Genomic DNA, 114,063 nt, shown 5'->3' on the forward strand with positions numbered 1-114,063 from the left:
CTTTTTTAGTTTTAAGTTGTTTCCTGAGATTATTCTGTTCCTGTAAGTGATTCTCAAGTTTATCCAAGATGAGAACTCCAAGTATCACTAGTCACATTCTGATACTTGCAACACAAATGTGGAAAGAGTTCTCCAAGTTATGAAAACAAATCCGATGCTTGTCAGTTGACATATATTCATTTATATTTGTATAGGTTGAGAATCACTTATTTAAAATGGTTGGGGCCAAAAGCGTTTCAGATTTTGATTTTTTTCTCTTTCAGATTTTGGAGTATTTGCATTGTATTGGTTGAGCATTCCAAATCTGAAAATCCAAAATCTGAAATGCTCCAATGAGCATTTTCTTTAGGCATCATGTCAGTGTCCAAAAAGTTTGAAATTTTGGAGCATTTCAGATTTGGGATGTTCAACCTGTGTCTATATGTACCTCTATCTGTATAAATATATACTCTTTTTATGTATAGTTCTATGTAAATTACACCTGTATCTATATCTATGTTATATCTACATCTCCCCTGCCTACCTCCTCTCTATCCCTAACCTTCTCTACAAATCTACTTATATCCTCTGAAGGGAGGTATCCAGGTTTGCATTTTCTGGACAAAAAAGGTGAATTTTGGCTTTTGAAACAAGAGGTAGGGACTAAGTTACTGGCGATTACAGGTGAGGATTAATGTCCAGCCAGGGGAGAGAACAATTCAGATATATCTGGCATCTCATGTAAATTAGATGTCCCTTTTACAAATTGAGTCACCCAGATGTCCTGTTCTTGAGGTAGTTTTAGGAAATTGTTCCATGTACAGCATTGGGTACGTTTATTTATTTATTTATTTATTTATTTATTTATTTATTTATTTATGACAGAGTCTTGCTCTGTCTACCAGGCTGCAGTGCACTGGCGTGATCTCAGCTCACTGCAACCTCTGCCTCCTGAGTCCAAGCAATTCTCCTGCCTCATCCTCCCGAGTAGCTGGGACTACAGGTGCATGCCACTACGCCTGGCTAATTTTTTGTATTTTTAGTAGAGACGGGGTTTCACCGTGTTAGCTAGGATGGTCTTGATCTCCTGATCTCATGATCCACCTACCTCAGCCTCCCAAAGTGTTGGGATTACAGGTGTGAGCCACCGCAACCGGCCTTTTTTTTTTTTTTTTTTTTTTTTGAGATGGAGTTTTGCTCTTGTTGCCCAGGCTGGAGTGTAGTGGTGCTATCTAGGCTCACTGCAACCTCTGCCTCCCAGGTTCAAGCGATTCTCCTGCCTCAGCCTCCCAAGTAGCTGGGATTACAGGCGTGTACCACCATGCCTGGCTAATTTTTGTATTTTTAGTAGAGACGGGGTTTCACTACATTGGCCAGGTTGGTCATGAACTCCCAACCTCAGGTGATCTGCCTACCTTGGCCTCTCAAAGTGCTGGGATTACAGGCGTGAGCCACCATGCTTGGCCAGCATTGAACACCTTTAAGTCTTGTTATGTGGAGGTAGAATGTGAGTGAGAAGGTGGGTGAGGTCCTGAGTCCTTTTGGGTTTTTGTTCAAGGCTGAAGAGACTTGAAGAGGCTCTGTACCCCGACCTGGAAGTTCAAGGCATTTGTACTCTCCTGGGAGGCCCTGGCAGATCAGTAAGCCATTCTGCTGCTCCAGGATTCATCCTGCACTGAGTGGTTTTGGAGCAGGAGTGGAAGGGTGTCCCACAGTGAGCACATGGTGGAGGTCAAAGTTCCTTCTGAGGCTTGGGATCTCCAGCATTCTGCATCCCTTCCAGAAAGACCTCTGTACCCTCTCGGAAGACCCCCAGGCCCCATCAAGCCTGCCCCATCTTTCTCTGAACTCGGGCCTGAGAAACATGAAAGGAAGAGTCAAGGAGAAGTTTGCCCTTCTTGCAGACCAGTCCTGGTACAGTTTTTGTCAGTTTTGAAGAAGCACATGGTGACCATGTGGGGACTTTGCCTCTGGAACTGAAATCACTGTTTAGCCTCTGGAGGGGAAATTGTGGATTCAGTAAGTAGTCAATTTTTTAAAAATTGAGATATAATTTGTATACTATAAAATTTGCCATTTTAAATGCTATATATTTAAATTACTATACAATTCAACATCTTTAAGTATATTCTAAAGGTTGTACAATCATTACCACTATCTAAACTCAGAACATATTCTTTACTCCAAAAATAAATCCTGTACGTATTAGCAGCCACTCCACATCCACATTCCTCTCCTTCCCTGGCAACAGCACTCAAGCCATCCTCCCTGGCTTTCTTTCATGTTCTGTAGAGACGAGGTCTCGCTATGTTGCCCAGACTGGTCTCAAACTCCTGGACTCAAGATATCCCTCTGCCTTGACCTCCCAAAGTGTGGGGATTTCAGGCATGGGCTACTGTACCCAGCCTTAGACATTTCATATAAATGGAATGACACAATATGTGGCCTTTTGTTTTTGACTTCATTCACTTAGCTTGCTATTTTCAAAGGTCATCTATATTGTATTGTACTTTATTCCTTTTTAAAAATTTTTAATTATACTTTAAGTTCTGGGACACATGTGCAGAACCTGCAGGTTTGTTACATAGGTATACATGTGCCATGATTATTTGCGGCACCCATCAACCCGTCATCTACATTAGGTATTTCTCCTGATGCTATCCCTCCCCATGTCAACCTCCCCCAATGTACTTTATTCCTTTTAATGTTCTTTTTGTTCATCCATTCATCAGTTGATGAATATTTGGGTTATTTTCACCTTTTAGCTATTATGAATAATGCTACTATGAAGATTAGTGTACAAGCTTTTGTGTCATCATCATAGGTTTACAGTTTGCTTTTATTTCTTTTTTTTTGAGACAGAGTCTTGCTCTATCTTGCCCAGGCTGGAGTGCAGTGGTGTGATCTCGGCTCATTGCAGCCTCTGCCTCCCGGGTTCAAGCGATTCTCCTGCCTCAGCCTCCTGAGTAGCTGGGATTACAGGCACCCGGCACAACACCTGGCTAATTTTGTATTTTTAGTAGAGATGGGATTTCACCATTTTGGTCAGGATGGCCTCGAACTCCTGACTTCAGGTGATCTGCCCGCCTCAGCCTCCCAAAGTGCTGGGATTACAGGCGTGAGCCACCATGCCCAGCTTGTTTAGTTTTCTTAGGTATATATCTACTAGGGGAAGTGCTGGGTTATATGGTAACTTTATACTTAACCTTTTTGAGGAACTGCCAAATTGTTTTCCACCTTCAGCTTCACCATTCTACATTCTCACCAGAGATGTATAAGCATTTCAGTTTCTTTATATCCTTGCCAACACATTGTTTTAAAAAAAACTTATAGTCACTCTAGTGAGTGGTGCCATGGTATCATTTGTGGGTTTTTTTTTTTTTTTTTGAGATGGGGTCTTCCTATGTTGGCCAGGTTAGTCTTGAACTCCTGACCTCAAGCAATCCTCCTGCCTCGGCTAGGAATACAAGTGTGAGCCACCGTGCCAGGCCTCATTTTGTGGTTTTGATGTGCATTTTCTTAGTGTTTAATGATGTTGACTATCTTTTAATGTGCTTATTGGTCTTTGTGTTTCTTATTTCCAGAAAAAATTTTCATTTTGACCATTTTAATTAAATTAATTAATTAATTAATTTAGAGACAGAGTCTCACTCTGTTGCCCAGGCTGGAGTGCAGTGACACAAACTCAGCTCACTGCAACCTCCACCTCCTGGTTCAAATGATTCTCATGTCTCGGCCTCCCAAATAGCTGGGATTACAGGCATGTGCCACCATGCCCAGCTAATTTTTGTATTTTTTTTAGTAGAGACAGGGTTTCACCATGTTGGCCAGGCTGGTCTCAAACTCCTGACCTCAAGTGATCCACCCACCTCAGCCTCCCAAAATGCTGGGATTACACGCATGAGCCACTGTGTCTGGCCTGTCATTTTGCCCATTTTTAAATTGGACTGTTTGTGTTTTCATTGTTGAGTTTTAACCATTCTTTGTATATTCTGCATATTAAATCCATAACAGATAAATGATTTATCAATATTTTCTCCCATACCATGTGATGACTTTTAACTTTCTTGACAGTATTCTTTGATGCACAATAGTTTTTAATTCTGATGAAGCCAATTTATCTAGTTTTTGTTTGGTTACTTGTGCTTTAGGTATCATGTCTAAGAAACCGTTGCCTAATCTAAGGTCAGGTAAGCTTACTTCTGATGGTTTCATAGGTTTGACTTGTATGCTTAGGCCTTTCTTCCCTTTTGAATTAATTTTTGTATGTAACTTGAGATAGATATTCAACTTCATTCTTTTCCTTGTGGATAGCCAGTTGTTCTAATACCTTTTCTTGTAAAGACTATACTTTTCCCATTGAATTTGTCTTGTAATTGGTGTTGAACTCAATGGATCATAGATGTATGGATTTATTTGTGGACTCTAAATTCTATTCAGCTGATTTATAAGTTTTGTCTTATGTCAGTACCACACTTTCTTTCTTTCTTGTTTTTTTTTTTGAGACAGAGTCTCGCTGTGTCACCCAAGCTGGAGTGCAGTGGCACAATCTTGGCTCACTGCAACCTCCACCTCCCAGGTTCATGCCATTCTCCTGCCTCAGCCTCCCGCATACCTGGGACTACAGACCCCTGCCACCATATCTGGCTAATTTTTTGTATTTTTTTTTTAGTAGAGACGGGGTTTCACTGTGTTAGCGAGGATGGTCTCGATCTCCTGACCTCGTGATCTGCCTGCCTCGGCCTCCAAAAGTGCTGGGATTACAAGCGTGAGCCATGCGCCCAGCCCACACTTTCTTGATTGTTATATCTTTGTAGTAAGTTTTGAATTTGGGAAGTGTAAGTCCTCCAATATTGTACTTCTTTTTCGAGATTAATTTGGCTATTCTGGGTCCATTGCATTTCTAAATGAATCTTGGGGTCATCTTGTAAATTTCTGCAAAAAGGCTGTTGAAATTTTGATAGGAAGTGAATTGAATCTGTTGATCTCTTTTGGGAGTATTGCCCTCTTAGCAATATTAAGTCTTCCAATCCATAAACATGGGATATTTCTCCATTTATTTAGATCTTTTATATTTTCTTTTAATAATATTTTGAAGTTTTCAGTGTGCATATGTTGAATCTTTTTGTTAAATATATTTCTAAGTATTTTATTCTTTTTGATGATATTGTGTATAGGTTTATTTTATTTTCATTTTTGAATTGTTCATTGCCAGTATACAGAAATACAACCGGTTGTTTATTTCTTTTTTTAAAATAGAGACAGGGTTTCACCATGTTGCCCAGGCTGGTCTCAAACTCCTGGACTCAAGCAATCTGCCCACCTGGGCCTCCCAAAATGCTGGGATTACAGGCGTGAGCTGCCACGCCTGGCCTGATTTTTAAAATTTTTGATCTTGCATTCTACAACCTCATTTGCTTGCTATAATAGTCTTTAGATTCCTTTGGATTTTCTCTATGTGAGGTCATGTCATCTGAAAATTTTCACGTTTTCCTTTCCAATATAACACCTTTACTTTCATATTCTTGCCCAATTGCAGTTAGCAATTTTGCTTCTCTTAAATCAGTTAGGTTCTGGTAAAATCCGTGTTGGGAAGGCTCAGGTGAAATAGGTTCTTTCGAGGGCATCACTTAAGAAGAAGAGAATGCTCTGAGCACATTTCATAATGTCTACTTTTCCTCTCATCCTACATAAAGCACAAGCAGAATTTTCTCTGATCTTTACTTTGAGAACCTGGTAGGACTCTTGGGAGTAAAGCCAACAAAGGCTGGACTATCCTGGCATTTTTAACTCTCAAGCCTGGCCATACAGTGCTTCCAGCAACTCTTGATTGCAGTGTAGGTTTTCCTATTCTACCAATGGTTTCTGCTAGTCAGTTTCTTCTCCTTGTTTTGATTCTCTGCATCTTCCTGTCTGTCTTCAATTTAAAGGGCAGCAGTTTGCCTGTGACCTCACTTCTCTCATAGATCTAGGAAGAGTTATTGATTTTCAGTTTGTTTACTGGTTTTCTTTTTATGTTTTGTGGATGGGAGTGACGACCTCCAAGCATCTTACATGCCAGACCAGAAACTGGAAATCCAATAAATATATTATGGCAACATTTAAAAAACTAAAAATTTGTGCAAAAATTCACGATGAACAAGATATCTAAGTTTTAAATAATATCAGGATCTAACTCTGACTTGCACAAGTGAAGCCACTTCACTAGTAAATCATATCCTGGCACTGTTTTTCATAAAACTTTATTTATAAACAACAAATATCCATTGTGTTGGCTATAGTTTGTCAATTTCATTCTTTATAAACTGTTACATTAAAATACTTTCTGCATCCCAGGTGAGTATTCACTTGCCTTACCTAGTTCTGGACCTTCCCTCTGATTCCATTTCATACAAAAGTCAGCCCTACAATGGCTCCATGTCCCTTTATTTTTATTTATTTATTTTATTTTCATTATTATTTTTGAGATGAAGTCTTGCTCTGTTGCCCAGGCTGGAGTGCAGTGACGCTATCTCAGCTCACTGCAACTCTGCTCCCGGGTTCAAGCGATTCTCCTGCCTCAGCCTCCCCAGTAGCTGGGATTACAGGCACGCGCCAGTACGCCGGGCTAATTTTTGTATTTTTAGTAGAGATGGGTTTTTGCCATGTCGGTCAGGCTGGTGTTGAACTCCTGACCTCAGGTGATCCACCCACCTCGGCCTCCCAAGGTGCTGGGATTTCAGGCATGAGCCACCATGCCTGGCCCCATGGCCCTTCATGATTTGACCTCCATCTACTCTGTAACCTCGCTTCCTCCTTCCCTGCACGCACTCCCTCTACTCCACTCATAGTCTCTGCCTTGCTATTTCTATTTCTGGGGCATGCCCATCTTGCTCAGGGCTTTTACATCAGTGCTTGACACTTTGGGCCTGATCCATACCTATTCATTCTAATTAATTCAGTCAACAAATATTTATTGTGTGCTTACTTTTGTAAGGCATTATTTTAGGCTCTGAGACAATATCAGTAAACAAGATAGACAAAATCCAACAATCTCTGGAGCTTTCAATTTAGTGTGTTTGGGAAGGGGTGAGAGGGTGAGAAAGTAATCATAAGTGAAATAGAAATTATTGCTGAGAAAATATAGCATTGTGAAAAAAGGAAATAAGATAAGGGGGATTAGGAATTTTTGGAGAATTGCAGCTTTAAATAGGTAGATGAAAGTAAGCCTATCTGAAAAGGCCACCTGGCAAAGGCTGAGAGGGAGATGAAGGAGTCATTCAAGGGATATGGGGATCATGAGAGGTCGGGAAGCTTTGCAGGCAGAGGTTGGAATGCCTTGAGGTGGGAGAGAGCCTGAGATGTTTAAGAAAAAGCAAGGAGGCCAATATCACTAGATGGTGCCTATGTGAGGCCGGGGGGTGGACAGTAGAAAATGATGTCAGAGAGGAAAGGCAGGAGGAGTACAGGTTAGATAAGACATGTAGGCTATTGAAAATAAACTTTATTGAAATATAGTGCACATACCCAAAAGACCATGTATCATACATAGTCAGTTTAATAAATTTTCACAAAACAACCAAACTCATGGAACAAGCATTCAGATAAAGAAAGAGAATATTACCAGACTTCAGGAGCCTACTTTTGGTTTCCTTTAAGGCACTGATATCCTTCCCTCAGTAGCTCATATCCTTACTTTTAACCACAGCATAGCTGGGCGTGGTGGCTCACGCCTGTAATCCCAGCACTTTGGGAGGCCAAGGCGGGTGGATCACTTGAGGTCAGGAGTTCGAGACCAGCCTGGCCAGCATGGTAAAACCCAGTCTCTACTAAAAATACAAAAAAAAATTAGCTGTGCGTGGCAGCACATGCCTGTAATCCCAGCTACTGGGGAAGCTGAGGCAGGAGAATCGCTTAAACCCGGGAGGCGGAGGTTGCAGTGAGCCGAGATTGTGCCACAGCACTCCAGCCTGGGTGACAGAGTAAGACTCCATCTCAAAATAAAATAAAATAAATTAACCACAGCAAAGATTAGTTTTGTCTGTTTTATATAAAATATTAATGGAATTATACAGTATTCTCATTTATTTACTCCTAATTTTAAAGATAAATTCTGTAATCCAGGGCTTGGCAAACTTTCCCTACAAACAACAAAAAGTAAACATGTTGGGCATTGGGCAAAGTGAAGTCTCAAGTACTCAGCTCCGTCATTTCGGCTTAAAAGCAGCCATAGACAACAGGTAAATAAATGTGTGGCTAGTGTCCCAAGAAAATTATTTATAAAAACTGAAACTGGCTGGATAGGGCCCATTGGTAATAGTTTGCCAACCCCTGCTTCCATTTGTAACATTATCATTGTGAATGGCTGTGAGGCCGTAATTTTACACTATAAATGGGTAGTCAGTTGTACCAACATTGTTGTGATTAATCATTTTCTCTCTGAATACTACCAGTACTCTTTTTTTCTTTTCTTTTTTTTAAAATAGAAATGAAGTCTCACTATATTACCCAGACTGGTCTCGAAATCCTGGCCTCAGGTGATTTTCCTGCCTCAGCTGAGATTACAGGTACTAGGATTACAGGTGTGAGCCACAATCTTCAATGCTTATCTATCTCCATCTTTCTGTTAGGTTCCCTTGCTGAAGAGGATGGTCGTATAAAGTAAAGGGAACAGAAAATAAGAGGAAAAACAAAACACAAAGATAAATTTCCTGAGGAAGAATTGTGCAGACTTTATGAGAAATATGCACAGCACCCTTACCCTAATTTTACGACCAGAGAACTGGTCAAACAACTGCATTGTCAAGTGTGTGTAAGTCATGTAAGTTTAGAGATTTTTTTTTTTTTTTTTTTGAGATGGAGTCTCCCTCTGTTGCACAGGCTGGAATGCAGTGGGGCGATCTCGGCTTACTGCAACTTCTGCCTCCCGGATTCAAGCAATTCTCCTGCCTCAGCCTCCCAAGTAGCTGGGACTACAGATGCATGCCACCACGCCCGGCTAATTTTTTGTGTTTTAGTAGAGATAGGGTTCACCGTGTTGCCTAGGCTGGTCTCGAACTCCTCAGCTCAGGCAATCTACCTGCCTCAGCCTCCCAAAGTGCTAGGATTACAGGTGTGAGCCACCATACCTGGCAAGTTTAGAGCTTTGTAAATTTCCTAGAAAATATAGATGAGGCTGGGCGCAGTGGCTCACACCTGTAATCCCAGCACTTTGGGAGGCCAAGATGGGTGGATAACCTGAGGTCAGGAGTTCGAAACCATCCTTGCCAGCACGATGAAACCTTGTCTGTACTAAAAATATAAAATTTAACTGGGCATGGTGGCATATGCCTGTAATCCCAGGTACTCAGGAGGCTGAGGCAGGATAATCGCTGGAACCTGGGAGGCAGATGTTGCAGTGAGCTGAGATCATACCACTGAACTCCAGCCTGGGTGACAGAGCGAGACTCCATCTCAAAAAAAAAAAAAAAAAGAAAAGAAAAAAGAAAAAATATAGATGGATGTATGTACCAGTTTTTTTTTTAATAGAGAGGCAAATAATTGAATAATATCAAAGAGAAAAGAGTGGTAGTCAACCAAAATAAAAAGTATGAAATTTCTCACATAATAAAAGTATCATAATATCTGCATTTTTACAGATAATATAAAAAATGAAAAGAATTATGAAGCAGTGTAATAGCATTAATCACCTGGTAAAATGGTATTGATATTTTGCCACATTTCTTGTTTATCTATATGTGATACCAATGTGTGTTGGGAAAACATGAGTAGAGTGAGGCTAATTTGTAGGGTGATGGTATCTTGGGATAGAGAGGGTGCTGGCTGTGCAGATGGAGAGAACTAGTAAGACTCTGAGTACATTTTGGAGACAGAGTGGATGGTGTTTATTGCTGTATTGGTTATGCAGTGAAAGAAAAGGTAAAGTCAAAGATGACTCCAGAGGAGACTCAAAGCTTCAAAGTTTTGAGTAAATGGAAAACGGGAATTGCCTTTTAGTAGAGGAGAAATCTAGGAGAGGAGTAGATTTGTGTCAGAGGGATTGAAGTCGTACTGTAGACACACAGAGTTTTATTTGCCGGGTAAAATCCAAGTGGAGGTATTAAGTGGATATTTGAGTATGCAAGTTTGAAAATCAAGGGTGAGGAGTGACAGGTCCAAATGTGGTAGTTGTCAGTTTGTTGGTGGTGTCCCCATTACATGGCACAGTCCCTGGTGGCATGGTAGTTCCTTTCTAATGATTTGCTGCACAAACCAACATTTTGGGAACTTTTTCTGATATCACATAATCAGTTAAAAAACAAAAACTCATTGTGTTAGATTTATGCTATTTGTAAACAGTATTGCAAATATTTCCCCTGCTCTTTCTGCTCTGTAATTCCTCGAAGATCATTGTAGTTGTTGGTTGGTTGAAAACTGGAAGAATTTAATCATTAATGTAATCTAGAAAGGGGATTTAAGATCAAGTTTGGGAGGAAAAATATGTAGACAAATATAAGTAACTCTGTTACTAAGTTATAAAATGAATAGAACTATTTCTGGGAAAATCCAAATGGTCAACGATTTCTTAAAAAGTAGAAGGAAAGGAGGGGTCAAGATGGCAGACCAGAAGAAGCTCATATGTGCCTCTCTCACGGAGAGGAAACAAAAGTGCTAGTAAATACTGACCCTACAAGCTGATCATTGAACAAACCACATTGGGATCCACCAAGGCAGCAAGGGGACGAAGAAGGCAGAGAGGACTGAAGCTGGGCAGCTGCCATCTGGGATCAATGTAGAACCAGGAGAAGCTCCCCAGCACTGGAAAGAGTGAGTGAGAGCACCCCAGGGAATTCACACCCTCCAGAGGGCCCCGTGCAAGCCTGGGAATGGGAGAATCCCTTTGGTACTTCCCCCCTCCATATGCTCCCTAACCTTGATTCTAAACTGTGGTAGACAGCTAGCCACCTGGAGTTTTTGTAAAGGCAACTCTCAAGTTCATGAGAACCTCTATAAACTTTGGACCCCAGAACAAACCAGCACCAATGTCACAGCCCCAATAGAGGCTGCAGATGTGGAGCCTGGGAGCAGTAAGATGACTCCACCCTGCCTTGCCAGACAAGGCTTGGCACCAGCTTCAGCAGTCCTGCTTCTGCCTGAACTCAGCCAGCAGCTGCAGCCTCCCATTGCCCCAGGAGAAACCCTGATGGCAGGGTGCACAACTCCACCCACCCCTGTTGCTGATAACCAGGCAGGCAATGCCTGTTAGAGTTTCCAGCCCAGTGGTCCCACTTCTGAGCTCAGCTGACAGGTACAGTCTCCTGTTGTCCTGGGAAATACCTGGACAGCAAGGTGGACAACTCTACCCACTCCCACTGCTTGTAGTCAGATGGCTATACCTGCTTCTGCCTGAATTTTGCCAGTGAGTGCAGCCTCCTGTTGTCTCAGGAAATATACTGATGGCAGGACTCTACCCACCCCTGCCCTCTTATCTCCAGGCAGATCACACCTGCTAGAGCTTCCAGCCCAGCAGTTCTGCTTCTGGAAGTCTCTCAGTGATCCAAAAGCCTTCACTTTTGGATCACTGAGAGAGGTGAGATGCCTGGGTTCTCAGGCTGATGGAGTGGGCTGTGCCTCCTTCTGCAGGGCTGACTTTGGCAGAGATATGGCCTGTCTGCCAATTGTGGCTCCTGCTTGAGGGAGCCTCATGGACCAGACACCCAACAAAAGAAACACTGGCATGAGGTCAGTATCAGAGGGGCACCTCCAAGGCCCAGTAGCAGACTAGGTGAGGGAGTCATCTCTATCCCCCATCACCATAGAGCACTACTGTTAAATGTGCCAAGACACAAAAGAGCCATGCAACAGAGCAACAGCCTATCTGCTGGCTAACGCTCTTAAGTGTTACCTGTTGGATTGTGGCCCAAAATGCAACACCAAAATATTTTGCCAGTTACAGCATCCGTGAAAAATAAGGCAAAGGCTAGGGCCAGCACCCTGCTGCAGCCGATGCATGTGTGCCCTGCTGTGCTGCTGCAGCTGCTGGTGCACACAAGTGAGCATGGACCCTGCTGACACTGCCCCAGTGGAGCGCTTTGGCCAGCAACCCCCAATGGAGTGTTGTGGCCAGCAGACTGGAAACACCTTGGCCCATCCAGTGCCAGAGGTTACTAATCTCAATGGGTCAGAGACAAAGTCAGGGACCTGGTACCAGTCCCCCAGAGCTAGAGTGCACAGCCCAGGAGTGCTGAGCTGAGTCTTGGTCCTCTGAAATCTTCTAGAATTCAATCCAGTTGACTGAACCATCTTATACCACAATCAAACCCCTAAAGGCCTCAAAGAAGATAAAGGAAAGGACAGCAACATCAAAGATTAAGGGGACTTGAGCCCACATAGATTAAAAAGAACCAGCACAGCTGGGCATGGTGGCTCATGCCTGTAATCCCAGCACTTTGGGAGGCCAAAGCAGGTGGATCACCTGAGGTTGGGAGTTCGAGACCAGTCTGCCCAACATGGAGAAACCCCATCTCTACTAAAAAGATAAAATTAGCCAGGCGTGGTGGCTCATGCCTGTAACCCCAGCTACTCAGGAGGCTGAGGCAGGAGAATCGCTTGAACCCAGGAGGTGGAGGTTGTGGTGAGCTGAGATGGCACCATTGCACTCTGGCAACTCAAAAAGCCAGAGTGTCTTTTAACTTCCAAATGATCACACTAGTGCCCTAACAATGGTCCTTAACCAGTCTGAAATGACTGAAATGTCAAACATAGATTCCAGAATATAGATAGGAATGAAGATACTTGAGATTCAGGAGAAAGTTAAAACCTAATCCAAGGAATCCAAGGAACACAACAAAATGATAGAGGAGCCAAAAGACAAAATAGTCATTTTAAAGAAAGAATCAAACTGATATGATAGAACTGGAAAGCTTACTACAAGAATTTCATAAATACAATTGCAGGTATTAACAGCAGAAAAGACCAAATGGGGAAAGAATCTCAGAGCTTAAAGATTGGTACTCCAAATTATCTCAATCAGACGAAACAAGAAAAAAAAGAATAAAGAAGGATGAACAGCCGGGCGCGGTGGCTTATGCCTGTAATCCAGCACTCTGGGAAGCTGAGACTGGCAAATCACGAGGTTGGGAGTTCGAGACCAGCCTGACCAACATGGAGAAAGCCCATCTCTACCTAAAAATATAAAATTAGCCAGGCGTGGTGGCACACGCTTGTAATCCTAGCTACTCAGGAGGCTGAGGCAGGACAATTGCTTGAACCTGGGAGACAGAGGTTGCAGTGAGCCGAGATCGCACCACTGCACTCCAGCCTAGGCGACAGAACGAGACTCCATCTCAGAAAAAAAAAAAAAAAAAAGAACAAAACCTTAGAGAAATTTAGGATTATTTATTTATTACTTTATATATATTTTAAAGACAAGGTCTCACTGTCACCCAGACTGGAGTGCAGTGGTGTGATCTCAGCTCACTGCAACCTCCGCCTCCCAAGCTCAAGCGATTCTCCTGCCTTAGCCTCCCGAGCAGCTGGGATTACAGGTGTGCACCACCACGCCTGGCTAATTTTTGCATTTTTAGTAGAGACTGGGTTTCACCATGTTGGTCACGCTGGTCTCAAACTCCTGACCTCGTGATTTGCCCGTCTTGGCCTCCCAAAGTGCTGGATTACTGGCGTGAGCCACCGTGCCTAGTTGTTCATTCTTTTTTATTCTTTTTTTCTTGTTTTGTCTGATTGAGATAATTTGGAGTACCAGTCTTTAAGCTCTGAGATTCTTTCCCTACTTGGTCTCTTCTGCTGTTAATACTTGCCTCCCAAAGTTCTGGGATTACAGGCATGAGCCACTGCACCCAGCTGAAATATAGGATTATTTAAAGAGACCAAATTTATGACTCATTGGCATTTCTGAAATAGAGGGAGAGAAAGCAGGCAACTTGGAAAACATATTTGAGGATATTGTCCATGAAAATTTCCCCAAGTTTGCTAGAGAGGCCAAACATTCAAATTCAGGAAATGCAGAGAACCCCTGCAAGTTACTATCCAAGACAATGATCCCCAAGACATGTAGTCATCAGATTCTGCAAGGTTGATATGAAAGAAAAAAATATTAAAGGCAGCTAGAGAGAAGGGGCAGGTCACCTACAAAGGGAACCTCATCAGGACAACAGCAGACTTTTCAGCAGAAATCCTACAAGCCAAAGAGATTGGAGGTCTATATTCAGCATTCTTAAAGAAAAGAAACTAAAACCAAGAATTTCAAATCTGCCCAAACTATGCTTTATAAGCGAAGGAGAAATAAGATCATTTTCAGAAAAGCAAATACTAAAGAAATTTGTGATCAATAAACCTGCCCTACAAGAGGTTCTTAAGGGAGTGCTAAATATGGAAATAAAGACCATTATGGGCTGCCACAAAAACACACTGAAGTACATAGACCATTGACATTGTAAAGCAACTACAGAATCAAGTCTGCATAATAACCAGCTAACAACACAATGACAGGATCAAATCTACATATATCAATATTAACATTGAATATAAATTGGTTAAATGCTCCAATTAAAAGGTACACAGTTGCAAGTTGGATAAGAAAGCAAGACCCAACTGTATTCTGTCTTCAAGAGGCCCATCTCACATGCAGTGACCCCCGTAGGCTCAAAGTAAAGGAATGGAGAAAAATTGACCAGGCAAATGAAAAACAAAAAAACAGCATGGGTTGCCATTCTAATTTCAGACAACAGACTTTAAACCAACAGTACTCAAAAAAGACAAAGAAGGGCATTACATAAAGTGTTCAACTCAACAAGAAGACTTAACTATCCTAACTATATGTGCACCCAACACAGGGGCACCCAGATTCATAATACAAATTCTTAGAGACCTATGAAGAGACTTAGATAACCACGTGATAATAGTGGGAGACTTTAACACCCCACAGACAATATTAGACAGATAATTGAGATGGAAAATTAACAAAGATATTTGAGACCTGAACTCAACACTTGCCCAAATGGACCTAACAGACATCCACAGAACTCTCCAACCCAAAACAACAGAATGCACATTCTTCTCATCTGCACATGGTCCATACTCCACACAATACAGCATGAAACCATTCTCAGAAAATTAAATTTAAAAAATGGAAATCATTCCAACCATACTCTCAGACCACAGTGAAATAAAAATAGAAAGCAATACTAAGAAGATTGCTTGAAACCATACAATTACATGGAAATTAAACAACTTGCTCCTGAATGACTTCTGGGTAAACAATGAAAGTAGGGCAGAAATCAAGAAATTATTTGAAAGTAATGAGAACAAAGATACAACATACTAGAATCTCTGGGACACAGTTAAAGCAGTATTTTTATTTTTTAAGGCAGGGTCTCCCTCTGTTACTCAGGAGTACAGTGGTGTGATCATAGCTCACTGCAGCCTCAACCTCCTCAGCTCAAGTAATCCTCCTGAGTAGCTGGGACTACAGGCATGTGCCACCATGCCTGGCTAATATATTTTTTTTCTTTTGTAGAGACAAGTTCTCACTGTGTTGTCCAGGCTAGTTTTGAACTCCTGAACTCAAGTGATCCTCCCACTTCAGCCTCCGAAAGTGCTGGGATTACAAACATCAACCACCATACTCAGCCTTAAAGCAGTAATAAGAGGAAAGTTTATAGTGCTAAATGCCCACATCAAAAAATTAAAAAGATCTCAAATTAACTGCCTAATATTACACCTAGAGAAACTAGAAAAATAAGAACAAACAAACCCCATAGCTAGCAGAAAACAAGAAATAACCAAAATCAGAGCTGAACTGAACTGTTCTTTCCTCAATGTATGTTCATGGCACTTTTGTTGAAAATGAGTTCACTATGGATGCATGGATTTATTTTTGCACTCTCTATTTTGTTCCATTGGTTTATATGTGTATTTTTATGCCAGTCTCTTTCTGTTTTGGTTACTATAGCTCAGTAGTATAATTTGAAGTCAGGCAATGTGGTTCTTCCAGTTTTATTCTTTTTGTACAGGGTTGCTTTTGCTATTCTGGGTCTTCTGTGGTTACATGTAATTTCAGAATTATTTTTTCTATTTCTATGAAGAATGTCATTGGTATCTTGATGGGGATTGCATTGAATTTGTAGATTGCTTTGGGTAGTATAGACATTTTAACAATATTGTTTATCCTAATCTATGAACACAGAATGTCATTCTATTTTTTTGTGTGTTTCCTCTTCAATTTCTTGCATTAATATTTTATAGTTTTCATTTTAGAGATCTTTCACTTCTTTGGTTAAGTTTATTCCTAGGTATTTTATTATATTTGAAACTATTGTAAATGGGATTACTTTCTTGATTTCTTTTTCAGATTGTTCACTACTGGCACATAGAAATGCTACTGATTTTTGTATGTTAGTTTTGTGTCCTGCAACTTTACTGAATTTATCAGTTCTAATTGCTTTTTTGTGGAGTCTTTAGATTTTTCCAAATATGAGATCATATCTGCAAATAAGGATAATTTGACTTCTTCTTCTCCAATTTGGATGCCTTTTATTTCCTTCTCTTATCTTCCAAAACTGGAAGTTCCAACTAGAGACTTCCAGTACTATGTTGATTAACAGTGGTGAAAGTGGGCATCCTTGTCATTTTCCAGATCTTAGAGGAAGGGCTTTTAGTTTTTCACTGTACAGTATGATACTAGCTGTGGGTCTGTCATATACACCTTTTATTATGTTAAGGTATGTTCCTTCTATCATATCCTTTTTATCATAAAGGGATATTACATTTTATCAAATAATTTTCAGCATCACCTGACATCCTATGGTTTTTGTCTTTCATTCTGTTAATATAATGTATCACATTAATTGATTTCCACATGTTGAACCATCCTTGCATTCCTGGGGTGAATCCCACTTGGTCATAATGAATTTTTTTTAGTGTGTTTTTGAATTTGGGTTGCTAGGATTGTGTTGAGGATTTTTGCATCAATGTTCATCAGGGATATTGTCCTGTAGTTTTCTTTTCTTTTTTTTTTTTAAGTATAGAGTCTTTGTCTGCTTTTGGTATCAAGGCAATACTGGCCTTGTAGCATACATTTGAAAAAATTCCCTCCTTTATTTTTTTTAGAATAGTCTGAGTAGGATTGCTATTACTTCTTTAAATGTTTGGTAGAATTCAGCAGTGAAGGCACTGGGTCCTAGGTTTTTCTTTGCTGTGAGACTTTTTATCATGGCCTCTATCTTTTTATTTTGTGTTTGTCTATTCAGATTTTGAATTTCTTCATGGTTGAATTTGGTAGCTTGTATGTGTCTATGAATTTATCCATTCTTCTAGGTTTTCCAATTTATTGGCATATGGTTGCCCATAGTCTCTAATGAGCCTTTGAATTTCTGTTGTATCTATGTTTCTGAATATTGGTTGTAATGTCTCCTTTTTCATCTCTGATTTTATTTATTTGGGCCTCCTCCCTTTTTTCTTCATTAGTCTGGCTAAAAGTTTGCTGCTTTTTTTTTTTTTTTTTTTTTTTTTTTTATAAAACCAACACTTCATTTTATTTATCTTTCATTTTTTTATTTCAATTTTATTTATTTCTGCTCTGTTCCTTATTATTTCTTTTTCTACTAATTTTAGATTTGGTTGCTCTTGCTTTTCTAGTTCTTTAAGATCCATCATTAGGTTGTCTATTTGAAGTTTTTCTACTTTTGTGATGTAGGTGCTTACTGCTATAAACTTTTCTCTTATTACTGTTTTTGCCATATCCCATCCATATGTTTCAGTGTGTTGTGTTTCCATTTTCATTTTTCAATAATTTTTTTTTTTTGAGACAGACTTTTGCTCTTTTTACCCAGGCTGGAGTGCAAGGGTGCAATCTCGGCTCACCGCAACCTCCGTCTCCTGGGTTCAAGTGATTCTCCTGCCTCAGCCTCCTGGATAGCTGGGATTACAGGCATGCCATCCTCTAACAAGCTAGACACATTGCCTCTTTACAGTGTATGATAAGTGCTTGCCAAATGCATGTTAGAACTGACTATCCAGCTAAGTTTCTCCAAACTAGATAACTGCCTTTAAGCAGGGACCTTGCTGCCTGTGCCCCTCCCAGCTCTCTCTCCAGTCACCACTACCGAGCACAATGCATGGTGCCTTCTTCACAAGCAAATACCTTCTCCCTTCTTCAAATCCTGACTACAGATCCAGGGTAGCACCATATACCACACCTCCCTAGAAAAGAGTGGTTATAGGCAGGGCACGGCGGCTCACGCCTGTAATCCCAGCACTTTGGGAGGCAGAGGCAGGTGGATCACCTGAGATCAGGAGTTTGAGACCAGCCTGGGCAACATGGCGAAACCCTATCTCTACTAAAAATACAAAAAATTATACCGGCATGGTGGCATATGCCTGTAATCCCAGCTACTCAGGAGGCTGAGGCAGGAGAATCCCTTGAATCTGGGAGGCGAAGGTTGCAGTGAGCCGAGATCGCGCCACTGCACTCCAGCCTGGGTGTCAGAGTGAAACCCCATCTCATTTATAAAAAAAAAAAAAAGTGGTTACAGCATATGCCTTAGAAATATAAGCCAAGAGAGCACTGTGATTAATACTGTGAGTTCTAGAGTAAAATTCTCTGGGCTTAGAACCTAACTCTACTGCTTATTAGCTGTGTGGTTTTGGATGAGGCCCTGAGACTTAGATTCTTCATCTCAGAAATGGAGATGTAGCATCTGGAACATAGCATGTACTCAGTAAATGTCAGCTGTCACCATTGTCATTGCCAATCCACTCAGCCCACAAGCAGGTATGTGTGGGCCTGGCAAAAGTTGTTAAGAGGGGGCCGCAGGCGCTGGGGAGCATGTGGAGAGGCTGCGTGGAGCTGCGTGCTCCCTGGGCTGCATGCCCAGTGAAGCACGTGAAGGGCGAGCGGTGATGGGTTCTGCGCCAGTGGGGCTGGGAGCGCGTGGGGGGCTGTACGTGGAGCTGCCCGCAAGGTGGGAACTGCACGTGCGGGCTTGGGGACTGCGCACACTGGGGGTGCAGGCGCTGGGGAGGGTTTGGGGGGCTGTGCGTGGGGCTGCCCTCACGGAAGGCTGCAAGCTTGGTGAAGCGCGGAGGCGGGGGTGCTGCGCGCCGCTGGGGAGCACGTTGGGAGACATGCAGGGACTGCCCGGGCCAATGGTTTGACTTCGCGCCGTCCACCCGACATTTCACAGTCGCCATGACGACTGGGAGGTCCACAGCCGCTGCGGTGGCCGGTACAAGTAGTTGAGGCTGCGAGGCCAGTCAGATCTTTCCAGACCTCGCCCTACTGGGCTGGGCTGTGCCGGAAATTGACCCAGCTCCACCAGAACAGGAACTATGAGAAAATAGTTGGGCAAACGAGGAGTAAGCTCAAAAGCAGCGGCTCCACAGCCCTTTCAATCTTCCCGCCCCAGCCAGTTGAAGCTGAGGGGCCTCCCAAGCCAGGGAGCCAGAGATGGAGGAGGAGGTGGAAGAGTCCGGGCTGCCTCTGCAGCTTTGGACCCTAGGCAGAGGGAACCTGCCAGGGGGCGGGAGGAGGTGCGCAATCTGAGACGCCAAATGGCTTGCAGCTGGACGTGACTGCCAAGACCCTTCTGGGCTGCTTCCAGTTGATCCATAATTTCCTGGCGCAGCTCCAGGAAAAGGTGCACAAACTGCAGGAGCCTCAGTTCTCCAGCAAGACCACTCTGGGCATTGGTGAGGAGAGGGCAGGAGAGTCCTAGGAGGGAGCCGCATGGCGCTTTTCTTGAGTCTTGAAGGAAATCAGTTTAATAAGCAAGGGTTTGTGGGTGCCTAGTAGCAAATAATAGCAAGGTCCGAGCTCTGGAAAAGCGTGGCAAGAATCACCAAGCCCCATTAGTTGTTGTTTTAAAACATTTTCAGGGTTTTCTGACAGTAGTCACCCCTATGTCACAATAAGGAAATGGTATCTGAATCAGGGCAGCTAATTATCATACTTGGTAAAAATGATTAGCTGGCTTTTGAAGAACAGACATGTTTCTCAGCACCTCCAAACATGTGCGGCAAGAGGTGAGCTGGTAAGGTGCTGATCACCAGGCATTGCCTGCAGGGGCTCCCGCCCACCGGCCTGGATCCCCCCCACCTTCCTCAGGGCTGCTGTGCACCCAGTCCCGTAAGCCCTATGGGCCGCTGTTGCTGTTCGGGATGCTGAAGGAGGACTGCGCTGCGCGGGCCCCGACGCCACGCTCCCCACGGCCCCGCCGCGGGAGCGGCTGCGCGGGGCTACCAGGGCCTTCGAAGCGGCGACACCCGAGGCGCTGGGCTGGTGCCCACTGGGCACCTGAGCCGGGAACCGCCCGGCGTGGCCCGAACACCCCCGCCGCCGCCCGCGGTCCCATTGGCTCCTCCGTTGCTACTGGGAGGTAGATCCGAGCCCCAGTACATGCGCCTGCGGCTCCTCTGCTTGGTGCCTATGTCCGCCCTGCCCCGCCCGGCGCGCCCTGAGAGCCAGGAGGGCGGGAGTGAGCGCGGGAGCTAGAGGGCAGGGCCAAGGCGCTGCAGCCGGCCCAGAGAGGCACCCCGCACGTCCAGGGCCGCCGCCCCAGGGGCAGTCGGCGCCCTGCGCGCTCTTCTTGGGGAGGTGGGTGAGGCTGGCGGCCTGACGCGGGCGCGGGAGACAAGGAGACGAGGAGAGGAAGGGGTCTCGGCTGCGGGCACCCCTCGCTGGCTCTAGCAGGAAGAGGCGGCTCAGGTGTCTGTGTGGCTGCCTCTGGTTTAGGTTCTGGTGCGCCATGAAGGCCACTGCCGGTCTGGGCGCGCTGGGTCCCCGGGCGTCGGGCACCGCCTCCTCTGGGGCTGCGGCTGCTTCCGCCGCCATTCTCTGGCTCCCAGGGCTGCTGGCAGCTGAGTGGTAGGCGCCTGCCCAGACTCCGCCGGCGCCACCTTCCCTCTTCCCACAGCCACCCAGTTGTTATTAACGGAGAAAGAGGAAAAACAGGCGGCGCGCCAGGGGAGGACGAAGAATGGGAGGGAGGGGTGCTGCGCGCTTTCCGGCAACCGTCGCCTAGCTCTCCCTGCGAAGGAGGGGCTGGGCTGGAGGGAGGATCTGGGCCGCGAAGGTGGGGGTGCCCAGGAGGGGAGGAGGTTCACCAGCCCTCACGCCGCGCGGCCTTATATAGGTTTCTTATACTTGAATATTGATATCTTTCTCTAGGGTTGGGAAGTTATCTGTTATTACCTCCTTGAATAAACTTTCTACTCTGATTTCCCTCTCTACCTCCACTTTAAGACCAATAACTTATATTTGCCTTTTTGAAGCTATTTTATAAATTTCATTATTTTTATTCTTTTTTCTTTTGACTCCCCTGTGTATTTTCAAATAGCCTGTTTTCAAGCTAATTCTTTCTTCTGCTTGGTTAATTCTGCTGTTGAGAGACTCTAATGCATTCTTCAGTGTGTCAATTGAATTTTTCAGCTGCAGAATCTCTGCTCGATTCTTTTAAATTACTTCAATCTTTTTGTTAAATATATTTAACAGGATTCTGAATTCCCTCTCTGTATTATCTTGGATTTCATTGAGATTTCTTAAAACAGCTATTTTGAATTCTCTGTGTAAAAGGTCACATACCTCTCTAACTCTGGAGTTGGTCACTGATGCCTTATTTAGTTGGGTGAGGTCATGTTCTCCTTGGTGGTCTTGATGCTTGTGGATATTTGCCAGTGTCTGGGCATTAAAGAGTTAGGTATTTAATCTTTTCAGTGTGGGCTGGTTTGTACTTGTCCTTCTTGAGAAGACTTTTCAAGTATTCAAAGGGAATTGAGCATTGTAATCGAATTATTTGGTCACTGCTGCCAAATACACAATAGGGGGAACCCCAAGCTCAGTAATGCTGTGACTCTTGCAGACCCATAAAGGTATCACCTTAGTGGTCTTGGGTGAAAGCTGAGAGAATTCCCTGGATTACCAGACAGTCCCTTGTTCTCTTCCCATACTTTCTCCCAAACAGACAGTCTTTCTCTCCATGCTGAGGTGCCTGGAGTTGAGGAAGGGGTGACACAAGCACTCCCATAGCCATCACTGCTGGGATTGTGCTGGGTCACACCTGAAGCCAGCACAGTACTGGGTCCCACCTAAGGCCTCTGGTGACAATTTCCTGGCTACCACTGATGTTTATTCAATGTTCAAGGGCTCTGTAGTCAGTAGGTGATGAATCCTGGCCAGGACTGAATTTTTCTCTTCAGTGCAGCAATTTCCCTTCTGTCTCAGGGTGAGTCTATAAATGCCATCTCAGAGCTAGGGCCTGGGATTGGGGATTTTAGGAATCTGCTTGATGCTTTATTTTACTGAGACTGAGCTGGTACCCAAGTTACAAGACAAAGTCCGTTTTACTTTTCCCTTTCCTTTCCTCAAGCAGGAGTCCCTCCCTGTGGCCACCACAGCTGGGAATGTGCTGGGTTGCACATGAAGCCAGCAATGTACTGAGTCTCATCCAAAACCCATGGTACTTACTGTTTGGTTACCATTGATGTTTATTCAGGGCCCAAGGGCTCTTTAATTAGCAGGGGGTGAATTCTGCAAGGACTGGCTTCTTTCCTTGAGGGCAGTGGGTTTTCTTCTGGCCCAAGATGAATCTAGAAATTTCATCTGGGAGCTATGGCTTAGAATTGGGGCTTCAGGACTCTGCTTGGTGCTTTATTTTACTGTGGCTGAGCTGGTATTCAAGTTGCAAGACAAAGTCCTCTTTACTCTTTTTTCTCCCAGAGCTGTGAGCTGCACTGCCTGGAGTTGGGGGAGGAGTGAGGCAAGCACTTTCTTGGCTACTGCAGCTGATGTCTCACTGGGTCACCTACACCTCAAGCAAGTCCACTGGCTCTAAGCCCAGCTAGCATAGGGACTTGCCCAGGAATTTCAGTCCTTGTGTCTAGACTGCCTTTCAAGTTTATTTAGGATCCCAGAGTACTTTATCCCATGGTGGTGGGTCTATCCAGGTTCTAACCCCTGGAATGGACAATTCCTCTTTGGCTAGGGCTGGTCTAAATGCTCCCTCTGTGAGTGCTGGCTGAACTGTGTCCTGTGTTGCTTTCTGCTGTGACAGCATTCCAATGCAAAGTTCCATAATCACTTTGCTCTCTCTTTCCCAAGTACACAGATCTCTCTCATACCACTTGATGCTGCCAGTGAATGGGGGTAGTGTAGGCAATTCAAGACTCTTTCCTTCCCTCTTCACTGCCTCTGTCCTTGATATGATGTTAAAACCATGTACTGTGATTGCTCACCTGATTTTTGGTTCTTATGAAGGTGTTTTTTTGTGCGGATAGTTGTCCAGGTTGGTGTTCATGCAGGGCATGGGGAATGATCATTGGAGGGCTCTGTTTGGCTATCTTGCTCTGCTTCCTGATTCAATTTTTTATCAATGTTTTATTGTTTTTCAGTGTACAGATCATTCACCTACTTGGTTAAATTTATTCCTAGATATTTTATTTATTTTTTATTTTCTGGTTTATGTTTTCTCATGATATTTTTAGATAGTTTAATATTTTGATGCTATTTAAATAAGATTGTTTTCTTAATTTTTGTTTCTGATAGTTTGTTGATAGTATTTAAATTGCAACCTATTTTTGCATGTTGGTTTTGTATCCTGAAACTTTACCGAATTTACTTATTCTAACAGTTTTTTGGTGCAGTCTTTAGGGTTTAAATATAAGATAATGTAATCTGCAGACAGACAATTTTACTTCTTTCTTTCTTTGATTTGGGTGCCTTTTATTTCTTTTTATTGCCTAATTGAGCTGGCTAGGATTTCCAGTATTTTGACGAATAGAAGTAACAAGAATGTACATCCTTGTCTTGTTTCTAATCTTCAAGGAAAACATTTTAGAATTTCACCATTGAGAATGATGTTACCTGTAGATTTGTCATATAAGGCCTTTATTTTGTTGAAGTACATTCATTCTATATCTTTTTTTTTTTTTTTTTTTTTTGAGACAGGGTGTCACTCTGCTGCCCAGGCTAGAGTGCAGTGGCACAATCTTGACTCACTGCAGCCTCAACCTCCCAGGCACAAGTGATCCTCCCACCTCAGCCTCCCAAGTAGCTGAGACTACAGGCATGTGCCACCACACCTGGCTAATTTTTGTAATTTTTGTAGAGATGGGGTTTCATCATGTTGCCCATGCTGGTCTTGAACTCCTGAACGCAAGTGATCCACCCACGTTGGCCTCCCAAAGTGCTAGGATTACAGGCATGAGCCACTGCACCCAGCATATACCTAATTTGTTGTGATGAATATAATAAATTCATCTCTTATGATGAAAGAATGTTTAATTTTATCAAATACCTTTTCTGCATCTATTGAGATGATCATATGGATTTTTCCTTCACTCCATTGTTGTGATGAATTACATTTATTGATTTGCATGTGTTGAACCATCCTCGCACCCCTATGTTAGGTCCCGTAGATTATACCAAACAGCATTGCATCTTGGACAGATGGTAACTAATCTACTGTAACTACAAATTATGGCAAAGCTATATCATCTGATAAAAACCAAAAGGCAAAAAGTGGGACATCCTCCTTTTCACTTTAAAGAAAAGGTAAACAGACTGCAAGTAGTTAGGCTCACCTGTTCTTGAGTGCTACTGTCAGGGTAAGTCAAGAAATTCTTGAACTCAGACAAAGATTGCACTGCTTAATAAGCTGGGAGAAGGGTGGTGCTGGAGAACAGGTTAAATGAAAGATGTGAGGTATCATGCAAGATCTCTTCACTGAAAAATAAAACTTTCCTCAAAATTGAAGATAATGAAAGAGAGGAAGAAAGAAAGGTGGAAAAGAAAGGAAAAAAAAAAAGAAGTAAATCTGAAGACCTACTTCATGTATAAATGGAAAAAAACCTATAACAACTCCTTAGTAGGCTGTGGATATCACATCTGTGTTGTAAAGCAATGACTGGATGAAAACTGCTACATTTAATTCCAGCTGGCGAGAGGGCTCTTTCACCACAGATACCTGAAAAACACAAGTTCCTTATATTACCATGAGGACAAGAAAAACTAGCCAGATTAATTTGTAAATGAGACTGATTACCTGTGAAACTAGATACATCAAATAGATTACAATGTTGCTTTGTGCATGTGTGAGCACTGTGTGTGTATGTGTGTGTTGTTGTTGTTTGTTTATGATTGAGTACCAGAAAAGCTGCTTGCTTGAACTAAATGAAACATTATGAGTATTAATAGAAGTAATGGCCTGTGGAACTCTAGGATTCTTCACAACTAGTAGATTGCTCTCTCACCTCACGTTTCAGCTGGGGCTTGTTTGTGAGCAGAGCACCAATACAGTGAGTCCTGTGGTTGGGAGGGATTCCACAGGGTAAAAAGATCTTGATTGAGGGTCACTAATTGCAGAGACTTTTGCTAAAGAATAAATCCTTGGCACCCAGCCAGGAACTAAGCTAAGTTTGGCTCCAGAGGTGAAATGGCCGTGTCTCACTCCTATAGTTTCTTCCCCACTGTATTAGTCTGTTTTCATGTGGCTGATAAAGACATATGCAAGACTGGGAAGAAAAAGAGGTTTAGTTGGATTTACAGTTCCACGTGTCTGGGGAGGCCTCAGAATTATGGTGGGAGGAGAAAGGCACTTCTTACATGGCTGCCATCAAGAGAAAATGAGGAAAAAGCAAAAGCAGAAACCCCTGATAAATCCACCAGATCTCGTGAGACTTATACACTATCATGAGAATACCATGGGAAAGACCAGCCCTCATGATTCAATTACCTCTCCCTGGGTCCCTCCCACAACATGTGGGAATTCTGGGAGATACAATTCAACTTGAGATTTGGGTGGGGACACAGCCAAACCATATCACCCACTCTGAGAGGATGGTTGCCAGGCAGCACCCAATGACCCATGCCACTTGAACTAGAAGTGGCCTGCTAGTCCCATAACTTGGTTTTGAAGACTTCTTGTCCCAAGTTCTCAGAAGGGGGAGGTGGGAAATCTTCATTATGCTCTTGTTGAATCCTCAGGGTTTTTCCCTTTAGGTGCAGATGGCTTTACTGAGAAAAGCCCTTTTTTTCCAGCCTGGACTTGGACTCTGGCAGCAGTGGCAGTGGTGGTGCCATCACTCTTCTGGCACCAGACTTCCTTCAGCAGCAATTTTATCACTCACCCTCCCAAACTCTGTGGTTTCCCAGAGCAGTAGATATGATTGACTCAGTAGCCAGGGCCTTCTGGGAGCATGCAGATGTGTTTTTGCACAGGCTGTCAGGTGATGGGATAGGATCCACTGTGCAAGCCTGGATCTCAGGCTTCTTTGGGCTGGCTGGCCAGGACCACAAAACCAGCTGAACTCCAGCTTTCAGCACCATTTATTGCCTTTGGCAATCCAGGTTTCCCCAAATCTTAAAGTCCTCATGCTACTGGAGTCACTCTTTCCTTTCAGAACCAAAGGCCATCACTTTGATTCTTTTGCCAAAAGAGAAACTCTTACTTTTCTTAAGGCCACTGTATCCAGAACTCTTGTTTCACAAGGTATAGCCCACCACTTCTGTGTTGGGAACAGGCCCCCCAAAATCTGGCCATAAACTGGCCCCAAAACTGGCCATAAACAAAATCTCTGCAACATTGTAACATGTTCATGATGACCATAACACCCATGCTGGAAGGTTGTGGGTTTACTGGAATGACGGCAAGGAACACCTGGCCCACCCAGGATGGAAAATCACTTAAAGGCGTTCTTAAACCACAAACAATAGCATGAGCGATCTGTGCCTTAAGGGCATGTTCCTGCTGCAGATAACTAGCCAGACCCACCCCTTTATTTGGGCCCATGGCTTCCTTTCCCATAAGGGATACTTTTAGTTAATCAAATATCTATTCAAACAAGGCTAATGACTGGCTTGCTGTTAATAAATACGTGGTTAAATCTCTGTTCAGGGCTCTCAGCTCTGAAGGCTGTGAGACCCCTGATTTCCCACGTTACAATTCTGTTTCTGTGTGTGTGTGTTTAATTCCTCTAGTGCCGCTGGGTTAGGGTCTCCCTGGCTGAGCTGGTCTTGGCAAGTGGCGTCCATCATGGGGACTCGAATCCAGGTCAAAGGGTCACCAGAGCAACAGTTGGAGAATGTGGAACTAAGCTGGAGGACACCTGAGTACTCTTAAAGCAATCCCCGTGGTGAGTAAGAAGGAGCTTGGAAGCATCAGGGTAACAGTGGGACAAGTGTGGGGTCTGGAACTTTTTCACACTGATGAGGAGGAGGAAGGAGAGTATAACGAAGTAACAGAAGAGGTTACAGAGCAGGTTTATTTACCAGCTAAAGCTAAAGTGGCAAAGGAGGGAGAGCTTCATCCCTACCCTTCTGCACCCCCTCCTTATTATTATTCTGAAGAAAATGACCCTCTAGATCTTTTCCAGAGGACACTGGGCAAAAAGTAGTTGCCCCAGTGACTGTTTGAGCATCACCTAGAGTGACTGCTCTTAGTTCTATTCAGGCAGGAATTCAGCAAGCTAGACGAGAGAGTGATTTAGAGGCTTGGTGGTTCCCTGTTGGAATACACCCCCCAGATCAACAGGGAAATATTATAGCTACATTTGAGCCTTTTCCTTTTAAATTACTGAAAGAATTTAAACAAGCTATAAATCAGTATGGACCAGGTTTTCCTTTTGTAATGGGACTGTTAAAGAATGTTACTGTTTCCAGTTGGATGATTCCTACTGATTGGGACACTCTTACTTGAGCTTGTCTAACTCCTGCTCAGTTCTTACAATTTAAAACTTGGTGGACAGATGAAGCTTCCATTCAGGCTGCTCACAATGCCCAGGCCCAATCTCAAATTAATATAACTGCAGACCAAATTTTGGGGGTTGGTGGCTGGGTTGGTTTAGATACACAAGTGGCTATGCAGGATGATGCCATAGAACAGCTTAGAGGAGTGTGCATTAGAGCTTGGGGAAAAATCACTTCATGTGGAGAGCAATACCCTTCCTTTAGTGCTATAAAACAGGGACCAAAAGAACCATATGTGGATTTTATAGCTCGGTTACAGGAGTCTCTTGAAAAGGTGATTGCAGATTTGGCTGCTCAGGATACAGTGTTGCAGTTATTAGCTTTCGACAATGCTAATCCCAATTGCCAGGCTGCTGTGTGACCTATCAGAGGGAAAGCACATTTAGTTGATTATATCAAGGCCTGTGATGGTATTGGAGGTAATCTGCATAAAGCTACTTTGTTGGCACAGGCAATGGCAGGACTGAGAGTGGATAAAGGAAATACTCCATTTCCTGGAGCTTGTTTTAACTGTGGGAAGCATGGTTATACTAAAAAAGAATGTAGAAAAAATGAGCGAGTCAGGCCGCCAGATAGGGGAAAAAAGAAAACTGCTGAGCCTAAAATATGTCCAAAATATAAAAAAGGAAAACAGTGGGCTAATCAGTTGTCACTCTAAGTTTGATAAAGAAGGGAACCTGATTTGGGGAAATGCCATGAGTGGCCCGTCCAAGGCCCTGTTCTAAACCGGGGCATTTCCAGCTCAGGCCATTCCCTCACCCCTGTACAATGTCTGGCCCCCACCACAGCTGGTAGTGCCGCAGTAGATTTATGCTGCACAAAAGCTGTGAGCCTTCTGCCTGGGGAACCCCTGCAAAAGGTCCCAACAGGAGTCTGTGGATCCTTGCCAGTGGGGACAATAGGATCGCTTTTAGGAAGGTCTAGTTTAAGTTTAAAAGGGATCCAGATACATACAGGAGTCATTGATTCAGATTACAATGGGGAAATTCAAATTGTTATAGCTACTTCTCTTCCCTAGAAAGCAGAGCCAGGAGAGCATATAGCACAGCTCCTGATTGTGCCCTATGTGGGAATGGGGAAAAGTGAAACTAAACAAACAGGAGGATTTGGAAGTACAAATAAACAAGGCAAAGCAGCTTATTGGGTAAATCAAATTACTGATAAATATCCTACCTGTGAAATAACTATTAAGGGAAAGAAATTTAAAGGTTTGGTAGATACAGGAGTGAACATTTCAATCATTTCTCTACAGCACTGGCTGTCCACGTGGCCAATTTAACCCACTTAATTTAACATAGTTGGAGTTGGTAAAGCCCATGAAGTATATCAAAGTAGTTATATTTTGCATTATGAAGGGCCCGATGGACAACCTGGGACTATTCAACCAATTATAACTTCTGTACCTATAAATTTATGGGGAAGGGATTTATTACAACAATGGGGAGCACAAGTTCTAATTCCAGAACAATTATATAGCCCTCAAAGTCAACATACAATGCATGAAATGGGGTATGTCCCTGTTACGGGACTAGAAAAAAATTTGCAAGATTTGAAAGAACCACTTCAAGTGGAAAGACAAAATTCTCGCCAAAGATTAGGATATCATTTTTGATGGTGGCCATTGTTAAGCCTCCAGAACCTATACCTTTAAAATGGTTAACAGATAAGCCAATTGGGATAGAACAATGGCCACTAAGTAAAGAGAAACTGGAGGCTTTAGAGAAATTAGTTACTGAACAATTAGAAAATGGTCACATACCTCCAACATTTTCCCCTTGGAATTCTCTAGTTTTCATAATTAAGAAAAAATCAGGTAAATGGAGAATGTTAACTGACTTAAGAGCCATCAATTCAGCTATACAACCTATGGGAGCATTACAGCCAGGATTGTCTTCTCCTGCTATAAGTCCAAAAAATTGGCCTTTAAAAGTCATAGATTTAAAAGACTGTTTCTTTACTATCCCTTTAGCTGAGCAAGACTGAATGGTTTGCATTTACAATTTTTGCGGTAAACAACCTGCAGCCTGCTAAGTGTTTTCATTGTTTCACAGATGGGTCTAGTAATGGTAAAGCTTCTTATTCTGGCTCAAAAAGTAAAGTTTTCCAGACACCCTATACTTCAGCTCAAAAAGCAGAGCTTGTAGCTGTAATTGAGGTATTGACTGCTTTTGATATGTCTATTAATGTGATTTCTGATTTTTCATATGTGGTTCATTCCACACAGTTAATTGAAAATGCTCAGGTATGATTTCATACCAATGAACAACTGATGACTTTATTTAGCCAGTTGTAAACAGCAGTTAGAAGTAGAATGCACCCTTTTTAATCACTCACATTAGGGCTCATACACCTCTTCCAGGACCCTTGACTGAAGGGAATCAAATGGCTGATCACCTAGTTGCTAATGCAATATCTAATGCTAGAGACTTTCACAATTTAACCCATGTTAATGCCTCTGGTCTCAAACGCAGATACAGCATTACCTGGAAAGAAGCTAAAGCTATCATCCAATGATGCCCAACTTGCCAAATGGTATATTCCTCATCTTTCACAGGAGGAGTTAATTCTCGAGGATTGGAACCTAACTCTCTTTGGCAAATGGATGTCACACATATTCCCTCATTTGGGAGACTAGCTTATGTACATATATGTGTGGACACCTTTTCTCTTTGTCTGGGCTACATGCCAATCAGGAGAGTCTTCATCCTGTGTTAAATGTCACCTTTTGCAGTGTTTTGTGGTGATGGGTATTCCAGCCTCTATTAAAACAGATAATGCCACAGGCTATACTAGCCAAGTTCTAGCTACATTTTTCTCTATGTGGAATATTAAACACATTACTGGTATCCCATACAATTCTCAAGGACAAGCCATAGTGGAAAGAATGAATCTTTCCCTAAAAGAGCAGTTGCAAAAGCAGAAAGAGGGAAATAGAGAATATGGAACACTGCAGACACAACTGAATCTAGCATTATTAACTTTAAATTTTTTGAGCCTGCCCAAAGGCCAGATGTTAGCAGCAGCTGAACAGCATCTACAGAAACCAGCTGCAAAGACAGAAACAGAACGACTGATTTGGTGGAGAGATCCGATAACAAAAAGTTGGGAAATAGGTAAAATAATAACTTGGGGTAGAGGTTATGCTTGTGTTTCTCCAGGCCAAAGTCAACAGCCGATTTGGATACCATCAAGATACCTGAAACCTTATCATGAGCCAGATGCTGAGGAAGAGATTCCGGGAGGATCCCGAGGACCCCCCGGTTGCAGCCATATCAAGACTGATGCTGAGGAGGAGCCCAGCTGTCATGAGCAACACCCATCAAACACAGCCACCCACCTGGGGATAGATCAAGAAGCTGTCACAGATGACAGAAGAAAACCTGAGGAAAGCAGGACAACCAGTCACAATGAGTAATTTAATGATAGCTATGATAGTGGTTATCACCACTGCCATGAGTATTCCTTCAATAAGGGCTGACACAGGGAACAATTATACTTATTGGGCATACTTATCAATCTTGGCTGACAATAATGCCTGGATGTAATCACTCTATGACACAGTTACACATGTTTTCTGATCTCAGTATTTACCGTAATAAATCTTCTCCTATAATTGAGGTATACTGCCCTCACAAACCTATTTGTAAACAAAATTGAACCTGGCCAGAAAAAATGAACATACTTGTTTAGGAAGATTGCATTGCAGAACAGGCAGAGGTGCTGCACAAGGATTCCTACGGAATCATTATTAATTGGTCCCCTAAGGGGATGTTTAGCTTAAATTGCACCTCTCAGTCTGCGTGCCATGGCCACACTATGTTCAGCTGATCTAAACAAAATGGTCAGATGGTAGATATAAGAAGAAGTATGGCAAGAGTTCCTATTATCTGGAACCATGGTGGTATAGTGGCACCTCAACCTCAAATGATATGGCTCGTTTTAGGAGCTAAACATAAAGATTTGTGGAAACTACTATTAGCTCTTAATAAGATCAAAATTTGGGAAAGAATAAAAAAGCATCTAGAAAGACACTCTACAAACTTGTTTTTGGATCTATCAAAATTAAAAGAACAAATATTTAAAGAATCCCAGGCACACCTGACCTTAATGCCAAGAACTGGAGTGCTTAAAGGAGCTGCAGACAGATTAGCAGCTAGTAACCCATTAAAATGGATAAAAACACTTGGAAGGTCTGTAATTTCAATGATGATTGTGCCTTTAATCTGTGTTATTTGTCTTTGTATAGTCTGCAGATGCAGATCCTGACTCCTGCAAGAAGTAGCTCACTGTGACAAAGCTGCCTGTGCTTTTATTGATTTGCAAATCAAAGAAGGGGGACATGTGGGAACAGGCCCCACCCCCCAAAATCTGGCCATAAACTGGTCCCAAGACTGGCCATAAACAAAATCTGTGCAGCACTGTGACATGTTCATGATGGCCATAACGCCCATGCTGGAAGGTTGTGGGCTTACCAGAATGAGGGCAAGGAACACCTGGTCCACCCAGGGCAGAAAACCGCTTAAAGGCATTCTTAAGCCACAAACAACAGCATGAGCGATCCGTGCCTTAAGGGCATGTTCCTGCTGCAGATAACTAGGCAGATCCACCCCTTTATTTTGGCCCATCCCTTCGTTTCCCATAAGGGATACTTTTAGTTAAACGAATATCTATAGAAACAATGCTAATTAATGCTCTGAAGGCTGTGAGACCCCTGATTTCCCACTTTACACCTCTATATTTCTGTGGGTGTATGTTTAATTCCTCTAGCACTGCTGGGTTAGGGTCTCCCTGACCAAGCTGGTCTCGGCACTTCTGCCGAAGAAAAGACTCCTCCTCTTTCAACATTAGCTGTAGGCGCATCTGTATATAAACAAACAAGAATAGAAGGGTGCGATGAGGAGAGGTGAAGGGATTGTTGAAGTAGATATAGACACAGAGAGATACACTTTATATGCATTTACAGATAGATGGAGATATATATATATATATAGAGAGAGAGATATATATTTTGTATGTATCTTAAAATTGGCCAATATCAGATTTTTTTTAATGAACCAGAGAACTATGATCACATCACTCTTGAAAATATAGGCATGACTAGAAATACTAGACTGTCTTATCTCTGATGGCATATAAAAAATATCTGGGGGTGGCTGGGCGTGGTGGCTCATGCCTGTAATCCCAAAAACTTTGAGAGGCTGAGGCGGGCAGATCATGAGGTCAGGAGATTGAGAAACCCTGTCTCTACTAAAAATACAAAAAAAATTAGCTGGGCATGGTGGCAGATGCCTGTAGTCCCAGCTACTTGGGAGGCTGAGGCAGGAGAATGGTGTCAACCCAGGAGGCAGAGCTTGCAGTGGGCCGAGATCATGCCACTGCACTGCAGTCTGGGTGACAGCGCAAGTCTCTGTCTCAGAAAAAAAAATAAAAAAAAAAATAAAAAATATCTGGGGACATGATTGAGAATAAAACAACTAATGGCATAGTTGTAATGCTGTCAAATAAATTTTTCAGTTTATTTAAGGGGAATCTGTGATGCTACTATTTGTGTGTGTGGGTGTGTGTGTGTCTGTCTGTGAAACACACAGAGATCCTAATTTCACAGTTAACATAATCAGTATTATGTGGAAAAGTATCCTCTACTTGGAGTAATCCACCAGTAAAGAATGAGTTTGGAATTTTCTGGCACTTGTGCTCCGCATACACAAACCAAAGAAACCCTTTGGCATAATGCATCCAGAGTCATCCCAAGAAGTTCACTGCATGACATTGTGGTGTTATTCCAGACCGGCACCTTTGTAGATGCAAGCTGTGAACTAGAGCTGGGTACCCTGTCCTTGCTCTCACATGTATATATGAAAGGAGACAATGCAAAGGACTAATGGAATTGTAAAAAAGATGGGACAGAAGGTATATTGATAAAATAACACAAGGAAATTAACATTTCATTTTCTAAGACTTTTTTTTTTTTTTTTGAGACAGTCTTGCTCTGTCGCCCAGGCTGGAGTGCAGTGGTGGGATCCTGGCTCACTGCAAATTCTCCCTCCCAGGTTCAAGCAGTTCTCCTGCCTAAGCCTCCTGAGTAGCTGGGATTACAGGCACCCATCACTGCACCTGGCTAATTTTTGTATTTTTAGTAGAGATGGGGTTTCACCATGTTGGCCAGGCTGGTCTTGAACTCCTGACATTGTGATTCACCTGCCTTGGCCTCCCAAAGTGCTGGGATTACAGATGTAAGCCACTGCACCTGGCCTTCAAAGATATTTTTAATGTACCAGTGGAAACTCCCCTATAGCTTGAAGATGCATGATGTATCCTTGGAAGGTACAAAAGTAGAAAAGAGAAAACACAAATGAAGGAAGACAACCAAGAGGCTTGAACTTGATGTACAATTTATTTATAATAAAAAGGGAAGCTTCATGATATCCATGTTAATACTAACAAAAATGCTAACAAAGTGGGAAGATTAATGTTCATAGACTTTGTTTAATGATTTCATGGAGGAGCTATTATAACTTTTACTGTCATTTTCTTTCTGTTTCAATATTTAAAGGGAAAATCACACATGAAAACAGCTCAGTATTATGGATGGATATAAGCTCATTGAGTCAATCCTTGAGAGATGGAGAGTGAAGTAACTTCCAGTTCCCATTTGGAACTCTCAGAGCTAGGATAAAAACTCCTTGTCATGAACTCACAGGATGAGAGAATCTAGCATCCTCCCATTTTCTACCCATTTACCTGCCTTCAGGTTTGACTTTTGAACTTGCCAAAATGGAGAAAAGTCTGGATAAGTCCCCTTTTCACCTGTTCTCATTACCTTGGTTTGGTTCCAGTTTGTACATGGTACAGACTTCCAAGGAAGTGATGGTCATAGAGAGGAGATCATATTTTCCATGAAAATGTTTCGGTTATTCAGGATTCAGGGAAATCATTCACAGCCTGGTTCTCATGCTTTTTCTAGGGGCAATATGGAGCTTGGAAACAATTATCTAGGTCATGAAGTGAGGATGGAAGTTAGGTGCTATCCACAGGACTGAATCAAAATGCTGTGTGTGTGTGTGTGTGTGTGTGTGTGTGTTTTGAGACAGTCTCACACTGTCACCCAGGCTGGAGTGCAGTGGTGTGATCTCTGCTCACTGCAACCTCCGCCTCCTGGGTTCAAGCAATTCTCCTGCCTCAGCCTCTTGAGTAGCTGGTATTACAGGTGCCCACCACCATGCCTGGCTAATTTTTTGTATTTTTAATAGAGACGGAGTTTCACTATGTTGGTCAGGCTGGTCTTGAACTCCTGACCTTGTGACCCGCCTGCCTTGGCCTCCCAAAGGTCTGGGATTACAGGTGTGAGCCACAGTGCCCAGCCCTCTTTGTGTTTTAAAGTGCCTGAGGCTTCTTCTTGCCTTAGTTTTGCTCTCCAATTTATTGTGTTTCTTGTTCCCCCATCCTTTGCATTATACTAACTTTGCATCCAAGAGAGGAGGCCTGAATTGGTGTAATAAGACTGATACCTTTCTCCTAAAGATGATGCCCTGGTGAGCTTTGCAGCATGTCAAACAGAGTCTGAAATTAATCCTCATGGAGGGGGGTTTGGGTGGTGGAGGGTCATCTTCCTATGGATTCCAGAAGGAAAAAAGATGAACAAAGGCATAGAAAACCTATTAAACAAAATAATAGCTAAAAACTTCTTAAGTCTTGCAAGAGATATAGACATCCAGGTACATGAAGGTCAAAGATTTCCAAATAGATTCACCCCAAAATGGTCAATTCCAAGGCACATTATATTCAAACTATCAAATTCAAAGACAAAGAGGGAATCTAAAAACAAGAGAAAAGCATAAAGTCACATATAAAAGCATTCCCGCAAATGAACAGGGACATTACAATTGATACCATAGAAATAGAAGAGGTCATTAAAGACTATTATGAGCAACTATATGCCAATAAATTGGAAAGCCTAATGGAAATGGAAAAAATTCCTGGACACATACAACCACCAAGATTGAACCAAGAAGTAATAGAAAATCTGGACAGACCAATTACGAGCTACAAGATTGAATCAGTAATAAAAAGTATCCCATCAAAGAAAAGCCAAGGACCTGATGGCTTTATTGCTGAATTATGCCAGATATTTAAGAAAGAACTAATACCAATTCTTCTCAAACTTTTTCAGAAAATTGAAGTGGAGGAAATTCTTTTATACTCATTCTATGATGACATTACCCTGATACCAAAACATGAAAAGGGCACAACAAAAAAAGAAAACCATAGGCCAATATTTCTGGTGAATAGAGATGCAAAATTCCTCAAAATAAATACTAGCAAACAGAATTCAACAATACATTAAAAATATCATTCGCCATCATCAATTGGGATTTATTGCAGGGATAGTTTGACATGCAAACCAATCAACATGATACATAACACTTACAAAATGATGGACAAAAACAAAATGACAGTCTCAATAGACACAGAAAAAGCATTTGATAAAATTTAATATCCTTTCATGATAAAAATCTTCAACAGACTAGATATGAAAGAAGCATACATGAACGCAATAAAGACCACATATAACAAACCCACAGGTAGCATTATGCTGAATACGGAAAAGCTGAAGTATTTTCCTCTAGAAACTGGAACAAGACAAGGATGCCCACTCTCACCACTTTAATTCAACCCAGTATTGGATGATGTTCAGCCAGAAGAATTAGGTAACAGAAATAATTAAAAGACATCCAAATTGGAAAGAAGGAAGTCAAATTTTATGTGTTTGCAGATGACATGATCTTATAAATAGAAAAACCTAAAGAATTTACAAAAAAAACTCTTAGAACTGATAAATTCAGTAAAGTTGTAGGATGCAAAATTAGCAGACAAAATTCAGCAGCATTTCCATATGCCAACAATGAACTACTTGAAAAAGAACTTAAAAAGCAATCCTATTTCAATAGCTACAAAATAAATAAAATACATAGTAATAAATTTAAACAAGGAGATAAAAGATCTCTACAAGGCAAACTGTAAAACGTTAATGAAAGAAATTGAAGAGATGACAAAAATGAAAAGATATCCCATGTTCACAGTTTGAAAAAATTAATAGTGAAAAAATTAATAGTGTTAAAATGACCATACTACCAAAAATGATCCACAGATTCAAAATATGAGCTATAAAAATATGAGCTATTCTTCACAGAAGTAGAAAAAATAATCCTAAAATAATCCTAAAATTCATATGGAACCACAGGAGACTTCAAATAACCAATGAAATCTGGAGCTAAAAGAATGCAGCTGGAAGCATGATACTACCTGACTTCAAAACATACTACAAAGCTGTAGAAACCAAAACAGCATGGTACTAGCATAAAACCAGAGACATAAACAAACAGAACAGAGAACCCAAAAATAAATTCATGCATTCTCAGCCAACTGATTTTTGACAAAGATGCCAAGAACACTCAATGGGCAGACAACAGTCTCTTCAACAAATGATGTTGGGAAAACTGGATGTCCACATGCAGAAGATTGAAATTAGAAACTTATATCATACCATACACTAAAATCAACTGAAAATGAGTTAAAGAGTAAATATAGGACCTGAAAAAACTACTAGAAGAAAACATGGGGAACACTCCATGACATTGGTCTGGGCAATTATTTGTTGGATGTGACCCCAAAAGCAAGGGCAATCAAAGCAAAAATAGACAAATATGATTAATTCAAATTAAAAGTCTTCTGTATAGCAAAGAAAAACAAACATCAGAGTTAAAAGAACCTACAGAATGGGAGAAAATATTTGCAAGCTCTACATCTGATAAAGGGTTACTATATAAGGAACTCAAACACTCCATAACCAGAAAACAAATAGCCTGACTTAAAATGTGCAAATGATCTGAACAGACATTTCTCAAAAGAAGACATACAGAGGCCAAGAGGTATATAAAAAAAATTCCATATCAGTAATCATTGAGAAAATGCAAATTAAAACTACTATGAGATACAACTTCACTCCTTTTAAAATGGCTACTATAAAAAAAGAAAAAGGATAATGTGTTGTTGAGGATGTGGAGAAAATGAAAATATTCACAAACTATGCATCTGATAAAGGTCTAATATCCAGAATTTTTTTTTTGAGATGGAATTTTGCTCTTTCACCTAGGCTGGGGTGCAGTGATGTGATCTCAGCTCACTGCAACCTCCCTCTTTCAGTTTCAAGTGGTTCCCCTGCCTCAGCCTCTCAAGTAGCTGGGATTACAGGCACCTGCCACCATGCCAGGCTAATTTTTGTATATTTAGTAGAGACAGGGTTTCACCATGTTGGTCAGGCTGGTCTCTAACTCCTGACCTCGTGATCCACATGCCTCAGCCTCCCAAAGTGCTGGGATTACAGGCTTGAGTCACCATGCCTGGCCCTTATTTTTTATTTTTTATTTTTTATTAGAGACTGCATTCCACTATGTTGGTCAGGCTGGTCTTGAACTCCTGACCTCAGGTGATCTGCCCACCCCAGCCTCCCAAAGTGCTGGAATTATAGGCATGAGCCACCATGCCCAGCCTAATATCCAGGATTTATAAGGAACTTAAATTAACAGGCAAAAAACAACCCCATTAAAAAGTGGGCAAAGGACATGAACAAACACTTTTCAAAATAAGTGTGGCCAAAAACAATATGAAAAAATGCTCAATATCACTAATCATCAGAGAAATGCAAATAAGAACCATTAGACACCATCCTACACCAGTCAGAACGACTATCATGAAAAAGTAAAAAAAAAAAAAAAAAAAAAAAAAAAAAAAAATATATATATATATATATATATATATATGATGTTGGCAAGGCTGCAGAGAAAAGGGAATGCTTATACACTGTTGGTGGGAATGTAAATTAGTTCAGCCATTGTGAAAAGCAGTCTGGATGTTTTCCAAAGAACTTAGAACTACTTTTTGACCCAGTAATCTCATTACTGGGTATATATCAAAAAGAAAATAAATAATTCCACTGAAAAGACACATGCATTCATATATTCATTGCAACACTATTCACAATAGCAAAGACATGACATCAGCCTAGGTGCCCATCAACAGTGTATTGGATAATGAAAATGTGGTATATATACATCATGGAATACCACGCAGGTATAAAAAAGAATAAAATCATGTCCTTTACAGCAGCATGGATAGAACTGGAGGCCATTATCCTAAGAGAATTAATGTAGCAAAAGAAAACCAAATACTGCATGTTCTCACTGGTAAATAGGAGTAAACATTGGATACTCATGGACATAAAGATGGCAGCAATAGACACTGGGGAGGGGGAAAATGTTGAAAAACTATTGGGTACCATGCTCACTACCTGGGCAGTGGGTATAATAGTACCATAAACCTCAGCATTGTACAATATACCCATGTAACTAACCTGCACAGGTACCCCCTAAATCTAAAATAAAAGTTGAAATTATTTTTAAAAATTCCCAACAAAAGGAAATAATAACTATTTGAGGTTATGGATATCCCAATTATCCTGACTTGACCATTATATATTGTATGCATGAGTCAAGATATCACATATACTCCATAAATATGTACAACTATTATGTATCAATAACTTTTTTTTTTTTTTTTGAGCAACAAGGCTGTTTATTTCAGCTGGGTGCAGGCGGGCTGAGTCCGAAAAGAGAGTCAGCGAAGGGAGATAGGGGTGGGGCTGTTTTATAGGATTTGGGTAGGTAGTGGAAAATTACAGTCAAAGGGGGTTGTTCTCTGGCAGGCAAGGGCGGGGGTCACAAGGTGCTCAATGGGGGAGCTTCTGAGCCAGGAGAAGGAATTTCACAATGTAATGTCATCAGTTAAGGCAGGAACAGGCCATTTTCACTTCTTTTGTGATTCTTCAATTACTTCAGGCCATCTGGATGTATATGTGCAGGCTTGGGCTCAGAGGCCTGACATTCCTGTCTTCTTATATTAATAAGAAAAATAAAATGAAATAGTGGTAGTAAAGTGTTGGGGTGGTGAAAATTTTGGAGGGTGGTATGGAGAGATAATGGCAATGTTTCTCAGGGCTGCTTCAAGCAGGATTAGGGGCGATGTGGGAACCTAGAGTGGGAGAGATTAAGCTGAAGGAAGATTTTGTGGTAAGGGGTGATATTGTGGGGTTGTTAGAAGAAACATTTGTCGTATAGATTGATTGGTGATGGCCTGGATACGGTTTTGGATGAATTAAGAAACTAAATGGAAGACACAAGGTCCAAATAAGAGAAGGAGAAAAACAGGTATTAAAGGACTAAGAATTGGGAGGACTCAGGACATCCAATTAGAGAGTGCCCAAGGGGGTTCAGCTTGGTTGGTGAGTTTTTGGGCTCTATACTTGACAGAGTCCTCCTTTTTAAGTTGGAGGCCGAGCTTGGTGAGGTGTGTTTTTAAAAGACCATTAGTCCATTCTACCTTTCCTGAAGACTGAGGACAGTAAGACGTATGAAGGTTCCACTGAATACCAAGAGCCTGAGAAACTGCTTGGGTGATTTGACTAATAAAGGCTGGTCCATTTTTGGACTGTATAGAGGTGGGAAGGCCAAACTGAGGAATTATGTCTGACAGAAGGAGAGAAATGACTGTGGTGGCCTTCTCAGACCCTGTGGGAAAGGCCTCTACCCATCCAGTGAAAGTGTCTACCTAGACCAAGAGGTACTTTAGTTTCCTGACTCAAGGCATGTGAGTGAAGTCAATTTGCCAGTCCTGGGCAGGGGCAAATTCTTGAGCTTAATGTGTAGGGAAGGGAGGGTGCCTGACAAATTCCTGAGGAGTAGTATAATGGCAGATGGAACATTGAGAAGTGATATTTTGAGGATAGATTTCCATGATGGAAAGGAAATAAGAGGTTCTAAGAGGCAGGCTAGCGGCTTGTAACCTACAAGGAAGAGGTTATGAAATGACAACAGAATAGAATGGGCCTGTGAGGCTGGAAGGAGATATTTTACTTGGTCCAAGAACCATTTTCCTTGTGTGGGAAGACTGATAGGTGGAAGTTTCAGTGGGGGAGTAGGTGGGAGTGTCTGAAGAGAAGGAGAAAAACTGCCATGAGGGATAGAAGTTGGAATGCTAGCTGCTTTTTTAGCTACCTTATCAGTATAAGTGCTGCCCTGAGCAATGGGATCTGATGCCTTTTGATGGCCCTTGCAGTGAATGACTCCAGTTTCCTTTGGAAGTAAAGTGACCTTTAGAAGAGTTTTTATTAAAGAGGCATTAATGATAGAGGACCCTTGTGTAGTGAGGAAACCTCTTTCTGCCCATATAACAGCATGGTGGTGCAGGATATGGAAGGCATATTTAGAATCAGTATAAATATTGATGAGTAGTCCTTTTGCAAGAGCGAGGGCTTGAGTTAAGGCAATGAGTGCGACTTGCTGAGAGGTAGTGGAGGGGGGCAGAGTGGTAGCCTCAATGATAGGTGTGGAAGATACTATAGCATAGCCTGCCTTTGCTGGTGAATGGTGATTAGGCCTGGTGGAACTGCCATCAATAAACCAAGTACAATCAGGGTGAGGAACAGGAAAGGAGGAAATATGGGGAAAACGAGTGAATGCCAGGTGGATTAGAGAGACACAGATAAAGAAAATGGGATACATATGTACTATGGAATGCTACACAGCAATAAAAAAGAATGAAATCATGTCCTTTGCAGCAACATGGGTGCAACTGGAGGCCATTATCCTAGAGTGAATTAACATGGGAACAGAAAAATAAATACCACATGTTCTCATTTGTAAGTGGGAGATAAACACAAGCTCAGTCTGTATAATAAGCTCCTAAAATGCACAAATAATCAAATAGAAACAGGGACAAAGGAGATTATGTAAATGTTGTTTTAGAGAAGTGAAAATCCAAATGGTCATAAATACATGACAGCATGACAGGATATTCAACCTCACTAATAATCATAGAAATGCAAACTAAAATAGCAATAAGATTTTAATCTTTATTCATCATATTCACAAAAATGAGAAAGCAATACTTCTAGGATAAGTATTCTGACATTCTTGATTGAAATAGATAACATACTAGGTTTTTGAAAGCCTCTGGCAATATTTATTAAAATGAAAGTGCACATACCTTCCAATCCAGGAGTCTCACTCCTAGCTTTTTTTTTTTTTTTTTTTTTTTTAAGAGACACGGTCTCACTCTCACTCAGACTAGAGTGCAGTGGTGGTCATAGCTCACTGCAGCCTTGAATTTCTGGGTTCAACTGATCCTCCAGCCTCCCAGATTCAGCCTGCCAAGTAGCTAGGACTGCAGGAATGTACCACCATGCCCAGCTAATTTTTTAATTTTTTGCAGAGACAAAGTCTGTCTATGTTGCCAAGGCTTGTGTCAAACTCCTGGCCTCAAACAATCCTCTCACTTCAGCCTCCCAAAATGCTAGGATTAAAGATGTGAACCATTGTGCCCAGCTGGAAATCTTTTTAATAGAAACAAAGACACCAGGAATAAGGAAAGGTAGGTAGATAGATGGTAGACTGATAGATAAATAATAGATAGATATATACACAGATAGAATAGAGACAAAGAAGTTTATTGTAATACTTTTAATGGTTATAAAACCTGAAAAAGTCAACTTTAATAGAAATATCATTTAAAAGGTTATGATAAATTTATACCAGGCAAAATTATACTGCTCTAAAAAAGAGTGGGTTAAATTTATATGCATGGAGTTGAATAAATTTTTACAATGTATTGTTAAAAAGAAAAATTTAACAAATAGAAGCAAGTTTAATATGATCCTTAAAAAATGGAAACTCTCCCAACACACTTACAAGCACAAATATATGCATATATGCTGATAAATGACTGTAGAAGCATAGACAAGTGAATGTAAAGATGTCCACATGGAAAATGTTACTTGGTTGTAGGGGACAGTGGAGTTAAAAAACATAAGACAGGTGAATGGAGGAGAGGAAGACAGGAGAAGAACTAAAAAATAATTTTAGAAAATTATAAAGCTATTAATAAGGAAAAAGGATGCATTACATGATTTTCATCATATAATGTATGTTTTTGTATGTAAATATATATAAAAATATTCACTTGTGTGTATATTTACATACACAGAGCACAGATTCACATATACATAGAGAAAATAATAAAGATATGATCACCAAAATGTTAAAATTGATTGTCTAAGAAAGGTGGAGTTTTGGTGATTTTTTTTTTTTATTATTATACTTTAAGTTTTAGGGTACATGTGCACAATGTGCAGGTTTGTTACATATGTATACATGTGCCATGCTGGTGTGATGCACCCATTAACTCGTGATTTAGCATTAGGTATATCTTCTAATGCTATCCCTCCCCCCTCCCCCCACCCCACAACAGTCCCCGGAGTGTCATGTTCCCCTTCCTGTGTCCATGTATTCTCATTGTTCAATTCCCATCTATGAGTGAGAACATGCGGTGTTTGGTTTTTTGTCCTTGTGACGGTTTGCTGAGAATGATGGTTTCCAGTTTCATCCATGTCCCTACAAAGTACATGAACTTATCATTTTTTATGGCTGCATAGTATTCCATGGTGTATATGTGCCACATTTTCTTAATCCAGTCTATCGTTGTTGGACATTTGGGTTGGTTCCAAGTCTTTGCTATAGTGAATAGTGCTGCTATAAATATACGTGTGCATGTGTCTTTATAGCAGCATGATTTATAATCCTTTGGGTATATACCCAGTAATGGGATGGCTGGGTCAAATGGTATTTCTAGTTCTAGATCCCTGAGGAATCACCACACTGACTTCCACAATGGTTGAACTAGTTTACAGTCCCACCAACAGTGTAAAAGTGTTCCTATTTCTCCACATCCTCTCCAGGACCTGTTGTTTCCTAACTTTTTAATGATTGCCATTCTAACTGGTGTGAGATGGTAACTCATTGTGGTTTTGATTTGCATTTCTCTGATGGCCAGTGATGATGAGCATTTTTTCATGTGTTTTTTGGCTGCATAAATGTCTTCTTTTGAGAAGTGTCTGTTCATATCCTTTGCCCACTTTTTGATGCGTTTGTTTGTTTTTTTTCTTGTAAATTTGTTTGAGTTCATTGTAGATTCTGGATATTAGCCCTTTGTCAGATGAGTAGGTTGTGAAAATTTTCTCCCATTTTGTAGGTTGCCTGTTCACTCTGATGGTAGTTTCTTTTGCTGTGCAGAAGCTCTTTAATTAGATCCCATTTGTCAATTTTGACTTTTGTTGCCATTGCTTTTGGTGTTTTAGACATGAAGTCCTTGCCCATGCCTATGTCCTGAATGGTATTGCTTAGGTTTTCTTCTAGGGTTTTTATGGTTTTAGGCATAACATGCAAGTCTTTAATCCATCTTGAATTAATTTTTGTATAAGGTATAAGGAAGGGATCCAGTTTCAGCTTTCTACATATGGCTAGCCAGTTTTCCCAGCACCACTTATTAAATAGGGAATCCTTTCCCCATTGCTTGTTTCTGTGAGGTTTGTCAAAGATCAGATGGTTGTAGATATGTGGCATTATTTCTGAGGGCTCTGTTCTGTTCCATTGATCTATATCTCTGTTTTGGTACCAGTACCATGCTGTTTTGGTTACTGTAGCCTTGTAGTATAGTTTGAAGTCAGGTAGCCTGATGCCTCCAGCTTTGTTCTTTTGGCTTAGGGTTGACTTGGCAATGTGGGCTCTTTTTTGGTTCCATATGAACCTTAAAGTAGTTTTTTCCAATTCTGTGAAGAAAGTCATTGGTAGCTTGATGGGGATGGCATTGAATCTATAAATTACCTTGGGCAGTATGGCCATTTTCACGATATTGATTCTTCCTACCCATGAGCATGGAATGTTCTCCATTTGTTTGTATCCTCTTTTGTTTCATTGAGCAGTGGTTTGTAGTTCTTCTTGAAGAGGTCCTTCACATCCCTTGTAAGTTGGATTCCTAGGTATTTTATTCTCTTTGAAGCAGTTGTGAATGGGAGTTCACCCATGATTTGGCTCTCTGTTTGTCTGTTATTGGTGTATAAGAATGCTTGTGATTTTTGCACATTGATTTTGTATCCTGAGACTTTGCTGAAGTTGCTTATCAGCTTAAGGAGATTTTGGGCTGAGATGGCAGGGTTTTCTGGATATACAATCATGTCATCTGCAAACAGGGACAATTTGACTTCCTCTTTTCCTAATTGAATACCCTTTATTTCCTTCTCCTGCCTAATTGCCCTGGCCAGAACTTCTAACACTATGTTGAATAGGAGTGGTGAGAGAGGGCATCCCTGTCTTGTGCCAGTTTTCAAAGAGAATGCTTCCAGTTTTTGCCCATTTGGTATGATATTGGCTGTGGGTTTGTCATAGATAGCTCTTATTATTTTGAGCTATGTCTCATCAATACCTAATTTATTGAGAGTTTTTAGCATGAAGGTTGTTGAATTTTGTCAAAGGCCTTTTCTGCCTCTATTGAGATAATCATGTGGTTTTTGTCTTTGGTTCTGTTTATGTGATGGATTACATTTATTGAGTTGTGTATGTTGAACCAGACTTGCATCCCAGGGATGAAGCCCACTTGATCATGGTGGATAAGCTTTTTGGTGTGCTGCTGGATTCGGTTTGCCAGTATTTTATTGAGGATTTTTGCATCAATGTTCATCAAGGATATTGGTCTAAAATTTTCTTTTTTGGTTGTGTCTGTACCAGGCTTTGGTATCAGGATGATGCTGGCCTCATAAAATGAGTTAGGGAGGATTCCCTCTTTTTCTATTGATTGGAATAGTTTCAGAAGGAATGGTACAAGTTCTTCCTTGTACCTCTGGTAGAATTTGGCTGTGAATCCATCTGGTCCTGGACTCTTTTTGGTTGGTGAGCTATTGATTATTGCTGCAATTTCAGAGCCTGTTATTGGTCTATTCAGAGATTCAACTTCTTCCTGGTTTAGTCTTGGGAGGGTGTATGTGTCCAGGAATTTATCCATTTCTTCTAGATTTTCTAGTTTATTTGCGTAGAGGTGTTTATAGCATTCTCTGATGGTAGTTTGTATTTCTGTGAGATCGGTGGTGATATCCCCTTTATCATTTTTTATTGCATCTATTTGATCCTTCTCTCTTTTCTTCTTTATTAGTCTTGTTAGTGGTCTATTGATTTTGTTGATCTTTTCAAAAAACCAGCTCCTGGATTCATTAATTTTTTGAAGGGTTTTTTGTGTCTCTATTTCCTTCAGTTCTGCTCTGATTTTAGTTATTTCTTGCCTTCTGCTAGCTTTTGAATGTGTTTGCTCTTGCTTTTCTAGTTCTTTTAATTGTGATGTTAGGGTGTCAATTTTGGATCTTTCCTGCTTTCTCTTGTGGGCATTTAGTGCTATAAATTTCCCTCTACATACTGCTTTGAATGTGTCCCAGAGATTCTGGTGTGTTGTGTCTTTGTTCTCATTGGTTTCAAAGAACATCTTTATTTCTGCCTTCATTTCATTATGTACCCAGTAGTCATTCAGGAGCAGGTTGTTTAGTTTCCATGTAGTTGAGCAGTTTTGAGTGAGTTTCTTAGTCCTGAGTTCTAGTTTGATTGCACTGTGGTCTGAGAGACAGTTTGTTATAATTTCTGTTCTTTTACATTTGCTGAGGAGTGCTTTACTTCCAACTATGTGGTCAATTTTGGCATGGGTGTGTTGTAGTGCTGAAAAAAATGTATATTCTGTTGATTTGGGGTGGAGAGTTCTGTAGATGTCTATTAGGTCCAGTTGGTGCAGAGCTGAGTTCAATTCCTGGGTATCCTTAATTTTCTGTCTTGTTGATCTGTCTAATGTTGACAGTGGGGTGTTAAAGTCTCCCATTATTATTGTGTGAGAGTCTAAGTCTCTTTGTAGGTCACTAAGAATTTGCTTTATGAATCTGGGTGCTCCTGTATTGGGTGCATATATATTTAGGATAGTTAGCTCTTCTTGTTGAATTGATCCCTTTACCATTATGTAATGGCCTTCTTTGTCTCTTTGATCTTTGTTTGTTTAAAGTCTGTTTTATCAGAGACTAGGATTGCAACCCCTGCCTTTTTTTGTTTTCCATTTGCTTGGTAGATCTTCCTCTACCAAGGAGCCTATGTGTGTCTCTGCATGTGAGATGGGTTTCCTGAATACAGCACACTGATGGGTCTTGACTCTTTATCCAATTTGCCAGTCTGTGCCTTTTAATTGAAGCAGTTAGCCCATTTATGTTTAAAGTTAATATTGTTATGTGTGTATTTGGTCCTATCATTATGATGTTAGCTGGTTATTTTGCTCGTTAGTTGATGCAGTTTCTTCCTAGCCTTGATGGTCTTTACATTTTGGCATGTTTTTGCAGTGGCTGGTACTGATTGTTCCTTTCCATGTTTAGTGCTTCCTTCAGGAGCTCTTTTAGGGCATGCCTGGTGGTGACAAAATCTCTCAGCATTTGCTTGTCTGTAAAGTATTTTATTTCTCCTTCAGTTATGAAGCTTAGTTTGGCTGGATATGAAATTCTGGGTTGAAAATTCTTTTTTTTTATTATTATACTTTAAGTTTTAGGGTACATGTGCACAATGTGCAGGTTAGTTACATATGTATACATGTGACATGCTGATGCGCTGCACCCATTAACTCATGATTTAGCATTAGGTATATCTCCTAATGCTATCCCTTCCCCCTCCCCCCACCCCACAACAGTCCCCAGAGTGTGATGTTCCCCTTCCTGTGTCCATGTGTTCTCATTGTTCAATTCCCATCTATGAGTGAGAACATGCAGTGTTTGGTTTTTTGTCCTTGTGACAGTTTACTGAGAATGATTTCCAGTTTCATCCATGTCCCTACAAAGGACATGAACTCATCATTTTTTATGGCTGCATAGTATTCCATGGTGTATATGTGCTACATTTTCTTAATCCAGTCTATCACTGTTGGACATTTGGGTTGGTTCCCAGTCTTTGCTATTGTGATTAGTGCCACAATAAACATACATGTGCACGTGTCTTTATAGCAGCATGATTTATAGTCCTTTGGGTATATACCCAGTAATGGGATGGCTGGGTCAAATGGTATTTCTAGTTCTAGATCCCTGAGGAATCACCACACTGACTTCCACAATGGTTGAACTAGTTTACAGTCCCACCAACAGTGTAAAAGTGTTCCTATTTCTCCACATCCTCTCCAGGACCTGTTGTTTCCTAACTTTTTAATGATTGCCATTCTAACTGGTGTGAGATGGTATCTCATTGTGGTTTTGATTTGCATTTCTCTGATGGCCAGTGATGATGAGCATTTTTTCATGTGTCTTTTGGCTGCATAAATGTCTTCTTTTGAGAAGTGTCTGTTCATATCCTTTGCCCACTTTTTGATGGAAAAATTCTTTTCTTTAAGAATGTTGAATATTGGCCCCCACTCTCTTCTGGCTTGTAGAGTTTCTGCCGAGAGATCCGCTGTTAGTCTAATGGGCTTTCCTTTGTGGGTAACCGGACCTTTCTCTCTGGCTGCCCTTAACATTTTTTCCTTCATTTCAACTTTGGTGAATCTGACAATTATGTGTCTTGGAGTCGCTCTTCTGGAGGATTATCTTTGTGGCATTCTCTGTATTTCCTGAATTTGAATGTTGGCCTGCCTTACTAGATTGGGGAAGTTCTCCTGGATAATATCCTGCAGAGTGTTTTCCAGCTTGGTTCCATTCTCCCCATCACTTTCAGCTACACCAATCAGACATAGATTTGGTCTTTTCACATAGTCCCATATTTCTTGGAGGCTTTGTTCATTTCTTTTTATTCTTTTTTCTCTAAACTTCCCTTCTCACTTCATTTCATTCATTTCATCTTCCATCACTGATACCCTTTCTTCCAGTTGATTGTATCAGCTCCTGAGGCTTCTGCATTCTTCATGTAGTTCTTGAGCCTTGGCTTTCATCTCCATCAGCTCCTTTAAGGACTTCTCTGCATTGGTTATTCTAGTTATCCATTCATCTAATTTTTTTTCACAGTTTTTAACTTCTTTGCCATTGGTTTGAATTTCCTCCTGTAGCTCAGAGTAGTTTGATCATCTGAAGCCTTCTTCTCTCAGCTCATCAAAGTCATTCTCCATCCAGCTTTGTTCCGTTGCTGGTGAGGAGCTGCATTCCTTTGGAGGAGGAGAGGCACTCTGCTTTTTAGAGTTTCCAGTTTTTCTGCTCTGTTTTTTCCCCATCTTTGTGGTTTTATCTACTTTTGGTCTTTGATGATGGTGACGTACAGAAGGGTTTTTGGTGTGGATGTCCTTTCTGTTTGTTAGTTTCCCTTCTAACAGACAGGGTCCTCAGCTGCAGGTCTGTTGGAGTTTGCTAGAGGTCCACTCCAGATGCTGTTTGCCTGGGTATCAGCAGCGGTGGCTGCAGAACAGCGGTGGCTGTAGAACAGCGGATCTTAGTGAGCCCGCAAATGCTGCTGCGTGATCGTTCGTCTGGAAGTTTTGTCTCAGAGGAGTACCCAGCTGTGTGAGGTGTCAGTGTGCCCCTACTGGGGGGGTGCCTCCCAGTTAGGCTGCTCTGGGGTCAAGGACCCACTTGAGGAGGCAGTCTGCCCATTGTCAGATCTCAAGCTGCGTGCTGGGAGAACCACTACTGTCTTGAAAACTGTCAGACAGGGACATTTAAGTCTGCAGAGGTTACTGCTATCTTTTTGTTTGTCTGTGCCCTGCCCCCAGAGGTGGAGCCTACAGAGGCAGGCAGGCCTCCTTGAGCTGTGGTGGGCTCCACCCAGTTCGAGCTTCCCAGCTGCTTTGTTTACCTAATCAAGCCCAGGAAATGGCAGATGCCCCTCCCTCAGCCTCACTGCCACCTTGCAGTTTGATCTCAGGCTGCTGTGCTAGCAATCGGTGAGACTCCGTGGGTGTAGGACCCTCCGAACCAGGTGCGGGATATAATCTCCTGGTGTGCCATTTTTTAAGCCCGTTGGAAATGCCCAGTATCAGGGTGGGAGTGACCCAATTTTCCAGGTGCTGTCTGTCATCCCTTTCTTTGACTAGGAAAGGGAACTCCCTGACCCCTTGCACTTCTTGAGTGAGGCAATGCCTCGCCCTGCTTCGGCTCGTGCACGGTGCACTGCACCCACTGTCCTGCACCCATTCTCTGGCACTCCTTAGTGAGATGAACCCAGTACCTCAGATGGAAATGCAGAAATCACCCATCTTCTGCATCGCTCACGCTGGGAGCTGTAGACTGAAGCTGTTCCTATTTGGCCATCTTGGCTCCACCCCCATTTTGGTGATTTTAAACTTTTTTCTCACAATATTAAATTTTCACAATAAATATATAAATCATTTTCATATAAAATCAGATGGATTCTATAACGATTTCTTAAGTCATGCTTTTAGATGAAAATTCTGTTTTTTCTGAAATTAGTATGGTTGTATCTCTTTACTTCCCACCAACATCTGCTTCATACTTTTTTCTGCCTCTTTGTCTTTGACTCAGTTATCAATAGTAAGATTAAAAGACATGCTCTTTCTCAGTAGTTTCAAATGATGCAGGAGACAGAAGTAATACCAGTCAGGATGCAGTAGAGATATTTCTCTTTAACCACTCCTTTCTCTAGTGAATAACAGAGCTATGCAGTGAAGTGTTTTTCCTTTATTGAGTGTGTTAATATTTAAAGACACAAAGGGTAAAGTGCCTGGAATTCTCATCCAAAAAGGTAGTTTCAAGCACTCTCACTTTGTCATTTTTATTAGGTTAGACATTCATAGAACATGCATATGCATGTGAGTTGGATTCAGCCCATTGACAGTTGTTTCAGAGTCTAGTGAACAGATTAGATCGCATCAACAGATAGCACCTGAGCATAAGCAATCCTACCTTTTCTGTGAGGTTGTGGTGGAGAGACGGGGTGGAGGATTACAGGTTTAGACCATCAAGTTTCAAGATTTTGCAGAACATAAGGTATGGCAGGGTTTTTGTTTGTTTGTTTGTTTTGTTTTGTTTTACTTCAGGATCCCTATATTTGTCTTTCTTTGCAACTTAGTTGCAAAGCAAGGTGGTAAATATTTTAAGATAAAACCTTACTCTTCAAAACATTATAATTATAGTCTCATGACACCAACAAGATAGGAGCATAGAAGATCCCCAGCCTTCCTTCCTGCTCAGAAATACCAATTAACAACCATTCATGGGCAAAATGCCTTTATAAAACCTTTGGGATCCAAGTAAAATGTTCCAGCTCCTTGGTGGTGGGCTGATCAGACCCAACACCAGGCTGTGGGGGCTACAAAGTCTGGCAGAGTCAAAGGAATGAGAAAAGACAAGTTGAGAAAGTGGTACCAGGGGGCCAATGCTAGTATGGAGGCTGCGAAGACCCCAAGCTCTGGAGGCCCAAGCTATTTATTGGTGAGCAAACAAAGAAACAGGTGGTGAGGACGTGGGCATTGAAAGGAAGCGGTGTATCAAGTGAATGAGCTATAGCTGTGACGGTTTAGCATTTTCTTTGAAACATATGGCTACTTGAGATAATGGGAGTGCTAGAAGCAAGGAGCCAGCAAGTCTAGATACATTCCCAAGGTCACCAGGGGTTTTAGACTCTGGACGGTGGACTTGTTCCAAGCCCTGCCTTGGCTTCTCTCCCAACACTCAACTTTTCTCCTAACACTTGGGGGACTTAAGACTGCAAAAAGCCTCATTGAGAAGGAAATCTTATTCCCTTAGTAACAGGCTTGTCCATCCAAGGCCCCAATAGAAGGCTAATCAACAGAACTCAAAGCAGCTCCACCTCCTGCAAACTAGCAGTGACCATGCACACTAGCAGACCTGGTGGTGATCCTCTCCACCCACAAACTCCAAGGCAACCTGCCCACCTGCAGACCCCTACTGCAGCACCCCCCACCCACCCACCACTACAACCATTAGCCAAATATACCTGCAGATACTGACAGCAGGCAGACCCCACCTGCAGACAATGGCAATAGGCCTGCTCAAATATGTACCCCAACAGCAGGTCCTCCCATGTGTGGACACCTGCAGCAAGCACACACATGGATCACAGCTGCAAACCTACCCACAGATTTCAGCAGTAGGCCCACCTGTGGTCACCAACAGCAGATTGTCTGCTGACCCTATCAGCCAACCCACCCAGAATCTCTGATCTGGCTGCTTCTACAAATGCAGACTCACCAATGCAAGCATACACGGATCATAAAGAATCAGGCAAACATGACACCATGAAATAAATCTAATAAAGCTCCAGTAACCAAACCAAAAGAAACGAAGATCCACAAACTGCTCAACAGATAATTTCAGATAATCGTCTTAAAGAAGCTCAACAAGATACAAGAGAACACAGAAAGGCAATGAAAAAATATCAGGAAAACAATAGATAAACAAAATTAGAAGTTTAACAAAGAAATAAAAACTATAAAAAAAAAAAACCCACAAAAGTCCTGGAACTGAAGACCTCAAGGACTGAATTGAAAATTGAATGAGCACTTCAACAGGAGATTCAATCAAGTGGAAGAAAGAATTAGCAAATTCATAGACAGGTCATTTGAAATTATCCAATCAGAGGAACAAAAAGAAAAAAAGAATAAAAAAGAGTAAAGAAAGCCTATGGGACTTATGGGACACCATGAAGCAAACCTTTCTATGTATTATGGGTGTCCCAGAAGTAGAAGAGAGAGAAAAGGGGATAGAAGTTAAAGTAATTTAAAGAATTTTAATTTAGAGAAATAGTAACTTTAAACTTCCCAAATTTAGGGAAGGAAGTAGATATCTAGATTCATGAAGCCCAAAATTTCCCAAATAGGACAAACCCAAAGAGGTCTATATTGAACTCATTATAATTAGTTTGTCCAAAGTCAAATACAAAGAAAAAAAATGAAAGCAGCAGGAGAAAACTGACTTGTCACATAAAAGGGAACCTCCAAAAGACTATCATGAGATTTCTCAGTGGAAACCCTGCAGACCAGGAGAGAATGAAATGATATATTCAAAGTACTGAAAGAAAAAAAAAACCCACCTGTCAATCAAGAATTCTGTACCCAGCAAAGTGTCTTTTATTAGTGAAGGAGAGATAAAAACTATCCCAGACAAACATATACTGAGGGAGTTTGTCACCACTAGGTCCACCTTGCAAGAAGTGCTAAAGGAAGTTCTTGAAGTTGAAATAAAAAGAGGTTAAACAGAAACACAAATGCACACGAAAGTATAAGTTTCACTGGTAAAAGTAATTATAAAGACAAGTAGAGTTTTCCTTTCCCCAAGATAGCTGTCTAGAGACATTGGACATCAGTTCTCCTCAGAACAAACAACCAAAATTGCAGTTGAATAATCATGGTCTGAGTGGAATACTGAGGAAGGAGTGACATGACCTATTGGGGAACCCACAGGAAAAAGCTGTGGTGCTGAAAAAGAAGACACCAAGAGTTTTGTAGAGATTGACCTCCAAGGAACATAGAGTCCCATGGAGAGGTTAGGAGGGGAAGTTGCTCCCCTCACTCCTGTGGCAGACTATGGACTGCTGAACTTGTTGGAGAACCCTTTTGCACCTGCGAGCCCAGGCACTGCTGTCAGTGGCAATTTGGGAACTTCTTTAGGGCAGAGCATTGGGTGGCCAGCTCATGCAGGCACACTCGCTCTCCCCCAAAACCTGAGTTTGGGGTGTCATACTGGTTATGCACCTGAAGTGGCAGGTGTCATACTGGTTATGCACACATTGTGGGTCTCTATTCTTCCCAGGGAATCCCAGCCCTTGTGTTTCTGCATCACTAGATCCTCCACAAACATTCCCCAGAACCCACTTAGACTGCAGCAACCACAGGGGACAGGTGGGACCCTGGGGAGCTATGGGATTCCTAGAAGTCTAGCCCTCAGAAGAAGGGAGAGTGTCTTTGCCAACATACTCCTTCGGATAAAAGAAACCAGTTCATTAGCTCTCCTCTGCCTGAGAGCTCCCCACTTGTGATAAGAGGCTGGCTGTGCCCCTCCCAGCAGAGACACAGGCATGGTGCTGGGGTCTGAAGGGGAGGAGTGTGGTTCTGCACCAGTAGGCAGGTGACACTGGTGCCTGGGAATAAACATGGAAAGGGAGTCTTCTCCTACCCCCTCACTCACTGCTCCAGATAGACCCTTGGCTGTCCCTACTGGGAGCTGGCACAAGTGCACCTGGGGATGGCTTTTGAGGGCTCCTGGGGGTAGCTGCACTCCCATTGATGGGGTGCCTGCTGGCCAAGCCTTGCACAAAGGGCAGAGTTTATCCTCCTCCCTATATGGAGCAGCAGCATTCCCATAGCAGAATGCAGATGAGTATCAGAGCTGCCGAGGGAAGAAGTTCTATCCCAAGGCCATTTTGGTGGTAGCCACAGGATGGGTGTTTTCTGCAGACCTCCATTGCACTGCAGCCTGGAGATGAAAGACAATGTCTATCTGAACTGAAGGTCACAAGGTCCAGGACAAGGGTGTTTTAGGAAAGTGGATTGCCTTCTTGCCTTCCCAGGACGTGGAGCTGGTATACTCCTTCCCACTCTGGTGGAGACATCAGTGCATTTCACCATGAGCTCCCATTTCCACTCCCATCAAGGCAGTTGCTTCTGCTCATAATTGGGGTTTCCCAGGGTGAGCTTGGTCGTTTAGTGCCACTCAGTTTTGTGTCCCCCTCCAAAGCTTTGTGTTCCCTTCAGGGAATCAGGCCATCCACAGACCAGCCAACTGCCTGTGACAACAGAGATCCCCTCCCAGAAAACAAAGACCAAGTACCCATAAGCTTCTGCCACAGCCAGCTTTTATTGGGTTGCAGATTGAATTGCACAACCAGATAAAAAACAGGCTGACAGAGGGTATAGTGCTAGGGAATGAGATAAACTTCCGGAGACTTCCACATTCCCAGCCCCTCAGAAGGTAGTATTCCTGCTCATATGCCCAATACATTGCTACTACAATCAGCATAATAAAGCCACCACACAAAAGCTATCAATACAACATAATAAAGCCACCACACAAAAGCTATCTATACAACATAATAAAGCCACCACACAAAAGCTATCTATGACCAAGGAACTCATACAGAGCTGTGACCCACGGAAGGCACCCAAAATTGAAGCCAAATGATCATACACAACATACAATCGCACCTTCAAAGGGGGAAAAAAACCCATTCAAATGAGAGTAAGTTCAAAAGTAAGAAGTAACGGCTTCTCTAAATGAGAAGAAATCAGCATAAGCACTCTGGAAGTATGAAAAACCAGTATTTTGACATGCCCAAAGGATCACACCAGCTCCCTAGCAATGGATTCTAACCAATATAAAAATTTTGAAATAACAAATAAAGAATTTAAGATATGAGTTGTAAGGAAGCTCAATGAGATACAAGAGAAAGTTGAAAACTAACATAAGGAAATCAGAAAAATAATTCAGGATATTAATGAAAAATTTACTAAAGAGATAGAGATTAAAAAACAAAAACCAAATAGAACTTCTAGAAATAAAAATTTATTGAAGGAACTATAAAATATAGTTGAAACTTTTAACAAAAGACTAGACCAAGCAGAAGAAATAATTTCAGAGCCCGAAGGCCAGTCATTTGAATTAACCTAGTCAGACAGAAATAAAGAAAAAATAAATTTTTAAAAATGAACAAAGACTTTGAAAAATATAGAATTATATAAAGTTACCAAATATACAATATATAGACATTCCTGAGGGGGAAGAAAAAAAAATAAAAGCTTGGAAAACCTATTTGAGGGAATAATTCAGGAAAACTTCCCTGGTCTTGCTAGAGAATTAGACATCCAGATAGGAGATGCTCAGAGAACACCTGGAAGATGCTTTACAAGAGAAACCTCATAAAGGCATATCGTCATCAGACTATCCAAAGTCAATGTGAAGGAAAGCATCCTAAAAGCAGCAAGAGAGAAATGTCTAATCTATAAAGGAAAACCCAACAGACTAACAACGGACTTCTTAGCAGAAACCTTACAAGCCAGAAGAGATTGGGGTCTTATGTTTAATGTTCTTAAACAAAAATCCTGCCAGCCAAGAATTTTGTATCCTGCTAAACTAAGCTGCATAAATGAAGGAGAAATAAAGTTTTTCCCATACAAACAAATGCAAAGGGAATTTGTCACCACTAGACCAGCACTACAAGAAATGCTTAAATTTCTAAACATGGAAATGAATGGACAATACTCCTCATCATAAAAGCACATTAAAGTGAAAAACTCACAGATTGTGTAAAGCAATTACATGATTGAGACTAAAAAGCAACTGGGTAACAATTATCATGACAGGAAGAAAACATCACATATCAATATTAACCTTGATAATAAATGGTGTAAATATTCCACTTAAAAGATACAGATTGGTGCTGGGTGTGATGGCTTACACTTGTAATCTCAGAACTTCGGTAGGCTGAGGCAGGAGAATTGCTTCAGACCAGGAGTTTGAGACCAGCATGGGCAACATAGTGAGACCCCATCTCTGTAAAAAATTAAAAAGAAAAATTAGCCAGGTGTGATCATGCTCACCTGTAGTCCTAGCTACTCAAGAGGCTGAGGCAGGGCAATCACTTGAGCCCAGGAGTTTGAGGTTGCAGTGAGCTATAAATGCATTATGGCACTCTAGCCTGGGTGACAGAGTGAGACTGTCTCCAAAAAAAAAAAAAAATACATACAGACTAAAAGATTGGATAAAAGTAGAATCAGGTCAGGGGTCCTAACTAGTTATGAGAACAGTGCACAAGCTAAGATTGCAGGGAGAACAAGCCTGAAAAAGGCAAGGCAGAGGTCTGCTAAGGGAAACCCATCCCACAAAAGACAAGCAAGGCAGGGGCTCTCTGAGGCCTAGAGCAGCATGCAAAAGAGCAACTCTTTCCAGGTGGCAGCTCCCTAGCTGCTGCCCCCACATGCTGCTGCCTCTGCAGCCACTCTACCTGCCCCACTCCTGCCCAGGTATTCCAAGCAGCTCTCAGCTCTTTCCCAATATCTGGGCAGTGCTGTTGAGATAAAGGAAGAGGAGAAGTGGACACAGCAGGTCTTGGCTCTTAAGATCTGCAGTTGTGAGTTCCTTTTGCAATCGCTGTAGGTCATTGTGCGACCTGCTGGTCTCTGGACTCCTGATTTCTAGACATCTATAAAATACAGACACTGGTGATGCCACTTAATTCACAGAGCTGCAGTGAGAAAGGTGCAGATGAGATCAAGGCCTGATAGTGTTCTGCAAACTATAGTGATGGATGTGCATAGTGTTGTGAATATCAGTGGCAGGTTTCCAGAACGCAGGTGGGGATAAGAGTGAGTGAGTCAATAAAGAAGAAAATTGCCCCACTTCTTGAAGGGAGTTTTTGGGGCTGGGCAGCTCAGGGTACAGGGCAGGCATAAATAGTGAGTGCCTGCCAAGCAAAGGCTAGTTTGCTTGGAGCTCCTGAGGCCTAACAAGAAGAAACCTGTAAGTATCTCTGTTCTTGCCTTCTTTTTATTTTCTCCACATCCTGTAAATATCCCTCTGCCGACCTGGGCAGTTCAACCTATTGGTGTGGAGGGTCTGTGTAGCTGTTCTAGTCTAGGAGGCATGGGCGCAGGAGGTGGGGAGCACAGGAAGTCTTATGGTGCTCTTCTGCCCCTTATTCAGTGTCCTCAGCCCAGGGGAGGATTTGCTTTCTGAGCTGGGGGTGCACAGGGTGGAAGAGTGGGTATGACACTATCTAGACCTGGGATGCCACAGTGTGGAAGCTTCAGGTGGAAAAATGCAATTCTAATTTATCTCTAGGCTCTTTTCTGCACTGATTTCTTCAGAAAGGACAGTGGAAGAGAGACAAACCCAGGCACTCACAGGCTGGGGTTCTAAACCCATCCTGGTGCCAATGGCCTGTAGAAAAGCAGGGCAAGCCTGTTTTTCTCATAGCTTCAGGTCTTTACTTTAAAAAATATACTTACTGGAGTAGGTCTCTGATTTTCCAATCCATGTTCAGAGGAGATGGCCTTTTCAATAAAATTGTACTCTGAAAGCTTAGCATAAACTGGGCACTGCAGGGGTTGAGGGGGACCACGACTCTGCCCACTCCATCTGCTGCCCCAGCTAAGATGCCTCATCTGAAACCTGGGCCTCAAAACCCGGGTCTGCCTTCTCCAAGGGTCCTTCAAGCCACAGTGGCTGCTGGTGCCTTCTGTGCCATCTTGAGCCTGTAGACAGAATGCCTATTGCCTTTCATTCTTCCCCAGAATCAGACACAGGGCCTGAGGGGTGAGGGAGCTGCAGGGCACAGAACAATGCCCTTGCTCTGGCCTGGGTCTGGCCCTTGCTGCTCATGATTGAGCCTCTGCCAGAACAGGTGTAACAAGGTAGCTGCTGCTGGCAGTGAGCTCACCCAGGTGTTTCTAGAGACTACCAGGATACCCAAGGAAGTGGTGATTTCAAAATTGAAAGAGGCTAGTGAGAAATAGGGGTCATCCACAGCCCAGAATCACCAGCAGTCAAAGAAGAAAGCACTCCTCTGGGCAGGAAGCCCCCCACTTGCCACCACCCCAGTTGGCCTGGTGACCCCTTTCTTTGTACAAGTCCCTCTGGCTTTGTTCCTAGCCTCTGCGAATCTGATCAGCTCTTTTCACTCTCATAACTTTACGGTTTCTCATTGAGAGAAAAGATACCCAAAACAGGGAATGTCCCAGGTCCTGCTCTTATCCTGATCTCAGTTCCTGACCATCTTAGATAGTAAATGGGTGCTCTGTTGCGTAGTTGCTCTTGCTTACCCACAACACTAGCTCTGCCTGTCTGAGCCTACCTGGCATGTCCTCTTTCCATATAAGACTTCTTTTTTTTTCTGAGATGGAGTCTCACTCTCTTGACCAGGCTGGAGTGCAGTGGCACGATCTCAGCTCACTGCACCCTCCACCTCCCGGGTTCAAGAGATTCTCCTGCCTCAGCCTCCTGAGTAGCTGGGATTACAGCACGCACCACCACACCCGGCTAATTTTTTATATTTTTAGTAGAGATGGGGTTTTGCCATGTTGGCCAGGCTGGTCTCGAACTCCTGACTTCAAGTGATCTGCCTGCCTCGGCCTCCCAAAGTGCTGGGATTACAGGCATGAGCGACCGTGCCCGGACTCCACATACTTCTTTTCCAAACCCTCTCAGGTCTTAGAAGAACTCTAGGTGTCTCAGGATTTCTCCTACTGGTAGTTTAGTGTCTCTGAAAACTTTCACCTGGGTTCCCTCTGGGACTTTTCTCTAGAGACAGCACCTGCTTGAGGAATGGCAAATCGCCAGGCAAATGTGCACCACACTCCCAGCCTGCACTCAGGAAGGACATCACTAAGCACTCAGGACTCTGACTGCATTTTCAGACCAGCACTGTCAGCGCCAGTGCTAGTCCATGCAAGGCAGCGAGAAAGAAGAAACAGGCTTGCCTTGTCTGAGCTAAGCCAGTTGCCTCAGTGGTACAGACAGGGAGATGGTCCTGTACAGACAGGGAGTGGTGGGGGTGTCCTGCCCAGAGGCACTCAATGAATCCTTCTTGATGTGACAGATGGCCCCCGTGAGGAATGCTACATCCTAGCCACTGTGCCAAACTTAGTGCCCAAGGGAAGGCACAAGAAGGGAAGACATGAGCACCTGAGAATGGGGGATGCTGTTGTCAACCTATGTCAGAATTCCAGCTGGGTAACTCATGCCCTCCATCCAGACCATGTGCCCACCTTGTCCTTAAACTGCTTTTGGATTCTTGCTGCTCCAGGCCCCATAGCAGAGGACAGAAGGTGGGAATGGGGGCTTCTTGTCACCTCTAGAAGCTGAGCCAAGCCCTAAACCATGTCCACGAAGCATAAGCATGTCTTTTCTCTTTCTGTTCACCTCTCCAGGCCATGCTGCTCTTCCTCCTCTCTGCACTGGTCCTGCTCACACAGCCCCTGGGCTACCTGGAAGCAGAAATGAAGACCTACTCCCACAGAACAACGCCCAGTGCTTGCACCCTGGTCATGTGTAGCTCAGTGGAGAGTGGCCTGCCTGGTCGCGATGGACGGGATGGGAGAGAGGGCCCTCGGGGCGAGAAGGGGGACCCAGGTAGGGTGGGGCCCTGGGCTTATCCTGCTGGGGAGGAATGGTCATTGGAATTGTAACTAGCCCAGCAACTCTGGGTACTTTGTTATGGAAGTCTGGAGATGGGTTTCTTCCTCCCAAGAAGGCGAGTTCCACACTGCTCCACCAGCTGGCAAACAAGTGGCTGTGCTGAGCCCCCATGTGCCTCCTCCAGCACCCAACTGCCCTAGCTCCTCCTCTGGGATCCCCGGATCCTTCCTATCCCAAGAGCAAGCAAACAGTGGTAAATTACTGATATCTGGGGCCTTCTAGAGCCCTGTGCCAGCAGTTAGCAGTTGTTCATTCCAATTAAATGATGCCTGTGCAGAGCATTAAGTATTTTAAATATTTAATTAAACACTACTGCATGAAGGGTGGGAAAAAATGGGGCTCCATGGCTCCATTCTCAAGCCGAATCAAGAGGATTTGCTCTAATACATTACACAGAGAGAAAAGGCACTCACATTTCTTTGTCCACCCCTGTGCTTGGGCATTCACTTGAGTAGTTCATTTAATCCTCCCAAGAGTCTTACAGGGGACATATTAATCTCCTTCAACAGGTAAGAAAATGATGATGCAGAGAGGCTAAGTAACAACCATTCTGGAGGTGGAAAGGACGAAGGCTCTGCATCAGACTGGCCTGGGCTTTACTGCTGGCTCCATCTCCACACTGGGAGAGCCCCTCAGTGTCACTGAGTCTGTTTTTTTATCTGGTAATGGGAATGATATCTACCACCCAGTGATGAATAATTGAGCCAAAGGCTTTATTTTTTCTTGAGTCTTTGGGATAAAGTTGCATTTTCTGCTGTACCAAATAGGTGAATTATCTTGAGCTTAGCAGAGGTACTGATGAGTAAGGGAATTGTCCCTGGAAATACTGCTCCCCGCTTGTAGGGAAAGATCTAGGTCTTACTGGCAAGAAAGGAGAATTCCATCAGCCAGCTGTGTGAACCAAGGGACCTCTATGACATTGGGCAGGGCTTCAAAGGGATCAGATACAGTCTTTAACTTTCCGGAAAGACGAAGCAACATCCCCAGGCTTTGTGGGGTAAGGGGCAAGTGAGCATCTGCCTATCCCTTACAGACAGAAAGTGGCTCCCAATGTGAATGGGATGGGGCTTGGGGAGGGCTGTCCAGGGGGGATCCCAGAATGGGGGTGGGTTTCATCCTGGCAGCTCTTTCTCAGAGATTCCCAACTCAGTCTGGCCTCCGGTGGGGCCCCGGATTTGAATCTCAGGGATCTTTCCCACAATGGCCCTGGGAGCTTGCTGCCTTAAGCATGGTCAAGGCCTCCCTTCCCCATATATGTGCTTCAACCCATGCACATTCCAGGCCTGGCTTTGGGTCAGTACTTGGACAGAGGACAGAACACAGTGGGGCTGCAGGATGAGGCTCCACTCTGGCTTCTCAATGACAGTCTCTCCAGTCACTCCACTGTTACAGGTCTGAGGGCTAGGTTCCCTCAGAATCCTCAGCATCCTCAGAATCTACCCAGAATAGGTCTGTGTGGGCCAAAGTCTGTGCTTGTGACGACCACCCCTGCAGAGTTGGAAGCATGTGGTTCCCAGAATCTGCTACGAGGAAAATTGGGGCTTGAAAGAAGAGATCTTTGAGTAGGGGTGGAGGGTGAAGCTTGAGTCACTCTGGTGACATCCCCGACGTATCATGGAGGGTAAATATGACCCAGATCCTGCCTTTGGGGGGAACAATTCCTTATTCCTCAGCACCTTCGGCATTCCTGCTCAGCAATATTCTGTGGGGAAGTCCCTCCAGGGATGCTCATCTCCCTTGGACAAATCACACACCTTACAGCAGCCCATGAGTCCCGGCAGGACCACCCTGTACCCGTGTACCCCTGCTGCTCCTCTGACTTCAGTGCCACCACCCCTACTCAGCTCCAACCACATAGCTTCTTTCTGGCCCCCGGTCACGCTCAGCCTCCTTCCTCTTTAGGGGCTTGCCATTTGCTCTTCTCATAGCTGTCCCTGCAGCTCACACTTCACCTCCTTCAGGACTTTACTCCTGGATCACCTTCTCAGTGAGGCACTCCCTGACCACCCTACTGAAAACAGACCCTACCCCCAACACACCCTATGCTTGACTTTTCCCTGTGGCATTATATCTAACATACCGTATGTTGTACATTTTTAATGTTTTATTATCTGTTTCTATGAGATAGAGTTGAAGCTCCCCAGAAAAGGGCTGTTTATCCCCAGTATTCAGGACAGTGCCTGGCATGTATTAGAGGCTCCAGAGATATTTATGGAATGAGTGAATGGAAGATGGAAGGGGTGGAGGAATTTTAGGAGTCAAAATAGGCAAAAGGCTGGGCCATAAAACTCCACTTCAGGTGGCACTCGGGTGCAGGTCTAGGTCTCTGGGGACACTAGGATACACAGTGAGTGTTTTGAAAGGCATGGGTGCAGCATTTGGGGAGGTGCCCCAACTCCACCCCGGTGCTCTCATGGCCTCCATAGTTTGTGTACCAAGAACAAGTGGGCTCTAACACTCCCTTCTGGAGAGTGACGTTTTTCTCTTGGTCCATCTTCCTGCTGCTGACTTGGCCTGGGTGAAGCCCAAGCAAGGCTCCACCTGGGGTCAGGACATCCTGCCTTGAGGACAATGTGCTGTTGGGTGTCAGAGGTGTGGCCCATCCTATAACCCTCTGTGCTTCCGTTTCATCCCTAATAAGGACTGTAACCAATGGCCGGATCCAGGGCACGGAATTCCACTGGGCATGGAATTCAGATGTTTCCAGGTGGTGGCGCTGCTGGGATACGCCAGCACAGACTCTTCCACCCATCCAGCAAATTTACCCACAACCTCATGCTTGCCCTCCATGGAGGCCTGGCCTCCTCTGCCACGGGAGCATGGCTTCCAAGCCTGAAATGTCACCTCCTCTCTGCAAATCTCCCTCGATTCTCCTTGCCCTTAAAATCCCACTTTCTCTTTGAAGAAGACAGCTCTGAGTGTGTGAGTGCTGGGGTGGGGACACTCAGATGAGATGAGGGACACTTCATGCATTGTCCTTCCTCTCCCTTGTCTCACAGTGTATTATGAACCCCCTGCTGAGCAGGACCTGAGGCTAAGCTTAGATTTGCATCTGGCCTAGTGCTAGGTACAAAGTAGATGCTGCATAGATGGCTCTTAGTGAACAAATAAATAAGCAAATGGACCAATAACTGAATGAACAAGTTAGCACCACCTGTCTGGTGCCATTTCTGGTTGGCTTCCCTGATATATCTATCTATCTATCTATCTATCTATCTATCTATCTATCTATCTATATATATATATGGAATGCAAGAAGTCCATGATCACAGGTAAGAGCTGACAGATTGCCTGGCATCAATACAGTGGCCTTGGGGTAGGGGAAGGAGCACCGCATAGAAGGTCAGGCAGGTCTTGGGTTTAATCCACCTCCAGCTCTGGAAGGCTTCTTCCTCATCTATAAAATGGGGATGTTGATACCAATTTCCTGGATCACCACTGGGCCCGGGTTTGTGACGGTGGAAGTCTCATGCTCTGCAGAATCCTGAGGGAATGCTAGGGGCTGATCCTGCAGGAGGCTGGCCCTTTCTGGGTCTAGGGCCAGGTCTTTGTCCATTTCTTCTCCTGCTACAGGTTTGCCAGGAGCTGCAGGGCAAGCAGGGATGCCTGGACAAGCTGGCCCGGTTGGGCCCAAAGGGGACAATGGCTCTGTTGGAGAACCTGGACCAAAGGGAGACACTGGGCCAAGTGGTGAGCAACTGGGTGTCGACTTCAGGTGTTTCCAGGTGGTGGTGCAGCTGCAAGGATATGCCAGTGGGCACGCACAGAGCCCATCCCAGGAAGAAGGTTGTCTGAAGGTGGCACTGGGTCATTTCAGGACAGATGGGGCCTGCTGTTGGGATGACAACAATGCTGCCTCCCTTACCTCTGTTATTACCTCACCTTACTACACACTCCTCCTGCCAAGAGGATTCATTGTTACTGACCGGGCTGGTGCTTTTCCTTAGGACCTCCAGGACCTCCTGGTGTGCCTGGTCCAGCTGGAAGAGAAGGTCCCTTGGGGAAGCAGGGGAACATAGGACCTCAGGGCAAGCCAGGCCCAAAAGGAGAAGCTGGGCCCAAAGGTAGGTAGCTGGTCTGTGGCCGGTCTGAGAAGGGAAAGGAGGAAGGACAAGGGTCCATGATGTGACCTGAGGCGTGCTCAGAGTGCCAGGGAGAGCCCAGACCCTTGACGCTGCAAAGGCCTTGCCATGCACCCTCCCAATCCCCACAACTGCAATATTTTCCTCTCACCCTCCACAGAGGAGCCCCAGAAAGCAAGGAGAGTCTCCCCACTTCTCTCTTTGACCCTAAAGTTGTGGGCAAAAAGCTCCATTGCTAACAAAACCACACCTGCTGAACGCACTCTTAGCTGTGTTTGTTCCTGTGTGTTCCTTCTTCAGGAGAAGTAGGTGCCCCAGGCATGCAGGGCTCGGCAGGGGCAAGAGGACTCACAGGCCCTAAGGGAGAGCGAGGCGTGCCTGGTGAGCGTGGAGTCCCTGGAAACGCAGGGGCAGCAGGTGAGCAGTGGAAAGAGCTGGGATGGGCTGGGCTGGGTCCAGTTTTCCCGTGCCTGCTTGGAGCTGTCAATGCCTACACCCCCTCCACCACCCACAAAGGCAGAGGTGGTATCGCTGGAACATGGAGAGAATCTGTATCCAAGAAGAGTGCATGAGGGGTCTCTGGGGACCGTTCCTATCTAGGGAGAGTGGGGTGCCAAGCAATGGAGAAGTCTGTATACAGGGAAGGTTAGTTGTTGTGTGGCGGGGCAGTTTTACACAGCGGGGTTGATTGCTAGGTGACAGTGACAGTCAGTGTACAGGGAGCTGCATGGCTGGGTACTGGGGACCATCTCTCTGTTTCTGGGCAATAAGAATAGTTAGTCCATGTATGGGAAGGTAAAAATGCTAAAAACAAAAAAAATAAAATGAGTACATAGCTCACCCAGTTCTTCTTTTACACCAGGATCTGCTGGAGCCATGGGTCCCCAGGGAAGCCCAGGTGCCAGGGGACCCCCGGGATTGAAGGGGGACAAAGGCGTTCCTGGAGACAAAGGAACAAAGGGAGAAAGTGGGCTTCCAGGTAAGGTAGCAGCTCCTGGCCCAGGGAAGCCCTGCTGGGGCATGGGTGGGCAGAGAGGAAGCCCTCCTCATCCCAGAGGAGGGGCTCTGGGATGTGTGCCCCATTAATGGCAGCTGGTGGGTGGAACTCAGGAAAGGTGGACAGGCTGGAAGGCAGGAGCACGGGGCTCTGGTCTTAGCCACTTAGTACTCATGGGAAAGCAACCTGGGCAGCTTCTCCATCTGACTATCGGGAAAACTACAACTGCCTTCCCAATTCATAGGACAGTTTTGGGCATTAAAAACCCAGTGAATAGGAAACACATGAGTGTGTATTCCTGCCCAGCAACCCCCTCCCCACCCAATGGAGATGCCATTATATTCCAAGACTTTAAAGTCACAATGTCATCTGGTTCAGTGTCAGTGAAGTACAGGGACTAATTTGTCTATAGCAGAACCATAAGACATCCTTACACAGCAGAGGCCAGCTGTGTCAGTAGATGTGGGCTTGCTGTGGGTCAGCCCCACAATATGTGCCCGAAACTAGACACCCTTCCTTTGGGGCCCAGAATCTGAGCTCTTCCTTCGCTCTCTGGACAAGTCTTTACTTGGCCATTTTCTCCCCTCCAGATGTTGCTTCTCTGAGGCAGCAGGTTGAGGCCTTACAGGGACAAATACAGCACCTCCAGGCTGCTTTCTCTCAGCATAAGAAAGGTGAGTTCCTGGATCTGAACCTGGGCCCAGTGCTGGCATTGGGCCCCACACTAGATCTTGACCTTGGTTTGGCCTTTGGCTGGGGCTAGACCTTTGGCTGGGCCTGAGGCAGAGCCTGCCCTGGGTCTAGGATGGGAATGAGCTGGGACCTGTGTAGGGCTGGACCCGGGACTGTGGCAGGGGGTAGGGCTCAGGCTGGGATGGGGCTAGAAGAGGGCAGCCACCTGCTCCTGGAGCTGAAAGTAGATCCAAGGGGACAAAGGAGGAGGACATGGCCCCTATCACCAGCTCACCAGGCTGGTAGTAGCATAGTTAAGGCCATCAGGCTCCTGAACTACCCACCAACCTCAATGCCACCTGTGCCCTGAGACAAACTGTTCTCCTGAGTCCAGTGCAATTCAGTAGAGCCTCTCTCCTGCCTACTTTGTGCTGGTCCCTCTGATAGATACGGGGCTACCCAACACGGGCTGCATTTCTTACCTCAGAGGGGCCAGGTATGGGAGTGCCCAGTGATGCTGCTGCACATCCCAAGGCAGCACAGAAACCAGATACTATTCTGGGAACTAGGACTGGGGTTCTGCTCTGGGGGTACAAGGCAGATGGGGGCCTGACCTTGGTATGTGGCCATCAGATATCTCACCTTAGACGTGCTCTTGGTTCAAATAGGGGGCAGGCTGCTTCTGGGCTCCAGCCACTGCTGGGCTCTACCTACAGCTCTGGAGGTATTTTAGAGCAGAGAGTTTGCCCTAACCCTGGAATCCTGAAGAGTCAGAGGCCTCCAGGGGCACACACCTGAGGGCCTGGTGCCTTTTTGAATCTCCACGTCAGTGCCCAACTTCCCCTACTCTCCTCCGCCTTTTCTGATATCAGCTTTGAGTTCAGGTGAATCTCATTGAGCCAAAAAATAAAAGATAAAAGTTTTCTGAAGTAGTAGAGCATAAAAGGGCTGACTGGGTGCAACATAGGTTTGGCTTCTAAGTACCCAAGCTCCGAGACGAGAGTTTCAAGCATTTGGTATATCTCTTTCTGCATATGCTCTAATTCACTCAGAGGCACAGTGACAGAAACACACAGAGGAACATGTCCATATGCACCCACCGCATGTGTGTGCACTTAAACACCATCACTCATTCCACCTCCATCTACCTACATGAGCTCATATGTTGTCTATATAGCACACACAAATATGCACACACATCCAGATGAAGCTTACATACTCCCATGTACCTTTGGATAGATGCACATATATTCAAAGGCATGCCCACATATGTGCATGGCACATAAACCTAGTAATGGTACATGAACTCTTATGCTGACTTTGTTCAGGGCTGCTCTGGGTGCCACCCTGAGCCCATGGAGAATCTTAAGGATGATGAGTCAGGGTGCAGCCTGCATTCTGAGCAGCCCATCAGAGCCAGGGGCACAGCCTTCTCTGGAGCTTCCAGTGTCCTTTGCAGAAGATTTCCATGCATGGGCCCAAGAGCCACAAAGACAGACTAAAAAGAGATACTTGACATGTCACACAGGCAATGCTTTTGTGAAGTGAGCCCTCATTTTAGAGATGAGGAAATGGAACCCTGAAAAGGGAAGTGACTTTCCCTTGCCCATGCAACAGCTGTTGCCAGGGTGGATCTGAATGCCTGGTCTTCCAGTTCCCACCCAGGCCTGTCTCCAGCACTAACACCACTCCCCTGCGCCTCACTCACACATGCCCTTCAGATACCCTCCTCCACTCCCTCAGCACCTCCCAGGCAGGCTGACTGGCTGGGGCATCACCCATGTGCATACTAAGAGGCTGCCATGAGGCCAGACCCAGAGCAGAGATTAGCATCTGACAGCTTTCAGATGTCCTCTCCTCTTCCTGTCTCTCCCCTTTCATTACCCCGTCACACAGACCCTCTCCGACACCCCACATCCCCTACTGTTGTACAGGGTGACAGTGGGCTAATTGCAGGTGTTTTCTGTACTCTTAGAAACTGGCCTGGTCTACACTGTGATCAACTTGGGAAAAATTGTTCATTTCTACCTAGTAATTGACAAATCAATTCTAGTATATAGCATGTGCCAAAATAGAAAGAGCATGTCTGAGCTTTGCTGTCAGACTGAGGTTGAATCCCTAACTGCACATTTGCTGCTTGTGTGACTTTGAGCCTCTTAGTTTCTCTAAACTCCAGTGCTCTCATCTGTAAGTGGGGAATCATGGTGTCACCTCACAGGGTAGATCATGGGACAGGGGCTGTTCTGGAACAATCTCTCTTGCATTGTCTCTGGCATCCTGATGTGGTGCCTGTTTGGGAGATCTGAGAGGCTCAGGTTGGAGCACAGAGGTCTCAGAGCCCCTGAGCTTTGGCCAGGTGATGCCACAACCCCAACCTGACTCTCTTCTTCTCCTAGTTGAGCTCTTCCCAAATGGCCAAAGTGTCGGGGAGAAGATTTTCAAGACAGCAGGCTTTGTCAAACCGTTTACGGAGGCACAGCTGGTGTGCACACAGGCTGGTGGGCAGTTGGCCTCTCCACGCTCTGCCACTGAGAATGCCGCCTTGCAACAGCTGGTCATAGCTCAGAACGAGGCTGCTTTCCTGGGCGTGACTGACTCCAAGACAGAGGGCAAGTTCACCTACCCCACAGGAGAGTCCCTGGACTATTCCAACTGGGCCCCAGGGGAGCCCAACGATGACGGTGGGTCAGAGGACTGTGTGGAGATCTTCACCAATGGCAAGTGGAATGACAGGGCTTGTGGAGAAAAGCGTCTTGTGGTCTGCGAGTTCTGAGCCAACTGGGGTGGGTGGGGCAGCGCTTGGCCCAGGAGTTTGGCCAGGAAGTCAAGGCTTAGACCCTCGTGCTGCCAATATCCTAATAAAAAGGTGACCGTCTGTGCCGGGAAGGACTTCTCTACAGAACGTGGCCAAAAGGTAGGGCTGCTGCAGAACACCACAGAGTGAAATGTGAGGCTTCCTTTACACTAAAACTCCTTTCAGGAGAAGAAGGGCCCAGCCTGCTTTCCCTATAAGGGATAAAAGTGGGTCTCCAATGACCTTCCTGTCCCCAAACCTGAAGACTCATTTTCAGCCCCTTTTCTCAAACCATCGGCTGCATTTGACCCTGTGGATCTCTCCCTCCTCTTTCAAGCACTTCCTCCTCCCAGCTTCACAGATACCACTTTTGCCTGCTCTGCCTTTTTTTTTGAGACCAGGTCTCACTCTGTCACCGAGATTGGAGTGCAGTGGTGCGATCTGGGCTCACTGCAACCTCTGCCTCCCAAGTAGCTGAGACCACAGGCATGAGCCACCATGACCGGCTAATTTTTTGTGTTTTTGGTAAAGATGATGTTTTGCCATGTTGCTCAGGCTGGTCTCGAACTCCTGGACTCAAGTGATCTGCCTGCCTTGGCCACCCAAAGTGCTGGGATTACAGGCATAGACCACCGCCCCAGGTCCCTTATTAGTCTTTTTAGCTTGTCCATCTTTCTCTCCTTGACCACTTAATGGTGCAGTGCCAAAGTCTCAGCTCTCAGCTGTCTTCTGTTCTTACACTCACTCCAGAGATGAGCTCATCCTGTCCCCTCATTCAAATTCCTTCTGGAGGCTGGTGGCTCCTCTGCAGGTATATCCCTATTCAGCTCCTCTTCCTGAACCCCAGATTCCTCTAGCCAGTTCAGGCTGGAGCCCAGGGATAAAAGGAGGCTCCCAGCCTCCATGGCTGCCTCTTATTTTGAGGTCTGAGCCCAGGAAGCTGCACAGCATGGCAGGGTGACCCGGCAGAGAATGTCTGCCTCCCCAGCTAGGCCACATAGCCCTGCACTCAGTAGGCCCTTCCTCACCCCTGCACCGCCCAGGATCTCTCTCCATCGCTGCCAACATGACTGCCTCTTGACTCATGGGAGGAGTACCAGCTGCACAATCCTAAAGCTGTCTGAAATCTTAGGGAACTTTGGAACAAAGGGTCTCTGGCCAAGCTCTGATTTATCTCCAATCCTCTTCTTGCCTGGTGATTCCAGGAATGTTCTTTCCCCACTCAACCTTAGAGATAATCTAGTTAAATCCTCCTCCTCATTTTCCAAATATGAAAACCAAGGCACAGAGAGGGATGAAACTGTGCAGGGACAAAAGGGGGTGTCAGTGTTACAGCTGGGTCATTAGCAAGGTCATTTTGACCCTAAAGCCTATACATTTAGGCTGTAACTATATAGGCCAAAGATCATGCATATTTAGTTGATTTGACATATTATTGCACATAATGATTTAAATGACACCTGTGTTCAAAAGATGGCAGTGACACCTGGATGAACCATGGCCCCATAAAAGGGGCAAACAAGGCTGGGTGCGGTGGCTCATGCCTGTAATCCCAGCACTTTGGGAGGCCGAGGCAGGTGGATCATGCGGTCAGGAGATAGAGACCATCCTGGTTAACATGGTGAAACCCCGTCTCTACTAAAAATACAAAAAATTAGCCGGGCACGGTGGTGGGCGCCTGTAGTCCCAGCTACTCGGGAGGCTGAGGCAGGAGAATGGCGTGAACCTGGGAGGCGGAGCTTGCAGTGAGCTGAGATTGCGCCACTGCACTCTGGCCTGGGTGAAAGAGCGAGACTCCGTATCAAAAAAAAAAAAAAAAAAAAAAAAAGTGGGCAAACAAGCTCTTTCCCGATAGAAAACCAGCCACTCTCTCCTTAGTTTACACAAACCAGGGGGACTTCTCTTTCTGGATGGGACCCCCTAGTCCCATCCCTCTTCCCGACACTCCTACAAGTACATTTCATATATAGGACAGCATGTCTATAAAACAAAAGCCACACTTCAAGACAGCATGCAGCCCAGGTTCTCTGCTAAGATCGTTCTCCAGTTACTGAAAAAAAAAATCCCCAAATTTCTGGCAGCTTCTGAAATATAAGTCAGTTACACAATAATGAGCAAACTACTTAGAGACCACACTGAAACACATTCATCGAGGAAGCTCAGAATGGCTTTTTTATTACAAATAAGAGAAAACACTTGGATCTAGCATAAGCCAAGAGAAGTGTTTTTTTTCTCTGAATAAAGGGTTCCAAATGGGCTTAAAAAGGACTAGGGGGACTGAGGTAACGGCATGCTCTCTCCCTGGCTTCTGCTTCTCCTTGTGCATCTTTGCATCTTTCCCTCTTTTGCATACCAGCTTCCTCTGCTTCCTGGTCTCTTGACTATCCAAGCATTAAGAATCATGTGTCCTAAAGATGGCTGCACAGAAATCAGAAACTCTCCAATGGGAGCAATTGGAAACTCCTGTGGAAATGAGTCTTTCTGTCTCAGATGCCCGCCTCTGGTCCAACCAACTAAACTTGGGGAGTGGGTCCGCGTGGTACAATATGGCCACTGGGATAGATGCAAGATCATGATGGTCTGGGAAGACCCCCTGAAAGTGACCACTACCTACCCCAATACTTAAACCAAACCTACTTCTTGCTAAGGGAAAAGTCAGCGTAGTTGAAGTGTGTGGAGAGAAAAAATCTCCTATGATGTTGAAGGCCTGGAATGTGGATACTTCAAACCCCAAGAAGAAGCTTCAGATCCATCAGTGCCATGGGCCACAGGGGTCTGGTTTGCTCTCCAGCACAGAGAACACACAGGGAGGGCCATTTGAGATCTGTAGGCACAGGCTGATTGGAGTAGGGGACTGAAGCAGTTATTTCAGAAATTCAGGTCCTAACCAGTTCCTGAGCACAGAGCTCTCCCCTGCACTAACACACATGGGCCAAGGTCAACACAGATCTCAGTGTCTGCCCCATCTTAACTGTAGCAGTCAGGGTCCCTTGTTTAGTAGCCTGTGTGTCAAGTGATTTGCACTCTCAGGTGATGTTGTGACTCACCATGGACACCATGAAAGCAGGCTGGGACCCATCCATGTCTGAAGCGGGGACTTTCACAGCAGTTTCATAGAGAAACCCCTGTTCAGTTAAAAAGTATACTCTCAAGTCTGATCCTGGTTTTCAACCTTCTGTCACCAACCCAGTCCACATTCCATAATGAGCAGCTGATGTGGAGCCCTCTGATGTTTGCTTTTCTAGGATCCTGTCTATGTTCTGAATCCCCTCGATACACATCACTGAACCTTGAGTGGTGTAAGTTCAGGGCATTCTCAACCACTCTTCCTTTCCAGATGTTCACCTTAAAATTCAAGTTTAATGATGTGCTTGACCTTTTCAAGTTACCTACCTAGAGCAAAGAAACTAGTTATCTATTAGAGAAATACAGTCTTAATTTGTATGTCAAATATTTATCCAGGCATTGGATACAAAGATCGACATGGCTAGTCATGCCCTTGTGATCCTGCACTTTCCTAACATAACAAGATGAGTAAGCTGCAGGATTGTTCTGGCAATGGACAATAGCAGCGCTCAACAAGTGGATTTAGAATGAATGGATGGATGATAAGAGTTTTAACCACGAGAATAGAGAAGAGACCTCTCTTTGTGCAATTACCAAGCCACTCAGAGATCAAAGCAGTCTTCATTACTGTCCACTCTAATTGCCTGTGACTATTAGGCCTCTCTATGGCTAACAGCAGGCCTGGCATCTTATGGTAGGTTTTACTGTTTCTTGTCAATCTTTCACTGAGAGGACTTTTGAAGACAGGCATGAACCTGTGATGTGGATCACTCCTGGGGAGAAGCAGAAAAGAGTGGGTGTACATTTCCAAAATGCCTTCTCATCTGCTGCCATGTCTTCTGTGATTATAGACAGATCGGTAGATATAAAGTTCTTGTACAAGGCCAAGTGTGGTGGCTCACGTCTATAATCCCAGCACTTTGGGAGGCCGAGGCGGGTATATCACTTTGAGGTCAGGAGTTCAAGACCAGCCTGACCAACATGGGCAAAACCCTGTCTCTCCTAAAAATACGAAAATTAGTTGGGAGTGCTGGCACATGCCTGTAATCCCAGCTACTTGGGAAGCTGAGACGGGAGAATCGCTTGATCTCGGGAGGTGGAGGTTGCAGTGGGCAGAGATTGCACCACTGCACTCCAGCCTGGGCGACAGAGTGAGACTCTGTCTCAATAATAATAATAATAATAATAATAATAATAATAAAGTTGTACAATCAAACATTCTGGAACCTGAGCAAAGGCATGGAAAGCAACTGCCCTTGGGGGTTGCCTGGATCTAGGCAACAGACTTGTACTCTGAGTGATATTTGGGGGTTGTTACTGCAGCACCCATCCTTCCTGGATACATTTGAATATTAACATGTTTGCCCTCTATTTACTTAAGAGTCTGTAGGCAGTCTCAGACTACCTGGCTGAAACACCTTTGAGCCACAGAGAGGGACTTAGCAGTACCCTGCCTGAGCAGAATGGTCCTTATGTAAGTCCTGTTTGTAGGGCTGAATAAAGTGTTTTTAAGATGTTTCTAGGCCCTTTGATCTGAGGAAATTGCAGAGTGGCCTCATTGCCAGCCCTTGTACATATTTATTTTTTAATTCCCTTAATACTTCATTTGAGGCATAAGTGCCTGGGGCCAGGCCAGGGCTGAAAGGTCTGATGGCAACTTCAGGCCAAGCAAACACATTCTGTGACCAGAAGGAAGGATCAGGGCAGAAAGGGGATGCTTGGCCCCCAGCTAGAGAGACGGCCTGAGAGAACAGAGAGAGGATGAGAGGGGTGGGGATCCCGCAGAGAACCTAGACACTTACTGCACCCCTATACAATGTTCATAAGAAAGAAAAGAGGGAGTGGAGGAAGGTGTGAGGACTTCATGAAGTGATTCTAAAGCTCTTATGAAAGAATGACTCTCAAGGGTTAGGAAAATTGCTTAAAATAGGATAATTAGAATGAACTTGACCCATCTATGTTAGAGGGTTTTATAAAACTAGCATAATTGAAGTTGTATATTAATGACACAGAAATAGACAGAACAATGAAAAAGAACAGAAAGTCTAAAAATGGGCTCAAGTATGTATATATACACGTATGTATCCTATATGCATGATAAAGAGAGAATGCCAAAATTATAGGAAAACAATGACTTACCAATGAATCATTCTGGGTTAAATAGTTAAACATTTAGAGGAAGTGTAAAATCAGATTATTTTATTACATATACAAATTAAAATTAGAAGAAAATATAAGTAACAATTTATGTAGTCTTGGAAGGAAAAAGAGCTATCCAAGAATGTTATCAGACAGGGGAACCCCAAAGTGATAATATTGATATATCTGACTACATAAGAAATACGTAAAACTTTTCTACTGAAAAGTAAAACACAATATAAAAGAAAAGTGGCTATGTATTTGCAATGTACACAACAGATAAATCAATAAGAAAATAATGAATATCTAAATAGGAAAATGGCATAAGAATGAGAAGAGGAAATTCATAAAGGAAGAAATACTAATGGCCAATAGTACTGATAGGTGAAAAATGCATAATCTTAGTAGTAATTTTTAAACCTTAATGAAACAGTAATATGTATCCCAAAATCTATGAGATAGAGTTACAGCTATACTCAGGGGAAATAAGTAACTTTGCTTTCATTATTAAAAATTAAAAAATAAAAAAATGGACTGAAAATAGTTGAACTAAGTGTTCATCTTTTTAAAACAAATTTTTAAAACAACAAAAAAGGACAAAACAAATAAATATAAAAGTGAAATTAATGAAATATAAAACAAATAACAATAATAGAAATAAGTTGGGCATGGTGGCTTATACCTGTAATCCCAGCACTTTGGGAGGCTGAGTGGGGAGGATCACTTGAGGTCAGGAGTTAAAGACCAGCCTGGACAACATACGGAGATCCTGTCTCTACAATAAATAAATAAATAAATAAATATTAGCCAGGTGAGGTGGCATGCACCTGAAGTCCCAGATACTTGTGAGGCTGAGGCAGGAGCATCACTTGAGCCCAGGAAGTCGAGGCTGCAGTGAGCCATGATTGTGACACCGCACTTCAGCCTGGAAGACAGAGCAAGACCCTGTGTTAACAACGACAAAATCAATAATAGATATGACAAATTATCTCAGAAACTAGACTTTTTAAGAGTTGAATTAGACAAATACATGTTGATAAATCTGTATAAGAAGCAAAAAGCCAACATATGTAGTAGCGATAAGAAAGGAGCAGAGATACGAAAACGGTAAAAAGAATTTTGAGATAACATATTCACTTCCTTTTAGGCATTGATCAGAATTGAAAACAGCAAGAACTCAGGGAATTTGGCATCCCTCCCCATCCTTCCCTTGCTTTTGCTCTGTGGCCTGGGGTCAGATTCTACACTCCTTGCCCTGAAGCTCCAGGTGGTTTATAGCTCCCTGGCTGAGGAGGAAAGCAACACTGCTTTTTATCTGATGTGGAATTTAGCTCATAATCTTGGTGCATTAGGCAAGCACGACCATATAACAGTGAGTGTGAGTTAAACCATGTCTCATCACCTTCCCCTCCATCTCAGCCATGGTTGGGAGCTTCTACCTCTGGACTCCCCAGACCCTTTTCACATAGTGAATCCAAAATGTTCATGACCTTTTCTGATTCCTGCCCTTGGGGTGCTTGGGAACCAGATCCCATCAGTGTAGGAGAGATGACCACCCAGGAACTGCTTGCAGACAGCACAGGAAAGGGTCAGCACTGCTGGGCAAGGTGAGGTCTCCAGAGGATGCTCTCACTGGGGAAAAGGGTCTCACGTGCAACTTGGCATATGGCTTCTGGTGGTACGTCTGTAATTGTCAAGGTCATAGATTCTCATGGGGATAGGAAGCTGGATACATCAGGAGCTCTGGGCAGGGCTGGAGGGCTAGACAACGAGTCCGTTTCCCCACACCATCTCACATCCCTTGGTAATGACTGCGGGGTTAAATGGCTTTCAGGATCTTTTCCAGGCTGTGTAGGAGATCGTTGATTAGTTGCATCTGGCACAGATATGGGGGAGGAGAGGGTCAGTATGTGTGCTAATGTTTGTCATCCTTGGCTTAAGAGGGCACTGCCCTGCAGGTCCAGAGGGAACCCAACAAGGGGGTTGCCCCGAGTTTCATCATGCACCCAGTGAAGGCACCTTCTGGGACTTCTGCAAGAATCCTGTGCTTCCACCAGCTGGCTTCCCAGGAAGCCCAAGAACAAGAAACAAGGACAGTGTTGAAGCTGGTGGAACAACAATGTCATTTCCATTTGAGACCCCCTAGGAGATCCCCACCATCCCTCTGTGCACCGGACCCTCTGCTGGTGGCCTGACGGGTCCCAGGCAGAGTCCCTAAACTGTCCTGAGTTACAGGTTCCCAGCCTGAACCCCTTTGTCCTTTTGAAATGACATGAGGTCATCACATGAAAATCACAAGCAAATACTTAGTAGTGTTCTCCAAAAGAATCTGATTCAGAGAAAAGTCCAGATTCTTTCCCTGCTGATGCTGAGGAAAGAAAAAAGTGACTGCATTTGAGAAAGATACCCAAAAAGTCCGCAAAGGCAACCCAGAGAGGAGCCCACAAATCCAGCCCCGACAGGGCTCAGGCAAGAGCAACAGCAAAGTCCTGTCTTGAGGGGATTCTGAAATTGCCTCGGACACAGAGACCTGTGGAGGGGCAGGCAAGGAGAGTGTGGGGGTGGCCTGTGGGCCCTGCCCTAAAGAGATCACATTCTAGGCTTGGAAAGGAGACAGATGTATAGACAAGGAGCAGAGCATCCCGCCAGTCCCCGGGGCTTGCTGTGCACTGAGGGCTGTCGGGATCCAGCATGCTGAAGACCTGCGGTCACACAGTAGCAGCGTGCGTCTGGCCCTGGCCCTGCAGGGTGGGGGCACAACCCCAGTGAGCAAAGCAACCAGGACAATCGTGGAGAGGAGGAAAGCGGGAGCATCCGAAGTTGCAGACAAGGTGCTCATGTGATCCCACCACTCACCTGTCTGGGCTTGAGTGTCTCTGGGTTTGCTGGCCTTGTCTTGGAGGCAACCAGCAGGGGGCAGCACGAGGCCACAGCACCAGCTGCACATGGCCACTGCTGCCGGGGCCAGGGATACTCAATTATCAGAGAAAGGAGGCTGTGTCCCTAACCATATTCCAAAATGAGTTTTGCTGTTTCTCTCTTGGATCCAGCTTAAAGCTGAGTTAAGCTCCAGAGAAGGGAATTGGGTCACACATCTTGGTGGAGGACTCAGATTCACTCATTTATTATTCATTCACTTATTCACTCAACAGTTATTGATTGAGTGTGTATGTGGTTCTCAGCCCTTTTCAAGGCAGTGGGACTGCAGAGGTGAGTGATATGGTCTTGTACTAATCACAACAGCAGGGACTAATGTTTGCATGGCATTTATTGCAGGCCAGTGCTGTCCTAATTGCCTTGCTTATATCAGTTCATCTATTCCTTCAACAACCCTCTGAGGTGGACACTGTCATGATCCCAATTTTACCAAGAAGGGAACTAACACACAGACAGTGTATTATGTGACTTGCCCAGGGTCACACAGATGCAAACTGATAGAACCAGGATTTGAATCCAGGCAGTCTGACTCCAGAATCCTTACTCTTTTTATTTTTATTTTATTTTATTTTTTTGAGACAGAGTCTCACTCCATTGCCCTGACTGGGGCACAGTGGCATGATCTCTGCTCACTGCAACCTCCACTTCCTGGGCTCAAATAATCCTCCTGCCTCGGTCTCCTGAGTAGGTGGGATTACAGTCATGTGCCACCATGCCCACCTAATTTTTTGTATTTTTAGAGGTGGGATTTGGCTATGTTGCCCAGGCTGGTCTCAAACTCCTGAGCTCATATGATCTGCCCACCTTGGTCTCCCAAAGTGCTGGAGTTACAGCTGTGAGCCACTGACCCCAGCTAGATTCCTTATTCTTAATGACTTTGCAACACCGACATAACTTAAGCAGATAGCCAAGATGACATCAGATAACCATAATTCTTAGAAGAAAATAAAATGGAGTGTTGTAATGGTGACTGGGGTTGGAGCAACCTTAGCTTCAGTGGCCAGGTAGGGACTCGGGTGGTGGGGGGAATGGTGACATACAATCCAAGACCTGGCAGGGGAAGAGGATCATATTAGTGCTCAATCTCTGTGGACCCCTTGGTGTCCTAGAACACAGCTTAGGACCCCTTACGGAGGACCTTTTGTCCATGACCAAGCACCTCAACTCCTCACCCAGAGTCTCTGGGGTCAGCCCGAGCTAATGTTCTTCAGTGGGGAGTATGCAGAGGTAAACCTGGAGACAGGCTGGGGAGGTAGGGGCTGAGCCCCGCAGTGGCAGGATGCTGAGAACCTCAAGCACGGGGTTCTGGTTTCCATACTGGATTGCTGGTTTCCATACAGGCACTCAACACACTCTCACACATGCACAACAATACACACAAACAGCACCAAGCCCATGTGCACACAATTCCCCCCTCGAGGTCTCACGCATCCAGTGCCTCATGTGCTCTGAAGCTCCTCAGAGCTGTCTCAACCGTAGACCTCCTCCCTAAAGTCACAGGAAGCAGTGAAACCCTGGAAATAGGGAAGGTTTAGGTCTGCAGTTGGTTTTCACTAGCGGGGCGCTGGTCCGTTGAGGGAGATTATTTGGGGCCTGACACTATACAGTTAAGCAGCACTCCCTTCACCTCATGAGGGGCCTATAAGGAAAGGGAAAATGCTGGCTTCCAGGCTCCAGGGCCGCCCTGTATGGTGAGAGGCAGGCAGAAAGCCACTGTGGTGTCTGTATTTCTTGGGGCAGTGGTTTCAAAACTGGCCAAACATCTGGTTCACCTAAGGAACCCGTGAAGATGACAGATTTCTGAGGTTTTCACTCACTGGGTCCAGAATGAGGCCAAGAGCCTATGATTTTGTCAAGCATTCCAGTCAATTCTGCTGGTCACTACTCAAAAGAGAGGTACAAGGTGGCACAAGCACAAGCCAGGGCAGGGCAGGCTGGGCTGTGGGTTGGCAATGGCTAGCCTCACCCAAGGCATTTGCTTGGTTAATGAATGGCTGCTTGCCCCCAGCTTCTTTGAAACATGCACCTGTGTTTGCTGGACAAACCACAGGTTCATAGTTGGGGACACTGTCTACTCCTCACACAGTGGCCACCAGGGTTGTGAGCACCCTTTCCCAGATGGCCCACTGCCCTGATCTCCCCTCTTCCCAGCAGCCCATCAGCCACTCAGGGTTACCAGGACAACATCGCTTTATAAAATTCACTTCCCGGCATCTCCAGCCCAGGCCCTCTGATAGCATCCAATCCCTTTTCAGTTAATGGAAAAACCCTGAGCTTTGGCAGGCTCAAAAGCACAGACCAGTTACATAATGACAAGCAAACAGCCTTCCAGGTCAGAGGCTCTGCTGTGACACAGAGGGCAAGTCCAGGGACTGACTGTGACTTCTGACACTGGTCCCCCTCTGACAGCCACAGAGAAGGGAGGCTGGCTGGCACCAGCAGGAAGAAGATTTGAAAGATGTGAACACTGGGCCCTCAGCTGGTACCCCAAGTCCCCATCTTCTGGCTTGGACATGGCTAAAGTGAAGCAGCAGAACTGCAGGACTCCGAGGAAACAGTGTCCTGCAGGCACAAGGCCCTACAATTCCAGGATTCAGACCCAGGCAGGAGCCTGGGCCTCGAGTGTCACAGGCTTTGGTAGCTGTTTTCATTCAGACACAGGAGGCAAATTGTGATTATACTTGCTGTGCCTCTACTTCTGCAGACATAATTTAAATCCGAAATTCCCATCTTCATGCCAAGGTATATTTGTCATTCTAATTTACCCAGACTGTCTTCTGTAGAATTCAGAAATAGCTGATAAATATTTAGCCCACAATTACTTTGGACAGAATTGCCAGGAAACAAAAACTGAAAACAGGGCCGGGCACAGTGGCTCATACCTGTAATCTCACCACTTTGGGAGGCCTAGGTGGGGGGATCTCCTGGGCTCAGGAGTTCGAGACCAGCCTGGACAACATGGTGAAACCTTATCTCTACAAAATAACACACACGCAAAAACTCAGATCTTGCCACTTTGCTCCTGAATTGGCTCCTACAGTGTGGACTTGTGTGTGACAATTGATTCATTAAGTTTTAGAAGAAAGAAATCTTTAGTGACCTATTTATAGATAGGGAAATGGAGGCCCAGGAAACCGACATGCCACTGAGTACATTAGTCAGGGAGCTAACCTGAAACTCCTGTCTCCTGCTCCCAAAATCTGAACTTCCCACCCACCAAGCCATCTCTCCTTCAGCCCTAACATAGTGCACAGAGACCCAGGCCTTCTTCTCCCCTGGGCATGGCCCAGAGCCACAGCTCAGGCTGCACAGAGTTCTGAACACCAGCTTCCCTTCCAGGAATGCTCTGAGCATGGCCTTCAGGTTCTTACTCCATGCAAGAGGCAGCAAAGGAAGACTGCAGCTAAGAGATGTCTTTCAGCTCCGTGGTCCAAAAACCAACGTGAGAAATGAATGGCAGAGACATCTACTCCATTGGAACAAATGGCAGGGCTCAAGTGGTTGCTCACAGTCATCCCCACTCCTGCAGTCTCAGGGGAATGAGCTGCCTGGGGCCCCTCAAGCCTGCCCTTGGAGTTTGTGCCTTCACTGGGTTCCCTGTGCAAGAGATGTCAATCATTGTCTGTTCCTTAATAAAGGAAGCTGCCTGTCCTCAGCCCTTCAGACAGAGAAAGAGGGAGAGAGAAGGGAAGGAGAGCAGTCGGGAAGGGAGGAAGGGAGTAAGAAAGGAAGGGAGGAAGGGAGGGAGAAAGGAAGAAAGGAAGGAAGGGAAGGAGGGAGGGAGGAAGGAAGAGAGGGAAGAAGGAAGGAAGGATGGGTAGGAGGGAGAGAGACTGTTTGGAGGGTCATCTTAAATCCAAAATTTTCCTCTTGTCCCAGGTCCTGGAAGGCCTGGATGAATTGAAATTTCTATCTTTGGACTTTCATGAGAATCCTGTATCTTTTTAAAAAACTTTTTCTTGGCATCTTTCTTGCAGAAAGAGAATCCTATATCTTCAGATTAACTCCACCTTCTCTCCAGCTAACACACACCAGGCTCCCATTGCTTGCAGATAAGAACTGAGAAATGAATACAGAGAGGCAATCTGTCTCAATTCCAGACTAAAGGAAGAACAGTGTGGCAGCAGATACATTTAGAGAGAGAAGCTCAAAAGAGATGGTTAAGTGCTGGATCAGGGAGAGAACAAAGCCTGACCCATCCGGAAGCACTGACCATGGCAATCTTCCTTACCATCAAATAGAAATAAGAGCCTTCATGCCCTGCCAGGTGAGCCGAGAGAAGAGAGAATTAGCAAGGAACCTCAAAGTGCCAGGGGGCAGGGGAGGAGGCTTATGAGCTGGGGAGAAGGAGTACAGGGCATTGGTGGCATAAAAAGCTCTTAGAGCAGGAACGTGAGGCTGTAGTCATTGAGAGAGATAGGAGGAAAAGAGCCCCGTAGAAGGAACTAAGAGAAGCAGTCTGAAAGGGGGATGGAAGAATTGGAGCTTGCCCTGCAAAATTTTTTGCATTTCCCTGACTGAGGGGCAATCATTGCATGCTGGAAAACCACAGCATTGCATGCTGGAAAACCATAACAACCAGTTATGTACTTCACCCCTATGTGAAGTACATAACTGCATGTTCTACAGTTTCATGGCTGAAGATATTGTCCTTTATGCACAGTGTGGAAAAGGAGACATTCATCTCAGCACTGACCACGACAACCCTCCTTAGCATAACATAGGAAGGACGATGTAACCATCACCGGCCAGTTTTCTCATTTTCGTCTAGGCTGTGAGAACATTCAGGTGTAACATTCATGCTTGGTTCTGGTCATTCTTTTGTTCTGGGTCACCGTATATGTGTGTCTTTTCTCTCTCTAAAAAGTTTCTGGTCCTTCCTTTCTCTATTTGCCATACACTATGGCTTCGTGTGTGCTTCTAAAGCTTAACCAGTTTCCCGTTCCCTCGGTAAGCAGTGTGGATTGCATTGGAAGCAGTTAATTATTTTGCTGTACATCACAAAAATACTCCTCTCATTGACGCCAATTTTGGCGCCTATAGAAGGGTTTTTTTGGAATTGAAAATTCAGTGATATGGTTGTCTATGTAGGCCAGAGGCCAAGGACACAGGTCCTGCCACCCTCACCCTGATGGTCCCAATGCCCTTGGCACGTCCCAGCCCTGCCTGGATAGTCCTGCAGAAGGACAGCTGAGAGAAAGCGTGCTTGATATTCACTCCCTGGGATCCCACTCATGCGTCCCTGTGTGATTTTTTGATGCATCCATTTGACAAATATTCATCAAGCTTTGACAAATATTCAACAAATATTCATGGCTTACCAACCATGCGGTGATTTTCCTGGTAGTTCAGATACAAAGAGAAGTGAAATAGAAAACTAAGATTAACTAGAGCTTTTCACAGAGTTAAAGTGGCCCTTAGCCTTTATTTTCCCATCTCATTGTGTGAATGGCATACGACAGGTGCTGGAATCCATTCCCTTCCCTTAGTTTGCTGCACGGGCTCTATGTCATCTCAGAGCCATCCACTCTGAGATAGCTGAAAAACAGCCATGGTCATGAGCAGAACTGTGGGCCCCAATGGCATCAGAAGCCTGCTCCGAAAGTGGATTGCATTTGCTGGCCAGCTGGGGCCGCATAATTTAACCCGTAGGGTATGAAGCTCACCTTTTGGGTAATTTTCTGCTTGTCTGTACTGATAATGGGCCCACTGACCTATAATGGGAAGAGGGTGTTACAGGGAAGGAGGGGCTGCTGGGCAGGTCGGGGACTGGAGTAGGGGTTGGAGTGAGACTCATGAGACTCACGAGGCCTGCGGAGAAGGGCACACCCTGCATGACAATTTGCCTCCTCCCATGTCGCTGACACACCTCAATATCAAGTCAGCCTCCTAAAATGATGCAGGAGGAAAAGCTGTTCTTTGGCCTTAAGGTCACCCTAGTGACTAAAGGGTGGCCACGGCTACATGGGCAGGATGAGAGGATTCCTAGGACTAACAACTGTTGCTCATGCAGGAGATTGCCAGGTGTTACAGTCAGGTAGTGAGAGGTTGTCTGGCGCAGCTCATGAACAACTAGAAACAATACCTGTGTCCTAGAGAGGTCTGGGCTCGCCATGGAAGGAGTTTAGGCATTCAGTAGTGGCAACTCATGGAAAAAAGGAATAAGATCTCTCAGTGACTGGGATCTACAGCCTACTCTGACCCAGGTGTGGCCCCACTGGGTCCTTCTGGTGGGCTTCAGTGTCTTCGCCATGAAATGAGAGGGTCAGACGTGGCCCTTTCCAGGGTGGACTCTAACCCAGCACTGTGATCCTAGTGGGATGGTGGTGTCCTTTGCCATGTGCTGAACCAGAACCCTTGTGCCCTACAGCCAGCCTCTTCTGTCCTCACCCCACAATCAAATATATCCCCTTCATTTTCCTCCCATCCACATGAAGGGAGGACTCAACACAGGGCAGAAGAAAACCAGCATTGAATTCTCTTCCAAAGCAGCAGAGAGTTCAGCAGGGAGCCAAGGAGGGGGCCGAGGAACGTGCCTCTTCAGGCAGGAAACTCACAGACGGCGATGAAGGAGGATGCGCAGGAGATGTCATTCCAGAGCCCATTGTTCAGGAGAATTACGCAGTCCTCCCCTGAGCCATGGTCATTTGGCTCATCCTTCTTCCAGTTGCTGTAGGTCAGCCTCCCACCTGTCACGTACATGAACTGGCCTTCAGTTGCCTCATCTGTGATGCCCAGGAAGGCAGTGTCTTTGGCCACATCCTGGATGGCCTTATTCTCCTCGGCATTCTTGGGGGCAGCCACCGTGGCCTGGAGCCCAGCACACAGAGCCTTAACTTTGGAAAAAGGCATCCGCTCACCGTTGGTCACGAAGAGCTTCTTCCCAGACATTTTCCCCAAGGAGAAGGCTTGCACTGAAACCACAAATGGTGAGTGAGGCTGGCTGGGTTTGGAGCCCAGCCCAGGATAGTAAGCAAGCAGTCTGAGTTCCCTGGGAAGTCAGATCTCTGAAAAATCACCCTATGCCCAGCAGTTCAGGCCAGAGCCTTGTCAGGGAGTAAGCCTCAGCTGCAGAGCCTGGGAAGGGGCATCCAGACCCCTGCAGACAGCCCAGACTCCCCTGGGATATCCCACCTTGAAAAAGCATCTGCTAAAACCTGCCCCAGCACAGGTGCACATAGGGAGACAGTCTTGGGCCTCACTGCAGCCTTGAGCACCAGGATAAGGAGGAGGCAGGGACAGACATCAGAGCACAGTAGATGACAGGGAAGGAGCACAGACTTTGGAGATAACAGATCTCCATCCAACCCTTCCCCTGCCACTTCCAGGCTGTGTGACCTGAAATGAGTCACCAACACTTCCTGCACCTCGGTTTCCTCACCTGTCAATAAAGCAAGTTCAACAACCACAACTGAGGTTGCTGAGAGGATTGAATGAAACCATCTTATGGGAAAATGCCACCCAGCACAGGCCCTGGTGTAGGACAAGTGCTCATGAATTAGTTCCCCTCCCACCTCCTCCAAACCTAGAGTGCGCTAAAGAAGAGTGAGAGCCAAAAACACATTATAGGCAGAGAGAAAGCTCACGCTTCTTTGTGTGGTCCAATTCTGATCTCAGGCTCCGTAGCTCTCTCTCTAAGTTGGCCAGCTTAGCCTCAGCAACTGCAAAGCAATAGGGAGAAGGTATTTATGGAGAAGACCTTAAGTTGGAGAGTGGAGCATTTTGAAAAAAACAAAGTGTCTTACTAAGAAGAATGCTTATTCCAGGAAAATAAGAAAGCAAAAGAAATAAAAAGGGGAAAATGACTACATTCCTCCTTCCCAGCTATACCTCTGCATCCCTTCACGACCTGGAACTTCAGGCCTGGACCCCCGTCTCCACATACGGCTTGCATATTGTCATATTGTAAGAATTCATAAGAAAATACTCAACTCATTACCCTCCTTTTTGAAAATTTTTCTTTGTAATTCTTTCTCATTTCTCATTCCAGATACACTTTTTAATACCTTTATTGTTTTGACAGGCTGGTAGACAAATATGAATAAGTGGATTGTCATTGTTCTTTTGTTCTTACTGAATTTTGCTCTATTTTACTCTGAACTAAGTTGCTGTGATGTTCCCCATCAGCAAGGGGTCCTAAGAGGCAGAACATTTTCGTGCCACTCTTGTGACAATGGACATAAACCCAACCTCTAAAGGGCCTATTTCTTCCCTGGCACCCCGGAGGTGCACACTGAACTTTTTCCACTGAAGAAAAGCCAGGGCCCATCTGCTAAGGGGCCTGATGAGGGAATGGCCCTACATGGCTTGAACGTCTGCACCTGGGCACCTATGGGAGTCGCCTCAGGCCCCAAGTAAAGCTGAGAGGGCCGGGGGCACTGTGCCTGGATGCAGAGTTGGGCATCTTCCCATGAGGCAGCAGGAGAAGAAGGAAAAGGGGACCTCCCCGCTGGCCCTTCAGTTCCCCAGGCCTGGGACCCCCAGGCCACACATGCTGACATGTGCCCCTTACCTGAATTGTTCCCACGATCTCCTTTTTGGCCCCTAGGTCCTGGAATTCCAGAAGCCCCTGTGTTTCCTGGGGGCCCCATCTTCCCAGGAGGGCCCTGCAAACCTCTGAGCCCTTGACCTGTTGCAAGAAAAAGGGAAGATGACCCAGTGGCTGTCACTCTTTTTTTCCCCCCCAAATCTCAATACTCCATTCATGTTCAGCCCGGAACAGCCAGTGAGCCAGTGATCTGACCCAAAGAAGAAAGACTCTCCTGCAATCTAGTGGAAGGCCTGTGCCAAGGCCAGCTCCCTATCCAGGCAGGACTCCCCTCTGAAGGGTCAACCACATGCCCCCAGTTCCTGTGTGGAAATATGGGATCCCGGAGAGTCAGCGAGCAGCTTTGTTTTGGAGGCAATGGCATTTTACAGGGATTGTTCTGAGTGTAGCGTGGGTCCTGATGAAAGGGGAGCCTCCCCAAGTCTGTGCTTTAATCCTCTTGCGGCAGGCTCAAGCACAGATTTGCTTGAACACCTGCTGGAGGTGAAGATTTAGGAAGCCACAGAAACCTGTCCCAGACCTGGCTCTCCCTTTTCCCCCTTGGGTCCATCTCGCCCATCTCTGCCTGGGGTGCCATTGGTGACGGGGATGCCACAGGTAATCACGGAGCAGGTCTTCTGGGTATCCTCACAGGCTTTTGTTTCGGAGCAGGAAGCTGTCACCACAGACAGGAGAAGGACAGGGAATGATGGAAACAGGAACATGGTCCTTACCTTGAGGAGAAGAAAGTGAAGGAAGGGAATTTCATCCCATCTCATTTAAATAGCATTTGCTACCCATTGTGGTGTGCTGGACCCTGTGCTGGGGACAGTGGACACAGAGGGGACCATCACAACCCCTGGCTCTGAATGACTTTCAGGCTACTAGGGAGATGGGTGGGTAAAAACTGTGAGAGTTAGATTAGTGCTAAAACAAAGGCAGGTGCAAGATGAACGGGAGCCCATTCTCCCTGAGGTCCCAGAGCTCCTGTTAGCACTAGTCTTAGCAGTTAGGCACCTCCTACTTGACAGCCCACAGGGCTTGAGGATTATCCATGAACCCTGGGTACAGCGGTCCAGACAATGGTGAAGAGAGCTCATTGCCTGTGTGAGCTTTGGCCCCTGGATTGCTCAGATTTCTTTCTAAAGTGCCAAAGAAGCCATGGTTTCCTTCTTCCTTTCCTATGGAAGGAAAGAGCTGGACTCAGACTGGAGCAGGAGACCTGAGGTCCCACAAGTTCCATCTCTTGGCTGGACTTGGTTGATGATATCCACTCTCCTATTTCCTATAAAACTCCCTGATTGACATGGTGGGGCTCTGTCCTCAGAGCGGCCCCTGTTTCCCCAGCTGCTTCTTGACCATCTTGCATAATGTCTATTTTGTGACAGGCACTTGCTGTAGGATTGGGATCTAGGGTGCCCTGAGGCAGGATTCTGACCCTCACAATGGGATCTTTTTTGGTGATTGATCCTGTCCAGATGAGACTTCTCTTGGTTTGAGATCTTCCACTGAGAGGCCATTTCACCACCCAGGCTCTGAAATTTCTGCTCAGCCTGAGCCTGGAGGGATTCAGCTCCTACTCCCCCTCCTGGAGTAGATGCCCAGATGCCCCCCAGCTCTGTGCCCCTATCCAGCCATCAGAGTCCCTTCCAGCCTTTGTCCAGGCTGGCCTGTCCTCCACGACACTTGGCAGCTGAGACCCCACAGGACTCTCCCTCTGCTCTGCTCCAGCCTCGAATCCTAATGTCCCGGCTCTTGCCACCCAGCACTGTGTCTGCCCTTGCTATCCCAGCCGCAGTCCCTTAACTCTTCCCTTCCTCCAGGACACAGTGAGAGATACCCAGTTGGAAGGGAACTTTTATGGTCATGTCCTTCTTCAACTTTCCTCTTTCTATCATTTTTGTCTCTTAAACCTCTCCTGTTGGCGCTGAATTGGCATTGGATGCCACAGTCAAGGCTTGTACCTGTCGCTAGCGCGCACATGCAACTTCTATTCTTCACTTTGGCAAAGACCACCCTTTAGTTTGCTGATGGCCAAGTAGATACAGGAAGCTCCCAGTTGCTTGGGCCAGAAAGAAAGGCCCCAGGTGGACCTGATGACACCCCTAAACCCCTACCTGGACCTCACCAGGATCCAGTCAAGAGGCCAGTCTCTTGGCCCAGGCCCCCACCTCTTTCCTCCAGAAATGACTTCTAGGGCTTCTTCAGAGCCTGGAGTTAGTGACAGGGAAGCTGGCCCTCCAGCCCAGGCCTCTGGCAGGTGCCTCAGCGATGTCCACTCCAATCAGTGTGACGACCAGGGACAGCACTGGATTGGCCTTCAACCCCAGATTAATAATCAACCGTCCTTAGAACTACTGTGTCCTGGGCAGCTCTCCAGGGCTGCTGGCAGGGTCTCCAGCACAGCAGTGGGTGGCTGTCTACATTAGTGCCCTAACCCCTTCCTCTACTACCCCCTCTCAGGCATCCATCTCTATGACTCAGCGCCTCTGAGCTTCCAGAGTCACAGATTCCCAGGGTAGTTTTCTTCAGATATTTATTTTCAGAAGAAGAATGCATAGATTTTCCACCAGACAAATGCATGCACACACACACACACACACACACGCACACAAACACGCACATGTGTACACATCTTTGTATCAGTTGATCGGACTACTTCCATTTGCGTTTTGTTTATTGCAGGGCTGAGGTGGAGAGACTAAATACCCCAGCACTGAGTCACCTCCTTCCTCTCTTCTCATTTAGAATGTTTGTCAAATGTATTCTTTGGGCACCTCACAGGGCCAGGCACAAGGGGAAGGGGTATTTGCAGCTGACTTCAATCCAAAGCCGAATGTGGGTGTTGGCACCTGCTGCTCCCTCTGTCCAGACATCTCCCTGTATCTTTGCTTATTTGGTTTCATATTGATTGACCATCAACCATCCCCCATCCCTGTAGAACGAGAAGCTCATGAGAACAGGGGTCTTGTTCTCTAGCTGTTGTTTCTCCACCGAGAAGAGTGCCTGGAAACAGAGTCAATGCTCAATAAACATTTATGGAACAAATGAATCCTCTAGCAGTGTGTCCTCAAATCAGCCCTCTTCTCTCTGACTGGAGTTGCCATCTGTGCCCCCTTTACCAGTGATCTCACTTTTCTAGGGCAGGAGCTGTACTCAGTTCACATCTCTGTTCCCAGGGTGCAATCCAGGGCTGGGTGCAATCCAGGGCTGGGCACAGAGGAGGATTGGGTACCAGGATGAAGAGAGAGGCAGAGACCTCGAGCAGACACCAGACCATCTGTGCTCATCCAGGCCTGAATTTCTGGAAGTGTCCAGTTCTTGTCACCTCTTCAGGTCCTGGATGTGACCTTTAATGCTTGCCTTCCTCCAAACTCACACTCATTCTTTGAAACACTTCATGTCATCAAATAACTTCAGAGGTTTGTTTTTCCCAGGTGGGGAGTGGGGTGGGTCACTTCCCTGTGACTCTGCCTCGTGATGGGCATTTTGGTTTCTCAAGTGTCCTCACCCTGTGTACTCATGTCATCAGGCCCCGTCCAGCGGCCCTCCTGGTTCCCATTCCGGGCGCCTGCCAGGCACCAAGAGGGGCCCTCGAGGTAAAGAAGATCACTCTCAGGGCTGGGTTTCCTGATGCCATTGACACAATATTGAAGGGCCCATAGACCCAGAAGACAAAGGACTTTCAATTCACAGAGCAAATAGGCAGATCTCCCAGGAAGGTGGGAATGTGAAACTGACAGATTTGCATTAAACCAGGATCCTAACTGTGCTGCAGACTTAGAGAAAGGGTGGTTTTGAGTGGGCAGACGGTAGGCAGGAGGTAAATACACCTAGGAGCAAAGAAACCTGAGAAAGCCTGGATTCTGGAGGGGACGAGTTTCTCCCCCAAGGATGTGTACCCATAGGTCTGTCCTCTCATAGACTTGGAGGTGAATTTATGCTGCTCTTATGACTGTTACTGAATTTTGCTATTTATGCCAAGTTGAAAAATTGCGATTCCAGTGTCTCAGAGCAGCATGATCTCCTGCATTGTGGAGACATAAACGCAGTGGAGAACCACACCTATATATAGCTCAGGCACCTCAGTGGTGTCTCAGATGGAGGCCAGGCAGGTTTGAGTTCACCATGGGACAATTACCAAATACAGTAGGGGACAAGCAGAGTGAGAGCTGATAGAAATGACAAGCCTCAGAAATAGCCCTACAAGGAGTGTGGACCCTACATGACAGATAAATTAATATTTATAATTTATAATTTATTTATAAATATTTATTTATATTTATAATTAAATTATACCCTCAAAAGAGGGTATAATGAAGGAATGAATGAAAATTACATAATTAAATTAATAAACTAGAATTAAAAATACTATAGAGCTAATAAAATAGAATACTGGTTCTTTATAAGCCATATAAACTTAGCAGATATGGCCGTGGTAGTTTGGGTTGTTTCCTCCGTGTTGTAAAATTACATCTCAGACCCTTTGCCATAGAACTTCACAAAGGCTCCCACTAGAGTGTGAGGAGTAAACACTCCAGCCTCTTTGCTGTTTGGTGTGGCCATGTGACCCTGAGCTGAAACAAAGGGAGCAGCAGCTTAACGTGTGCTTACAGGTTTGCTATGGCTTTTGTGTTTCTTTCCCAATCATGGGAAGTATGTATCCCTGGAAAGTTACATGGAACAGACACGAACTCACCTGAAAGTCTGGAGTCCAGGTGACTGCTGCTGAGTCCAGGCTCGCTCAGCTGAAATCAGCCAAAGCTCAACAAACTGGAAGATACGGAGCAGAAAATAAAACGTTTATTGTTGTAAGCCCTGAGAGGGAGATTTACTATTGTGTTAGCTGACTGATACAATATCAATGATTAATAGAAAAGGTATAAGAAATTAACAAATCAGGAAGGAAAAGAGATTATTATACTAATATAGATAGTACTAACATTATAAAATTATACCATCTACAGTAGATTTTACAGCAATACATTAGAAAACTAGTTAAAATACATAATATTATAAGAAAGTTTATAATTACTTACATTGGCCCTAGAAGTGTTAGAATAATGAATATATTATCTTATCACATAAAATATTAAAATGGAAGTAAAAAATTATCAACCATTTCTCCATCAACAAAATGGTTTTATGGTGAGTTGTATCAAATCTTCAGAGAAGAGATAATTTCTCTGTTACAGAAATGGTTTGTGTCTACAGCTACTTAGCTAAAATGATTAGCCGAATATGTAACACAGAATGTATAAGGACAGAAGAAAAGAAAGGAACTCTCAGCCAACCTCATCTGTAAGTACGGATGCAAAAATATAATGTAAAAAATAGCTATTAAGACCAGCAATGTATTCATGGTTAATAGAAGTCTCTGGAATCTGATTTCCTACATTCATTAGCCCATGAATGAACTGCATATTATTTGGCAAATCAGTTTGACCTCTGTATGCCTCAATATTCTTATTTGTAAATTTGAAAGAATGATAGCATCTATAAAATAGAGTTAATGAGGATTACATGAGTTAATACTAGTGCCCGGTCCATAGTCTGTGTAATGAGTGTATCAAGCATCAGACCAAGTAGCGTATATCAGAGGAATGCAAAGAGGGTTCAACATCAAAAAATAATGTAAATCACTAATTTAATAAAGAGCAGATTTTATTAAGAGCCTAAATTTATATCTCTCAGATCTTAGAGCTTGAAGCTCTCTTGTTCTCAAAACTAATATGTAGTCTCAAAACTCTTTTGTCATTGATGGGCATTTAGGTTGATTCCATGTCCTTGCTATTGTGAGTAGTGTTGCAATGAACATTTGCATGCCTGTGTCTTTATGGTAGAATGATTTGTATTCCTTTGGGTATATACCCAGTAATGAGATTGCTGAGTCAAATGGTATTTTTCATTCTTTTATTTTATACTTCATAAGTATAATTCATAAATAAATACTTCATAATTTCTTGTTTGATCTTCCAGAAACATAAAATAACTCTAAATATGTATGTACTTACAAATATGGCCTCAAAACATATAAAGAGACAATTGACAGAATTATAAGAAAAAGCAGACAAATCCACAATCATGTGGAAGATTTTCATACAACTTTCTTATTAACTGATAGACCAAGCTGACACAAAAATCAGTAGATGATAAAATATTGGATGATACACTAAAACACCTGAATTACTTGACATATAGAGAACACTGCATCCCAAAATTCAAGGGTAAATACTATTTTTATGAAACATTAATAAAAATTGAGCATACGCTGAGATATTAAAGCAAGTTTCAACAAATTTCAAAAAATGTTCCCTGACCACAGAGCAATTATTCTGTATATCAATGATAAAAGGATACTTTGAAAATCCCTATATATTTAAGAAGAAAATTAGGAAATATACTTCTAAATAACCTGTAGGCCAAAAAAAGCCATTCTAATAGAAATTAGAAAATATTGTAACTGAATAATCATGAATAATTAAGTATCAAAACATATAAGATCAACTAGAGCTGCACTTGGAGGAAAATTTATAGCCTTTAAGTATATATTTTAGAAAAGAAGAATGCTGAAAATCATTAATCTGATATTCATTTCAAAATGTCAGAAAAATAAGGAAGGCAAGTTAAGCCCAAAGAAAATAGAAGAAAATAATGAAGAGCATGCAGCCATAAAAAATAACCAGATCATGTCGTTAGCAGCAACATGGATGCAGCTGGAGGCCATTATCCTAAGCAAATTAAGGCAGAGATAGAAAACCAAATACTGCATGTTCTCACCCAGAAGTGGGAGCTAAACATTAGATTCACATGGACACGAAGATAGGAGCAATAAACACTGTGGATTCCAAAAGCAGGGAAGGAGGGAGGAATGCAAGGGTTGAAGAACCACCTATTGAGTATTATGTTTATTTCCTGGGTGATGGGATCACTAGGAGCCCCAACCTCAGCATCATGCAATATACCTATGTAACAAACCTGCACATGTACCTCCTGAATCTGAACTAATAATAATAAGCAGAAATTAATGAAATAAAATAAAATGCAACAGAAGGGATAAATAAACCCACAAGTTTGTTCTTAGAAAAGACCAAAAGAATAGATAGGTTTTTGATGAGATTGATAAAGAGGAAAAAAGAGTAGTCACAAATAACCAATATCAGGAACGATGAGGAGTCTAACACTACATATCCTACAGACATAAAGATCATAAAATGATAATACAAATAACTTTATGCCAATAAATTTGAAAATGTATAGGAAATGGATAAACTCCTTGAAAAATATAAATTCTAAAACTTACACAAGAAGATTACAAAAATCTAAATAGTTTTCTATATAGATTTATAAATTCGATCTATAATTATGTCTTCATCAGTGAATTTTACAAATAATTTAAGAAATTGTTCTAATCTCACACAAAATCCTCCAGAAAATAGAAAAAAAATTTAAAAATTTTTTATTTTTTGAGACCAAAATGATCTCAATACAAAAATGTGACAAGGAAAATACAAAAAAGGAATATCACAGGTCAGTCTCACTCATAATGCAAAAATCCTACAATGCCCATAGATAAAAATTTCCTCAGCAAATTATTTATTTTTTGCATATATTTCTAAATTATACTTTAAGTTCTGGGATACATGTGCAGAATGTGCAGGTTTGTTGCATAGGTATACACGGGCCATGGTGGTTTGCTGCACCCATCAACTCATCATCTACACTAGGTATTTCTCCTGATGCTGTCCCTCCCATAGCCCTCACCCCCGACAGGCCCCAGTGTATGATGTCCCCCTCCCTTTGTCCATGTGTTCTCATTGTTCAACTCCTACTTATGAATGAGAACATGCATTGTTTGGTTTTCTGTTCTTGTGTTAGTTTGCTGAGAATAATGGTTTCCAGCTTCATCCGTGTCCCTGCAAAGGACAGGAACTTATCCTTTTTATGGCTGTATAGTATTCCATGGTGCATATGTGCCACATTTTTTTAATCCAGTCTATCATTGATGGGCATTTGGGTTGGTTCCAAGTCTTTGCTATTGTGAACAGTTCTGCAATAAACATACGTGTGCATGTGTCTTTATAGTAGAATGATTTATGTACATTTGAGTATGTACCCAGTAATGGGATTGTGGGCCAAATGGTATTTCTGGTTCTAAATCCTTGAGGAATTGCCACACTGTCTTCCACAATGGTTGAATTAATTTACACTCCCAACAGTGTAAAAGTGTTCCTATTTCTCCACATCCTCTCCAGCATCTGTTGTTTCCTGACTTTTTAATGATCACCATTCTAACTGGTGTGAGATGGTATATCATTGTGGTTTTGATTTGCATTTCTCTAATGACCAGTGATGATGAGCTTTTTTTCATATGTTTGTTGCCCGCAGGAACTGCCACACTATTTTTCACAATGGTTGAACTAATTTGCACTCTAACCAACAGTGTATAAACATTTCCTTTTCTCTGCAACCTCATCAGCATTTGTTATTTTTTGACCTTTTAATAATAGCTATTCTGACTGGTGTGAGATGTTATCTCATTGTGGTTTTGATTTGTATTTTTAAATTATTGGTGATATTGAGTTTTTTTCATATGCTTGTTGTCTGCATGTATGTCTTCTTTTGAAAAGTGTCTGTTCATGTTCTTTGTCCAGTTTTTAATTTTTTTCTTGTAAATTTTCTTGTTTTTATAGATGCTGGATATTAGACCTTTCTCACATGCATAGCTTGCAAATATTTTCTCCCATTCTGTATGTTGTTTGTTTACTCTGTTGATAGTTTCTTTTGCTGTGCAGAAGCTCTTAAGTTTAATTTGATCCCATTTGTCAATTTTTGCTTTCATTGTGATTGGTTTTGGTGTGTTCGTCATGAAATCTTTGCCTGTTCCTATGTCCAGAATGGTATTGCCTAGGTTGTCTTCCAGGGTTTTCATAGTTTTGGGTTTTACATTTAAGCCTTTAATCCATATTGAGCTGATTTTTGTATATGGTATAAAAAAGGGGTCCAGTTTCAATCTTCTGCATACAGCTGGCCAGTTATTCCAGCACCATTTATTGAATAGGAAGTCCTTTCCTCATTGCTGGTTTGTTTTTGTTTTAGCTTTGTTAAGAATCAGATGGTTGCAGTAGCGCAGCCTTATTTCTAGGCTCTCTATTCCATTCCCTTGGTCTATGGTTCTGTTTTTGTACTAGTACCATGCTGTTTTGGTTACTGCAGCCCTGCGGTATAGGTGGAGGTTTGGGTAATGTGATGCCTCCAGCTTTATTGTCTTTTTTGGTTCCATATGAATTTTAAAATAGTGTTTTACAGTTGTGTGAAGAATGTCATTGGAGTTTGATATGAATAGCACTGAATCTGTAAAACGCTTTGGGCAGTATGGCTATTTTAATGGTATTGATTCTTTCTACCCATAAGCATAGGATGTTTTTTCATTTGTTTGTGTCATCTGTGATTTATTTGAGCAGTGTTTTGTAATTCTCATTGTAGAAATCTTTCACTTCCCTAGTTAGCTGTATTGCTAGGTATTTTATTCTTTTTGTGGCAATTGTGAATGGGATCACATTCTTGATTTGGCTTTTGGCTTGTCTTTTGTTGGTGTATATAGGAATGCTAGGGATTTTTTATGTTGCTTTTGTATCTTGAAACTTTGCTGAAGTTGTTTGTCAGCTGAAGAAGCTTTTGGGCCAGGATTATGGGGTTTTCTAGACATAAAATTATATCACAAAGACTCAATGAAAAATTTCAATGAGTCTCTTCAAAAATGTATAGGTTCTCCTGGCCCCTATAAAAAGGGGATATAAAAATATAAATGGCATAGAGATATACAAAATTTCTACTGTTTGTAAATAGAAACATATAAAATATGACAGAATCAGTTATATTAGAAGTATTGGGGGAAAATGAGGTTCCAAAAAGATGGTAGGGTATAAGATCAACAAATAATATATCAAGAGTTTTTCTTACAAACCAGCAATAATTAATTTAGAATATAATAAAATAGTATAGTAACAATGGAAAATTGAACCATAAAGTAAGTAAAAATAAATCTAAAAAGAAATAAGAAGATGGCCGATTAGAAGCAGCTGTGGTTCGCAGCACTTACAAAGAGGAATGAAAGGGGCGAGTGAATACAGCACCTGAAATTGAAATATCCAGATAGTCACATTGGGACTGTTCAGGGAAATAACTTGACCCATAGACAATGAAGGAAAGCAGGGTGGGACAATGGCCCACCCAGGAGTGACACAGAGCTAAGGGAACCCCCACCCCCAGCCAAGGGAAGTGGTGTGTGATTGTATTACCCCAGGAAACCACTGTTCTCCCTCAGAGCTTTGTAACCCACTGATCAGGAGATCCCCTCGTGAGCCCACGCCAGGTCTGACACACAGAGCTGTGTGCAGTCTTGGCAGAGCAGCTACTCATGCACACACAGAGACTTAGGAGTTTTATATGCCCTAGCCCCAGGATCCCCAACAAATGTGTCTGCAACTCAGAGGTACAAAAGTGGGAGGTCCACACATACCCCTAGGAAGGGGGCAAAATCCAGGGAGCCTGAGCAGCCTCATTCTGTGGGCTCCACTTCCATGGTACCTCTCAAGATAATACCCACTGGCTTGCAATTCCAGGCAGCCATCAGTAACAGGGTGGAGCCTGCCTGAGACAGAATGGAGCCCCAGGGAGGAGGGTTGACGCAGCCCTTTCAGCCTATGGGCTTTGGAGCGTCCACACAGTCCAGACAAGAAAGAATCTCCCCAGTAGCACAATGTAGTCACCTTGACAGATGGTGGCCAGACTGCTTCTTTTAGCGGGGACCTGATCCATTTCTCCTCACTCGGCAGGACCTCCCAGCCAAGCCCTCCAGCCACTCTCACTGGCACATATTACAGACAGAGCTCTGATCTCTCCCTGGGACCACCTTCACTGGTGATACCTCCAGGTATGGGAAGAACTGAGGCAACTAGGGTGTGGAGCAGCCTCCTAGCAAACCACAGCAGCCCTATGGAAGGGTGGGAAGACTGTTAAAAGAAATACAGATGGAAAACAACAACAACAACAAGAACAAAGAAAAACAACAAAAACCCCATCCAAAGGTCAGTAACCTCAAAGATCAAAGGTAGGTAAGCCAATGAAGATTAGAAAGGATCAATGCAAAAATGCTGAAAACTCAAAAACCCAGAGTGCCCCTTTTTCTCCAAATGACTGCAACACCTCCCAGCAAGGGCTCAGAACTGGGCTGAGGCTGAGATGTCTGAATGACAGAAGTAGGCCTCAAAAGATGGGTAATAACAAACTTTGCAGAGCTAAAGGAGCATGTTGCAATCCAATGCAGAGAAGCTAAGAATCTTGATACAACCATATGGGAACTGACAGACAAAACAGCCAGTTTTGAGAGGAACATAACCAACCTGTTAGAGCTGAAAAACAGACTGCAAGAACTTCACAGTGCAATTACAAGTATTAATAGCAGAGTAGAACAAGCAGAGGAAAGAATCTCAGAACTGGAAAACTTGCTTTCTGAATTAAGACAGGCAGACAAAAATAGAGACAAAAGAATGAAAAGAAATGAACAAAACCTACAAGAAATATGGAATTATGTAAAGAGACTGAATCTGTCACTGATTGGGGTACCTGAAAGTGATGGGGAAAATGGAACCAAGTTGGAAAACATACTTCAGGATATCATCCAGGAGAAATTCCCCAACTTAGCAAGACAGGCTAATATTCAAATTAAGGAAATGCAGAGAACCCCAGTAAGATACTCCATGAGAAGATCATTTCCAAGATACAATAATCGGATTCTCCAAGGTCATAATGAAAGAAAAAATGTTAAGGGCAGCCTGAGAGAAAGGCCAGGTCACCTACAAAGGGAAGTCCATCAGACTAACTGTGAATCTCTTAGTGGAAACACTACAGGTCAGAAAAGATTGGGGCCAACAGTCAACTTTCTTTAAAAAAAGAATTTCCAACCCAGAATTTCATATCTGGCCAAACTAAGCTTCATAAGCGAAGGAGAAATAAAATCCTTTTCAGACAAGAAAATGCTGAGCGAATTCATCATAACCAGGCCTGCTTTGCAAGAGCTCCTGAAGGAAGCACTAAATATGGAAAGGAAAACTGTTACCAGCCACTACAAAAACACACCAAAGTACACAGAGCAGTGACACTATGAAGCAACCACATAAACAAGTCTGCAAAATAAGCAGCTAGCATCATCATGACAGAATCAAACCCACACGTATCAATACTATTCTTAAATGTAAATGGAGTAAATGACCCCAATTAAAAGACACAGAATGGCAAGCTGGATCAAGAATTAAGACCCATCAGTATGTTGTCTTAAAGAGACCCATTTCACATGCAAAGACACACATAGGCTCAAAATAAAGGGATGGAGGAAAATTTACCAAGCAAATGAAAAACAGAAAAAAGCAGGGGCTGCAATCCTAGTTTCTGACAAAACAGCCTTTAAACCTACAAAGACAAAAAAAGACAAAGAAGGGCCTTACATAGTGGTAAAGAGTTCAATTCAACAAGAAGAGATAACTATTCTAAATATATATGTGCCCAATACAAAAGCACTCAGATTCATAAAGCAAGTTCTTGGAGACATTCAAAGAGACTTAGACTCCTACACATAATAGTGGGAGACTTTAACACCCCATTGACAATATTAGATAGATCATTGAGACAGAAAATTAACAAAGTTATTCAGGATCTGAACTCAACTCTGGATCAAGTGGACCTGTTAGATGTCTACAGAACTCTCCACCCCAAAACAACAGAATATACATTCTTCTCATTGACACATCATACTTACGCTAAAATTGATCACATAATTGGAAGTAAAACACTCCTCAACAAATGAAAAAGAACTGACATAATAACAGTCTCTCAGACAATAATGCAATCAAATTAGAACTCAAGATGAAGAAATTCACTCAAAACCACACAACTACATAGAAATTGAAAAACCTGCTCTTGTATGACTCTTGGGTAAACAATGAAATTAAGGCAGACATCAAGAACTTCTTTGAAACTAATGAGAACAAAGACACAATGTGCCAGAATCCCTGGGACACAGCTAAAGCAATGTTAAGAGGGAAATTTATAGCACTAAATGCCCATATCAAAAAGCTAGAAAGTTAATAACCTAATATCACAACTAAAAGAACTAGAGAACTAAGAGCAAATAAACCCCAAAGCTAGCAGAAGACAAGAAATAACCAAGATCAGAGCAGAACCGAAGGACACAGAGACACGAAAAACCTTAAAAATATCAACAAATCCTGGAGGTGGATTTTTGAAAAAATTAATAAAATAGATAGATCACTAGCTAGACTGATAAAGAAGAAAAGAGAAGATTCAAATAGACACAATCAAATGATAAGGGGGGTATCACCACTGACCCCACGAAATACAAACAACCATCAGAGAATACTATAAACACCTCTATGCACATAAACTAGAAAATCTAGAAGAAGTGGATAAATACGCCCTGGACATAACGCCCTCCCAAGAAAGAACCAGGAAGAAATGGAATCCCTGAATAGACCAATAATGAGTTCTGAAGTTGAGGCAGTAATAAATAGCCTGCTAACCAAAAAAATCCCAGGACCAGATGGAGTCACAGCTTAATTCTACCAGAGGTACAAAGAAGAGCTGGTACCACTCCTACTGAAACTATTCCAAAAAATTGAAAAGAAGGAACTCCTCCCTAACTCATTCTGTAAGGCCAGCATCATTTTGATACCAAACCCTGGCAGAGATACAACAAAAAAGAAAACTTCAGGCCAATATTCTTGATGAACATTGATGCAAAAGTCCTTAACAAAATACTGACAAACCGAATCAAGTAACACATCAAAAAGCTTATCCACCACAATCAAATAAACTTCATCTCATCCCTAGGATGCAAGGTTGGTTCCACATATGCAAATCAATAAAAGTGATTCTTCACATAAACAGAACTAAAGACAAAAAACACATGATTATCTCAATAGATGCAAATTTTCAGAGGCTTAAAGTATTTATCTATATAATTGGGAATATAGACTGTCCTGGATTTACAATTGTCCGACTTAACAATTTTTCCACTTTACAGTGACTTAAAAGCAATGCAAATCCAGTAGAAGCCATACTTCAAGTACACATATAACTGAATTATTCATTCAGTTTCAGTCCAGCATTCCATAAATTTCATGAGACAGTCAACACCTCATTATAAAATCAGCCTTGTGTTAGATGATTTTGCCCAACTGCAGGCTAACATAAGTTTTCTGGGCATGTTTAAGTTACTCCAGACTCAGCTATAATGTTTGGTAGGTTAGGTGTATTAAATGCATTTTCCACTTAATCTATTTTCATCCTACAATGTGTTTATTGGGATGTCACCCCATCATAAGTCGAGATACATCTGTACATACTTCTACTTGTTTTTTTTCTTAATTTTGAAGAAGGCTCAAGAATTTCTGTGCTGGTTCTTAAGCACATATGGAATGGTGATCATATTAAAAATTATCACTCATAAAAGACTGAGAAAATTTTCCCCTCATTCTCATTGGTTTTCTGACTGTTGATCCAGAGCTTCCTTCTGCCCAAGAAAAGCAATACATGCACTGAGGAAGAGTGTTCACAGGTGTTACAGGGGGAGAAGTGGGAGGTGGGACACATATGTAGCTGCCTCCTCAAGCAATTGGAGACATTGTCTCATTCCTGCGCAGCCCTGGGTCATGAGAGTGTGGTCCTATCCCATGTAGACCTGAGACTAGGATGGCTCACTGAGGCCTGGGACTGAGCCCTGAGTGCCACCATCACTGCTGGGCTGCAGAAATCATTCAGGTGGCTGAGTAGGGGACAGAAGACAGGGTATCCCCACCCACAAATGGGCCATGTGGACTCAGGAAGCCCATGTGTTCTTCCAAATGGTGGATGTAGCTCCCCATACCCCTGCAGCATCATAGGGAGGAGAGGAGGTGGCCCTTCCTACCAAACAAAGAAAGCACATCCTGAGATTGAATTTTCCAATCTTCAGGCAAGTGGGGGCCCAGAGCCAGAGTTCACTTGATTTACAAAAATACAGAAATGTGATGTTTCTTGGAACCAAAGCCATGGAAACTCATGTGAACACATTCATGATTTATTATGCTTAAATCATTTTTATTAAGCTCAGGATTGGGGTGGCTGGAAGCATAAGCTTCAGGTCCGGGAAGATGGGTTTGGATCCAGCCTCTGCCACTTCCTCTCTGGAATAATACTCAAAACATTTAACTCCTCCAAGCTTCAGTGTCCTTATAAAAAATGAGGAAACAATACTGGTCCTGTGACATTGTGTGAGGATTGAATAGTACGTAATACGCTGTATTAGAAGTGCTTGTCAAGGTGCTTGGCAAATGATAGGTGCTCAGTCAATAGCTTCTGTGTATAGTAACAGTTCTGGTAGTAATTTTGGTAGCTGGGGGGATGATAATAACTGTGACGGCAACAAGTATCTTCTTCCCATTTCACAGATGAAGACATATGCTTTGGGAAAAAAAAAAATCTTCAACTGTCACTGGTTACCTTGCCCACCTCACGACATATCCTAAGACCTGGCACATGATAATTTTAATGAAATATCTGGGTGAATGGATTAATGAAAAGAGAAAGCAGAGCCAGTGGTGTGGGCAGTGGTGTGAATGCCCACTGAAGTCTGAAGTAGGGTGCAGATTTGTTCATCAGTTGAAAGTTACTCGGGTCACATCTGAAGGCAGCTGTAGGTCCCCACAGAGGCCTAGGCTGGCTGACTTCAGGTCAGGGGGCTGAGTTGCCATTCAAAGACTCAAAGGAGTGAATCCTACACATTAATCATGGGGGGCCACCACCCTGCTGGAACACTACCTGGCCTTCTAACCTCATGGAAAGCCTGACCAGGCCTGCCACAGAGACCTCAGAGTGCCGGAGAATCTCCACTGTGTCCTTAGCTCTGCACAGTCAGGGCTTCCCTGAAGTCTGCCTCTTTCTGTCATTATGCTTGGCCGGGACTGCTCATCCTGATGGCACTGGGTTGCAGAGGGAGAGCTGAGGGGACCATGAGGCAGGCACTTTGTGTGACTTTGGAGGGTCCTTCTACCCGAAGACCTCACTGCTGCCATCTGTAAGTGAAGGAACTGGACCAGATGGGGAATAAGGAGGGCTCCATCTCATGCCGAATGCCAAGGCTAAGAGTGGCTGCCTGGGGTGCAGTGCTGGGAGGGTTTGCAAGGGGAGTGTCAAGGCTGGTCAGTGATTATGGGGAAGAGTCAGGGCCCATCAGGGGAATGAAGTGGCTAAGGGTGCCTCTAGCCCTAATAGCCACAAGTGAATTCTGTTGAAAGGGAGTTCTAGCATCTCACAGACCAAGTGGATCCTGGGGATGGAAACCGAAGGCCAGACAGGATCCTCCCTGTCCCATGGCCTAAATTCCTCTCAGAACTCACAGATGGTCAGTCGATACTGCAGGCAGTTCCTGTCATTCCACTGCCCGTCTGTGTACATCTCCACACATTGCTCTTTTCCCCGACCTGCGGGCTCCCCTCGGTACCAGTTGGTGTAGTTTACAGGGGTCCCGTCTGAGTAGCGGAAGTCTCCAGGGCTGGGACCCTCAGTCAGGCCCACATAAGCATATGTGTTGTACTTCTTCACGAAGCTTGCAATGGCCTCATTTTCCTCTGGATTCCTTGGGACAGCAATGCGGCCGCCTGCTCTGGCACATGCCTCCTGAATGGCATCAAAAGTGACGGACTGCCCATTGGTGGAGAAGACTTTCTCTCCTACTGTCATTATGGAGCCCTGCAGACTGAGGGCTGAGAGCAGAGGAGTCCGGGTCAGGCCACTGACCACTTTGTCTCTAAGCCACCTGCCTCACCTGGGCTCTCTGCCACCGGACTCTCCCAGTTTCTCCATCTCTGCCTCTCTCTGTGTCTTCTCTTCCTCTTCCAATCGCAGTTTTCTAAATTCACTTTTAGACTCTCCTCCGTTTATTCATTCACCTAAGTAACAATTACTTATTGCCAGAAATGGTGCAATTTCCTGGGATTCAGTGGAAAGCAAGGCAGGTGGAGAACTTGCTTCCCTATGAAATGGGAAGTGAATTGTGTCTGCTTCTGTCTCCTCTGGGCCATTCAAAGACATCAGAAAAGCAAGCATCATTCCTTTCCCCAAGACCTGCATGTGCATGCCTATTTGTCATCTCTATTCTAGAAGCTGGTGCTGAGAATGAAGGGAATTTGTGGGAAACTCCTACCCTGTGAGGCCCACGGGGTCCCCTTACCTCCCCTTGTCTGCAGGATTTGATGTCTGAAGTCGTGGAGTGTGGCTTGGAGCTCCTCATCTAGATGAGCTGGAAGCCCTGTGGAGAGCGCCCCATACAGAAGGAGGGGCAGGCCATTGAAGACCCCACTTGCTGCCACGTAGGCGTTTTGCCATCTGCAATCCTGGAACTCTGCCCATTCATTGCTGCTAGGCACCGCCCAGACCCCGGGCTCAGAGGGTCCACGAGATTCCAGTGTGTCTCCTCACCCTGTGGTCCCCCAATCTTTAGTGAAGCCTTGCCCCTGCTGCGATCCCCACCCCTTGTCCTCTTTCCTGCTCTGTCCCTCGAGGGGCTCTGTCTGCCCGCCTCTGTGGGGCAAGTCCGTCTCCCACACCCTCCACCAAGGGCAAGCATGATGCTCTCTGCACTGCCCTGATGGACTTGCTTACCGCTCTGAGCTTCAAAGTTCCCCTCTGTCTGTGGGGCTCCTGGTCACACCATCTGCCTGGATGCCTGGTCCGTATTCACCCTTCAGACTTCCCCCAGCAACTCCATCCCAGGATGTGCCTCCCCTGCCTCCCAGTGCTGTCCCTCGTCTCACACCTGACTCAGTGTGTCCTCATCGGCGGTCATGAGGCACGAAGGACTTCCCACACCTCCCCTTCCCTGAATTGTGACTACACTCCCCAGACACCTCAGCTTTCTCCCTCAAATTCATATTCTCTTACTTAGGTTGAGCCAAATGCCCTTGGGGAACCTGTAGGGTTTGTCTGATCCCCATCACCCCTGTGTAACTTCAGGGTCGCTGTGCCCATGTTTCCACTGCCCACCTGCCCCACCCTGCTCACCTGGAGGGCCCCTCTCCCCAGGCTCTCCCTTCTCTCCACACTCTCCAGGGACACCAGGGGCTCCAGGCAGCCCATCATTCCCAGGAGGACATGGCGTTTCTCCAGGTGGACCCATGGGGCCTGCAGAGAAAAGAGACATGGATGTGTGGGATCAGTCAGTCACCCACAACTGGTTGGAGCTAGTGAGACTCGACACCCATTATCACTGGGGCTGGCTCAGCTATCACTCCGTGGGCACTATGAGGACAGACTCTCCAGGATGTGCCATCCTAAGGGCCCCAGGAACCCACCAGCCCTGCAGGCTGAAGTCCCACCCAGCTTACTATAGCCGCCAGCTCACTATGGCCCACAGCCTAGGGGCCTGGACAGATGGGCCTCCTGAAAAGGGTTCTGTGTCCCTCAGCTGAGGGTGGGGTCTCCAGCACAGTACCTGGAGGGCCAGGGTCTCCTTTGACACCATCTCTCCCGTCCCTGCCTGGCAGGCCATGGGATCCAGGAGTGCCGGGGATACCAGGGCTTCCAACACAAACGTCCTTCCCTTCGTGCGCAGCACCAGAGGCTGCCGTCAAGGTGAGGGTGAGGGCCAGAGGGCACAGCCACATGGCTCTGGCTCCAGCTGCTGCTCCTGCAGGAGGGATGGCCATGAGCCCATCTGCCACTTCTGCCAACATCTCCCCCACTGTGCTCTGTCAGGACTCAGGAAGCTGGGCAGAGCCCGAGAGGCAGGGTGGGTGAGACCAGTGTGCTGGGAAGACCTGAAGCACTCGGGAAAATTCCCAGCATCATCTGGCACCTGGCATGGCCTCATGCTTCAGGCCTCTGGCTGGAGGTTGTGGGGTCTCCAGGCTGCTGAGGAGGAGGAAGAGTAAGGAGCTCTGGGGAGCCCGGGGACCTGGGCTCCAGTGCAGTCTCCTTTCTGTCAGTGCCTCACTATGTTACCCTGGGAAACTGGCTTCACCTCTCTGACTTCAGCTGAACCTTCTGTGCTCTGCAGAAAACCTGCCCTGTCCCTCCCAGGTTGTTAGACAGGTCACTTACTCACTGACTCACTCCATCTGTCCCTCATAGGCTCTGTTACCTTCTTTTCAGGTTCTAAGAAATCAGCAACCTGAGAATGAAAAAAGATCAACGGGGCCCGCAGCCTGGCCCCCCTCAAGGTGGTCAGTCATGGAGTCCCCTTTCTTTTTGGGGTCTGTTCTCTCACTACCCCTCCTGTAGGTCCTGCTGAACCCTGTAGGCATGGATCTGGCCAAAGAAGATAACAAATATGAGGATCTTTGCATGTCACCTATGTTGACTGTGCTGTGAAACACCTCCCAGTGGAAAATGGGGAGTTGCCCTCCTTCCCAGCCTGGGCCTTGGTCAGGCCTGTGGCTGCTGGGCTGGTCCTCTCTGCCTGCAGTCCTCAAGCTAGAGAACACCCAGGGGATGGGGCTAAACTCACCCACACACAGAGCCTCCAGCTGCTTGGGTCTCTGCCTCCAAGTCAGAGGGTAAGGTAGACAGCAGCATTTATAGGTGTGGGGGCTGCCAGGCTTCCTCCCCACTCCTGAGAGCCCTACCACAAAACCTGTGCTCCAGGCAGGAAATGGGCATGGTGTTTACACAGCACGTTTCCCCAAGAGCACTCAGGCTGGAGGATCTCAAAGGACCCTTGAGGGGAGCACAGAACCTGCCAAAGAGGAACTCCAGGTCTGTAAGAAGAGAAATCCCCCCCTTGGCTGAGGTCACCCACCCTGTCCCTAGCAAGCTCCTTAGCAGTGAAAGCCGAGAGCCCTTACACAGGCACTAAGGAAGCCCCATTGGGTTCCTGGTTTAGATTCAGACAATGAAGAAGTCACTGCTCCAGCTGAGGTTGGTCAGGTTGATCCAGGCCAACTTGTCTGCCCTGTGACCTGGTTCAGCCCTGAGCCCCAGGCCCTCCGCCAGCCTGTGTCCCTGGAGCCTGCAGCCGAGTTGGTGGGCACATGGGCAGAGTAGCAGGCAAATATGCTGCACGTTCCACTTCCCTCTGCCCTAGCGAGTTCAGCTGGAGGAGTCAGGGCAGCACCTGGAATGTCACGGGAGAGCTGCAGTTTCTGTCTTTGGTAGAACATCACTTTGGGTGATGTCTGGCAACCTGCAGTGTTGATTATGCTAAGTGTCCCAGTGATATATGAAGACCTAGTTGTTGAGGTCCTGGTTCAAGCATCTGGATTAGGAGGGAATCTCCAACTGTGGAGGTGGTAATGATGGGAACCAAGACAGGAAAATCTCCCCTGGCTTATTTGGAATTGGTTTGAAAAATCCCAAACCATTGAGGAGTCTGGAGCTCTTCCAGGGAGCGGAAGCTCAGCCAATGGACCCCACTCCCAGAAGTAGGAGGCTGGGCAGTGCCAATTTGTAGCACGGAGTCTTTCGGCTGCCCCAGTGCTGTCTGCCACACCATGTGGTGGGTGCTGGGCCAGGTGTGGAATGGGGGAGTCAGGCCAGTGCAGGGTGGGGGCAGGTGGGGCACAGCTCCAGCAACTTGGCTGTGGGGAGGCAGGGCTGTTTTGCAGGTGATGAGCAGGAACAGAGGCCAACTCAGATGTGCAGGGCCTTGTGGTTGGCAGGGCAGGGCGTGGCTTTAGGGGAAAGGCACACCTGAGTTTTGACCTAGAGCTGTCACTTATTACGCATGTGGACTCAGTCAGGTTATATAACATTTTGAGGCTCAGTTTCCTTTTTGTTTTTATTATCTTGAAACATCAAATTTACAGAATTGCAGGCATGGTAAAAATATGTTTCCCTGAACCTGTGACAGTAGGTTGTCAACATGAAACTCCAACACCCCAATACTTTAATGTGTTTTTCACGCAAAGGCATTTTCGCATTATAATCATAATCAAGAAATTAACAGGGATACAATAACTCCAAATAGCCTTCAGGCCCTATGCAAAATGTACCCAATGCCCCAATAGTGTCCTTTATAGCAAAGGATCCATTTCTGAGCCATGTGCCTTATTCGGTTGTCGTGCTTCTCCAGGGTCCTGAAACCCACAAAGTCCCTCTGTCTTCCCTTCACCTTCATGACCTGAACACAGTGTGAAGCTCACAGGAGAGTTACTGTGTAGAATGCCCCTCACTTTTTTTTTTTTTTTTTTAATGTATTGGCTCATGATTAGATTCAGGTTCTGTAACTTTGGCAGAAACACCATAGACATCCCACTGCACTCTTCTCCCATTCTACTGGGCGGCATGTGACTTTGCTGATGTTCTTGTTGATCATTGAATTAAGGTGGTGAGTGTCACGCTTCACTACCATAAATACATTCTTTTTCTGGTTTAAATCAGTGACTATGTTATAAGGACGCACTTTGGGACTATTGAAAGATCCCATTCCTCATCACACTGTCTCTGTTGCCCACTGATTGATTTGTAGCAACGTGGACTCGTGTGTGAGGCCTATCACTGACCACCAGGGGGTGCCGAGCACCCGCCTGTGGGCTGCAGGGGGTACTATGTGTGTTTGATGTTGAAACAGTTACAGTTTGCCAGCACATGGCACCAGTGAATCTAAAGAATGTCGTTAAGAAGATGGTTCTCCCAACACAGATTTGTCACTCTTAGCTCTAAGAATTGCTGTAGTTCCTGCTGAGTTCCAAATGCCCACACCAGGCCACTCAGCTGTGTCCACAGCCTCCTCCCCCTGCTTAGACTCCATTGCCCCCGCCGGTCCAGTCCACTCTCCTTCACTATCTTTCTCGTTCTCCTTGGGGCCTTACCCTCCACGTTGGGCTTCCTCCCTCTGCAGGGATATCCTCTTCACACTGCCAGTCCTTTGGCACCCATGCCAAGCCACCTCAGAGTCCACAGTCTCGTTGCACTTGGAGTCCCACTCCCTGTGGCAGGACTCCTGCCCTATCCGGTGTGACTGAAACCAGGAAGATGATGCTTTTCCACATGGGCAAGGTAAGACTGAAGGTGATATGGACAGGAGACAGGGAAACACTGGGTAGAAGAGCATGGTTCCTGGCAAAGGCCCCACGCTCAAGCCTGAAGACCCATGGTCCTAAATGGGAACAGACATTTCTATTTTCGTGGCCAAAAAGTTGCCTTTTGGCCTCCCATACCCCCTATCCTGCACACATATAAACCCTGAACCCCAGTCTCCAGAAGCAGACCAGCAGACTAGCAGACAAGCAGACGGACAGCAGAATGATGTGGCAGACAGAGAGAAAAGGAGGGACAGCTGAATGCCAAAGAGAGTTTGACTTGGGTGATTGGAGAAGAGTCCAGCTACTGGGTGGCCCAACTCCAGGGGAAGATCACCTTCCCACTCCATTCCCCCTTCCAGTTCCCCATCCATCTCGCTGAGAGCCGCCTCTACCACTCAATAAAACCTTGCACTCATCCTCTGAGCCCATGTGTGATCTGATTCTTCTGGGATGCTGGGTGAGAGTTCAGGATACAGAAAGCTGTCACACCTGCCCTCTACCTTTGTGATACGGCAGAGGGTCCACTGAGCTGATTAATACTCGAGATATCTGTGGACGGGAAAGCTGAAAGAGCTTGTAATACTGGGGTTGCAGGCACACACCCCTAGACACTACCACAGGGCCAAAGCCCAAAGCACTCACCCTGGCCTCTGTAACCTGCCCATCTCCTTGCTCCCCTAGGGGTTTGAGCAGTGGGGCGACTGAACAGGCAAGCCACACCCCTGTTGTGTGTCCTGCAAGAGGGATAAGGGAGCTCTTCCATTTCAGCTGGAGCCCTGTCTGGGATATTCATCGGAAGGGTGAGTACAGATGTGAAACTGTCAGATCTGCCTCTTTTCCAAGGCCCTGCCACCTCTCTCTTTCCTGCTCTGTTTCTCTTCACAGGGGTCTAGCCACCACATGGGACTGGAGTAAAGCCCTCAGGCAACCAAAGGCATTTTTGTGGGAAGGCCCTAAGACTGAACTCCATTGGCCAAGTCCCACAGACTTCACAAACTTCACTTGGTGTCTTTTCTTCTTTCACAGTTTGAAACGGCTCTTATTTCTTCCTTTATAATTAATGTTAACAGTTTTGCTACAGGCTGTGGCTATAACATTAAATAGAATGAGTGCTTGGCTCAGCCATCAAAGGTGGAAATCAGAACAATGTGGTTTTTGTTTTTTCTCGAATGTGCGATGCCCACATCCACCCTGACAGCTGCAGTTGCTCATGTTACACCACTCCCCCTTCTCGTACTTGCTCCCCTCCTGGCTCGGGCACCTGGGAATGTCCAGAGCATGCAAAAGCCGTGCCCAATGGCCACGAGGGGTGGGAGAAACAGTGGCTACTGCCAGGGGCCCTGCTGGAAAGGCCGGCCAGCACTTCTCGGCTGTCACACCAATGGAACTTTCATTCCTCTGGCCAAGGAGTTCAGCCTGGTTCAATCCAGGGGAAAGATACAATGATTAAAGGGACAAATTTGCACTGAGCAAGAGGTTCTTCCTGTTAAATACAGTAGGAAATTCTTCTTCAAAGTTTTAGCTTGCTTAAATTTCCTTGTCCTTCATTCCCTTCTTTCAAGGCCAGACTTCCTTACTCTCTGTGTTCCCCCAGCCCTGGTAAAAAACCTTCCCACCAATCTTTACCTATAGAGCGCACATTCCACATCTGCTACCCACTCTGTGAATTAGCCCTCCCGTTGCAACAGCTTCTCCTGCTGAAACTGATCTTCCTGTCTTCCCACCAGTGTAACAGCATTCCTACACTTTTCAAGTTAGCCAACTGGGTTTGGCTTAGATTGTATGGTCCAACTCCAGTCAATGGAGGCAGGGTACAGTTACAGGGACAAGCTACATTAAGAGATAATAAAAACCCCATCTTTCCTTTGTCCTGGGTGCTCTCACCATTGCTCCACATGCAAGACACACCCTCCTGCAGGAGTAAATTTGCCTTGCTGAGAAAGTTTATGTTTGAGTGCTATTTCTTTTGCAGCACTGAAATTTTGTTTCTAACATTACCCCAGTACCTTCCCCTTTCTCCCCTTACACTGTTTTGGGTTTTTGGGTTTTTTTCCTTTTTTAAATGAGAGGGTTCCCCCTCCCAGCACTCTGCTGCTGATGGGGAAAATAACAGAGGAGCAGGCCCTGCTGGCTGATACCTGCACATTTGGCAGAGCTCATTTGAGACAATCTAAACAGATACGTGCAGCATCTTGAAATACTTTTTAGTCCCAAACTTAATTCCAAGCTTCAGGCTGAGCCCCTAGAAAGGAAAACTAGATCTGAGGGATCTAAAGCCAGGCAACAGGCACAATGTAAATGGGTAGGACCAGTTCCTGCAGACTAAATCCCCACACCATGGAAGGAGGCCATGCTCCGTGGCATAAATGAGGCCCAGGGAACTCAAAGTTTGTTGACAGCAGGGGAAGATGGAGGCATAGGTGAGGGCGAATAATTCCTATTCTCTAGGCCTTTTCTGCTTCATGGTTGCATGCTGCATTGGTACTCATGAGTGGCACCTGCCAAGGTCACCAGGACTCAGGAACATAAAGATGGAAGACAAAGGAAGGATGCTTGCTTTCTCTCTCCATCACACCCTGAGTTTTCACTAAAGAAGGAAGGGAATGAGGCATGCCTCTATTCTCTGTCTTTCAGAATAGGCAACCATCTCTCTTCACCACTCCCAGCTTATAACCCTCTGGAGTGTATCCGGAACCAATGGGACTGCTTTGATCCTCTTAATCTGGAAGAAAAATGCCTCATAGCCCCCTGCGCAAAGGTTTGGCCAAATTATGAAGGACTGGGTGGACCTCAGGAATGAACCATTCATTTCGATAGTATCCAGTGGTCGGGCCTTTTCTGTATACATGAAGACAAATGGTCTGAGGTCCCATATGTGCAGGGTTTCTATACCTTGCAAGGCAATCCAGACCTTTGCTGACAGTGTAGGATTGATACAGCCCTCCTGCTTGCCATCTCAGGGAGGACTGCAAGGGGCAAGCCTAGGAAACTAAAGATATGAATCCCAGAGGCACCCCAAGCAGAGAAGCCAGCCCCTTCCAGCTCTTCCCCTCTGGGTCCACCCTGACCTCCCTATTCAGCTTCAGCCTGTCACTTGCCCGCTCCTAAAAATCCTCACCCTAGACAAGCCCCAACCTCACTCTTGCCCCTTCAACTAAAAGCCTCGTGAATTTGGGCCCAGTAAGGTGCAGTTCCCCTCATCCCTACAGGACTTAAAATGAATTAAAAGGGATCTTGGGAAGTTTTCAGATGACCCCGACAGATATATAGAGGCTTTCCAGAATTTCACCCAAATATTTGATCTCTCCTGGAGAGACATTATGTTGCTTTTGAACCAGACCTTGACAGACACTGAGAAGCAGCCTGCTCTGCAAGCAGCAGAGAGATTTGGGGATGAGCTTAGTATCACATATAGTGTCAGGGAAGGGGGCAAACACTATCCAACTGGAAGAGAAGCAGTATCAATGGATTACCCTAAATAGGATTCCAATGACAAGATGGAAGACTGGAAGAGGATGCACTTTCAGGTGTGCATAATGGAGGGCTTACGTAAGACCAGGACCAAGCCTCTCAATTATACTAAATCATCCATGATTGACCAGGGATTTGATGAAAATCCCACTGCCTTCCTGGAAAGGCCAAGGGAGGCCTTAGTAAAGCACACCTGTCTATCCCCTGATTCAGTTGAAGGACAACCAATCCTAAAGCATAAATTTACTATTCAGGCAGCTCCTGATATCAGGAGGAAGCTGCAAAACAGGCTCTGGGACCAGATAGTACTTTAGAGAACCTTCTGAAAGTACCCACCTTGGTCTTTTATAATAGAGATAGGTAGGCACAAGAGATAGGAAATACAGGAAAGAGACAGAGACTTTAATGGCCAACAGACAAGCCCACAAACCCCAGAATTCCCAGGGTGCACCTGTCAATTGCTACAGATGTGGCAAACCAGGGCATTTCAAGAAGAATTGCTCAGACAGCATGAGGAAGCCACCTCAACCCTGTCCAATCTGCAATGGGGACCACTGGAGGGTGGACTGTTCCTGGGCATGCTGGTCACCAGGTCCAGAGCCAGTCTTCCAAATGGTCCAGCAGCAGGACTGACAGGTCCCAGGGCTCCTCTCCTGGCTCCTGTGGTCCAGACCACCATTATCATCAAGGTGCCCTGGATAATCATGGATATTGAAGAGAGGAAAGTGGGCCTCCTTTTGGTCACTGGGGCTGGTCACTCAGTTCTCCTTTTGAATCCAGCCCCCCTCTCCTCTCTTAGCATGACTGTGAGGGACATCTCAGGAAGGTCTTTAACCCAATATTCTTTCCAACCCCTTAGCTGTAGCTGGGGTTGTTCACCAAAGCTTTTCTAATTATGCCTGAAAGCCCAATTCCTCTGTTGTGTAGGGATATTCCGGCCCATGTGGGGACCACCATTCTGATGGCCCCTAGGGAAACTCTTTGTCTCATCCTAGTAGAGACCAATATTAACCCAGAAGTTTCGGCAACTCTAGGGAAGATTGTCAGAGCCATAACTACCATACCAGTCTGGGTCCATCTTAAGGATCCCACCTCCTTTCCTAAACAGAAACAAGATCCCCTGAAACTAGAGGTTAGGAAAGGACTAGAAGCCATCATGGATAACTTGAAGATGGAGGGCCCACTCAAACCCTGCAATAGCCCTTGTAATACCCCAATATTGGGGGTACAAAAACCCAACTAGAAATGGAGGCTAGTTCAGAACCACCTCCTTGTTAATGAGGCTGTGGTTCCAGTACACTTAATGATTCCCAATCCGTATACCCTGCTAGCTCAAATACCTGAAGGAACTAAATGCTTCCTGGACCTAAAGGATGCCTTCTTCTGCATACCATTATACCCCAACTCCCAGTATTTGTTTGCATTTGAGGATCCCTCTAACCAAACCACCCTGTTAACCTGGACAGTGTTACCTCAGGGATTCCAAGACAGCTCCCACTTGTTTGGGCAGGCATTATGGAGAGATCTCTCCAAGTTCCTTTATTCTCAGGTCAAAGTTTTGCAATACATAGATGACCTTCTCTTTTGCACTCCAACTGAGGAAATCTCTCAGGAGGGCAGTAAGACTCCTCTTAATTTTCTTGCTAACAGAGGATATAATGTTTCAAAATCTGAAGCTCAGTTCTGTCAGACTTCAGTGAAGTACCTAAGCCTGGTCTTGACAGAGGGGACCAGGGCATTGGGCGAAGAAAGGATTAAACCTATCTCCTCCTTTCTCCTCCCCAAACACTCAAGCAACTGAGGGGATTCTTACACATTACAGTATTCTGCACACTATGGATATCTGGGTACAGTGAAATAGCACATACCTTATATCACCTAATAAAGGAGACTCAAGCAGCTGATACTCACTGTCTAATTTGGGAACTGGAGGCTAAAAAGGCCTTTGACCAACTAAAACAAACCTTGCTTAAGGCACCAGCCCTTAGTCCACCCATAGGAAAAACGTTTAATCTTTATATATCAGAAAAAAAAGGGAATGGCACTGGGAGTCCTAACACAGGCCCAGGGTCCAGCCCAGCAGCCTGTGGGCTAACTGAGTAATGAACTTGATTTGGTAGCCAAAGGATGACTGGCCTGCCTCAGGGCCATCGCAGCAGTAGCCTTGCTGGTACCAGAGGCTAAGTTAACCATGGGTAATAACTTAACCATTTATACTCTGCATAATGTGGCAGGAATACTTTTAAGGGGAGTCTCTGGCTAACAGACAACCACCTCCTCAGGTATCAAGCTCTGTTATTAGAAGGATCTGCAGTCCAATTAAGAACCTGTCCCTCCCTAAATCCAGCCACCTTCCTCCCAGAGGAAGCTGGGGAACTTAGCATGACTGTGAATAAATAGTAGTACAAACTTATGCGGCCAGAGGAGGCCTCAAGGAAACTCCCTTAAATAACTCAGACTGGATTATTTTTGTGGACAGATGTTCTTTTGTCAAACAAGGAAATCATAAAGCAGGGTATGAAATAGTTACTCTGAATGATATTGTTGAGAGCACACCTCTCTCCTCAGGCACAAGTGCTCAACTGGCCAAACTAATCACCCTCATGAGAGCACTTGAATTAAGCAAAGGAAAAACAGTTAACATTTATACTGATTCTAAGTATGCTTTCCTAGTTCTCCATACCCATGCCACTATCTGGAAAGACAGGAACTTCCTCACAGCTAATGGGTATCCCATTAAATGCCATCAGGAAATTAATAGACTATTTTTCTCAGTTTTCCTTCCATGGGAAGTGGCAGTAATACATTGTAAAGGCCACCAAAGAGGGATGGGATGGATGAAATAGCTGAGGGAAACAGGCTGGCAGACTGAGCACCTAAATCAGCAGCAAGGTGGCCCCAGGTCTCTGACCCACTTGAAACCCTACTGATCTTGGAAGACCCCCATCAGAGAAATAAAACCTCAATACTCTCCTATGGAAATAGAATGGGACACCTCTTAGGATGGCATGCTTCATCTACCAGCTGGCAACCAATGGAAAGTTCTTAAAAGCCTTCTCCAGGCCTTCCACCTAGGTAAAGATAAAACCTATCAACTGGCTCAGATTGTTCTCAGATAAAAACCTGATACAAACAGTTAAACAGGTTGTTAATGCTTGCAAGACCTGCCTTAAAAGCAATCCTCTTAATTAATAGTATCTTCTCCAAGGCTACCTGGGGGACGACTGGCAAATGGATTTCACCCATATGCCAAAGGCAAGGGGCATCCAGTACCTCCTAGTATGGATAGATACCTTCACTAACTGAGTAGAAGCATTTCCATGTCAGACAGAGAAAGCCTCTGAGGTGATAATAGTACTAATCAATGAGATAATTCTTCACTTTGGACTCCCTAAGTACCTCCAGAGCAATAATGGTCCCTCGTTCAAGGCAGCTGTCACCCAGGGGGGTCTCAAAGGCACTAGGCATACAGTACCATCTTCATTGTGTTTGGAGACCACAGTCCTCAGGAAAGGTAGAAAAATGATATTATCAAAAGGCACCTCAAGAAACTGTCTCAGGAGACTCATC

General features: G+C 44.5%; 3 protein-coding genes and 1 pseudogene across 7 annotated transcripts; 1 reads left to right on the top strand and 3 right to left on the bottom strand.

Annotated features, from left to right (window-relative positions):
* Window positions 1-19,700: 19,700 nt before the first annotated feature.
* Window positions 19,701-20,390, bottom strand: LOC100438886 (E3 ubiquitin-protein ligase ZNRF2-like; annotated as a pseudogene).
* On the top strand, window positions 20,149-68,369 carry SFTPD (surfactant protein D). Its single transcript, XM_054522402.2, has 9 exons — window positions 20,149-20,330; window positions 26,927-27,081; window positions 59,465-59,666; window positions 63,306-63,422; window positions 63,680-63,796; window positions 64,115-64,231; window positions 64,677-64,793; window positions 65,402-65,485; window positions 67,880-68,369. The coding sequence occupies exons 3-9, from the start codon at window positions 59,468-59,470 to the stop codon at window positions 68,254-68,256; spliced, it is 1,128 nt and encodes a 375-aa protein (XP_054378377.2). The 5' UTR covers window positions 20,149-20,330; window positions 26,927-27,081; window positions 59,465-59,467; the 3' UTR covers window positions 68,257-68,369.
* Window positions 68,370-82,959: 14,590 nt separating this feature from the next.
* On the bottom strand, window positions 82,960-85,671 carry LOC100462002 (mannose-binding protein A-like). The gene is made up of 4 exons (XM_024254043.3): window positions 85,488-85,671; window positions 84,932-85,048; window positions 84,006-84,080; window positions 82,960-83,333 (listed from the first exon to the last, which is right to left on the bottom strand). The coding sequence occupies exons 1-4, from the start codon at window positions 85,669-85,671 to the stop codon at window positions 82,960-82,962; spliced, it is 750 nt and encodes a 249-aa protein (XP_024109811.3).
* A 14,393-nt stretch (window positions 85,672-100,064) lies between these two features.
* On the bottom strand, window positions 100,065-104,551 carry LOC100446496 (pulmonary surfactant-associated protein A2). 5 transcript variants are annotated; one of them, XM_024254209.3, is made up of 6 exons: window positions 104,508-104,551; window positions 104,102-104,171; window positions 103,581-103,688; window positions 103,064-103,123; window positions 102,234-102,311; window positions 100,065-101,766 (listed from the first exon to the last, which is right to left on the bottom strand). In XM_024254209.3, exons 2-6 carry the CDS (start codon window positions 104,127-104,129, stop codon window positions 101,390-101,392), a joined length of 651 nt encoding a protein of 216 aa, XP_024109977.3. In that variant the 5' UTR covers window positions 104,130-104,171; window positions 104,508-104,551; the 3' UTR covers window positions 100,065-101,389. The 5 variants fall into 5 exon arrangements, with proteins under 5 accessions (XP_024109977.3, XP_024109975.3, XP_002833613.5 ...); XM_024254207.3 differs by having other exon boundaries at window positions 103,064-103,183; window positions 103,494-103,688; XM_002833567.5 differs by lacking the exon at window positions 104,102-104,171 and having other exon boundaries at window positions 103,064-103,183; window positions 103,494-103,688.
* Between the last annotated feature and the right edge of the window lie 9,512 nt (window positions 104,552-114,063).

The sequence above is a fragment of the Pongo abelii genome, chromosome 8, assembly GCF_028885655.2.
Source record: "Pongo abelii isolate AG06213 chromosome 8, NHGRI_mPonAbe1-v2.0_pri, whole genome shotgun sequence".
NCBI lineage: Eukaryota > Metazoa > Chordata > Mammalia > Primates > Hominidae > Pongo > Pongo abelii.

Coding starts and splice junctions, on each gene's coding strand:
- LOC100446496 (XM_024254207.3), bottom strand. CDS start 104,129: ATGAGGGACAGATGGAGTGAGTCAGTGA. Junction 103,184..103,493: donor AGGAGACCCTGGCCCTCCAG/GTACTGTGCTGG, acceptor TTTTCTCTGCAG/GCCCCATGGGTCCACCTGGA. Junction 102,312..103,063: donor TGGGGAGAGGGGCCCTCCAG/GTGAGCAGGGTG, acceptor CGCTCTCCACAG/GGCTTCCAGCTCATCTAGAT.
- LOC100462002 (XM_024254043.3), bottom strand. CDS start 85,671: ATGTTCCTGTTTCCATCATTCCCTGTCCTTCTCCTGTCTGTGGTGACA. Junction 84,081..84,931: donor AGATCGTGGGAACAATTCAG/GTAAGGGGCACA, acceptor ATTGCTTTGCAG/TTGCTGAGGCTAAGCTGGCC. Junction 83,334..84,005: donor ATTGGACCACACAAAGAAGC/GTGAGCTTTCTC, acceptor TTGTGGTTTCAG/TGCAAGCCTTCTCCTTGGGG.
- SFTPD (XM_054522402.2), top strand. CDS start 59,468: ATGCTGCTCTTCCTCCTCTCTGCACTGGTCCTGCTCACACAGCCCCTG. Junction 59,667..63,305: donor GGGCGAGAAGGGGGACCCAG/GTAGGGTGGGGC, acceptor CTCCTGCTACAG/GTTTGCCAGGAGCTGCAGGG. Junction 64,232..64,676: donor TGGAAACGCAGGGGCAGCAG/GTGAGCAGTGGA, acceptor CTTTTACACCAG/GATCTGCTGGAGCCATGGGT.